The sequence below is a fragment of the Ceratotherium simum genome, chromosome 20, assembly GCF_057802395.1.
Source record: "Ceratotherium simum simum isolate JZ-2026a chromosome 20, ASM5780239v1, whole genome shotgun sequence".
NCBI classification, from domain to species: domain Eukaryota; kingdom Metazoa; phylum Chordata; class Mammalia; order Perissodactyla; family Rhinocerotidae; genus Ceratotherium; species Ceratotherium simum.
Genome location: NC_141919.1, coordinates 41,052,625 through 41,184,883, shown reverse-complemented (window position 1 = coordinate 41,184,883; position 132,259 = coordinate 41,052,625). Strand labels below are relative to the sequence as shown.

Genomic DNA, 132,259 nt, shown 5'->3' with positions numbered 1-132,259 from the left:
GCAAAAGAGACAATGAAAGCTCAGAAGTGCCAAGGAACTTGAATAGCAGGGAGCAGCAAATGTTTGCTTTTTTTTTTTTTTTAATCTACAAGTCAACATTGTCAAAAGCTTGAGTCGTGTTGACTTCATATGAGAAAGAAAAGGAAAAAGAGACAAAGAAGAGGAGAGAGGGGTGTGATAATTTAAAGGTCAATTCTAAAGTGTATTCTACTGTAATTTACTTCAGTTGCTTCTAGAACAATGCATGTGGTTTTTCACAGTTCTTTCCTCAAGGATCCCAAACTGTTCATATAGAATTATACACTGATGGGCCGGCCCCGTGGCTTAGCGGTTAAGTGCGTGCGCTCCGCTACTGGCAGCCCGGGTTCGGATCCCGGGCGCGCACCGATGCACCGCTTCTCCGGCCATGCTGAGGCTGCGTCCCACATACAGCAACTAGAAGGATGTGCAGCTATGACATGCAACTATCTACTGGGGCTTTGGGGAAAAAAGAAAAAAGGAGGAGGATTGGCAATATATGTTATCTCAGAGCTGGTCTTCCTCAGCAAAAAGAGGAGGATTGGCATGGATATTAGCTCAGGGCTGATCTTCCTCACACACACACACACAAAAAGAATTATACATTGATGATGTGCAGCAGATGGTAGCACTTTTCATGGGTCAGCAATATAGAACAAGATTTTTGGGAAAAAATAAAGCATATATAGGGCATGAAATCTTTATTTAAAAATACTGCAGAAGTAAAATCAATATTAAATCGGGGGTTAAGCCTTCTAAGTCTCAAATACCTTGATGATAGGAAGGCAGACTTTTAACCACAAGTACATTGTTCACTCTGAAGCAAAGTGATAACTGATATGTTTTAAAATGCCAAATTTGAGCCTTACAAAAGGGGAGCTGTAATGGATGGAAATCATTTGGATTTTTACTTTTAGATTGTTCCTTTATCAGATTTTTTTAATGATCAATTCACAGATGTTAGCCAAGAGAAGGACATTTACGCACAGACACAATGCGTTTAGATTACTGATTAATAGCACTAAATGACTTCCTGCGTTGTCCTTGGCTCCATTATTTCTGCGTCAACAGAGTACCTCAGAGTCTCTTGGTATTATCAAGTCTTCACCATTTCTAAACATTTAACTACTTTACTTGGATATTTATAATCAGATTAAAAGCATGAACAATGTCGGTAGTTTGAGTACTTGAACTGCACAGGAAAATGCAGACCCACTCGTTTTTGAGAGGGACAGTGCTTGCCCTGAAACTTCCAACAGGCCTGTGAAACTTCCATCTGGGTGAAGGAGCAGAGGCCAGTCTAGCACTTAGTTTCTTTTTAGATCTTCATTCCTTCATTTAGATCTTCATTCTTTAGCCATGCAGATGAATAATAACTGCTTGAATGGGGATAAAAAGCATTCCGTTGCATCTTTGCATATAATGAAAAGTCCCCTGTCTTTGGCTCTTTGATTTCCTGCATGAAGCCCACATGGATTTTACTACATTAAGAAAGAGCACTAGAAAAAACAGAAGGGCATATTTGCTTAAATTGCTCTTTGTATCAAAAGAAACACCCCAGTGGGGTTACCACTGAGTCAGGCCACACTCTGCTTTTCACCAAGGCTGAATCAAGGGCAGATGAATTCCAAAGGCAAGGTGGGTTTAGATTCTTTGAGCACTGTTATTTTAATCAAGTTTTGCCTTCTTGGCAAAACTGTCTCTGAGTCCTTCTACTTGATTAGCAACTGAAAGATACATAAGAAAGGGATTAGAAATACTGAAGAGTGCTCAACTATTAGGAAATGACCCTCAGATTTAATTTCCAAAGAATAACACTGCTCTGTATGGGAGGAAATATGGTCTAGAAGCATGGTCTAGAAGTGTGGTCTAGAAGCATCGTCTATAAGCATGGTCTAGAAGCATAGTCTCTGACTCTAGACTATTTGGTGTGGAATCTTGTCGCATTCTGTGCTTCAGTTTCCTCATCTGTAAAACGAGGAGGACGGTACTGGGTGGCTGTGAGTGTCAACACTTGTAAGGCACTAGGACTGTAGTCAGTACTATGTGTATTAATGATGATGATGATGTACTAGGTACTGCATTAGGTGCTGAGAATACAGAGATTGATAAAATACTGTGTCTCTGCCTCTGGGGAGCTTAGAGTCTTTCAGTGGGAGGCAGATAAATAAAAAGAACCAAATATTACAGGTGTAGTAGGGAAGTTCTATAGAGTTCTGGGAGAGGGGTACAAGGGACAATATGGTGAGTATGGCCTGGGTAGTGGGGAGAGATGCTTTGAGGAAAGGCTCTTGAGCTGAATCATGAAATATGACTTACGTGTTTGCAGGTAAGAAAAAGGGGCAAGAAGGGGCTTGTGAACATGTGACTGAAGGCCCGGAGTCAGAACAGTATGGTACATTCACAGAGCTGCCAATCTCAGACTGTGATCAGAGCACAGAGTGTGTGTGTCCTGGGGGCAGAGTGAGAGGTGAAGCCCTACAGGGGGACGGATGTCCGAGTCCAGCATTGCAAAGAGGGGCCCGTGGGCTGAATTTTGAAATTAGATGTGTTTTGTTCGGCTCATTCAGTATTTTTAAAAAATAATCTTATTTTAAAATTTTGGATTTTTTACATGGAAAAATCTGGATTACCAAGCTTTCTAGAAAGTTTAGAAGGTCTGGCAGTACTGTTCTAGTACCAGCACAGCACCGATGGATGACATGTGCACTGCCCAGACCTCTGATCTGGGTTGGTCCCAGACCTCTCCCCCTCCGGTTCAGTCATGAACCTCACCTCCAACCTGTCAGCATTTACAACTCTGATCTTTGTATAACACTGTAAGGAGTTCTGATTTTATTCTATGGGGCATGCAGATCATTGAAGTGTTTTAAGCAGGAAATTCTACTGTGATCTAAAATGCATTTTTGTGTGGAAAATGGATTGAAAGACAAGATGCTGAATTGTTTTCAGCTTTCAACAAAAGTTTTACCCTAAGAAGTGACTGGACACACACCAGGGCAATTGAATACCATTGGCTTTTGCTATAAGATTTGATTAGAAAATAAAATCCATTCTTTGAAAATGGTGACCTTTAATCTTGTTCTGGAGGAGCCATCAATCTTCCAGTCACCTCTGTGTTATTTTTATTTTTAAAGGTATGCAAAAAGTCTAAGATTTTAAGAGGAGAACTTAATCTAGTTTGGTAGCTCCTTTATGCATCAATAGATGGTCCCCTTACGATTCGTAATGAAATAAAATCAGATCTTAACACACCTGGAAAGGGCTAAGGGGAGTGCATACATTTCAACAGGGGAGGAGGGTGGTACAAAACAGTAACAGTTACTGATTGGCAGCAAACTATTTCTGGCGCAGTGCGTTTGCCATTTAAAACCTGCTCTTACTGGTAGAGACATCTCTGCATCTTCAGATAATCCATGACTTCTTGGGGAAAAGGCATATGACTCAAATTGCATGGTAGATAGAACTAAGCCTACGGCTTTCCTGGCTTGTGGTTCAGGCCTCAGGGAGGTTAGCAGAGGCAAGGCAGAAGCTGCTGTGCTGGGATCCGAGTGCAGAGTGATGGAAAGGTTCCTGAAGCATCTCATACCCACTTCCCTTTGGTCCAGGGAGTGGGGGCGGGGAAGCTAATCATGAGAGGGGTGAACTAATCCTGTACTCATGCTCTGGCTTTCTGTAAAAGGACCAGCTGGCTTGTACCAGGGGAGCTGTGCCAGCAGGCAGTAGGCTGAAGACCCAGGCAAGAGCTGATGTTACAGCCTTGAGTTTGAAGGCAATCTGGAGGCAGAATTCCTTGTTCCTCAGGGGACCTCAGTTTTTTATCTTAAGACCTTCAACTGATTGGATGAGTCCCTTCCACACTATGGAGGGTAATCTGCTTTTCCAGTCTACTCATTTGAATGTTAATCACATGTAAAAAATAGTTTCACCTGACCAAAGGGAAGTGGATGTGAGATGCTTCATGAACGTTTCCATCACTCTGCTCTCTAATGCAAGCACAGCTGCTTCTGCCCTGCCTCTGCTAACCTCCCTGGGGCCTGAACCACAACATTTAGACTGATGTTTGACCGAACAACTGGGCTCCATAGCCTAGCCAAGTTGATACATGAAACTCACCATGGCACAGGCTGGTCCGGGTATCATAGGCTGGAGAGAGGAAGGAGACTCTGCTCCTGAGCTATGCCCATCTCTGAGAAACCAAGTTTCAACTTCTGAGTTACGTCTGATATTCATTGAACAAATGTAAAGAACCTGCTATGTGTAAAGTTCTTGCCAATTCTGCTCTCCTTTTAGGGTGTCTATTGCTATTGTCACTACTTGCAGGAAGGGAAACTTGAATGAATACGACACAGATTTTGGCCTCCAAGGAACTTATAGTCTTGTGGAGGAAATCAACCTGCAAACGAATACCTGTCATTCAGAGCAGAGTGACACCAGGGTGTACCTGAGGTGCAGGGTGGGGAGTTCATGGCCCAGAAGAAACAGCAAGGAATTCTGTTTTGTGGGTTCAAACAACCAGTCTTTGGAAAGAAGGAAATTAGAGGATATTTTTTTCCTCAAAATTTTTTGTGAGAATGCTCTAGAAATAATTCCTGGAAAAGACATGCTAATAGAATCTTACAGCTGGATGGGACCAACTAGAGGTCAATATATTCTAACCTTCCACTTGACATAGAAATTAAATCCTAAGCAAAACTCCCATCGCTTTAAAGAAGTAAATTCCCATTTCAATGCCAGGCAGCAGACACTTGCATTCATTTCTCTTCATGATCACTTTAGGAAAACCAAACACACTGACTGAAAAAAATGCACTTTAAGCTATTAAAGTTGACGTCTGTGAAATCCTTCCTAAACACTTGTTCAAATTAAGTGTTAAAAATTTTACACTGAATCATACTTTACTTACAAAAAATCCTTCACCTCAATGAATCTTTCTTTATCCCCTTTCTAAGTAGATTCACTTTCTTAAAAATAAATTTAAAACACTATGGTTTCTTTTAAGGGAAGTCTCAACCAGTATCAAATAAAATGTCATGAATATTATATATAAATTTTCTCCCTCAACATAGCAATGCCTCTTTAAATGTATTAAATTTATTATATTATAAATTATATATATAAATTTTTCCCCCTAGCATGGCATTAAATATAGTTAATGTAATTTAGTGTTTTGTATGTTGTAGAATAAAAAATCCCATGAGGAGAATCTTAAAATGTTTTACAAGTATGCCCTGGAGTAGATTTTAATCATTGTCCTTTTCTTCATCTGGCCACTAAGAGAAAGCAAGACTGTGCGTTGACATGACTTTATGCAGAGTTGAGAAGTGTTAGCAAAGTTTGGCCCTGACTGGCTGCTGACATCATCCTGTCCCAGAAGCCACATAGTCCAACTGCTGGTCGTCATGGGGAAGGCATTCTGGAGCCTCCCCTCTGCGTGGCTTTGTTTGGTAGTCAGTAATGCCAGAAGGATAAATTCCTGACTTCCTCCTACCCACGAAACACCTTGCTGAACATCCTGTACACTCTCCAGGTCACCCAGATGAGAATCTAAGGGAAAAATCAGCCAAGTCCAAACAGTTCTCCGCGGACTCCCAGAGAAGAAAAGCAATTTCAAACCCAAAGTAGTTCAATGGAGAGTGTTTTCACTGAAAATTAATCACTGTTGATTTGTTGTGTCCTTCTTCTGTCTCAGGTCTCTTTCATTTCCATTATTGCCGAAGACTTGTAGGAAAAGATCCTGAAATGTTTAAACCTTAATATACTAAAAATAAAAACACAATAATGATTCTTAGGAATGAGCTAGAGAAGAGGACTAGTTTGGAGTGATGGATCAGTACTCCAGGTCCGTCAAAAATGTCACCACATCTGGTGGTCTCACGCTATGCAAGAGAAATCAGTGGATTTTTCCTTTAAAGGGAATCTAAACTGCGTATGTGTGCTGGATGACACTCAGATTTACCTTTGTTGTTGAGTGAAAGCAAAAAAGAAAATGCTGGCATCTGGCAAAAACTCAAGGTAGAACTTCCTGCAGGCTTTTGTTTAGGAAAGGGAAAAAAAATACCCAATTGTTGTAACACATTTTTTTTTTTTTTTTTTTTTTGCTGAGGAAGATTCGCCCTGAGCTAACATCTGTGTGCAATCTTTCTCTATTTTGTGAAATCATTGTCCTTTCCTCATCTGGCCACTAAGAGAAAGCAAGACTGAGCATTGAAATGACTTATGCAGAGTTGAGAGGCGTTAACAAAGTTTGGCCCTGACTCGCTGCTGACATCATCTGTCCCAGAAGCCACATTGTCCAACTGCTGTAGTCTCCACCACAGCATGGCTGACGAGTGGTGTATATTCATACCCAGGAACCGAACCTGGGCTGTGAAACGGAGCACACCAGACTTAACCACTAGGGAACCCGGTCAGCCCCCTGTAACACATTTTTTTCTAGTTTGTGCCTCCGCAACTATCCACACAGGAAACATGATTTTCTATGATTTAATTGTAGTTCTTTCTCCAGCGTGGGAGCATGCACCTGGGTAGAGTGCAGTGTTCACCAGGTTAATGAGAACACACGAACATAATCTTCATCCCAGCGTGCATGATAGAGCTGATTCTTCCAGAGAGCCAGCTCTATTAACTCTCCCTGAATCGGGTTACGGTGGAGACTGGTGCATCAGGAATGATAGTAGAAATGGGGTGCTAGTCCTTGTTTTCCCAGCTTCTTGTACATAAATAATTCTTACAGTTAGAGAAACCCCCATGGAAGTAGGCTAGAGATCTATTTTCACACCTTTAGCGTTCTCTGAGTGCAAAAGTTTTCAGAAAAGTCCTTTGCTAATCATTTAAGCAATGTCTCAACCACAGGACAGAACAGCTTGGAAAAGAAGAATTGATAGTTCTGTCATCATGAGGCCAGATTGCCAGGGGTTGAATTCTGACTGTGCATATTCTGACTGTAGCTGAGTGACCTTGAAAAAAGTTATTAAACCTCTTTGGGCTTCAATTTCCTCATCTATAACATGGAGATATTAATAGTACCTAATTAACTGGGTTGTTTGAGGATTATGTCAGAGAAAATATATAAAGCACTTAGAACAGTGCTTGGCATTAGTAAGTGTTTAGCAAATATTAGCCACTATTTTGTGTGTGTGTGTGTGTGTGTGTGTGTGTGTGTGTGAGATGAAGATTAGCCCTGAGCTAACATCCATTGCCAATCCTCTTTATACGGGACATCACTCCAGCATGGCTTGACAAGCATACATCTGCGCCTGGGATCTGAACCTGGGAACCCTGGGCCACCAAAGCAGAGTGTGCGAACTTAACCCCTACACCACTGGGCCGGCTCTGCCACTATTTTTATTAATTTTGAAACAATTATATTAAAAAATTTTAGTGCCTCTTAATCTTAGTCCAAATTCCACATACTTTTATTGGGTGTAATCTCAGTGCACATATAACTTTAAACTTACGTATTTTTTCATTATCTGCATAAATATTTTTCATGTGGCTGCATAGATTTCCTAAGTATTATTTTTAATAGCTCCAGGAAGTTGATGTACTGTCATGTACTCCAGCAGTCCAAGAATGCCACATGACACATCACCATCCCTTTGTTGTAATTTGTACAGATTGTTCCTATTATGATTTTACAATTATAAATAAAACCACAATGAACGTCTTGGAACATTTTGTATTCACTCTATTGATATTTTTACTGAGGAAGCAGCGTTATTAAACATAAAGTTATGAACTTTAAGATAGTGACATTTCAGCATAACTTTCCAAAATAGTTACCATAAGTTACAACAACACAAGTATTGTGTGAATCTTTTGCTCCATATCCTTACTAGCATGTGGATTATTACTAACCCAGTTTGGCTCATTTGATAAGTATAAACTAATATTTTGATTGTTTGTTATTTTATGTTTATTTTCTTTACAATTTATATCTTTTTTTTGTGTGAAGTCATTGTTCAGATCCTTTGACCCCTTAACTATTGGGGTTATATTTCTTATACACTTGAATACGGATACTAACTCTTTTCCATATTTGATGAAAATATTTTCCCTCTCAAATGTTGTTTTGTGATTTACATATTTGTGATTTTACACATTTTTGTATATTTGAATATTTTCCTTTGAATCTTTTTATTGCATCTGGGTTGCATCCAGATTGGATTATCTTGTTCTGTTTTTTTTTTTTTCTCATAAATAAATTCTCAACTTTGGAGTTTATCTTGATACATAGCATAAGAAAAATTAAAAAAATATATATTCTAGCAAATCACCATATTAGATTAAACACCTGGTATTTGGTGTTTTGAGATACAGTATTATAACTAAGGGAGAAATACAACAGGATTTTACAAGAGGCTGAGAGCAGACGACAGATTCTTTGAGTAGAGAGTCTCTTTGCTTTTGCTTTGTGTTAGAATGCCCCCATTCCAAACAACAAACTCCAAAGAAAGCAAAAAACCTGTGCCCCAAATAGAGCACAAAGTTTAGAACTAAAGCCAGTGCTGCGGTCTCATTGTCTCCTTGGGTTAGCTGATCTAATTTATCCTTTCTTTTCATGAAATTAATCTTAAACATACACCTTGTTCACACTTTAGAATCAAAGGATGCTTAATGCACTTAGTGCAAGCTACAAATATTGATTTCTTAATGTAATGCTTAAACACGTATATTATGGCACCAATTCCTGGCAGAAACTATTATAATTTAATTCTTTTAATAAGCCAAAAATAAAAGTGCTGTTTGCGGTTAGAAATGTAAGTGTACTTAGTGATAGGTCCAGCCTGGTAAGGTTGCAGTCCAGACTTGCTAACAAAATACCACGCCTCACTTGGTCACTTCACTCTAGACATGACAAACCTTGTCTTTGGCTTTTAAATATTTCGTTGCAGTACATCAAACATTTATTAAGCACCTCCTGTATACCAGGCACTCTGCTAGGTGCCGGGGGTCAAAAGATAAACAAGAAAAAGATTCTGTTGGGGGCATTTAAAACCTATTATAGACAGGCACATAAATAGATAATTGCAATATAATTCATTCAGTCTTGAGATTCAGACCATTTAACTGCTTGTGTCAAAGATTTGCAGGGGGCCCATAGTTCACTCCTTGTAGGACTTTTCTCCTACTCTCTTTCATATTGTCCCTGGTCCAACTTAAAAGGGCTTCAGAGACTTGCAGGCTCCCCTCCCACTACCTCACCCACCCATTTCCTCCACCTGCTTCATCATCACATCCTACCTAAGCAGTCTGTCCCAAGAAGGAAGCTACGCTTAGAACTAACTTGTCACTTTTCCCTAATCATCACATCTCACACTCTCACTGGCCTTCATCACCACAGTCCAAGCCTCTCAGATCAACACAGGGACTCTCATCCGTACATTTCTGTATATCTCTTTGTCTGACCTATTCTCCCATTCCTTCCCAAAATGCAGTCCGTTCCCATGTGGCTTTTGGAACTCAGAGCTTGAAGAGGAAAATCTCTTTTACCTTCAATCTCTTCTCTGAATTCTCTTCTCAAACTATTCTCTGAATATCTTCACCTTCTTGCTCTAAGACCTGGTTCTCTCCCTGCATCCCGCTTACCTGCAGCCCTTTCAAATGCTGGCTGTTTTTGCTTCCACAGCCCGCATTTCCAGGTCCTGGAGGTGGGAGTAGAAAAATAGGTATGCTCCTTGCTTCTCATCATTGCTTCTCTTTCAGAAACCCCAGTTCCCTTGGGGTTACATTAGACGGCTTTCATTTCCTATCCACCCAGTCATTCTGCTTCATGCGTGGAAGATTTTAGCAACCGGCTCGCTGCGTTTCCCTCCACCACTACTCTTGACATCATTTTTGGTGACTTCAACATCTATATAGATCATTGGTCCCCAAATTTGGCTGCACATTTGAATCCCCTGGGGTCGTTTTTAAAGATTACCTGTGCTCAGGCCCTCCCCAAGCCCCAGAGATACTGATTTAATTACTCAAGCTAGGATTCAGGCATTAGGTACTTTTAAAAAAAAACTCCCAGGTTGATCTGAACGTGCAGGCAGGATTCAGAACCACTTACTTAAGAGATCAATTCTAGTTCCTTGACCTCCTCCCTCCAACATCTCTTCCTCCTCTCTGCCTCTGCCTGCCATGTTCACCCACTCCCACAGTCATAGCCTAGGTCTTGTTATTATCAGTAACCTCCAAAATCTTGTTTTCCATCATCCCACGGCATCCACAGCATCTCTTCCTGCCTCCTCATTCAAGAGCAACACCATTCCAATAATTCGTGGATCCATCCCCTGACTTTTTCTCTGTCCAATTCTCTTCTCTTGTCTTAACTTCTTTCCTCACCCAGCTTAGATTCCATAGACTGTCACCAGAACTCCCTGGCGTACACTCTCAACTCTTTTGTCCTTCTCAGTCTCCATTGTACTTCCCTGGCAAAACCAGAACCCTGGTTGTATTCAGCTCTGCCTCCTCCACCTCTGCATTCCAGCAGCCACATGGGACGGGAGAAAAACACATTTGTTTTCCATGTATGGCCACAAATCTCCAGTGGGTTCTCAGCACTGTAGGATAATTCCACTAGAATTCTCTGCTCAGGTTCCTGTCTGCTTTTTCAGAAAACTGTTTTATATGTTCTCCCTGTACAAACCTCCAACACTCCCTCCCAGGTTTCACTCTCAGCTGACAACCTTGCTTTTTAAAAATTGACTAAGAAAATAGAAGCGAGCAGAAGAGAACAGCTTCTTTTTCCCTTTACCAAATATCCTGGCCTCCTCGCTCTGTACCCTCATGCTGTTTTCCCTTCAGTCACAAAGGATGAGAAGCTCCTGCTTTTCCTAAGGACAACCCCTCCACTCTGGGCCCCACTCCCTGCACATCAGCTTTTCCGTCTTACTTCCTCATTCTCATCAGCATGCAAATGGACCTCTCGTGTCAATAAAGCAGAAATGAACCTTTCCTAGACTCCTATCACACTCTCACTCTGGCTGCATTTCTGGGCTGCTCCTTATAGCTAGACTTACTGAGAGTTTTCTGTACTCACTATCACTTCATTTGTGATTTTGTCCTCACTACTCCCCTGAAATTGCTGTCAAAGTCACCAGCAATCTCATATCACTAAGAACAGTCGTAAATTTTCAATCTTCATTTTATGCAACCTCCCAGCAGATTTGGCACAATCATCATCCGCTTGGAAGTGGATTCCATTCTTCTCGGCCCTCCTGCATACCACACTCTCCTGGGCGTCCTTTCATCTCACAGCGGTTGCTTCCTGGTTTCCTCCGCACCCTCCTCCTCCCCTCCAGAGCTCCCAATGGTGGAGAGCTCCAGCTTGAAGCTCCCGGTCCTGCCCTCCTCACTGGCTGTACTCACGCCCTACGAGATCTCATCCAGGCACATGGCTTTAATTAGCATCTTCATGCTGATGATAATCCCTCTCCATCCTCTCCCCTAAGCTCCAGCTTTGAATATCTAAGTACCTACTGGATACTTCCACTTGTGTGTCTAAAAAGCATAACATGTTAAAACCAAAATTATTTATTTTTCCTTCTCAAATCTGCTCTTTGCACAGATTCTCTTGTTTAGTATATGGCATCACCTTTGTCTGAGTTGCACAGTCAAATATCCAGGCGTCACTCTTTATTCTCTCAAACTTTACTTCTCTTCCATCAACAAGTCTTGTCAGCTGTAGCTTCAAAACATACCTGAATCTGGGCCGGCCCTGTGGCTTAGCGGTTAAGTGTGCACGCTCTGCTGCTGGCGGCCACGGGTTCGGATCCCGGGCGCGCACCGACGCACCGCTTCTCTGGCCATGCTGAGGCCGCGTCCCACATACAGCAACTAGAAGGATGTGCAGCTATGACATACAACTCTCTACTGGGGCTTTGGGGGGAAAAATAAATAAATAAAATTATAAAAAAAAAAAAGCCCATTGTTTAAAAAGAAAAAAAAACCCTGAATCTGACAATTCCCACCACATCCACCTCTATCATTTTGGTCCAAGTTATTATTATATCTGGCTGTGGCATTAAATTCCTATGTAAACTTGTCTTCCTATTTTTGTTCCTGCATTCCTCCAATTAGTTCTCCACACAACAGCAGATTATGTTTTCAAAATATAAATTTGTTCATTAAACCTGCTTAAAACCCTCGCATGGCTTGCTATTACACTTTGAACAAGGAAACTCCTTACCAAGGCTTACAAGGCTCTCTGTCATCTGGCTCCTGAATCTCCTTCCTGGCCTCAGCTTTACTGGCTGCCCCATGCTCAGTCTGCTTAAGTCAAGCTGGGTGGTTTTGCTTCCTGGAACGCACCAAGCTTGTTCTCTCTTTCAGGTCTTTGTACTTTTTGTTCATTCTGTTGAGAATGCTGCTCTCCTAGATCTTCACATGGCTCATTCCCTTATTTCATAGAATGAAAAGAAATACCCAGACTCTCTATCTAAAATGAAGCCAAGGTGGCCCAGTCATATTCTATTCCCTTACTTTTCTTTACTTCCTCCATGTTACTCATCACTACCTGAACTGAACTCAAATATTTTTCTTACTTTTTTATTATTTGTTTCTGTTGCTCGAATGTAAACATCCTGAGAGTAGAACTTTTATGTCTTATTTATAGAGGCACCTCCAATGCTTAAAAATAGCCTAGGATCTAGCAGATTCTCAATAAATGTTTGTTCAGTGAATGAATGAAAGGTGCAAATTATCACTAAAACTGACTTAAGTATTCATGCAAAGAGGCTACCTTACTGATATTACTTTATTACTTATTAAAAACCAACATATAGTCATATGTTGGTTCATGCATTCATGTACCACCTGAAGCCGTCTTGTCTGCCCTGGAATACCATTGCAGTTACCACACTTTGATTAGCACTATTCTTAGCCCTGTGAACACATGACCGCCGCTGACCCTGACTGGTTCAGCCAGGGGTGGGTACCTGGACAAAGAACCACCCGTCTATTGTTTGTTTACTGACCAAACAGTGGGCCTGGTTTGAAAATCTGGCCAAAAGGGGCATTACCACTTAGTTAGCTTGAAGCCTGTTTCTGGGTAGGATGGAGTAGCTGGCAGAAGGCCATCATTATCATCTTGTTGATAATATTAGAAAATGTAAAACACCTTGAATGTGCAACATTAGAGGATTGGGTAAAAACATAGTATAGAATGTTATGCAGTCATTAAAATGATGCAAATAAAGACTTTTGAAAGATGTGCTTACTATATAATGTGTATTGTCAAGTGAAAGAAGCAGAGAGCAAAAGTTGTTGATGCAGTATGACTCCAATTTTGTTAATTCTCTCTTTCTCTATATATATTTTTACAAGAAAAAAAAAAAAAGAAATATACCAAAAATTTATTAGGGCTTCTTTTTTCCTGGATGGTGCCATTGAGGATTGTAGGAATATTCCCATTATAAGTGATTTTATTTTTTCCTTATACTTTTATGAATTTTTTCAAATTAAATTGATTTAATTAGAATAAAAAGCTATATTACTTATAAACCTTCCACAAAAATAACGCCATAAGATTTTATGCATGTTTAAAAATTATATTTGTACTTTTGCATTATTTGCGCATTACATTAAAACTATATACATAAAATATATATAGTTATATATTGCATATATATTTCCATCAAGTAAAGGATTAGAATATATTGTATATGTTATGTTTGCACACACACACACGTGTGTGCACACACATGCACACACACATAACTTCATCATTTAGTGAATTACTTGGCAGCCCTTGAACTACTACTTCATTTTAAATTCTTTTTTTTTTTTAATTTTATTTATTTATTTCCCCCAAAGCCCCAGTAGATAGTTGTATGTCATAGCTGCACATCCTTCTAGTTGCTGTATGTGGGACGCGGCCTCAGCATGGCTGGAGAAGTGGTGCGTCGGTGCGTGCCCGGGATCCGAACCCTGGCCTCCAGCATCGGAGCGTGCGCACTTAACCGCTAAGCCACGGGGCCGGCACTGTTTTAAATTCTGAGTTGCAGGGGCTGGCCTGGTGGCGCAAGCGGTTAAGTGCGCGTGCTCCACTGTGGTGGCCTGGGGTTTGCTGGCCCGGATCCCGGGCACGCACCAACGCACCGCTTGGAAAGCCATGCTGTGGCGGCGTCCCATATAAAGTGGCGGAAGATAGGCACAGATGTTAGCCCAGGGCCAGTCTTCCTCAGCAAAAAAAGAGGAGGATTGGCAGATGTTAGCACAGGGCTGATCTTCCTCACACAAAGAATAAAATAAAATAAAAAATTCTGAGTTATGATTTTATGATAATCCCTTTAAATGACTGCCAAACATTTGCTTTTTGTTCCAAAGAAAGTACAATCGAGATAAATAAGTCTAAGTCATTTTATGAGAATTTCATAATTATATATCATTTTATGAGAATTTAAAAGTTAAAGTCCAATTGTTTAAAGATCAAACTGTGGAACTGTGAGAGCTTCATTTTAACATTATTATTCAATTTATAAATTCAAATGTATCCCTGGTTAGATTATAATGACCTCCTCTTTAACCCCTAAACGCTGCACGCATACAAAGTATAAAATTCAGCTCTTTCACAGTAAGTCTCTAAGAGTGGTTTGTTATAATTCAAGTATTAAGGCCTAGGACTGACAATTATTTGAAATAACAGCTTAAAGATTATATAGAAGAGAGTAATAAAAAAGCATTGTGAGTTGAAAAAATTAATGGGCTTAGTTTGTATTTAATTAGGAAGTCCTTCATGCTGTTTAAAATTCAGGTTTAGTTATTAATTCTTTTATTTATTTGACAAATATTTACAGAGCATCCGTTGTGCCAAGTGCTGAGAATTCAGTGGTGGAAAAGAGGGATGAACCCCACCTTCTCGAAATAGACTGCGTGTTAGTCTATTAATTGCACAATTTATCAGTAGGTTATAATTATGATACATATTCGGAAGCTGAGGTGGGGTCAAACATTAAGTTTGAGGTAGAGTATGGGATCTCAAGAGATCCTCTCTTTATTTTAAAGGAATGTTTAAAGCTTCTAAACCCTATTGACCTGAATTGCTCTGGCAGAGAATGGAATCTGTTTTTCTTTGCAGCCTAGTTGAAAACTGATCGTATAATTAGACACCAACGTGCTTGAAATTCCATACTTATTCCTCCAGGACATCCCACAGGAACGAGAGCAAAGCCAGGGACTTGCCAACCTGTCAGAAGGGTCTCCAGATGGAGTGCTTCTGATACCCTCAATGTCATGGCCCCAAATTATTATTTGACTACTGACAAATGGTCAAAGTGGGCAAATGATCAGACGTCCACTGATCATTCTGAACCGACAAACGATTTCTGTGGGAGATGCTGGATGAAGGAGCAGAGATAAAGGGAGAGACTAAGAAGAAATTACAAGAAAATCACTTCCCATTTTTGGACCCCTACTATGTGCCAGAAATATTCCATGTGTTACATCTAATTCTTGTGAGAACTCTGCAGCACAGACACCATCATAATGTAAGATGAGGAAACTGAGGCCAAGAAACACATAAGGAGCCACTCAAGGTTACTTAGCAAATACGCAGTAGATCTGTGATTAAAATTCAGGTTTTTCAAACTCCAGAGCTAGCCCTATTTTTAAATACTTCAGTGCTCCACGGGCTAGAAATGGGAGAGTAACTGTAAAAGAAGGTGTGAGTGAATTATAATTATGGTAAAATGGAAGAATTAAGGATGCTAGCAAATAAACCCAGCTCATATTATCTGAATGTATAACTGCCTAATTTGATTTATTGCTGGGACTCATAGCTATTCTAACTGCAGTTTGCTTTTTTATTTTTAAAATACCCTCCTCTACTCCGCTCCTGCCAGGAATTGGTTCACCGGGAAGCTCAACACGTCCTATGGATATTGGCCATTGTGGTAGATTGGATTTTGGTTTCAATTCTTCCTTCTCCAATGAAAGATTCATGTCATCTCCTCCCTGGCCTTGCTCTCATATGAGTAAAGTGTGTTTTTCCTACTCTTTGACTCTGGACTTGGACATGTAGCTTGCTTTGGTAATGGGAGGTTGGTGACACAAGTAGAGACGAGAAACGTGCTTGAATGGTTCTGCTTGCCCTCTTGTGCTCCGTGCTCCACCATAAGAAGAACATGCCCGGGATAGCTGTTTCCCGTCAGCCTAGCCCCAGAACAAAGACACTGGGAACAGACTTGAACTGAACCCAGGAGCCAAGGCCAGCCAACCCACAGCCTGAAAGAGAGCTAGATTAGCCAAACCATGTCACGTACAGATCCACAAGTGTAAGAATAAATGCTTATTGCTGTAAGCTGCTGAGTTTGAGGGATCATTTGTTATGCAGAAATATCGTGCCTCCAGCTGACTAATACAGCCATGGTGTGCACATAACATTACTGCAGATGCATAAGAAGAAAAATAGTCTTCCTGATCTTTATTCTTTCTGAGTCAACCAAGACAGAAAGTCAGAAATGAAGGGCCACCACTAAGGGATGTGAATACGGCCCGAGCAGATGTGAGAGAGAACTGTTCCTGGGTATTTATTTGCATGACCAGGGCAGAGCTTGAGGGTGAGAGTGGAGGAGAGCCCTGCCAGTGTGAAAGGTCTTCCCCAGCCAGACTCCTAAGCTGAGCCCTCGGAGACAACCAAATGCTGCCTGCCAGGAGCTGGAAATAGGACGAGGAACAGGGGGTCAAGGCATTGTTGTCCTGGCTCTCTGCTCTGCAGCCTTACAAGTGAAATTAGTAAACGGCTAAACAGTTTTTATGGTACTAGCAGACTTCATAATAGTAACCACATTTCATTTCCCTAGAGAATGGTATTTCAAGCCAAATGGGGTTTAGGCCTCATTAGATATGTTGTTGTATAGTTTGCTCATGAAGTAAGCTATAGATTAAAGTCACTGGCGTAAAGTACTAAAAATGAAGATGCTTGAGGCAATTTTAGTCTTGGCATAGATCATTGCCTGGTGAAGGATTTACCACAGAAATATACTATTCAGAGTTATGCAGGTGAGGATTTACTGTAATATTTAATAAGAGCACGTATGAGGCTTATCATGAAACATACTCATGTGATGTGTCTGACACCCTTAAGGAATCTGGCAGGAACACGAAAGCTCTGGTACGTGTTGCCAAAGACATGAATATGAAGTGGTTTACTTCAAGAGAGACAACTATTTGATTTATGCAGTAAACAACAGAAAATAGCACTGTAGCTCAGTTAGAAACACCCATATGCTTAAATTAAACACCCAGTTTTAAGCCATTTTGTGATAGATTTAAACCATGTCGGACGGATTTCTTTGCTTGGCTAACTCCCTTTTATTGACTTTTTTAGTTCTTAGACTTCTCACGTGGAATATTGTACTCAACCTGGGAGGATGCTTTTGCCACTTGTTATGTGAAATATTCATCCTATGATTGTGAGATGAAGATTTTTCAGAAAAATTCCATTATTACATGCAGGCAAATTTTCTAGATTTTAAAGCCTATGCTGTATGACTATGAGTGTAGTCAACCTGGGCTTCACATCCATTTTGGGGGAGGGGTGGCAGAAATAATAATGTGATTAAAGAAAACAAGTACAAACTTCACCTTATTGTCTTCTTCATAGTCCAAACTATGAGACTGTCTTATAACACAGTATTTCTGTATTGAGGTAATTAACTCCCCTTAGCTGGGACTCAAAATTTCTTAGCTGGGAATCTAAAATTCAGGGTAATAATAGTACTTCCCTGGATTAGTTTCCTATTGCTGCTGTAACAAATTGTCACAAACTTAGTGGCTTGAAAGAACACATTTATCTTTCAGTTTTCCAGGTCAAAAGTCTGTTGTGGGTCTCATTGGACTAAAATCAAGATGTTTACAGGGCTCCATTCCTTCTGGAGACTGTAGGAGAGAATCTGTTTCTTGCCTTTTCCAGCCTCTAGAGGCTGCCACACTCTTTGGCTTGTGGCCTCCTTCCGTCTTCAAAGCCAGCAAGAGCCAGTTGAGTCTTTCTCACATTGCGTCACTCTGTCACTGACTCTTCTGCCTCGCTTTTCCACATTTAAGAACTTTTGTGATTACTTTGGGCCCACTCACACATCCAGGATAATCTATTTTAAAGTCGGCTGATTAGCAACTTTAATTTCATCTGCTACCTTACTTCTCCTTTGCATTGTAACGTAACACATTCATAGGTTTGGGGGATTAGGATGTGGACATCTTTTGGAGACCATTATTCTGCCTACCACACTCCTCTTGTATGGTTGTTGTGAGGATTAAATGAGACAATATGTAAATCTGGCCCATACCAAATACTCGATAAATGCTGCTTAATATTATTATCGTTACTTTGTGAAGGCGAGGTTTTGGTTGTGTTACCACAGACTGAATGCTCACCAATCGCAAATAATACCACTCTTCATATTCAGGTAAATATTCATGGGGATTGGGTTTTGAAAACTCCAAAGTCTTAAGCAGGCTCTGTTGCTAGGCATTCGGGATCTCAATATCTGCTTGGCGCATAAAGATGGAATCAGATAATTGGGAAATACCGTGATTCCCAGAACATGACTTTCATTGATAGGATGGTCATCATAAATATGCATAACAATTCATTTTTCAACGCGTATAGGGACCAAAATGTAAACTGGTACTCAATCTAGGTTGGTGTTTGATAGCTATGGGAGACAAAGTAATTTTTCAAATCATTTCTTGGCTCCAAGTGGTCTACTTGGTGTGGATCAGGGCCCCTGCCAGTGGATAAAGAGGATAGGGTCCACTCATATTGAAAGGCATCTTGAGAACTGGACTCCAGCCATGGACAGCCTCAGGCCTAACTGTACAAATGGAATATACAATAGGAAACTGAAGTACAAGCTCAGTATTGAACCACAGAGCAAACAAGCCAGTTGCTGAGCAAAGAAAGCAGCCTGGTGGGATCATCTTGGTACAAAGACTATTCTGTTTAGGGACACAAGACTAATTCTAGATTGAATCAGTAGATGAGTCTGAAGCTGCAAATACTTAACTCCTCTGGCCAGGTTTGGTCCAGGTTGTGAGTAGGGTTTTACTTGTTGATTTCAGCCCATAGCTGACCAAACCTGGGAATGATGGTGAGTGACATGTCACTAGATTCATATCATAGTTTAACATCAGTCATTAATTTAGCAAATAGTTATTGAACTTTGTGTACATATGTATGTGTGTGTTGAGGGGTCTGAGGACAAAGCAGTGCAAAGAGTACAGGTTTTATTTACAGACAAAATTGTATTTAAATTCTCCTTCTAAAAGTTACAAGGTTTATGACCTGGAGCAAGTTACAAACCTCTGTGAGCCTTCGGTTCTTCATCTGTAAAATTATGCACAAGTTTGTGTGAATTAAATGACATAGCATGGTAAAGCACCCAGGATGGCCTAGCACATGGTAGAAACTCAATTAATGACAAATGTATACCAATTTGACAACTGAGGAAAAAGTTTTTTTTTTTCTTTCCCACCTACTCTAACCAGGAACCAAGACCTTCGTCCTCACGGAGAGGAGAGCTGTCTTTGTAGAACTGTACACAGACGCTGTGAAATGATCCTCCAACTTCCACGGTTACCCGTGCCTCTCTCTAAAGCCAACTCAAAATGTAACATTTGTATTCATTCTGTTCAGAATTCACTGAACTTCCTGGATCTTTGGATTATAGTTTTTCATCAAATGTGGAAATTTTTTTAGCTCATATGTCCATATAGATTTACAGATATACACATTTTTTTAACCCCTTGTTTTTCTTCTCTGCTGGAATCCTGATTACACACGTTACACTGCTTGATACTGACCTATAGATCACCGAAACTCTGTTCATTTTTTTCAGCCTATTTTCTCCCTCCTTTCTTAAGTTTCAATGATTTTTATTAAGCAATCTTCACACTGATTGATTCTTTTTTTCTGTGGTATGCAATCTACCGATAATCCCATCCAGTGAATTTTTGAGCTCAGATATTAAATTTTAAGTTTTAGGATTTCCACTGGTGTTTTTGTTCTTTTCAGTTTACGAATTTCTCCTGGAATTGCTCCTCTCTTCATTTATTGAAACCACATTCGAAATATTTATTATGATTATTTTAAGGTTTTTTTTTAATGGATCAGCCTTGTGAGTCTATTTCCAGTAATAGATTTTTCTCTTGACTTTGGGACATATTTACCTGTTTCCTTACATTACTAGTAATTTTTAATGGGATGTGGGACATCTTAGATAACACATTGTAGAAACCCTGAATTATGCTACGTTCCTTTAAAGCATGAACTGGAAATCTTTTTCTGTCAAGCGTCAGATAGGAAGTGGTTAGGCTTTGTGGGCCACCTATGATTTTTGTTTCTTCTGCTTCCTCTCCTCCACTTCCTCCTTTTTCTTTTTCTTCTTCGTCCTCTTCCTCTTGCTCTGCTGTTTTTGCTTCTTCTTCTTCTTTAACTAAGAAGGTAAAAACCATGCTTATCTTGAGGGTCATACAAAAAACAGGCCATGGGCTGTAGCTTGCTAACTCTCACGCTAAATAGAGTCAAGTTTTGTGCTAGCAGACAGTTTAATAATAGGCAGATCGTTTTGAACTTATGGGGTTTTTGCTACATCAGGACTGTTTTAATTTTGTCCTCCATTCAAGAGAAAATCCCTCGGTCCCGGAAAGCAGTCTTTACTTCCAATGTGCGGCCTTTCTGGAATTTCAATGGAAAACACAAAATGTTTACCAACCCCCTCTAATTTGCTTGGACACGGACTCTAAACTGCTTCTCTGCAGCCAGTAGCAGCTGAAATATCTGGTGAGTCCTTCCAGCCTTTCAGTGTTTCAGTTTCCCTCTGGCTTCCTTGGAGTCTTTTCCCCACACACATGCAGCTGAGGAGACAGCCAAGGATTTGAGGGTATATTTCAATGCAACATTTGAGGCCTCATTTTCTATAACTTCATCTTTTCTGGGAGGGAAATTCTTTCTTTCTTTCTTTCTTTTTGTGAGAAGATCAGCCCTGTGCTAACATCTGCCAATCCTCCTCTTTTTTTGCTGAGGAAGACTGGCCCTGGGCTAACATTCGTGCCCATCTCCCTCTACTTTACATGGGACGCTGCCACAGCATGGCTTGCCAAGCAGTGCATTGGTGCATGCCTGGGATCCGAACCGGTAAACCCCGGGCTGCCACAGAAAAACACGAGCACTTAACCCCTTGCACCACTGGGCCCGCTCCAGGAAATTCTTTTTTTTTTTTCTTGAAGAAAAGCATGAAGAATTCTTTATTTCAGAGGTAATTGATTTTAGCATATTTTCTTTTTTTTCTTTTTTTTATTGTGAAATGTTTGCTGTACATTATTGTTTATCAGTCACCATATAAGTGCATTCCTCCACCCCTTGTGCCCACCCCCGACCCCCTCTAGCCCCTGGTAACCACCAAACAGTTCTATCTGTCCGTGTGTTGGTTTATCTTCCACATATGAGTGAAATCATGCACTGTTTGTCTTTCTCTTTCTGGCTTATTTCACTTAACATAATACCCTGGGAGGAAAATTCTTAATTTGACTCCTCAGACCAATAAAACTGCATATTTTTTGGAGCTCTATATTCCAAACACCACAGAAACCAGAGTGGGCCTCAGGGGCAAAACTATAAACCCAGTGTGATTCCCTAATTCCAAGGATTAAACCACCTCTAATTTCTGCCTGCTTTTGGTCACTCTCCAGTGCCTTTAATTTGTGCAGAGTTTATAATTGCTTTCTGAGGAAGTGTTAGTCTGATGGAGGGTGTTCTGTCATTATTAGGCTCAAAGTGTCTGAGATCATAACATTTGAAATTCCATCAAAACTTTTCAAAGAAGGAATAAAAGCTTCATACTGAGAGAAGCACTGGAAAGGTGATAAAGGAGTTGAGACAGAGTGTGACCTGGTCTGATCTATGTTTTAGGCAGATCCCTCTAGTGGAATTGTGGATGATGAATTTGAGAGAAAAGTAAGAACTCAATGCAAGGAATCCAGTTAGGAGAATATTGTAATAATGCAGGTGAGAGAATCAAGGGTTAAAAGTGGTTTTAGAGAAGGAAAGATGGATTTGAGCAATATTTAGCAAATATAATTGGCTGAAATCAGAGATTGAGTAGATATCAGGGGTGAGGTCTAGCATGCTTCCCAGATTTTTATTTTAGTGCCTAGTAGCAAGAACAAACTGTCACTGAGATAGGGAATAAAGGATAAATCAGACTTAGGGGCAGAGGAAGCGAGGGGTTTGTTATTTTTGCCACAGCACATATCAGAGTAGGCTTCTAAACCCTTTACTCATTGTAGGTTTGTTATGGATATTTTTTAGGGAAAAAGAAAAAAGTAACCTAGAAATCTCAGTATTTCAAAATGATATATTGATTACTAGGACTTCAAATTCATTATGTTCCTCTCTAGTAATGTGAGCTTTCTAAAATATATTCCCAGCATATTGACACTGAGCAGGACAGAACTCTAACATTTATATTTAGTATTTTTATTTCCTTCAATCTTCTATAGCATTCCTTATACCTTTAATAGGAACTGTTGGTATGTGGCTGTTTTCCAGTATCTTTTACTCATCAATAATTTTTATAGATATAGAATATGTAACATATATTTTTAAAAGAACCACATATAAATATTGAAAATTCCCCATGCCATGAATAGATTAATATTCTGTACTCTTCTACTAAATCCTTTAAAATGGAATCTAATTATGGGAATCCCTTAAGATTTTGTTTGTTTCAATTGTTTCTATGTAAAGAAATATGTTAATTCTTTATATCTTTTAGCAGATACATCATGACATATAGAAAATATATTTTATTGCATGTCATTCAAACTACTTTGCATCAAAATTTTTCCAGCCTGTACTTTCTTGAATTATGCTAAGAAGATCAATATTTACACACTGATATTTTATAGTAGTAAAAGTGTGAGCATTGGATTTCTTCCTATGTAGGGGTGGCTAACTGAAGTCTGAATGAGGATGGTTGTTTCACAGATAGTACTGTGGATTTAACTTAGAGTTAGAGATGACTTGAAAAATTAAATTAGCACTGAATGACTGGGAGATACTAATAGAACCATTGAACGAGAAAGACTCTGAATCATTTAAACTATTTTTTAGTTTTTGATGAAGACAGACCTCTATGCTTCAGTTCCTAGAATCACATTTTTGAGCTCAGTAACAGCCTCACTTTCAAGGTATCATCTTGATTCTTCCTTATCATTTTCCATCTTCCTTTTTACTTCCCCCTCACCCTTCCCTTCCAATCAATCTATGTGACTTCCTAAAAATCGCCTGACTCCATTCATTTCTCTCTATTCCCTCTGCTGCTATCCTAGTCCAAGTCACCATTACCTTTCACAGCCTCTTCACTGGTCTCCTACGTCCTAACTTGTCCCTAATCTGTTGGCCACATTGCTGCCAGTGACGTTTTTTCTAAAATAAGAATCCTTTCAGTGGCTTCCTGTATTCCTTAGGAAAAAAAACAATTCCTTCACATGGCTTGCAATTTTCTCCTCAATCTCACCCTTGGGTTTCAGCTTCGTATCGTACCACTCCACCCTTTCCCTTTGAATTCCGGCCATTCTGAATTTTTATCAGTCTTTTCACTGAACTTTCATTTGCACAAACAAATGAACGGTTTGGCCAATGTTTCCAACATCCTTTTACTTTTGTTCCTTCTTTTCCTTACTAACTCCAACTCACCCACCTTTCAGCTATCTTTTTAGACAGAACTTCTTCCAGAAAGTCTTTTCTTGACTTTTCCTTGACACTATAGTACCCTGAATTTTCTCTGGCATAACACACATCAAACTTTGTCATAACTTCTTGTTTAGTTAGCTGCCTTGATTCTATACTGCAAGCTCCATAGGAACTAACATGGTATCTTACTGGTTCTAGTTGCCTGGTATTTAGTAGAGTCTCAATAAATATTTATACAAAAAATTGTCTGTTCTAAAACCTCTTGAAGAAAAAGACAAACTATTTACTATTCCTAGATTTAAAGACTTAAAGTCAGGATTTCGATCCTTAAGTTTAAGTTGAATCCCATTTGTAACCATTTCAGACTCTTCTTTTTTTTTTTTCAAATATATATATATTTTTTGAGTAAGTGTTGCTTTCATGTGCTTTATTATTTATTTATTTTTTTTGTGAGAAAGATTAGCCCTGAGCTAACATCCGATACCAATCCTCCTCTTTTTTGCTGAGGAAGACTGGCCCTGGGCTAACATGCGTGCCCATCTTCCTTCCGCCACAGCATGGCTTAACAAGCGGTGCCTCGGTGCGCGCCCGGGATCCGAACTGGCAAACCCCTGGCCGCCGCAGCAGAGCGCGTGCACTTAACCACTTGGGCCACCGAGTCGGCCCCCAGACTCTTCTGAATTCCTCTGACTTTAGTGGAGAAAGAGAAGCTTTCTGACACCCCACCATCAGTATCTGTTTTCATTATATCTAAAGGGGCTTAGAAATTGGGGGAAATTTGCTGAGTGAGTTGGAGTACGTAGACTATTTTCCTCATTGCACAGTTAATCAATATCTTTCAAAATGTCCGTTGAGGACTATGAGCTGGTTAAAAAGCCAAGTCGTGGTAGACTAGTCTGAGATATGTATCAAGAGTGTGTCTTACAATGTTGTATGTCAATTATATTCAACAAGGCTGAGGAAAAATATAATATAAGCTTTATAATAGGTCTTGATAATCTGATTGTATAAGTCCTCCAGTTTTGTTTTCAACACTTTCTTGGATAATTTTGGCCTTTTGCATTTCCATATGCATTTTAGAATCACTTGTCAGTTTCCATCATTAAAAAAAAAAAAAACCTGCTTGGACTTTGACTGGGATAGCATCGAATCTGCAGATCAATTTAGGAGAGTAAACATCTTTACCATTTCTCTCAATAATGTTTTGTAATGATCAGTGTAAAGGTCTTACATATCTTAGTTTCCTTTTTATTTGAAATTTTACTGAAAAGAAAGAATGCAAGTTGAATTTATTGGTTCATAGTGCAAAACCATGGGGCACCTTACGTCTTCTAACTCAAGCCCCTCAATTACAGGTGAGAAAACTTGGCCCCAGATTGATTAGGCATGCTGTTAGCCAAGTGTGGAACACCAGACTTTTGATTCTTAACTTGATGCTGTTACTACAGTACTGTGCCACTTCTCTTAAACACTTTGGGCACAGGCCTGGTGGCCTAGTGGTTACATTTGGCATGCTCTGCTTCCGTGGCCTGGGTTCTTGGGTTTGGTTCCTGGGCGCGGACCTACACCACTCGTCAGTGGCCGTGCTGTAGCAGCGATCCACCTACAAAATAGAGGAAGACTGACAACAGATGTTAGCTCAGGGCGAATCTTCCTCAGGAAAAACAAAACAAAACACGTAGAATTTAGCATAGTATATACTTTCAACTCTTCTATACCTGATTTAGATTTAGTAATCTAACAAAACTAAAGCTCTAATAGGAGCTATATTATAAAGAAAAATCCTGTTTCTAATATTCATATTTTCTTCTTTTAAATGGTCTAAATCAGGGTTCTTTTTAAAATGGGTTTCATAAAATTCATAAATCCCATTAAGTTGTATGCAAAGTTTTACATAGGGACACATGGAGAGATCCCATTTTAATGACCTCAAAGGATCATGACCCTTCCCCTAACAAACCATAAAGATTATGAAGACTAGGTTATTTTATTTTTTTAAGAGAGAAAATAAAACTCACCTTAATCTAAAAGTCTCGTGTGGTATTTCCTTCCTTTTTTTAGTTTGAATCATGTTAAGTGTACATGATGAACTTGCTATGTGAGGTAAGAAAGAATAAACAATTATTGAATTCAGATTTTCATGTTTGATTTACTTTAAATAGGCCATTCTTATTAAGTATAAGTTGCTCTTATTATCTCTGTATTGGTTTTATTACTCTGAATGATCTAGCTGTGCTCTCAGCTAATTTGTAACAGATGCTTCAGTTTTAGGGATCACTTCCTAGATTAGATGTTTTCAAATCATACACTTCAAAACACACCTCTAGTCTCAAGTTATATGTTTCTAAATTGTTTAAACTTCTCAATTTCCAGTGCCGCATCCTAGCCCAGCCTCAACTGTCTTCTGTAATTTTTTGCTTTCTTCCTTGGTTTTTCTGCCTTTTGGACTCAGATTTGTTCTTTATAGGAGAACAAATCTACTAAACAATCTACTAAAATTCAGAGTCCAGAGCATCTTCTACTTCCTGTACCATTTTGCTACAACATGTCCTGTACCCATTTGTCACATCACTCCTTGGTCAGGAACCTGCATTGACTCTTCTGCCCCCACATCAGTCTTCAGCTCTGCTGAACCCTCAAAGGTTCTGTAACTTGGTGCATGTCAGAGACACACGGATCCTGATGAACCTCAGAACGAGTTCTTCCAGTAGTATTATCTGTTAATACTTTGCTCCTTCCCTCTCTGGTATCTTTGCTCAGTTTTTTTAGCTTTGATAACACTCTTGATTACTTTGGTGTGTTCTAGTTTTTTCTATAAACAGCAAATCATACCAGATTTGTAGTATAACATCTACTCTACTCAGCTATAATGTTTACATGTAAGGTCGGGGCAGGAACAGGAGCGATGGAAGGATTCAGGAAAAACCGTACTTAGATTTTAACCTGTCTTTAAAAATTTAATGAGGGTTGATTGTTTCATTTAAATTATGCCACCATAAACATGAAGATATATTTCAAATTTCAAGTACTCTGTAATCTGATGGTAATCTTTTTAACATTTCTTGACTGTAGGAAATTCATATCATGCACACCTTCAAAGAGAACTTCTATGGGGACATCCTTAATGTGGCCATCATTGGCTGCCTCAGACCAGAAGAGAATTTTAACTCTTTAGGTAAGTTCTTATTTAGATCTTAAATATTACGTCAGGTACTTCTACTGCTTCTACTAGTAATGACCGTGGCAGGAAAGATACTATTTGAGCATTTAATATGTGCCAGGTACTGTTTTAAGTGCCTTAAGTGAATTAACTCATTTCATCCCCACAACAACCATATGAGGAATTATTTTGTCCATTTCACGGATGAGGAAGTTGGCACAGAGAGGTGAAGTAATTTACCCAGGGTCACACAATAAGTGGTGGAGCCTAGATTCAAACCCAGCAGGCTGGCTGCCTCTCTCCAACAGTATGAAGTTAATTACATGTTTATTTCCTTTTCACATTTTAAGGAACAAGTAAGAATTAAACCTGTGATGAATAATGGATGCTTTGCAATGCTTGAAGTGTAAGAAACAGTAATCAGAACATTTGAAACGAATGGTATCAAGTATCTTAGTGTATGTGATAGTTTTAATTCTATTGTAGAGTTTCTTTTATAAATGTAAATACTGAAGAGAATTGGTAGTGAATATTTGTTTCTTCCACTTGTTATTTGCAATGCATCTTTTTGCTAATGCCTTTCTCTAAGAAATTTCGAGAAGGTTAAGGCCGTCTTCTGTGTACCACTGACTTTTACTTGAGTCTGGAAGAAGGGATCGAATAAACATTTATTGGGCATCTCTCTTGTGCTAGAGACGCCACCAGCCCCAGAGTTTGCAGGAGGCCGTGTACAGGAGCAGTGGAAAGTCCAGCCGTAGTTTCTGATCATCTTCTCCTGGTGTGTTTTCTCTGCAGAGTCACTTATTTACTTCAGCAATTCAAGGTGATATTGAGGAAGCTAAGAAACAACTAGATTTACCAGCACACTTGAAATTCAAAGAAGACAATTTCTTCCAGGTTCCTAAAAGCAAAATAATGAATGGCCACTGATGAAAAATCATCTTATTTATTCTTTCCCTATTTTCTGGTCTTTACTCATAACCGTGCAGTCTCATCTTGGTTATATTTTAAAAATCAAACATTTTCCTAGAGCTATGAATTAGTTTAAACAGTACAGTGTAGTTACTATATTACGCTTCAACTCTTCAGTTAAACCCATCATGCCACAGTACTAAAAAGATTCACTTTAAAAATCAGGATTCTTTTTTGTGTAATATATTGATTAAAATGTACCACTAGGAAGGTCTTCAGTGACTTATAATGGAAATGAAATGTATATAAGTATGGGTAAAAAGAGAAGTCACTACTTAGAGATGAGAACGATAATTTTCATGGTAAAATACTAGCATGTCTCTGCTTGTATAGTGTGTGCTGCTCAACAGAGAAGGCTTATAAATGTAAATGGATTAAACAGAGGTTCGATAGTTTATCGTAAACCTAAAGGGGGAAATTCCAGACTTTGTATTTTTATATTTTGTGCATTAGTATGTTATTACAGACATGAGGACTTGTGAAATTTCATTTTAATTAGCCATTTCCTTGATGGGGTCAAATCATTGAACTGTGTTCCGTTTTTGTTCCAGCTGCCTCAGTTCAAATTGGTGGAAACTCCCTCTTCCTATCATTCTTTTGTTTATCTTTTAAAGCAATAACATGAGTGGTTTTGGAATCTCTAGGTCTCATTTTTGTGTTGTGTAACACTTCTCTCCTCTATTTAAGAATAGATTTTCTTCAATATTTTTCTTTACTTTGATTCTTTTTTCCTTTAAATAACTGTCAGCGTCAGGTTTTTTTTTTCCATTTAGAATATCTTACAACTGTACACTTACAAAAGATTGTATCTATATCAACCATTTCATCCTTTCACTATATAAACAGTGATTAGGTGCATATCTGTATTGCATTTCAGAAAAACTTCATCTTTAGGTTTACTCAAAGTTTAAATGAACACAAAGCAGTTCATTCATATATAATAGTTTCTTAAAGAACACACAATACTTGTTTTCCCCCTAGGGAAACTATTTAAGAGCCAATTAAATTATGAAATAGAAAGTTATTTATTTTTAATGTAATCGTAAGTTCCTGAGGAAATGTAAACTGTTGTAGTTGTGTGCACACAATGTAATTTAATGCTACAGAGAGCTTGTAGCTTGGGGAAAGGCATAAATAATAAAGTCTTAGTTAAGTAATCTTCATACTATGCATTTTTTCCTCCCACTAACTTCTAGGAAGTCATTTTTGGCCACTTGACACTTTTGTTTACATTGGCAGAAAGTTGAAATCTTTGGATATTTAGGAAGTTAAGATTGCAGATGGTTTGGGCCCCCTGAGACAGTGCATTGCGTTACTGTTTACTTTAGCACCAGATTTGGTGGGAGGATGGGGGCAGAAATATATGGAAGGTAATTTTAAAGATAACTCATTATAAATCATTGTTCCCTAATCTGCATAAATGAATTAGAGAACTGATTTTAACAAAAATATTTATAAACTATTTAGAAAAACATGTAAATCTCATCTTGGAGAGGGCGAAGCATGGATAAATTCAGTTGGATTGTGTTTTACTTTCTGGTATTTTACTTTTGGTATTAATTTATGGCAAACAATGTAGTATGAGTCTTTTTCAATTCTTCTTTATAAAGATACTTAGAAAATGTAATTTAGTGTTAGAAATCCTATACTCGAAAGAAGCATCAATTATCAGTGACTTTACGAAGCAAAGTTAAAAACAAACATGGAAAGTGTAGAAACAGATTTGTGCTTGTTTGAATAGCTTGCTGCTAATTATGTCCTCATTAAGGGTGTGAAAGTTCTGTGACAGTGCTACCTTATATTTTGTTAAACAGCCATCGCTTTTGAAAATTGTATAGTATACAGTTTAAGAGTTAGTTAATAGAGTCTACTTTTTTTAAAGTTTTATATTAAGTACTTATGTTTTATAAGAAATTGCAGAACCAGCCCTGATGGCCTAGTGGTTAAAGTTCGGTGCTCTCACCCCTTTGGCGGCCAGGGTTTGCTTCCCGGTCGCAGAACCGCACCACCCATCTGTCAGTTGCCATGCTGTGGCGGCGGCTCACACAGAAGAACCAGAATGACTTACAACTAGCATATACCACTATGTACTGGGGCTTTGGGGAGCAAAAAAATAAAAATAAAAATAGAGGAAGATTGGCAACAGATGTTAGCTCAGGGTGAATCTTTCCCTGCAAAAATAAAATAAAAAAGAAATTGCAGTAGTACCATTTTTGATCAGTCTGACTATTTTCAGGCCTTGAAATCAATCTTGACTAAGTGATCTTTTCTCTTTCCCTTGGTCAGCCTGAATATTTTGCCCTATCTGAGTCTCTAATTTGTTGGCTGATGGCTCCTTTTCAGTGTGTTAGAAGCTTGAATAGTAGGTCACAGGTGGCAGCTATAGGGAGAACCTGGCATGTGGTGGTAGTTCTATAGCCAAAGGCCTTGCCTTTAAGAGCACGTGGTTTTTATGTCTGCAGCATAGTGACAGGCTTATTTGGACAGCATTCACAGCGGGTGAGTACTCTCAAAAGTCCAGTCTGAGTTCCCTTCCATGACTCCTGCTCCAAACAGGGCTCTGTAACCCTCGTGACTTGTGCCACCATCCCCACAGCAGTAACCTGGAACTCTTGCCTGTCTTGGCTGCATGCAGGAATTCCAGTGCTCTCAACTATGGAGGCCTAAAAGCTTGCAGTCAGAGCTGGCAGGTAACACGGTCTGATCAGGGAGATGAGGGAGATGGAAGCAGAAGTCCACTTGGGATTTATGAGAACAGTTTTGCTTTCCTGGTGGAAGTGTTAGCCTTTTCCTGTTCCCCTCTTACCTAGAAAATGGATGTGAGGATGCTAGAGGAGAACCAATCTGACCTTCAGAGACTGAACTAGGAAATAAATCCACTCTGTAAAAAGAGATGCCATTGTAAGCAAGCGTTAGCAGAAACAAATTATAGAATAAGCTCTATAAAGATGACAGATACAGGGACCAGCACGGTGGTGCAAGCGGTTAAGGGTGCATAGTCCACTGTGGCGGCCTGGGTTTGGATCCTGGGTGTGCACCGACGCACTGCTTGTCAAGTCATGCTGTGGCGGCGTCCCATATAAAGTGGAGGAAGATGGGCATGGATGTTAGCCCAAGGCCAGTCTTCCTCAGCAAAAAGAGAAGGTTTGGCAGATGTTAGCTCAGGGCCCATCTTCCTCACACAAAAAAAAAAAAAAGATGACAGATACAGAAATTTTTAGGTACAGAATTTGAAATGACTGTTTAATATGTGTAAAGAAATAAAAGTGTCAAAATGGTAAAATAACAAGGTTCTATGAAAATTGGGCAGGTTTAAGAATTGTCAAAATAGAATTTATAATGATGAAAAATAATTAAAACTAAAAACTTAATAGATGGGTTAAGTACAGATCAGAAACAGAATTGGTGAACTGTGAGGTGTGACAAAGGCTATGACTGTGCTGTCATGTGTCTATCTGTTCCAGATTCACCTTCCATACTCCTTGTGACGTGGCTGTGACTCAACATTTCTTTGACAGTTGGCTTCCTTTGGGTCAGGTCCTATATGGAATTTGAACCCCAGCTTGTGTCCCAGGCAGCTCAGTTAGTCCTTGGAGCTCCTCTGTGCTTATTTCCCCTGTTCCTAAGTGTGTATTTAGAGTAGACATACTTGACAACTGGTGGAATCCCCACTTTGGTTCCCTGACCATAACAAGGGCCAAGCAGAAGCCAGAATAGTAAACCAAATCAATGCTCTACTCCTTGGGAAATTGCAGAGAGCCATCGTCAAAAATCCTGAAGGATTCAGGGTAAAGGCTCCTATCATATCTGTTCAGACTAGACAGAAATTTACATACAGAGAATGACTATATTATCTAATAAACTAATCAAGTGATGATCAGCTCAGCTGCAGCTATTGTCCAGGATATATCATATGTCTCAACAGATTTCCTTTTTTTTTTTTTTTTTTGTGAGGAAGACCAGCCCTGAGCTAACATCTGAGGCCAATCCTCCTCTTTTTTGGTGAGGAAGACTGGACCTGGGCTAACATCTGTGCCCTTCTTCCTCTACTTTATACAGGATGCCGCCAGAGCATGGCTTAACAAGCGGTGCCTCGGTGCTCGCCCAGGATCCAAACTGGCGAACCTCCGGCCGAGGCAGCGGAGCACGCGCACTTAACCGCTTGCGCCACCAGGCCAGACCCTCAACAGCTTTCCAAGGATTTGTGTAAAGAACACATTGATCACAACACCATGGAGAAAAATCAGAACTTCAAAAATACAAAAATATCACAATGGGAAGCTAGGCTGGAATGAAAGGTAAAACACATAACATGCAAAAATTTATGGGATGCAGCTACTAGTTTCCTCAAAAGAGTTATAGCTTTATTTTTTATAATTTTATTTATTTATTTTTCCTCTCAAAGCCCCAGTAGATAGTTGTATGTCATAGCTGCACATCCTTCTAGTTGCTGTACGTGGGACATGACCTCAGCATGGCTGGAGAAGTGGTTTGTCGGCGCACGCCAGGGATCCGAACCGGGGCCGCCAGCAGTGGAATGCGTGCACTTAACCGCTAAGCCACGGGGCCGGCCCCAGAGTTATAGCTTTAAATGCATATATTAGAAAAAGAAAGATCAGTAATCTAAGCTTTGATCTCAAGCTAGAAAAATAATAGCAAAAGAAACCAGACAAAAAAGAGCACATCCTGTATGATTCAATATAAATTTTAAGAACAGGCAAAACTATAGCAAAAAAGGTCTGAGTGGTTCTTGAGGATGGAATGACTTGGGAGGATCGGGAGGCCATTGGGTGCTTCCTTCTTACTGGCCTGTTTCTAGAGCTGGATGATGGTTGCATAGTGTGCTCGCTTTGTGAAAAGTCATCAAACTTTATACTTACTTGTGCATAGACAAATCAGACAAATAATATTCCGTATAGCTCAGCTGAGAATATTATTTACATGGTCATAAGAATTATAGCAGTGAATTTTTATAAAACAAAATATATTTGGGGAAAGATGAGGAGGTGGAAAGTGCGCAGGGGCAGCGATAGAAAGGAAGAGTTTAAAAAAGAAATGCTCATCTTCCATTAGTGGGAGATGAGTAGGTAGATGCCCAACCTGAAAACATAAGAAGCAGCAGTGTGAGCATCTCTCTTAGAGACAGGGAGATCAATATTCAGTCGCTGGAAGGGTTGAATTTGCTGCTTTCTAAGAAGTGGGAAAGGGGGTGTGATGGGAACAAACAAATTAGTATTTCTTTTTCTTACTATGTCTTGCTGGATAGTTTGATTCCTTAAACTATGTGGAGATATATCTTCATGAAAATAAAAATCAGCCCTTAAAAAGTTAATTATGTGTTTAGAGGGTATTCAAAAAGTTGGGAAACCTAGAATAAATTTATTTTTAAAACAGCGTATTATATTTTCAAATTACATGTTCAGTATGTTTTTGTTCAATTTCCAAACACCTTTTCAGGTAAAGTACCTCTAAACTTAATGAGTCCAACTAGTAATCTGAAAAAAAAAAAAAATACACACGTTATAAAGCAGTGCTGTCCTATACAGCTTTCTGCTCTAATGATAACGTCCCATTTCTTTGCTCTCCAATAATTACTTTAGATAGCCACATGGGCCTAGTGACTACTGTATTAGATAATTCAACTATAGAGGATCTAAAAAGCCTGAAAACACAGGGGAAATGGTATATTTACTGTACCTTTTTCAGATTAATAATTGGACCCATTGCTTTAATTTTGAGGTACTTTATCTGAAAATGCATGGGGCATATATGTTGAAAATAAAACTAACATACTGTTTAAGTTGATTTTTTCCCAACTTTTTGGATATATATGATGCTCTTTCCCTCTACTTAGTTTGTTATTCTTTTAATAATTGCTCATTGATTTTCAGCCATTATTTCCCACATAAGCATTTAAGTCTAAAAATCTCTGTCTGCCTACTACAGATTGACCTGCTGGCGTGTGGACTCAGCCACTTGTAAAGGGAGTGAGCTGCCCAGCATTTGCACCTCGGCATGGCTTTCCTGATCACGTTCCTATACAGTCACCCTCCCTTAAAGGTCTCAACGGATTGCATTATTCAGTTAGGTTGAAAGGCGTTTAACAGGAGGGAGATGGATGTATTCGAGTGGCACTCATGAATATATGAGTTCACATACAACCCCACAATAGTCTCTTCATAGCAACCTCCCACAGACTCCAGTGTCTTGTATTTTTATAATCGCCTTAGTTCTTTGACCTAGAGTGAACGCTTCTAGAGGCATTGGACTGTGTTTTAATTCCCCCAGCACCTATGTGTAGAAAGTGGTCTGTATACTATTGTACATTAATTAGAAATAAGTGTATCTTTGATATTGGGGCCTTAATACAGCAACAGAATTAGACAAAGCTTTACTGGGAACCCTGCTTGTGGGACAAATAATTATTAAACCTGGCTCTGCCTCCCTCAGCTCCGTTTTACTCTCCAGGGCTAGATCTATGCTGTAGATGGAATCTCTAGGGCTGAAGTTTGTAATCTATTGAGGCCTAGTAAAAGTCATTACAATGGATATTAAATTATCTCTTGTATTTTTCTTATAGAAAATTCGTGACTTCTAGAATTTTTTGTTATTTCTAACATGAAATAATGAACTAATACTTTAAAAAATACAATAAAAATTAATTACGAGAAAATAGTCACACACTTGGATGTCTTGGCAAAGTCAAAACACTATAAAAGCTTCCAAACACTCTCAATTTCAGTAACAGGCAGTCGCAGACCACACTTTGGGTGGCTCTGTTCTAGGGGCCTTAGGTTTTCCCTTTTAGCTAAAGCAGGGTTGAAAAATCATTTTGTAAAGGGCCAGATGGTAAATTCTTCAGGTTTTGCCAAGTGAAAAAGCAACCATAGACAATATATAAAGCAATGGGCGTGGCTGTGTGTCAAACTTTTATTTACTGAGGCAACAGGAAGGATTTGGCTCATAGGCCCATAGTTTGCCAACTTCTGAGGTAGAGGAATTTTTTTCAACCTTTATTAGGACACAGTGAGATAGTAACCTTCTTTTTCCCAATTACTATGCAGGTTTTGTGTAATTTATGTGCACATTTAATTTTGGAGTACAGGTGTTAAAATTGAGGGAGGATAGATGTTAAAGTGGTATTGACATCTTCATATCCAGAGTGTCCAGGTGAATTTAAAATGTTTACTGTTCTAGTTGGAGGTGTAGATGAGCACAAGATGCCAATGCTGGAAGGGAATTGAATGTTTGTGTCCTCCCCAAATTCACATGTTGAAGTCCTGACCCCTGATGTGACGGTATTAGGAGGTGGGGCCTTTGGGAGGTGATTAGGTCATGAGGGTAGGGCCCCATGAATGGGATTAGTGCCCTTATGCAGGACTCCAGGAGCTCTCTTGCTGTCTTTTCACCATGTGAGGATACAATGAGAAGTTGGCAGTCTACGACCCAGAACAGGGCTCTCACCGGAATTCAACCATGCTGGCACCCTGATCTTGGACTTCCAGCCTCTAGAACTATGAGAAATAAATTTCTGTCATCTAAAAGTCTCCCAGTCTCTGGTATCCTGTTATAGTAGCCTGAACAGACTAAGACAGGAACGCTGATGTGAAACTTTAAATAGATGACCTCTTCCTTCCCTCCCCTCCTCTGTTCTCTTTTCTCTCTCTAATGGAAACAGGTGTGAGCAATTGATTTGGGAGTGAACAAAAAAATTATCTAGAAAATATTGATAATTTTTCTCTTTCAGCTAGATTATAGATGTCAAATTCCCTGCCTCCAGGATATTAGTCTTAACAGAGTTTCTTAAGATCAATGCTCTAAACCAGTTCCAGTTCCCTGGATTACCCGGACAGTGGGGAGAGCAGAGCTGCTGAAGAGTGTGTGGGAAAGGGGTGGCGCCAGTCCCTGCACAGTGAGGAGTCTTGAGTGCTCACCATTGCTGTCTATAGTGGAGCCTCAGCTTAGGGAGGGGTTAGGTTGTAAAGTCAGCAAGCACGGCCAAAAGGCAGTTATAGAAGTCAAAACTATCCACGAAAATTTAACTTATCTTAAAATTGCTAAAGCCTGGATCTTTTCAAGCTCAAACGTTAAGATTTAATTCTTTTGTGTCTGTTTGTATTTTGGCCAAGGCCTCCTTACTCTGGGGCAGTAGAGGTCTTGGTGGAGCTTGACTAGGCGAGGATAACTGAGCAAATAAAAGAATCTTACTTTTTTCTCTCATGCTCTTGTCCAATGGGCCCCTCTAGTTGAATTCTCTTCAGTTAAATGCAAGGATTATGCAACTGCACTAGATTATCGTTTGTATTTCCCACGGCAGACCTAAGCCTCATACATTACCACTTCAGTTAGGAATCTAACTGATTGTGAGTAACAGAAATGAATTCTGACTGATTTAAGCAAGAAAGGAATTTATTGGGAGAGTGATAGGTAGCTCAGAGAATGGATGGGAAAGCTGGAAACTGGGTGAGAAAAGGCAACCTCTAAACTAGGGTCAGAACCAGAACTCAAATCACATCACAGCCAGTTCATCGAAGACAGTGCCACGGCTGCTGAGCCAGGATGCCACAGCTTCCCACCAGACGCCACCAGAACCGTGTGCTCCGTACAACTGGTTGGCCCTATTGCCCCAGAAACTGATCTTTATATGGTTAGCATCTGATTAGCTGAGCTTCAGTCATGTGCCCGTGGGTTAGCTGCAGGGCGGACTGGGAAATGGAGTACCTGGCTATTTCAGCTTCTACAGAGAGACACACTTCCCCACCAAGGCTCATGCAGTGGGACATAAATTCCCTCAACATAAGGGGCGGAGGAGGGGGGAGAATACTAGGCAGTAAAAAAAAAGGACGGATATCCTTTAAAGGACAAATATTATTTAACTCTGAAGGAAATGATGATCTGAGTACATGCTATCCATCCAGTCCTTCGGCCATTCCAAAAGCATTCCTTATGTATTAAGTTAGAATGTTCCAGAGATCCTGACAAATCCTTTTATTTTCTTTTATCTAAAGAAGAAAAAAAAGGTAATTCATAGTGTTTCCCTTTTTATCCTGATTTGCAGGAAGCTCAGGGCTAATGTTCAATCACAGTAGCTATGATCACCTAGAACCCTGATACTCAAAATGTTTTCCAGAGAGCCTGAGGGCCTCATGGACATGCCCACGTGATGGGCAAGCCAGGGGGTCTCTGCTCCTTCCCGCCCTGCTGACTTGAAGGCAGGAATCCTAACTGTTTATATCTGTGGCTTCCACCGAACACCAATTTCATTAAAGGCCCCCATTGCTAAGAAATGCTCACACTTCCGCTTGGGTTGATGAGCCCACTTGCCGCCTCCTGCCTCAAGGTCCACATTCTCTATTTCCATGTCAACAACTTGGCTTGTGCACATAACAGACAGTACCACCAGCACTTTTCTGGAAGCAGGTGGATATAAATCCTAGAGGAGTCACTCCCTCGGGGGCATTGAGAGGATTCCCTGGGGTGGGTTCTGCTGGGATCCATGTAACAAATACCTGCTTCTGGCTGAATCACTCAAAGCAGGTCCAGGTTCATCCCAGGGCCCTTCAGGCCTCTCTGAGTCTTCACGATATTTTCTATAGCAGCCCAGTGAGTTGTTTGGCTTACAGATTTGCTGGTATTTCAAAATTATAAAAGCCTCCCCATTCAATACAGTATTTCTGTCAAATGATGTTTTTTGTTTTATTTTCAAATCTATCTGCTGAACTCAACAAAAGCTAACACTAATATTCTGAGATTTCCATCACATGTCAAAACCAGGATTTTCCCCTGGCCCTTCATCTGACCAGTGAGACCTGTTCTCTAGTGTGTTCTATAGATTTGGTTTGAGTATTTTCTTGAAGTTTCAGAGGATGGAAGGAAGCATTACCTTGGATTCTTTTCTCTTTTTGGAAGTTTATTTTCTTCATTTCTTTTTACACAGTCTTGCAAAGGGATGGATAACATGAAATAACTATTACTGCAACAGCTTAACTACATTGAAGATATCATGTTTGTAGGAACACAGTTTTAAAAGTGAAAACAGATAACTAGGTACACATTGAACATTCAAAGCAGAGTCAGGTCCTCATGTTTCACTGTAGAGATTCGAGGCGTGAGTGATTACATCCTCTCCATTTCATCTACTGACCAGTGGTAAAGTTCAGTGGTTGTAGCAACAGGAGCTTCAATGTGCTTCTACTGACATCACTTCACTGTTCCTCACAACAAGTCTGGAGACATCTAGCTAGATGTTATCATTACCACACTTCAGAGGAAGAAACTGAAGTCAAAGATAAACTCAGACCAACTGAAACTGTGGAGATAGGAAATTTCAGAGCTGAGCGTGGAACCCAGGTCTTCAACCTATTTCAGGAGGGAAACAATCTTAGTAGACTCAGGTGTAGCTGCCTGGCCCTGGAGGAGTTGTGTACACGGGACCCTGGGAGCTATGGATGGTGGAGTGGTGGGCGAGGACAATCCCCAGGCCCACCAGCTAGCAGCTTTTGCAGGACAGGGGAGCTCACCCTTTGCTTGGCTCTTGCCTCTACTGCTAGAGTGTTTCAAGCACAAGGATAGAGTTTGTAAAGCCACGATCAAACTTTTAGTTGAGGCAGCAAAAAGGCAGAAAGTTCTCAAACACATAAGCCTTAATCAGATTGACACATCGTGGGCAGGAACAAGGTCTCTGAGTCTGGAGGAATAGAGATGTGCCAAGGATCCAGGTCACAGATGGACCAGGATGGTCAACTAATGTCAGGAGAGTCCCTGGCAGGCTGGGCTGCCTGTCATTATTCCCCTGATCTCCATCTTTTGTTCCTGTAGAGTTCCATCCTACATGGACTCTCTACAGCAAGTTCACATTCGCCAGTAATCCCCAAACTCTGTTTCTTCCAGACTCTAAGCCCTTGCTCATTCTCTTCCCATTCCTTCCACTTATCCGTAGCCCATCCATCTAAAAAATGATGTGAATATGGAACTGTTCTTTTCTTCATACTTTTGGAAGAGCATGCCAAGGGTAAATCTTTGTAATAGATGATGTTAAATCCCCCATATTCCAATACTAGGTCCTAAAAAATCCAGGTCATGCTAAGAGGAAGTGAAATCTGTTTTTCCCATCACCCTCCTCCTACATATAGAGGAGTGGAGTTGAAGAGGAGAGGAGGGAGAATTCCTTCAGAGATAAATATCAGTAAGCTCTGCCTGTATCCTCTTCAAATGTATCAATCAGAGAACTTGTGTCGCTTAGGTTGGGAGGTGGACATAAGAATTGTGTGAGAAAGTGTACCTAAGTTGGCCTTAGACAACAGAGCAGAGAGGGAGAGAAGGAGGCACTTGCACTCTCAATGGAGGGGGAGAGCGAAGAGAGCAAAGGTGCATGCTTCCCATGGCCCAGATATGTAGAAATTACTGGAGCCATGCCCTAAAGAGACTCCACCCAAGATGACAGCCTGGAGTGGTGAGGTGATTCAGAAGAGGGGCAAAGGAATATTCCCATAAGCCCAGAGTGTGAAGAGCCTAAAGGGGGCTTTGAGCGCACCACAGACTTTGCAATTGAATTGCCCCAAAAGGGAAAATTCAGAGAGAATCTACTTTAAGCACGCAAGCTTAGGGTCATCCAGGTAGGGCTGAGTTTTTTCCCTTAACCCGGGGTTTTTCAAGCTATGTGCTGTGAAATCAAGTTAGTGGATTGTGATTGGCTTCAAATAATAATAATAAATTAAAATATGATGGAAAATATCATGTAATTTAGATAAGTATTTTTTCCTAAAACTTTTGCTTCGGGTTTATCAATAGGTTCTTGGTGTAAATTTTATTTTTTTATTGTGGATCACAGTCCAAAAATGTTTGAAAGTCCCTGTTTTAATTTGCTCTGCTCCTGCCTGGTTGGTTCTGGAGGCTGCTGCAATCTGGGAGATTAGGAACAAGGCCTCTGGAGCCAGTTTTTATGCAAACTGGGGCCAGTTATCTTACCTCTCTGTGGCTTAGTGTCTTCTCTGTAGAACACAGATAACAATGGTGCCTACCTCATAGAGTTGTTATGACAGTTAAAAGGGTTAAACAAGTTGATTACTGAGAAGTGCTTCCAATAGTACCTGAAGAACAGCATGTACTTGATAAACGCTAATGCTAATAGTTGTTGTAATGGGGGTTATTTCTTCCCCTGGCCAAAGATAACAGTGTAACTTTAAGGACACAGCAAATTCTTCCTTAGATTATACACAGAGAGTCCAGTTTTGTTCAGCTGGAGACAATGATTTCTGTGAGCAAACAGGCACTCCACAAATATTTATGGAGCAGCTATCGTTGTGTTAACCCTCCTAGCTCTGTGCTAGGGCTACAAACTGGAATAAGATAATGTCCGTGACTTTGAGGAGCACACAGTCCCCCAGAGAAATTCCAATTTATTTGACTTCATCTCCATCACCCCCATGTGGTGCCTGGTATATTTTAGGTCTCCAGGAAATATGGGTTGAACGCATTTCTATGGAAAGAATTATAAACTCTCTTTGCCTCACCCAGATGGAGTAAATAAGGGAGCATCGTGTCCCCTCACTTCTTCCAGGACCTTCAAGCTGTGCAGGAAAGAACAGCAGCACAGGAGACTTTTCTGCAAATGCCAAAGGTCTCTGAAAGTCTACATTCGAGGAAAGATGAATTTGCTCTTGTACACATCCCCTGGTGTCTATTTCATAGTGTTTACTGAAAAAAGTTTTCGGGAAAGGAATGAGAAAAGAAACAGATGGTGCCAAATGACAGAGAAGAACTTTACAGATTTCTTCTCTCTTTGCTGCTTAGAGAAGCTGAGAAACCAGCAGGAACAAAGAGCAGGGGGTGTGGTGCAGCTTCCTGAATCATTCATGTGGTCTCCTCCCTCCGTTCCAGCATTCCCAGTCCTTCAGCTACATAAACAGAGCTCTGGTGTCATGACCCTAGGAAGGTCAGGCTGGGGGAATGTGGCCTCACCCCCACCCCCTTATCCTTCAAAGCTTGGCAGAGACTTCCAAATAGGTTACACATGAAATTAACAAACTGACAGAGTGGTTTGTTTTTTGCTTTTGTTTTTAGCCCAGAGGAAGCAGAAACCAAGGGAAAAAAAAAAAAAGACTGATTTGGGACAATGTAAAGCCTTCCCCACCTATTGTCTGGGAAGGAGTGTTGAGCTGCACATAGGTGAGGCCCAGTGGTGGAATGTGTGCCTGTGTCTTTTCTAAAAGGACCAAGAACTACCTTTAAAAATGGCAAAAGTAAAAGCTTACACTTCAATTGTCGTACCCTGTGCAATACACAAGGCGTGAAGCTGGGTACCTGAGGGTTACTGTAAATATTCAACAAGAACATGATTACCCTGCAACCTTGTTCCTGACACAGACACAGATGAAAAGAAGTTAATCTTGTTTATTTTCTGTTTTCTTGTTTAACCTGAGAGGTGACTCAAGGGTCACAAGGATTTATGAGCTTGTTTTGCCTGAAGAAAAAGAATGCCTTCAAGGAAGTTACCATCACCAGATAACCAGCCCCAGCTGCATCTGATGGCCAGAAGTCTGATTGCCAAAGGGCTTATCTGGAGTGAAAGAAACACGGATATCCCCTTTGTTTCTCTGAAACTCCTCCTCCCAAGCCCCTTAGCTCTATAAAACCTCCAGCTTTCTTCTTTTGTTAAGGCAGATTTGAGAGAACCTATCCTCCTGCCTTCTCATTTTGGCCACTTTGAATAAACCTTTCTCTACCTCCAAGCACCAGTGTCTCAGTGATTGGCTTACTGTGCATCGGGCACACGAATTTGAGATTAAGAGGTTTGGTATCAGGCACAGCCACATATATTATCTCAAATGACTTGGCCACTGTCACAGAGAGCTAAGATGGAAATGAAGATATCCTGGACTTGAAGACTAGTTCTCTTTCAATTAAGCTTTTTATTCTGAAAAGAAATTCTTCCTCTTCCATATCAAGCCATCTTCCTCAGTGCGTTATACCTCATCCCTTACATCTATGTGTTTTATAGATTTTAAGGGGCTCTCCATCCCTTCTCCCCAAAGCTACCGCCTTTGGTATGTACCTTCTTTGACCCACTTCGGGGTGGACGTAGAGCAGTAGCTGATGCATTTTGCAAGCCCCACATTACTCTGAATATACTGAAGTCATGGTCAGCTTCATGGGCATGCCAGCTGGGCAGTCACATAGGGCCTGATGCTTAGAAAGGCCCCATGCTTAGTTTCAAAGCTGCTGCCACCATCTTCAAATTCTTAATAATTTTTACACTGGGCCCCATGAGTTATGTAGCTGCCTCTGATTGACCCAATTCATTTTCTGAGAAACCCCCCCTTGGCCTGAGAATATTATTTGATTTCTCTCAGTTTCCACAGTATAGTGGTTGCCTGCCTAGGATGGACAATGGGTGAACAGGGAAATCATAACATTGGAGTAGCACCTTACAGCTTACAACAGACTTTCACATCCATTATCTTCTTTAATCCTCATAAGCAAATGTCAGGAGGCAAGCCTACTTAAGGCCATCAGAAATCCATGTACAGGGGACAAAATTGATTCGATAGGCAGACAGCAAACAGCACTTTAAAAGTGAAAATCAAGAGAAAACCAAGACGGAGAAATTATCCAGATGTTATACAGCTGTGACCTAAAGGAAATTACAAAGGCAATAAAGGATTCAGCATGGGGTTTGTCCAAAGGGTCATGGGGAGTAAAAATTCCAATCCCAGGCCAAGAGAAAGAGAGAGAGAGAGAGAGAGAGAGAGAGAGGGAGATTTTTCTTGGAGCATCCGGGAGCATCAGTCACAAAGATCCTTCGTGATCCTTCACAGCCCAAGGATTTATATCACAAAGTCCAGCTGAAAACTCCTTTTTCAAAGATTTTATCTTTACCCAGTTACTTCTTGATTAGCAATTTGATTTGGTTTCTGTGTCCCTTTGTTCCAGGAACAGATCAATACTGAAAGACTCTCAAGTCACCTTTATAAGCTTGCCAGTCTGAGACCTGGAATCTGGGACCCAGACCAAATACAACCTTTCAACAATCCTACAGTCCCCAGACTGTAGGTTTTCACTTGCCTCCACCTAGCTGTCTGATTTTCTGATCTCCCGCCTCTGCTGGCCCTGTTTGCACAGCTCTAGCTCCAATCTGCTGTGTGAAGTCCAGGCCACTGCTGCTTACTGCCTGGGCTTGGCTGGCTGGATTCGAGTGCAAGAGCACAATGAGCTGCAATCTTGTCCTCAACTCACAACCATTTGGGAGCTGAAGGAGGCAGAGGGGGATGCCTTCATGAGTTTTCACCTCCACAGTTCAGACAGGCCCGTTTTCCTGACTCTCAGGAAAATTTGAAAGTTCTCAGGGCACTTTCAAATCCTCTATCCTAAGGGTTTTTCTGCATGGATTCAAAGTAAAAGTGACCTAGAGAAAGACTGAATTGCTGCCCTCCTTCCTTCTCCAATATTCTCAGCACACTCCACAAGATTACCTGTGGCTTCGTGGTCAAACTCCAACATTTGAGTTTTTCAAGACTTGGGAAGAAAGGAGTTTGTTGCAGAGCATGGATTCTCTTGGACAATCAGGTATATATAGGATTCTATTAAGAAACTGTTCTACTGAGATGGAACTATGGTTGCTTTTTAGAGGGTGAAAATCTGTGGGGAGATAAACAGATTTCATTAGGGGTCAGGCACTTATCCAGTGTATTGAATTTATGGCCCTTTAACCAAAACTTCTATCACTTCAACAAAGAATGAATTTTATTTTCTCCTGATTTTGGAATAAATCACTGTTTGGGTTTCTGAAAGAACAATCTGTTTCTCTATCTGCTGAGAAATCAAGTAAGAAAATCCAGTTAATGATCTAGTTCCTTAAAACCACTCCTTCGAGGGCATTTGCTTGGCTGAGAAGAAGGCCTTGTTAACAAGTGCTGCGTGGGTGTATCTTTCCTTCCAGATTAAGTGCATAGAGCAAGTGAAGTCTGCTTTTCTCTCCCTCATGTAATCTTACTTCACAAGTCCTTTCAAAATAGTAGGTTCATGGGAGAGAGACTGTTAATGAGTTTTCACTGCTACTAAAATGATATGGGAGTGATGTACACCAGGCCCCTTGCATATGTAATCTCATTCTCTTCTCACAGCAACCTTGGGAGGTTTGGAGTTCAGGTTTCCCATACATAGCAGAGAACCAGAGAAGTTCAGTAACTTGCCCAAGATTCCACACAAGAAAGGGTCAGAACTAGAATTCCATCCCAGGAATGATATTTCTCTTATGCCCAACTCATGACATTTCTGTTATGCCAAACCATCTTTACACAATTCAATACAGGAGTGGTGACTCTAATCAAGGCATCTTCCACTAATATTTTTAAAAAGAAGAGCTTCATACCTTGGGATCGTCTATGAATGGATGGAATGAGATGTAATTATTGAAACTGAAGTGACAGCACAGTTCTCAAGCTGGCACTGAGCCAATGTCTTTTGACATCTGTGGAACTTTCCCATTTCTTAGTCTCATTGGTGTCTTGAGAAGCAAGAGCATAAGAAGGGGAAATGATGTAGATAGAGAAGGTCGAGTCCACCAAAGACACTGTCTGCTTGCTATGCGTGCCTTGCCTCTATTAACTCCCAGGGGCCCAGGTTGGCCAGAGGACTAATGTCTTTTATCATATTTAGTTAAAATTGACCTGTGATTTCAAGTTCACAGGAAAAGTGCTTGTCATTTTACAGACCATAGAAAGACCACTCTTACTGGGCCCTGCAGATCCTTCTGTTCTCCTAAACACTTCTCTCAACTTTTCTCCCCCAAAAAGTATATAGATGTATTGATTTGCTCTTTCTAACAGTTTCTGTATTCCAACAGTTTTATTGTTTTTTTCCCCCCTGATTTATTGCACTGCTTGCTTTCTCCCTCATTTTGTGGTTATTAGTACACATATCTGGTTTTCCTCCTCAATATTAAGCTCTTTGAGGGCAGATAATGATGTTTATCTTTGCTTTCTACAGTTTAGCTTCATGAGTCACATAGGTTTTTAATTTCAGAAATATGCTTGAGGGGTCGGCCGGGTGGCGTAGTGGTTAAGATCGTGCGCTCCGCTTTGGCCGCCCCAGGTTGGTAGGTTCGGAGCCCGGTCTAGGACCAACGAACCGTTTGTCAAGCCATGCTGTGGTGGCGTCCCATATAAAGCAGAGGAAGGTGGGCACAGATGTTAGCCCAGAGCCAATCCTCCTCAGCGAAAAGAGGAGGATTGGCAAGAGAGTTTAGCTCGGGGCTAATCTTCCTCAAAAAAAAAAAAAACAAAGACACTTGAAATGGCAGCATACATAAACTTTTTTTTTTTTAATTTTTTGTTTATTGCAGTAACATTGGTTTATAACATTGTAAAAATTTCAGGTGTACATCGTTATACTTCTATTTCTGCATAGATTACATCATGTTCACCACCCAAATACTAATTACAACCCATCACCACACACATGTACCAAATTATCCCTTTCACCCTCCTCCCTCCCCGCTTCCCCTCTGGTAAGCACCAATCCAATCTCTGTCTCTATGTATTTGTTTATTGTTGTTATTATCTACTACTTAATGAAGGAAGTCATATGGTATTTGACCTTTTCCCTCTGACTTATTTCACTTTGCATAATACCCTCAATGTCCATCCATGTTGTCACAAATGGCTGGATTTCATCATTTCTTATGGCTGAGTAGTATTCCATTGTGTATATATACCACATCTTCTTTATCCATTCGTCCCTCAATGGGCACTTAGGTTGCTTCCAAGTCTTGGCTATTGTGAATAACGCTGCAATGAACACAGGGGTGCATGTATCTTTACGCATTGGTGTTTTCAAGTTCTTTGGATAAATACCCAACAGTGGAATAGCTGGATCATATGGTAGTTCTATCCTTGATGTTTTGAGGAATCTCCATACTGTCTTCCATAGTGGCTGCACCAGTTTTCACTCCCACCAGCAGTGTATGGGAGTTCCCCTCTCTCCACATCCTCTCCAACACATGTTGTTTCCTGTCTTGTTAATTATAGCCATCCTGACAGGCGTAAGGTGACATCTCATTGTAGTTTTGATTTGCATTTCCCTGATAGTTAGTGATTTTGAACATCTTTTCATGTGTCTGTTGGCCATCTGTATATCTTCTTTGGAAAAATGTCTGTTCAGGTCTTTTGCCCATTTTTTAATTGGGTTGGTAGTTTTTTTGTTGTTGAGATGCATGAGTTCTTTATATATTTTGGAGATTAAGCCCTTATCAGATGTATGGTTTGCAAATATCTTCTCCCAATTGTTAGGTTGTCTTTTCGTTTTGTGTTTGATGTAGTCCCATTTGTTTATTTTTTCTATTGTTTCTCTTGCCTCGTCAGACGTGGTGCTTGAAAATATGTTGCTAAGACCGATGTCAAAGAGCGTACTGCCTATGTTTTCTTCTAGAAGTTTCATAGTTTCAGGTCTTACATTCAAGTCTATATATTATATCTTGCTTATTATTAGACATAACTATTATAGCATATTTTGTGTAGTCGTCATAAACTTAAAATGTTGCAAAGGAGTTTTAATTATAAACAAAAATGAGCTTTTTTTGGTGAACACTTTGTTTCTATTTATAAAATTGCCTAGCAAGGAATTGGTGATTTCAAATAGAACACACATTGAAAAGACTTGACACATTTTGCTAACTTGACTTTCTTTTTTTTTTTTTTTAAAGATTTTATTTATTTATTTTTCCCCCCAAAGCCCCAGCAGATAGTTGTATGTCATAGCTGCACAACCTTCTAGTTGCTGTATGTGGGACGCGGCCTCAGCATGGCCGGAGAAGCGGTGCGTCGGTGCGCGCCTGGGATCCGAACCCGGGCCGCCAGCAGCGGAGCGCGCGCACTTAACCGCTAAGCCACGGGGCCGGCCCGCTAACTTGACTTTCAAAAAAGTTTTATTGGCTATGATAGGCAGAATCCTAAAATAGCCTCTCCAGATTTCCCACTCTAATCCCCAGGACTGTGCATATGATGAGATATCATGCCTGTGTTTATGTCACATTATGGCCAAAGGGAGATTCTCCACGTGGGCCTAATATAATCACATGAGCCTTTTAAAAGCAAAGAGTTTTCTCCAGCTGGTAGCAAGAGGAAAAGTCAGAAAGATTCAGAGCATGAGAAGGATTCAAGGCATGGATGTTGGCTTTGAAGGCTGGTGGTGAGGGGGTGCTATATCCGCAAGACCAGAGAACAGCCTCTAGGAGCCAAGAGCGACCCCTGGCTGACAGCCAGAAAAGAAAGTGGGGACCTCAATCCTAGAGCCACAAGAAACTGAATTCTGCTAGCAACATGAATAACTTAGAAAACAATTCTTTTCCAGAGCCTCCAGGTAAGAGCTAGCCTGGCTGACACCTTGATTTTGGCCATGTGAGATCTTAAGCAAAGAACCTAGTCAAGCCCACCTGGACTTCTGACCTATAAAACTGGAAGAAGGCCAGCCCCAGTGGACTAGTGGTTAAGTTTGGCATACTCCGCTTGGGCAGCCTGGGTTCAGTTCCTGGTTTCGGACTTACATCACTCGTCTATCACTGGCTATGCTGTGGCAGTGGCTCGCATACAAAAAGAAGATGATTGTCAACAGATGTTAGCTCAGGGTGAATCTTCCTCAGCAAAATAAAAATATAAATAAATAAATAAAATTGTGAGAAAATAAATGAATGTCATTTTAAGCTGCTAAATTTGTGGTAGTGTGTTATGCAGTACAGAAAATGAATACATTGGCGTATTCTCTACAGATAATACATGAAATTGTCACTATCACTACAGGTAGCAGTAAATAGAACACGAGAATTATGTGCTATAATTAAAACAGTCTTCACTAAGACAGTATTATTGATTCAATCTGTTTTTCTCTGATTGCTGGTGGAAATGAGAAAAAAAAAATTTGTTGCCTTCTGATAGCATTGGAGTAGAGGAACTAATGAAAAAAAAAAAAAGGAAATTCTGGATAAGAGATTTGATATTGAGAGAAAGAAAACAATCACAGAGGAAAAGATTCTACCTAAAAACAAATGGAATGTTGAAGCTGGCTTTTCCCAGCTTATGAAAGTCAATTGTTAATTTTTCAGGAATCTTGTGAGTCAGTTGTTAGACACAGTTATTATTAAAAATTAAAGGGCCAGGCCTGGTGGCCTAGTGGTTAAGTTTGGTGTGTTTCGCTTCAGTGGCTCGGGTTCAGTTCCCAGGTGCAGAACTACACCACTTGTCAACCATGCTGCGGTGGCAACCCACATACAGAAAATAGAGGAAGATTGGCCACAGATGTTAGCTCAGGGCAAATCTTACTCAGCAAATAAATAAATAAATAAAGTTATAAAACTTCCAATTAAAGAAGTTATATTAAAAACATAGGTAACAAATACCCAAAACTCATCACTTCCCAACTATTTTACATTTTACTATTAGCTATGCACTTCAGGTTATTTACATCCAATGCATCTGTATGGTAGAAATACTATATAATGGTTCGCTTCTTTACATTTCTTCCCAACTCCACGTTAAGTGACATCACTTTTGAAGCTTGAAATTGCCCATGATGGGAGTATTCACACCATGGAAACTGGCAAATGCCTTTTCCGAGCCAATGAGATACCACGAAAGTTTTTCTGAGACTTGCATCAGAGGTAGGGCCTTTTTCCTATTGGATGTGGGCACAGCACAATGCGAATGCTGGAGCATCACCAGCACCCCGTGTGAGGGGAGACCTCCGATGAGGATGGAGCCAACACAGCAAAAGACAGAGGCGAGAGAGATAAACCAGAACCTGATGCCATGGTGTGAGCCCCATTTCCAGCAGTACCTGATCCCACCCCTAGCCCTAGACTTTCCAATTAAGTGAGCCAATAAATTCCTTTTGTAGTTAAGCCAGTTTGGGTTGACTTTTCTATCATTTATAATGAAAAGCAGCCTAAAGGATACAGCAGAATTTGTATCAGGTCCAGAATCACACTCCTAGCCACCAAAGAGGCTTCACAGATAACACTCATTTAATCAGAGGAATGACAATCCTCCTGACCTCAAATTTGTTCTGCTCTTGTATTAGTTATACTTCTCTGTTTTATAAACACATATCTGTTTCATTTAACAGTTTAATAAGCCTTATATCATTTCCTTTGCAGGCTGGGATCAGTTCTCATCAAAGAATACTTTTGTTAGAGCGAGAGGCATTCTTATCTGGTTATCTAACAGCTACCCTGCCCTACTCTCCTCTTCTTTGATAATGGAAAACTTTTATTCTGGGTGGCAAAGCCCCAGAAGATGAGTCGTTATTGTTCTAAACCCGTCACGGTAATCTCATTACCCTTTACCAGATATTTGTTTTCAATCCTTCTTTACAGCTAGGGGTGCCCATGGAACCTAGTTCTGGCTTCTACTCTGGCTTCTACTCTTAGTTCTGGCTTCTACACATATGCAATAATTTCCATTCCTGTAATCACTCAACAAATATTTGCCTTCATATCATGTAGTGTGTTGGTCACCAAGGCCACAGAAGTGAACAAAACAAACTTCATCCCTCTTATCTTTCTTCACCAATGTGAAATTAATAAAGGACACCTCAACTAAATTGGACCAGGAAGGCCTGTAGGGGGAGCTCTCACACCGTATTGGACATCATCAATTTCCCCAAACCGGGAGAGACATAATGCTTGCATCTCCAACAGAGAGGTGTATTCTACTTTACTACCCAGGAGGAAGGGCGATTTCTCTTCCCACAGAGCAACAGCCCAGCAAATGAGAGGCCTCTACACTTTGGACTCCCAGTTTCCTCCAACGTATTTTTTTACTAAGCCCCTCCCAACTCCCCTTTCTCCTCTACAAAAGTAAGCCCATTCCTTTGTTTCTCTGAATTTGCCTGTGGTCCGCCATAGCCTGCATATCCTGAATTGCAATTCTTTTGGTTGTTCCCGAATAAACTCATTTTGAGGGTAAAATAACTGGCTAATTTATTTTTTAAGTTGATACTTTCATGCCTTTTTTGGGGGGGGGCAATGTTTGAGAACATGCAAAGTAGACATAGGTGGCTTTAAAAGTTAAACTGCAAATACATCCTCATTTTTTCTTTTGATCTCATTTATTCATTATCAGATGCTGTTGCTACGGGGTGATCAGTTATATCCAAAGTCTGTGCCAAGCATGCATTGATAGAATTCATACATTTCTTTTTGAAAGACAATCTATTTACAATTCTTACATTTCACTGTGAATGCAGACTACTATTTATTTCAGTTGATGGCATCTAAACTTGGTTCTTCAGCTGGGTAATACACTGAGCAGTTTCTTTTTCCACAAACTCTAAAGTAAACCTCCTTAACTCTGAACAGATCTTGAAAGGTCTATTCCAATGTCAAATGTATGTATTAAGCATCTAAAGTCTTTTTTTTTTTTTTAAAGATTTTATTTATTTTATTTTTTCCCCCCAAAGCCCCAGTAGATAGTTGTATGTCATAGCTGCACATCCTTCTAGTTGCTGTATGTGGGACTCAGCCTCAGGATGGACGGAGAAGTGGTGCCTCTATGCGCACCCGGGATCCGAACCCGGGCCACCAGCATTGCAGTGCGCGCACTTAACCACCAAGCCACAGGGCCGGCCCCTAAGCATCTAAAGTCTTTATCTTCAGTTTTTCTAAATAGCAGTCTTTTATCCTCATTTGATGCCACTTCCGAATCCATATTTGGAAATTCTTAATTCTTGAGATTTTTTTTCTTCTATATGGTAGAATCTCTCATGAATACTTTTTAACGGGTTGACTTATAGTTATATATAGTCAATGTTCATCATTGACCCTCAACACTATGCCACTAGGCAAGATTATGCACCTGAACTGCAGGATCCCATAGGTGCTTCATTGGCATCACCTGGTGATTCATTGCGATGGCAAATTCCATACAGCTAAAACTAATCCCAGAATGAAGTCCAGTGATTACTGATGGAGACTAGGCTCATTCTTTGGTTAGAAGTAGAGTGGTAGGGCAGAAAGAATATTGGTATAGAGAGTCCTGGATTCAAATCCCTGTTGGACCACTCCCAAACACTGACTGACAGCACTTTGCCTCCATTTCTTCATTTGTAAAGACGGATCATATTACCTACTCTATAGCATTTGTGTTGTATGGACTAAATGAGATCATATGAGAAAGTACCTCACACTGTGCCTGGCACATAGAAGGCATCAAATATGGTGGTTGTGTTGTTATTATTTTTTTCTCCCCAACTAGATGGCAAGTTCCTTAAGTCCCAAGACCTGATTGGTCCCACTCGTTGTTGTTTCCCCAGAATCTAGCACAGTGCCTGGCACGTGGCAAATTCTTAATACATACTTGGTAAATTAATGTGATTACTATTGCTATCATAAAAGTCAGGTCAACAACTTAGTAACTCCAGTGACTTCCTCAAGGAATACCTCCAACATCCTCTTTTCTTTTTCAAATCAATTCCAAGCACAAATCCTTTTCCTGTGAAACAACCCAGTATATGCTCTAATTTGCAGTTATCTCATACTTCTCATACATAACTGACCCCACGTCTCCTCCCCCTTCCCACCGTTTACATGTTCCCTTTAAAATGAGGATTTTTCATTTTAATTGCCTAATGAAGACAATCAAAGCACTATTGCTCAAGGAACTCATATGTATATGCTCTATCTCCATCCATCATCTGTGTATCAATTATCTATCTATCTGTCTATCTGTCTATCTATCTATTGTCTGCCTATCTATCTATCTACCTATCTATCTATCAATCATCTATCCACCTCCCTCCCTCCCTACCTCTCTGATTAGTCTGCTCAGATTGCTATAAAAAATATCATATAAACTGGGGGGCTTAAACAGCAGACATTTATTTCTCACGGTTCCAGAGGCTGGGAAGTTCAAGATCGAGGCAGGTTCAGCTCCTGGTGAGAGCCCTTTTTCTGGCTTGCACAAGGCCACCTTCTTGCTGTGTCCTCACATGGGGAGAGAGAAAGCTCTGGTGTCTCTTCCTCGTCTTTTTACAGCACTAATCCCATCATGGCAGCTCCACCTCATGACCTCTTCTAAACCTGATGACCTCCCAAAGGCCCCACCTCCAAATACCAGCACATTGGGGGTTAGGGCTTCAACATACGAATTTGAGGGGGACACAAAAATTTAGTCCATAGCACACACTCTGTCTATCTATCATCTGTATGTCTATCTATCTATCTATGCTTATGTATAGAACAATAAGAACATGGCTTGTATGTCATCTCTCTACATTATTTTATTTTATCTTTCCAAAACTCTTACAGGGTAAACAGGCCTTAGATTGAGCACTGAGTTCACTGAGACACTTGAAGGTTGAGTCAACTGTTTGTGATCACACCACCAATAAATGGTGGTGCAGGGAATTCAACTCACATCTTCTCTGTCCTCTCCTCCCGCCCTCTCACTTGTTGACTCTATTCCAGCCACAAGAGTTCACTGACTGCTCCCTGAGGACACCAGGCATCCTTCCTCTGGGCCTTTGCAGTGATTATTCCCATGATCTGGAATACTTTTCCCTCAGATGTCTGACTCAATTGCCTCCCTCTAGACTGTTCAAGTCCCACCTTCCCAGTGAGCCTTGTCCTGTCCACTGCTTAACTTGAAAGCCCTGCCTCTCTCTGCCCACAATCTCCATCCTCCATCTGCTGCTTTATTCTCCGTAGCATTTGTTATTGGCTGACCTACCAAATCATGTACATAAGCTTGTTGTTTCTTTTCTCCCCTCCAACTAGAATGTAGACTCCACAGAGTCAGGAATGTTGCCTTTATGAAGTCTAGTGGAGACCCAGAAGAACTCTAGTGTCAGTCAGAAATGGGTGCAATTGTAATTCGTGTGATTTGATATTTTAGTGGTTTAGATTAGAGCCAGGCTGGTTACCATAGAGGATCTTTTCTGATATTTTTAAGCAGCATCATAAATTCTAAGTCAACTTAAATTTTCAATAGTTACAGAGCAGGCATGAGCTCTTTCTTCCTTTGTTCCTCCAGATGCAAGAACCTGGATGCCAAATCCGTCCTCTCTGGATGAAGTGGGAATGTGTGAGGATGACCAGTCTAAGTCTAAATTAAATAAAAAGATACATGAAAAAGATTTAAAAATTTTTAAAAACTAAAATCATCAAGTGTGGTTTCCCATCTCACATCAGGGACTCTCTAGCCTCCAGAGAGGTCAGGGTGGTGGGAGAGGAGAGAGCAGCATAGAGGGAAGAGGCAAGGTGAGTCCCCCCTTCTCTCCCGTCTCTGGACCTTCTTCCTCCTGGAGTGTCGCCTCTCACACTCAACACCCAGATGTCAGGGGTCAGCACGTGCCGTCATCGAGTGTGGCTGCTTCCACGTCCCAGGTACTGGGACACAGGACATTTGCATAGCTAAGTCTGGCTCAACACGTCACCACTCACATATGTCAGTTCTTCCTCCAAGGCTGAGTCAAAGAGTAAAGACACGAGCAGAGGCAGGTTAATAAGAGCAAGGTTTTATATATAAATATAAATATACACATAATCTGGGAAAGATAAGGGCGCATTGAGCAAATGGGTAGGGGGAGAGGTAGCCCCTACAAACAGCAGTGGGCATCCTGCCAGTTCCCAGCCTAGAGAAAACTGGCCCAGAGCTTGGGTCAGGGTGGGGTCAGGGGTTTTGACTGGGAGTAGAGGTTTCTGTCTATAAACATTTGGTGCTGTCCCCCATCACCCCACCTGCGCCATGCCCAGGGGGGCTGTGGGTATTCTATATGGATGGGGGACCATAAGTGCATCCAGTCACAGAGGGAATGGTGGTGTCCCCCGTCACCCAACCTGTGCTTTGCCCAGGGGGGCTGCATGTGTTCTGTATGGACAGGGGACAATAAGTGCACCCAGTCACAGCAGGAATGGTGGTGTCCCCCATCACCCCACCTGCGCTCTGGGTAGCTGGGCTCTAGTGCTCTGATGGCAGGTGGTGACACAGGGCCCTCCCATCACAGGTGAGACGTTGTTCCCTCCAACTGCACCACCTGTGGGTTCGCTGCGTGGGCCCCGGCTGTCCTGATGGAAAGCGGGAATACCAGGTTCTCCAATCATAGGAATAGTGTTGTCCCCTCCTGTGTCTGGACAGGTGGGCCCCAGGTTCTTGGATTTAAGAAGTTGACAGTGGTGTTAGATGCAGAAGCTGGCAATGTCAAGCCCGCAAAACCTGATGGCCGTATCCTACCTCTGGGCGGCTGGGCTGCACGAGAGGTGAGACCCACGGCTTGTGCTGGGGCTACCAGCTTTCCCGCGAGGAAAGAGTTGTTAAGCTGCTGCCCATCATGGGCCCCAAATGTGGGCTGAGAAGTGATTCCTGGGTCAGAGAGAAGGTTGGAAATTGCAGTCTGTCTGCTGACTGACTGTGCAGATAAACTGTTGGAGACACGGGCCGAGGCAGTGCTGCCACTGGGTGGTGTATTCTCAGAACCCGAAAGCATCGTGTAAGATGGGAAGTGGGCCTCAGCAGAGACAGGGGAAGGAGGGGGGTCTGGAAGATGACAGCCTGGGAAGGAGGCATGGTATCCATAGCTTCAGTGTCAAGGGCAGGCTTGAGGTTTGCAGAGCCTGTGGGAGACCTGAAAATGACAGCCTGGGAAGGGGGAGTCGTGTCCATGTCAATGGCGCCAGGATCTAAAGTAGCCTGGGAGGTCAGACCTGCAGATACCGTGGCTGTGACGGTGGAGCGGACTGCCACAGAAGGGGTGGGCTGGCCAGGAAGACAGGAGTGTTGGTGGAAGAGACTGGAAGAGGGGTGGGTAAGAGGAAAGGAGGGGAAGAAGGTACACATGTGGGTGTCAGGGATTCTTTCTAGCAGGAGGGTGGCTGGAAGGAGAAGGTTGAGGTGCTAGGAGGTATGTGGAGGCCAGAAATAGGAAACGCCATAAGGATGACTGAGTGAAGAGGGCGTCCGTTATCATTAAACGGAACTCCCACAAAGGGACTGGATCTAAAAGGAGGAAGAGAACCAGCAGGAACAGCAGGAGGAGGAGAGTTCCGGGCAGTGTGTCTTCTTCCCTGATCAATAGTTGGGGTCGAGGAAGGTGGAGCGACAGACAGGATCGGAGTTCTGGCTGATAGGTCAGCCATGCTGGCGAGAGGAGCAGGGACCCGCACAGCGCGAGTGCCCAGGGGCAGGGGGTCTGCCGACTTTGAGGCAGAAGGGGCGGGCTGAGGGGCACTGCAGTCGGCTACAACCCCCGTTTGGTCCTCCAAGCTCTTGTTCTGCTGATACTCAGTGTTCCTCTCTGAGGTGCCTGGGTTTTTGGCAACAGCTGTGCAAGGAAGCTTAGGAGGTGTGGGCACTCCCCTCGGCCCCACAGCAGCGGCAGTGGCAGCGGTAGTGGCGGCAGCAGTGGCAGTGGCAGCGGCAGCACAAGCCGCATGGCGATTTACGGTTTGCAGGGCCTCTTGCTGGGAGAGACTGGTGGAGGGGAGCTCCTGGATGGGATGTCTGAAGGCTTCTCGCCCTGCACACCCCCTTCCTGGACATCACTGAGCCCGGGGAGCTCACAGCCTTGACTCCTGGCTCAGGTGACGCAGGCAGGCCAGTACATTTGCGCCTTAGAGGAGGGATCCTAACACCTCTGGAGGGTCCCACCATCATAGATTTCTGTGAGGACAGCACAAGCTTCTTCAGAGGGTCCCTCCAACTCACCATGGGGAGGATCCCCAGGGAGTAGCATGTGGCCTGCAGAATCAGATACCGCCTCTTGGGTGCCATGCAAAAGCCAGCTTGTATAGGCTCCCCGGTGGAACAGACTGCGAGCAAGGTGGAGGGCAGACCCCGGAGCAGCGGGGTGGGCCCAGCCAGGGGGGGCAGCATCGTGGGCAGGGGAAACCAGCGGGCGAGGGCCAGGTGGGGAGAGGGACGAAATTTTGAAAGGAAATTTCCCATTTAGAGCTTGTGGTTTGCAAATGATCCCCTGAATGCAGCCTGATACCGGTGAGCGTCTCTGCAGCGTCAGACTCCTCTCCAGGTCAAGCCCCCAGTGCCCTGTTCAGCCTGGCGCTTGTGAGGTCCCCTTGGGACACATCACAGATGAGGGGTGCCAGGGGCACACCCCACCCAGCGCCTGAGGAGATGGAGCCAAAGAGCAAAGGGCAAGGACCCAATGGCCGCCCAGTGGGACTTTCTAGTGCCTGGGACTTGCCGCTATGAGTGCAGGTGTTTGGCACAGATGGGCCACCACGCGGGGACAGTTCAGGATGGGGAGGCCCCATCATCAGAGCTCACCATGCCTGGGTGCCGGCCCTGCAGGCCCCTCCGCGCCTGGGTGTGTGTCGCCAGTCCTTTCCCCCCAGGTCCTGAGGTCAGAGCCTGCTCAAAGCTCTGGGTGGCTCCTGCCACCCAGATCCTGCCAGCCTGTGGCCCGCCTTCCCCAGGGATCCCCCAGCTTCTCTGGAGCCAGGGCACCTTTTCCAGGGCCACCCCGGGGTGCCAGCGTCACCAGCTAGGTGGAGGTATCTGAGGAGGGGAAGTTTCTGAGGAGCCTGACTTCACTGGATGCTGCATCCCAGGACATCCCTTCCCGGCAGGCAGGTTATTTCTTCACTTCTTTTTAGAAATTGGTAAAACAGGGCCAGCCCCGTGGCTTAGCGGTTAAGTGCGTGCGCTCCACTGCTGGCGGCCCGGGTTCGGATCCCGGGCGCTCACTGACACACCGCTTGTCTGGCCATGCTGAGGCCACGTCCCACATACAGCAACTAGAAGGATGTGCAACCATGACATACAACTATCTACTGGGGCTTTGGGGGAAACAAAAAAAGGAGGAGGATTGGCAATAGATGTTAGCTCAGAGTTGGTCTTCCTCAGCAAAAAGAGGAGGATTAGCATGGATGTTAGCTCAGGGCTGATCTTCCTCACTAAATAAATAAATAAATAAATAAATAAATAAATAAATAAATTGGTAAAACAACATTTAAACCTTAGACCAGCCCAGATTTTCCCTTTGGTCTAGTTTGAAGGATCCAGAATGTCATATCGTTGGAATCATACAGTATGTAGCCTTTTCAGATTGGCTTCTTTTACTTGGTAATATGCATTTAAGTTTCCTCTATGTCTTTTCATGGCTCCATAGCTCATATCTCTTTAGCGCTGAATAGTACATCCATTGTATGGATGTACTGATGAACTTTTGAGACTGGGAATACTCAAAACCATTATCGTTAATCCACCTGGGATATCTCAAACCCAATTAAAGAATTTATAGTTTTTCAAACTGTGCTTACAACATCACTAATAATTTCTCCAATCCCCACAAAAATCTTAAAAAGCTGGTGTTGTCGTATTTTGATTGAGGTTAAGAGACATTAACTTAATAATGGCTACCTGGTCTTGAGTAGAAACCAAGGACCCCTCTTCCCCACTAGCCCATTGCACTGCAATAGGGGGTTGGGACTAGGGTTTTCATGTTTAGCAAATTAAAATACAGTATTTTATCTGGCAATCCTAGTTGGAATAAAGGTCCGACACATCTAATAATGGTGGTATTAGAGATACCTTCAATTTTTCAAAAAACCTACTAGAAAGTCAATATTTACCACAATATGGCCAACAACTATGCAAACTTTCCACCACTCTCCTACCCCACCCCAAATTCAATGTATTCTCTATTTATTTTATTCTGATTAGAAGTTTTGAGCAGCAACTATATGTACCTCTGGAATGAAAAAAAGAGAACTCAAATTAATGATTACTTAAATGCAATTTGTTTGGAAGGCTAATTCTTTCAAAGATGAGGGTTGATAGCGGATGGGCAAAGAGTGGGAACCACTGTGTGCTAGAGTTTGCAAGGACTGCCTGGAAGTGGTGGGGAGGGGCTAAGGGTGGGGGGGCATCAGATGGGGCTCTAAGATCCCTCCTCTGCTGGGATCTGAGCAGCTCTGCCCTGATCAGTTTACATAATAAGATTCAGCCTAAGATTGCATGTGAAGAAAATGGCCTACTGCAAAAATACCATCTGAAACCATTGTCCTAAATTAGGAATGTGCCGTCCAATACAGCAGCCGTGTGGCTATTGAGCACTTGAAATGTGGCTGGTCCAACTTGAGTTGTGCTGTAAACATAAAATAAACATCGGATTTCAAAGACTTAGTACAAAAAAAAAAATCACAATAATTTTTATATTGACTACATGTTCAAATAATATTTTGGATATGCTAGTTAAATAAATATGTTATTAAAATTATTTTGACCTGTTTACTGTTATTTTTTTAATGTGACTAATAAAAAATTTAAAATTATATGTATGGCTTGCATTATATTTCTCCCGGATGGTGCTGATACACCATGCTGTGAGACACATAAATTCTAGGACTGGTATGAATAGTACATGACCACTCGCAGGTTAGTTCAGATTGTCCACTAGTCTAAGCACTTTCTAGCTCAGAGGAATTTCATGTTTATGTTACTTAGAGTCACTCTAAAACCCTAAATAATTGTTATTGGGCACTCTCTCCAAGTTTTTTTTTTTTCCAGTATATATTTTTTGCCTCAGTATTAAGACATTTCTTTGGTTATGGTTGCAACCAGCCGAGGAAAGGCGGGGCCGTGACACTGGCCCCGGTTTTGGGAAAAACGCACAGATCGCGGCCCAGAGCAGGAAGAGGCGGCTCCCGCTGAGCATCGAGACCAGCGCCGCCCGCCCGGCGGGTCCTGGGCTCTGCCCAGCAGCCCCGCGATCAGCCCGGGGCCCCGCAGTGCCTCTGAGCCAGCAGCAGCTTCCGCTCTTCTAGTTTTATTTTTGTCCTATAGCTTTTTCTGCTCCTCTGCTTGTAGCTTCTCGAGCTTTTTCTGATTCCGACGGAATTCACGGTCCTTCCGTTTCTGCTCCCTCTTGCGGAGCTTCTCTCTTTTTCTTTCTCTCTCCAGTTCTAGCCCCTTCTGTTTCCTTTCCTCAGCTCTCTGCCTCTTTCTCTCGGCGCTTGGGTTCTTCTCTTTGCTGCCGTTTCTTCACTGAGGGATCACTCAGGTGTGTGGTCGAGTCGAAAGGAACCATGGCCTTGCCGTCCTCTCCTCTGTACCTGAACTTCGACACTCAAGGCACTCACGGCTTGGATGAAGCCCACATATCCGCGGTTCTGGACATATACCCTTAGGTACAAGTGTCCCCCAAACTGAAGGTGTGGAAGCTCTGGCTCCTCATCTCCTCCCAGTAGGGGTCCAGCATGCGGATGTCCACATTCTGTATCTGCCTAAACTTCTCGAACACCTTGACCAAACCTCCTTGCTGGGCTTCTCCGAGCCCGACTCCTTCAGGACGATCCATTTGCAGGGCATCCCCTGCAGGTGAATCATGGCCGAACATCTCTCTAGACAGCGTTTTCTTCATATCCTTCCCCTGCGTAAGAAGGAGTCCCAGGCGTGGCGGGTGGGGAAATCGATTTTCCAGTGGGCAGCGCGCAACCTAAGGATGTCAGAGAAGTCGCTGAGCTGGATGGTCTTGCAGTGGAGACAGGTCAGGAAAGACTTGACCAGGCTCTTGTTCTCCACGTCGCCCTCCAAGGGGATGAAGTCCGTGGTGCTCTTGGAAATCCAGAAGGTGGAGAACTGGTGATCGCGCACTGTGCCCTTCAGCCTTTCCATCACCCCCCAGTTGGAGATGGACTTCCCGGCTGCTTCAGCTGCGGGAGGGCTGGGCTGATGGTCATCTTCGCCATGGGCTTGAGGTAGACGCCCTACAGAAGGCAGAGCTCACCACCTCAGATGTGTGGTGGACTGTGGTAGCTGCTACCACAGTCAGGGCATTGGGCCAGCGCCAGGCTCTGCCTGTGTCCCAGGTCCCCGCCACTCTGGCTGAGCTCGCTGCTACCCCCTGACGACCTGGCAGCCTTGGCCAACCCACTCGGCATCACCGGTCAGCCGGAGGCACCTCTGAAGCAACACGCACCGCTGCCACCTGCCCCTGTGATGGTGTTAATGCTGCAGATACAAAGGCGAGTAAGACATCAATTTATCCCTTTGAGGACCTCGGTCTAGAGAGAGACAAAGAAATCCTCTGGGCTGCAGGGACCTTGAATGTCTTGTTCACAGTGCCTCATTGTCTGGGCCATACCACTGGATAAATATGAATAAATAAATAGATGAATGAATGCAGAGTACTAGGGAACACACAATGGAAGGGTGAGGGAAGGCTGTCTAGAGGAAATGCTGACTCTGATGGATCAGAAAGAGATAGCCAGGCAAAGAAGGCTGGTGACAGTATTCTGCAAGGAGAAAAAGAGCGGGGTTGGCTCAGGTTTATAGTAACTAATTATGCCTAGTTTAGAGGCCAGTGGAGGAGGTGATGAGAGATAAGGATGAATATAAAGAGAGTCCCATGATGAAGAACCTCATATGTAAAGCGACTAAGTTAAGATTCTATCCTAAAATCAATGGAGAGTCATTTTTAAGCAGAGAAGCATCATTATGATATTTGTGACACAGAAAGATCAATCTGAGGGCATAATAGAAGATTGGTTATAGAGTGGCTACTACTGGAGGCAAGAAGGCCAATTAGAGAATTGGTGAATAATTCAGGCAAGGGAAGATAAGAATCTGAACTAAAGCAGTGACACTAGAACGCAAAGAGAAGGGAGATGGAATTAGGAGATATCTAAGGGGCAGATTTGACAGGACTTGAGGACAAATTGACTGTGGAGATTGAGAGAGGAGGAGCAGAGGGTAATTGCCGGGTTACTGTCTCAAGCCACTGGGTAGGCGGTAGAGTCACTCAGCAAGATAGAGAGCGTAGGAAAAAGTGGTCTAGGGATGGAGTGAGGTGGACTGGAGAATAATGCACTTACGTTTCAAGTCTGAAGTGTCCGCTGGGCATCCAATTAGAGGTATTAGCAGGCAATTGGATGTACAGAACTAGAGAGCAGGAAAACCATTTGGGAAAGAAGTAGATTTGGGGGCATCAAGGCATAGGTGATAACGGAAGCCACCTTCAATCTGGAGATGGCTATATTCGTATGTACTTGGAGAGCACTTGGGAAGAAGTTATTTTAAAATATCATTAAGATAGTGCTCAGAAAGGTCAGCTTAATGGCTAGAGAGCAAGGGTGGTTGGTGATCTTCTCCCAGGGTGGAGAAGGAGCTGATTTCGCATCTTGTCATCCCCACTCCCTGACCGTAGTTGACTACAATAGCGGTAGTCAACCTACTGCTCCAAGAGGAATCCTTTCGGAGGGGAAAGGAAGCAAGATTAGAAGCAGGCTCTAACAGCCTGGCCTTTGCTTGTTTCATCCAAAAGTCTTAAGGACTAAAAAATAAACCAAAAGAAGAAAAAAAGAAAAAACCCCACTCTAAAATACACCCCTCCCCCCAGGTGTTTGGATTAGCGGAATGCAGCTCAGCAATAATTCAGGGCATGACGCTCTTCTAAGAATCTGATTATCCATTAGTAACACATATACCTTAAAAAATCACATGTAAGTTCAAGTTCTGACATAACCCCTTCACTCCAAACATACTGAAATGGTAGGATAAATATAAACGGAGAGAACAACAACAGCAAAAAAGAGATAGGTAGGCTCAAAAATTAGATGAAATCTGTTTGGACCAGAAAGGGAATAGAAATGTAAAACAGCAGATTCACGCTACCCACCTGCTTTGCTCTGGGCCTAGGTGTAGGCAATGGTGGCTGTGAGTTCACTTTTCTACATAACAGGGACTAAATGTGTTTCATATGAGACCTGAGCCAAAATCCAGGTTTAGAGTTTAAAACAGGAGTGAGAGTGGGACTCTCTGCCATCACTGACATCACCACCGGAACTTGAACTCCCCTGAGCTGTGGTTTGGATTGCTGATGGGATCTGCATTGTCATCAATAACACCTCCAGGAACACTGGAACACAAAGTTTCCCATTAAAAATGTGCTTAAGACCCAAATTCCAAAGTGTATGGATCAAATGAATGCTAAGAAAGAGGACAAACACAATCAAGAATTAGAACATGAATGTACTTCGGATAATATTAATTTTATAGAAAAGTTTATAAACTTTAAACTTTTTTAAACTTTTGAACTTTTAAACTGACAGTTTTTAAAATCAGCATGATTATGATGCTCAAAAAATAAGTAAAGCCATAATACCCATCAAAAATAATAAATTGTGAAACACAAACAGGAAGGTATGAAACAAAAATAGAAGGATACGAAAAAGAAACAGAAATCTTAAAAATGTCATTTAAATAAAAGAACTAAAATAATAGGCTCAACTTTAAACAAAACACAGTGAGAGAACAAATTAGGGAAATGGAATAGAGTACTGAAGAACTAACCTACTATAAACCGTAGACAGCCAAAGAGATAAAAACATAAAAGAGCAGGCAGGAGACATAGAGATCAAGATCATAGATTAAGAAACTCTGAATTACATTTATTTTATTTTTATTTTTTATTTTTTTATTTTTTTGGTGAGGAAGATCAGCCCTGAGCTAACATCTGCCAATCCTCCTCTTTTTGCTGAGGAAGACTGGCCGTGGGCTAACATCCATGCCCATCTTCCTCCACTTTATATGGGACGCCACCACAGCATTGCTTGACAAGCGGTGCGTCGGTGCACGCCCAGGATCCGAACTGGCGAACCCCGGGCCGCCGCAGCAGAGCACGTACACTTAACTGCTTGCACCACCGGGCCGGCCCCTATTTTATTTTTTTAAATGCTTTTTTTGTGTGTGTGTGTGAGGAAGATCAGCCCTGAGCTAACATCCATGCTAATCCTCTTCTTTTTGCTGAGGAAGACCAGCTCTGAGCTAACATCTATTGCCAATTCTCCCTTTTTTTTCCCTCAAAGCCCCAGTAGATAGTTGTATGTCATAGTTGCACATCCTTCTAGTTGCTGTATGTGGGACGTGGCCTCAGCATGGCCGGAGAAGCGGTGCCTCCGTACGCGCCCAGGATCCGAACCCGGGCCACCAGTATCGGAGTGCGCGCTCTTAACCACTAAGCCACGGGGCCTGCCCTGAATTACATTTAATAAGGAATTCCAGCAAGGAGATTGGAGGGAAGGATGGAGAAGCAACATTTGAAGATCTAATAGCCAAAATTTTTCCAATTTGCAAAAAGCTATTAGAATTTCTTTGTTTTCTATTCATTCATTCAGGAAACACTTAATGAGCACTTACTGTGTTACACTCCAGACTAGGAGCAGGGGGTATAACAACAATGTGGTACCATCCTTGCCCTGAGGGTCTCACAGTTAGTAGGAGAGATGGACATGTTCAATTAAAACGTAGTGTAAAAAGAGCTATGATAAAACTGTGTATTACAGAATCAAGAAGGAAGAACATTTCTGAGAGGACTAAGAAAAGCTTCATAGAGGAGATGACATTCAAGCTGGGTCTTTAAGTAGAGAGTTCTCTAGAGCATTATTCTGCAGGAAGAGGAAAGGCATGGACAAAAGTCATGGAGGCATGAAAGAGCATGACATTTGTGGCTGCTGACGGGTTCTAGGTGGTTCTAGGTTCTAGAGTACATGAAGTGAGAGTTGAAACATAAGCTAAAAGACTGACTAGGGAAAGGATTTAATCACCTTTTAAAAATGGAAAACATTTATTGAAAGTTTATTGAAGGACAATAAGTAAATATATACCATGGAGAGATATACCATGTTCATAAACATGATGACTCAGGATCATAAAGATGGGTTTTTGCCCCAAAATAAATTCAATGCAATCAATATCCAAAGGTTTTTTTTTTTTAATGAAATGTGACTGATTATAAAATTTATATAGAAGAAGGGCTAGGAATAGCCAAGATCATTTTGAAAAAGATAACAGAAATGTACCCTACCAGTTATCAATATTAATCTAATAAGTTTTAACAATTAAAACATTGTAGGAGGTATTTCTTTCTTAAATGTTGAGAAGGAGTCACTGTGATCACCTTTCTATGGCAAAGAATGGAGGAAAATGAGCAGGTTTAATTTTAGAAAGCCCATTCTGGCATTATTGGACAGGATGACCTGGGTTGGGGGGGGTGGCAAGACCAGAGTTGGGGTGACATGCTGGCTACTTCAAAAAGTCTTCTAAGACATGCTGAGAGTGGCAAATGAGGACGGTGAGGATGGAGGAAGAGACCTGAGGAGAGAAATGTTCAGGAGAGAGAATCAACAGACTTGGAGTTTACTTTTGTTAGAGGTAAGTGGGTTGGGCAGGAGGAAAGGGGAAGAGAAGAGTTGAGGCTAACTTCAAGGTATGAAACCTGGGCAACTGATTCGACGGTGGTCCGTGAACAGAAAGAATGACTATAAGAGGAAACTCAGATTGTGTTGACTCTGGGGTTTGTTGGTTTTAAGGATCTCTGGACAGATAAGCAGGTAAAGGGAAAATGAGAATGGAGCTTGGGAGAGTCTGAGGCAGACGTCTTAAGTAGTTGTTGAAGTAATGAAAATAAATTTGGCTAGACAGATTCCAGATTCAACAGGTGGAGAAGGAAGACAGAGTAGGGGGAAAACACTTTCTGGAGAACATGATGCTGTACGTGGGCCGTGAAGGGTGGGAGGATCTGAAGAGGCAGCCGTGTGTGCAGGAGCAGCCAGGTTAGAGGGCAGATGCAGAAGCTGAGAGAGAACAGAGGGTGCTGGGGAGGACTGGCTATGAGGTTGGCAAGCGAGACGCACCTCCAAAGGTGGTGAAGAGGAGAGAGGGGCTAGGCAGGAAGGAAACATTTCATGTTTCCATTCACACATGCAGAATGATAGACGCACCCTCGCCTTTGCACTGATCGCACGTCGGATGGCATCTCTCACAGGTCTTGTGCTTTCCTCTGTGTGGTAATGCTCTGGGCAGGGGCGATGACCCTCTCCCTCAGAGTGGAGCAGGAAGAAAAATGGACCCCAAGACAGACAGCCCGTGGGCTGCGGGCCGCAGCAGGCCTTGCAGCTCTTGGTGCACTTCTCACGCCATCAGGTGGAGTTTTCTGCATAATGTCTGAAACCAAGGGGTAGCAAAGACTGAAGGCTAAGCTTTGCCCTTGAGTGTGGTGGAAAAACATAGTCAGACAGGGTTCATTTACAAGCCAGGTGACTTTAGACTCCTTACTCGTTAACTTTACTCATTAGATTCATTACTAATTATGCTAAAAATTCTAAGGATTGTAAGTTTCTTATTTGTAAATTGGGCATTACAATCCCTCCCCTGCTATTCCTGAGGATTAAGTTAGACAACACACAGGAAAGAATCCAGTACTCACCTCACATAGTAGCACCGCAATAATGGTTCACTACCTCTCCCTTCTGTCTCCTCATGTGCTTCTCCCCTTTCACACGAGCTTTAAGTCGTGTGGAATGGGATCGGGGAATAGAAGACATTTTAAATGTACCTCTGATTGGTTTTTCTAATTTCTCAATTTAAAAAGCATCTCGAAATAGGAGGTGACATGAGTGATGATGACAGTTATATAATAATAGATGTAGCCTCTTTTGAAAAGGTTTTTGGAAGCTAAATATAACAATAATCACCATATTCTCCTATACATCTGATGGTCCACTAGGGACTTCATAAACATTATTTCACCTTATTGAACCTAAAAATGAGACAGTAGAGCATGGCAGTTAGGAGCTTGCCCTCTGGAACAAGCTTGCATGAGGTCACAGCCCAGCCATACCACTGATGAGCTGTGTGACCTTGGGCAAGTCACACAACTTCTCTGTGTCTCAGGTCTGTAATATGGGCTAATGTTAGTAGCTAAAATTAAACAAGTTATTACTGAGAAAGCTGTTAGAACAGTGCCTGGCACATTATAAATAATGTATGTTAGTGATAATTATGAATTGTATGATTAATCCTCATAACAAACCTTATGATTTAGATATTATTATCACTATTCTAGAATGTAAAAACTGAGGCTTAGAGAATTTAGACAACTTGCTTGAGGTCAAACAGCTAGTGAAGTGGGACATTGTGATTTGAAATTCTCTCTTAAATACCACTATAACAAAGCAGTGCATTATTTGAAGGTAAGAAAAAATAGCCAGGTAAGATAGAGAAGAGAAAAGGAATCATTGTCAAAGATGAACTTCTAGAGGTCATCCAACCCATCTCGGCATCTCTGGACATTGCACACTGAAGCTATCCTAGAACCCAGTCTCACCCTTGGTTTCTCTGGTGCAAAACTATTGGCCCCAGTAGGCTTTTTTTAAGGTTTATTTCAGTTCCACTAACTTGTTGAAAACTGAAACCAGGGCTGGTTAATGCTGAGCCTGCCTCCACCCAGCCACCTGTCAGTTATCTGAGTGAGGACACTTGTCCCTCAGTGGCCCAGCTTTTGGCAAATCAAGGCTTGTCTCACCTTGTGCAGTCAGGTGAGGAACAATGATGTTCTGAGTCAGTCGGGAAGACTCTGAGGTATCTGAGAGACAGGGTGATGAAAGAACAAAAGAAAGCATCAACATAAACTGGATGGTTGATAAAGATCATGTAAGACTCAAAAGAGAAAGCAACAGGGAATTCCACAGAGGGAATACGCAGGACTGAAGTCAGAAGATCTGATTTTTAGTCTTGGCTCCTCCATGTATTAGTAGCCACAAATGGTAGCTTTGGGCAAGTCACTTACCCTCTCTGAGCCTCAGTTTCCTCATCTGTAAAATGGAGAGAATAATATCAATCTCATAGGATTGTTGCAGAATCAAATCATAATGTAAAGATACATTATGAGTGGAAATACTTTGTAAACTCTAAAGCAGCATAAATGTTCTTTACTAATGTTGTTATTATAGATTGTTTTAAGACAAAAAGCATCAATGGGAACTCTGGGGAAGAAAGCTTATCAATACTGAATGGGTTTTAAAAATTATCAAAGAGTAATGTCAAAAGAAACAACGGAGAGTTTAGTGGATCAGATTAAAAGAAGAGAAGAGTCCAATGCCACTGCTTCCTTTGACGACTCTTTGGCGTGACATGACTTATGAAATCTCTTGAGCCTTATAGCCTTGAAGGGGATCTCGTGCATAAGTGCAAACAGTAACTGGGGCCGTAAAGAGCCTGCTCTGAGATTAAACACCAAAATAATTACGTGCATTGGGACAGGGTGCAGAGAATTAAATACCTGCCTTTCCAAGGCAAAGAGATTTAATTATATGAAGTTTACGCAATGCATGTGGAACACTGGTTTTACAGAAGGAACTATTTCAGCTAAATATCTCCACATATACCTCATTTATACCCCATTTATTCCATTAAAGAGATTTATGGCAATCTGTCCCTCTCTCCCAATGGTAACTTCACACACCATGGAACAGTTGTCATCTTAATTCCATGGTCTGCCATTTTTTAGATCACAGGATTATACTTTTTTGTGTGTGCATAGAAGTATTTAATGACTTGATTTGAAGAAGATGGAGATTCTTTATATGGGATCCAGATCTTTCAGGCACTTATTGGAATGAAGATGAAGGACCAAGCTAAGTAGCCTCATCCCCTCTCTTGTCTGGCAGGACCCTTTCTTCGTTGACCTGTATGGCTGGTGTTTTTTGAGGGCTGCTAATGTAAGTGGCACTGTGCTGAGAGTTGTAGCTCACACACACCCTACCCCCGCCGAGTTGTGACAATCAAAATTATCTCCAGACACTTTATAAGGGAAAATGGTTTCTCCATGCCTGGCATATACATAACAGGTACTCAATGGCTGCTTAGAATTAGTTGAATGCAGAAGAATGTCTCTCATCCAAAAGACTGCCCTGGACTATCTCTCTGATAGCCAGTCACATCCTACCTCCTCTACCCTATCTTTCAAGGCCCTGTGCAAATGCCGCTTCCTCCATGAAGACTTCCTTGATTGCCCCCACTCCTAGCTGTATACACTCTCCCACTCAATGCTGACACCCATTAGTTTGTGTTCCTCTTTAACACTTGTCATTTGGTGTCCTAAGTGTTTATACATATGTTATCTCCAAAGTACCAAGGTAGCTTTGGAAGAACTTTAGAACCACATTCTCTGCCCACTGTTTTCTCCATGAAAATTATATTCTGTGGTATGTACATTTGTCATTTTCTAAAGCATATATAAAGTAGGAAAGAAACACAATTTTTATTTATTTATTTATTTTTTGCAATATACAACTTAAGTAAAATTTTCTTTTAAAATGTATTAACAACAACATAATATTTACCGTGCACTTAAGGTCCAGGGCCTGTCCAAAAAAACTTTACATACATTAACTCATTTTATCCTTACAACAACCCTATGAAGTAGAAACTTTTATAAACCCCATTTTACAGATGAGGCACAGAGAGGTTAACTCCCCCACTGGTCACACAGCTAGGAAGTGGGCAGAGTTCAGATTTAAACCAGGCAGTTAGTCTCCAGTCTGCATGCTCCTAACTGCTGTAACCTATACTGGGGCCAAGTAGCTTCAAGCCCTGCACCCCATCCCCTCACAGCAAGACTGCAGCGCCCGAATTCTTCCTGTATAGAATTCTGCAGCAGCGGGCCACTAGGCTGAAGTCTCCGAGGTCCTTGGGTACACATTTACTGTGTTGCCAAGGGGTAAGCCCCGTGCTGTGCACGAACCAGTCTCTCCAATTTTGTTAAATGCAGAGATAGTGCAATGCTGGGAAGTTCTCCCTGACGTCTAACCTCTGGCTGTTTCCACAGTCAACAGAGGACAGGACTTCAGCGCGGAGCCGAGCCGCGGCTCCCGAGACCGGCGGCCACCAGGTGTCGCCGCGGCATCCCCCTAGAGGGAGGGCAGAGCGGCCGCTGATCGCGAGCAGCAAGTGGACGCTCAGGCGCCACTCCGCATCCCCGGGCTCGGTTCAGGCCGCGCAGGGGGCCCCGCGGCCGGGGAGGGACGCCCCGCTCTACGGCCGCCGGGGCCTGAGCGCCGGGACCACGGCGGCCTGCACGCCCGGACACGCCGTGAGTATCCGTGCGCGGCAGCCGCGCAGGCGCGCGCCGGGGATGCTCCGGCGGGGACTCGGGATGCGCTCTGCTCTGCGGCGGGACCTGCCGCCCGGTGCGCTGCTCCTGCGGGGCGGGCTCCCGGTGTCGGCGCGAGGCCATACCGTCCCCTTTCTCTGTGTCTCCCGGTAACGTTTGCGCTGGCTTCTGCCTTCTGGTGAAAAGAGCGAGATTGTAGCCCGCAGTGCATCTGCGCGAGGCACATGGGCAAAGGCAGGGAAGGTGGACGGAGGTCAGTCCTGAGGATTAGTGGATGTCTCCAAGCTGGTTACTTCTCTTTGAGAAAACTTAAATTTAAGTAATAATATAAACTAGGCACTATAATATACATATACATGTAATTTCATTTAATATTATCATGCTATATAAACATATAAATATTAAAATAGTATATACCAATATAATAGTATATTATATAAATATAAATATTGGAGCGATGTTTTCAAGCATGGGCTTTTATGAACGAGATGCTTTCTTCGCGTGAAGTGAAATGTCAGGGCTGTGGAGTACAGTAACTAGAGCGGCATGGCTTTTGGAAAATGATGGAGCATGGGTTCCAAATTCTGGCTCCTTGACTCAGCTGAGCTGTGTGACCTCAGAGGATGCCTGCAACCTCTCTGAGGTGTGGCTTCCTTTTCTGTAAGGAGGAGATAAAGGGTAACACCCGTTTTGCAGAGCTGGTGTGAGGATTAAATTGGATTAACATATAAAGTCTTCAGTACTTAAAGTTAATTCCACTTTCTTCCCTTGGGGAGGCAAAGAAATATCTGACCCATTTACTCCAGTGCCCAAAACAATGGCTGTGGGGTTGAGGAAGATTACACGGGAGGACAGCGGTGTCATTTAATCTGGGTCTTGAAGATGGCAAGGGAGCAGTGAAGGGCATTCCAGGAGAGAAGGGCCTGGGCAAAGGCGGGGAAGGCAGATGGAGATCAGTTCAGAGTGGCTGGTACCCTGGATGTGCTGTGGGTGATGGAGCAGGCAGGTGAAATTCAACCAAATTGTGTTCGGATCCCCAGAATTTGGACTTTAGGCTTAAACTTGTGTTTGAAGAAACTTTGGGACTTGTTGCCAGCACTCGAAGTTGGAACCTAGGAATTGGATTTCCCGGCTTCTCTGGAAAAACAGGCAGATATGGCCATGCTGGTCCCACACCCCCCGCTGCAGAATGGAGACATCTAGAACTCTGCTCCTTCTATGCTGCTCCCTCCTGGAGCTGCCCCGGCTTGCACTGCGACCCCTACCTGTGTGGGCACCGTGGGTTGTTAGCAGTTTTTAATTAGGAGAGTGACAAAATTCTTTTGGATGGTACCGAGTAGTTGTTAAGGGCTGTTGACATAGAAGCACACCCACCTGGGCTGGCACCCAGGAAGTGGGCACAGGGCACACACTGGGATTAGGGGTCACTGGGAGGTTGCTAGGGGGTTAGCAACCTAGGTCACCAGTTGGGCTTCTTTTTGCACAGTAAATTAATCACCTTCATTTAACCTGTCTATTCCACAGCTCCCTTGCACATCTCTGGTACTTGTGGAGTTGAGTGGATAACAATGGTGACGGGGACCACCATGCTGTCTAATTTTTTAGGGCCTTAACTGTCCTCAGGTTGATCCCTAAGGTCCCTTATACTCCACAATTCATCAGGACCTGAGTTCATCTGGGGGGCCCCTTCCCCATCCTTATTTCTCTGCCTCCTACTTCTGCGTCTCCAGCAGCTGTCCCACAGAAATAGAATGGGAGCCACCTATGTAACTGAAAATTTTCTAGAAGCTACATTGGAAAAGTAAAAAGCAACAGGTGAAATTAATTTCAACAATACATTTATGTAACTTAGTATATCCAAAATATTATTTCAACATGTAATCAATCCTGAAAAATCATTCATGAGCTGTTTTACATTCTTTTTCGTACTCCTTCTTCTAAATCCAGTATCTATTTCCCTCTTCCAGGACGTGTCAATTCGGATGTTAAATTGAATTTATTGTGGAAATACTTGATCTATATTTAGATTTTATAAAATTCAGAATTGAAAAAGTAAATCCACACAATCAGGTTGTTCCAAACATATTTAAAATTCTCTAATAACTTTATTGAGTATCATTTTTAAATTAAAATTAAGTTGAAAATCCAGTTCCTCCGTCACACCAGCCGCATTTCAAGGGCTCAGTGGCCACATGTGGCTGGTGGCGATTGTATGCACAGCCCTGGAGTAGAGCATATGTAGCTTCTGATGGTTGGTTCTCAGCTCTCGCTGCTCATCAGAACCCAGAATCCACAGAAATGCCTGTAAAAGTGCAGCTCCTCGGCCCTCCACCTCCCGCCTTACTCACTCAGAGGCTCCCAAAGGACTCTGGTTCCATCAGGCAGCCTCTGACCCCCTGAGAGCATGACAGTGGCTGGGTCTCTAACCTTCCCTTTTAATGCTGGAGGTGGCTCCAAGGAAGAGAGAACTCAATGTCACCGCCTCTGAAATAACTTCAGGAGCTCCTGCTGTAGCCGCTTCTGCAGGCCTTAGACATCCACTCATTTTCCCAGAGGGACAAGATTGTCACCTATGACCCCATGACCTTTTGGCCCTAGGCCTAGCAAGCAGGTTATGCTCTAATTCACTTTATTGTCTTCCACAGACAATATACATGAGTTTATACACACAAAAGCATATATAAAATATCTGTGTTGTTTAAAGATTAATAAAAATTGAATATTGCTTGTTCCTTGGAAGGCCCTGGTACTCTCCTGTTACAGCCCAGTCCTCCCCGAGAGGAGCCTGCTGTCCTGAAGTCTGTCAGCCATCCCTTGCTTTTCTTAGAGCTTTACCTCCTGTATATGTCTCCCTGAACCAGGGACTGTTTATATAGAGAACGTTTGCCGTGTTGATTCTGCTGTGATTTGTCCTGTGTTCAGTCTTGTTTTTGAGACTCGTGGACACTGGTGCACACAGTTGTCATTTACTTGTTTTCTCTGCTGGATAGCATCTCGCTGGGTGGGTAGATCACACTTTATCCAGTCTCCTGGTGACATCCGGTTGATTCCAGAGTGCTGCTATTTGATGGTGCTGCTGTGGGCGGTCCTGTGTGTGGACAGAAGGTCCTTTTGGGTGAATTCCTCAGAATGGCACTGCTGGGCGAGGGGCCAGCAAATATTTAACTCCTTTGATGCCGAGCGTGGTTCTAACAATTCCTCCTCCCCAGCCACGGATGAGAACTGATTGACCCTTCAAGCGTCGTGGTTTGACAGGGCCCAGGGTGACGAGGGGACCTTGTGGGGTGAAGGCTGGCCTTCCTGCTAGCCATCCAGGCCAGGCCTCGCTAGGGTGGTCCTTCATTGGGTCACGTGGTTCCAGGGCCTGAGTTGGGGACCGCAGGGCTAGTATTTCTTCACATGCCTCCTATTAGCCAGCCCCAGGATTGACTGAACCCTGGAGACTCAAGCGAGGCACACCTACCACGGATGGAGAGTCCGAGGGCTCCAGCGACCGGGAAGCAGGCAGGTGGCTGCTGGGTGGCTTCAGGGGGAGCACTCACAATACAGCCCTCACCACCGTGAATTCCATCTGCCTCCCTCGAGCAGAGTGAAGAAGCTTCTCCCATGGGCAGATGCTAAATGTTGCCTCTGACCTCCTGCCTCTCCACACTTTTGTTGACATGCTTCAAAAGCGAAATTTACTGAACACCGTCAGGCCCCCGTGTTTGGGGTATTCAGGTCCTCTTGTTTAATCCTCATACGCAGTCTGCAGCGCGGGTACCATCATCCCTGCCTTCAGAGGAGGAAACGGGGGCTCCGGAAGGTTAAGCAGTTACCCAGGGAATGTTAGATCATGGAGAGGAAGTAAGAGACAAGGCCAGGAGCATTTGGCACCAGTTCCTTTATGATTAAAAGCAGCTGAGTAAAGACTTCTGGCCGTGAATGAGAAACCTGCATTAGACCAAACCTCCCACCAAGAACAACCATCAAAGGTATAAAATTAAAAAACAGAAATGAAACAGAAAAACAGCTGGGTGAAGGTATCAGAGAGCCTCAGACAGCTAGGATTTGAGGGGCTGGGATCCTGGAGAGAAGGCAAATTCCCTGAGGTGAGCCACACATTCTCAAACACTTCCCTCCGTGGCTGGAACCCTGTGTATGTTTCTCTCCTTTGTCGCCTGTATGTTGAGTGCAGACAGCTCGGGTTCAAGTCCCAGCTCCACCACTTTGTGTATCTGTGTGACTTTGGGCAAGTTACCCTCCTGTGCCTCAGTTTCCTCATCTGTAAAATACAAATACAGTTGATCCTCGTTATTTGTGGAACCTGTACTTGTGAATTTACCTCCTCACTAAAATTTATTTGTATCCCCAAATCAATAGTCAGGGCCCCTCACCGTCCCCACGTTGTTCTCTTGATGTGAGTGATGGGCTGGAGGGGGGCGGTCGTATGGCAAATCTCTATGTCTTGCATTAGTTGTCTGGCAGCCACTGGTGTCTTACTTCAGGCCTCTTAGAAACTCTCAGGTTATGGAGTTGCCTGGTGTGTATCTTGTAATCTACAGCTCTCTCCTCCCAGGGGCATAAAAACTCATACAAAGATGTTTATTATAGCAATATTTTTATTGTTATAATTCACATACCGTAAAATCCACCATTTAAAAACATACCATTCAGTGGTTTTTAGTATATTCACAAGATTGTGCAACTTTCACCACTTATTCCAGAACATTTTCATCACTCCAAGAAGAAACCCCATGCCAGTTAACAATCACTCCCCATTTCTCCCTTCCCCCAAACCCTGGTAACCACTAATCTACTTTCTGTCTCTATGGATTTATAGCAATTTTTAAAAATTGAAAGATAGTATAAATACAGGAATGTCTCCAAGTCATAAATATACAGCTTGTTAAATTTTCAAAGCTGAAGTACCATGTAATTCAAGAAATAGAATGTAACCAGCCCCTGAAAGCTGGCCTCCTGCTCACGTCTGGTTATTAACCCTTCGCTGCCCCGAGTAACTGCCATTCTGATTTCCAATAGCATGGGTTAGTTTTGCCGTTTTTTTTACTTTGTATAAACTGTATCATTAAATATAAATATGTTTGTATGTGGTTTCTCTCAATCACCATTATGTTTGTGAGATTCGTCCTTATGTTTATAGGCAGTTCTATTTTGCTATATAGTTTTCCACTGTATGAATATACCACAATGTATTTCTCTATTGTAATACCTGTGGGTACTTGGGCAGTTTCCAGTTTAGGTCTATAGGGTATTTCTTCTATGAACTTTCTAGTATGGTGCACGTCTTCTGGTGAACCTGGGCATGCATCTCTGTTGAGTACATACCCAGAGTGGAATTGATGGCATATGAATGTTTTCAACTGTAGTAGCTACCGCTCAACAGTTTTCCAAAGTGGTTGTCTCGTTTACTGGCCCATCAGCAGCATCTGAAAGCTCTGGTTGCTTCTCTTCTGGCAAACTCTTGATATCATCTGTCTCTTTCATTTTAACCATTCTGGTGGTATCTCATTGTGATTTTTTAATTTGTATTTTCCTGAAGATTAAGAAAGTTGTGTACCTTTTCATATGTTCATTGGCCATTTGGATATCTTTTTCTTACTGATTTGTAGGAGTTCTTTACGTATTCTGGAAATTAGTCCTTTTTCGGATGTATGTGGTGCAAATATTTTCTCCCACTTTGCAGTTTGCCCAACACAGATTTTAATAACAAAAGCAATGGAAACAACCTCAGTGTCCAGCTGGAGGAGACAGTTGAATAAATAACATAAAATAAAATACTATGAAAATTCATGTGTGCTAATACAGAACAATTTCCAAGACATATTAAATGAAAACTGTAAGGTGCTTCATTTGTGTATTAAAAAAATATATAAAATTCTGGAATGATATAGAAGAGACTGTCCATTGTAGTTGACTCTGGGGATGGAGGCTGCCTGTTTGGAAAGAAAGGCTTACTTCTCTGTAAACCCTTTCATGCTGTTTAAATTTTTACTCTGTACATGTTAACTATTTTCCATCATTTTTTAAAATTTAAATAAGAAATAAATGTGTCGATTTGATGTTAATAAAATGGAGTGGTTTGGTAATGGTATGTGTTGGTTGTTTTGTGTTTCCCCTGCAGCTCTCTAGATGAGACCACCTATGAAAACTGGTGGAGGAGACACTGGACTCCTTAGCATAGTTTTTTGAAGACCTTGCAGAAAAACCTTACACATTTGAAGACAATGATGTCTCCTTGGGGGTACTTCTTCACTTGTTTTCATTTTTCTGTTTCCTCCCTAAGGATTTTAGCTCACTAAAATAAAGAATTCCCCTCCCTAGTGTTAGTCATCCAGCAGCACGCGGCTATGTGGGACAGAAAGACTAGGGTTGGAGTTCCAGCCCTGCTCCACCAGGCTCGTGACCTTGGGCAAGTCACTCAGCCTCTTTGAGCCTCATTTTTGCTTAAAAATACAGACTCTCAAGCTTCACTCAATACCCGTGATGGTAAATCAGGGAGGGACCCAGGCATGCGTTTGTCCAACAGGACACCTCTCATCGCGCAGGCCTGGGGACGCTAACGTAGACCGCTGGTTCCTAAGCAGGGTGAGATATCGCCCAGGAGGTGTTCAGACCCCACAGACATGGCCCCACTCATGGGAGATTCCGATGCAGGAGGTCAGGGTGCGTTCCCAGGAAGCGTATTTTTGAAAAGCTCACCTGGGATTCTAATGTGCACCCTAGGCCCTACCCCTAGAGATTTTGATTTAATTGTTCTGGGGTGTGGCCCAGGCAGGGCACTGGGGTTTTTAAAGTTTTTACAATCACTCCCCAGGTGATTCTAATATGCAGCTGGAGTGACAACCTCTGGACGGGATGAAACTTGAGCCCTAGATCCTGGAAGCCAAGGGAGTGCTGGTCTTTGTCGATTGGCCACCAGGTGGCAGACGTGAGCAAGTGTCCATTTTTCCATTTAGAATTATGTATTACCTAGGTCTTTGGGAGCAGCTCCTTTTGGCCAGTGGGAGAAAATCCCCCACAGAGGTTAATCTTCTCGACAGCAATTAATTAATACCAGGAAATTTCATGAAATGTGCATTTTGGATTAAATCATGGCATTATTGAGGACAACCAGCTCTCAGGCTACAGTGATAGAAATGGTGTTGGATATTGCTGTAGGCGAGCTAGATGGAGAAGGGACTCCACCAGATGGAGCAGGGGCAAAGTCTTGGAGCAGGTGTCAATCCCAGTTGTGAGAACAGTGAGGGACTTGGCGGTAAAAACAGATGCAACGGGGCAAGAAAGAGTTAAATGCCTTCCCGGTGGATTCAGCGATTGCTGTCAGCAGCAGAAAATGCGGCAGTGTCCCATCAGTGGGATGATTAGAGCTGAGGAAGTTCTAGGTCTCCTCTCCCCCAGCCTCCCTACCAGTGGTTGTAACTACTGTAGGGAAACCATGTCTCAAGCTAAGCTCTGCCACACATGCAAACATTTATTACCGTGCCACGAAAACAGTCCCACCACTCGTTCTTATAGGATTAGTGAAGACCCAGCTTGACTTAAGTACTTTGCATGAATGTTTCATTAGAAGCAAATGTACCAGTATTCTGGCAGCTGGATTCCGTCTACTTGTTGAATCGGGCAACAAAAGCTTCTATTCGGTGGTGGGTCACGGACCTTACCCACATCCGACCCCTAGAGTGTCTCTCTGAAGAGTGTTCATCTGCTGGGCTTTCCAGACTCTGTGATCCCTTCCCACAAGGGAAGAGGCACCTGTGTTTTTCTAGCCAATCCATACACCTTGAGTATCATCAGGGAAAAATTATGTCTAACAAATCATTTACTAATTGGGAAATTCTCTAGTGTAGAAGTAGAAACTAAAGGCATACAGTAGCTGCCTCTGTAGTTTGGACTTCTGATTAAGTACTTTGAAATGCTAACTATCTACCCCGAGGTATGAATTCCTGATTAGAATCCTTCACGTGCTAACTTATATATTTCACATATAAGATAAATCAATTGGAAGCACATTATAGACAATAGAACACCTGTAACACTATTACTTGAGCTTTGTTAGAGTGTAATCAATCTTTTCCTGTCCTCAGAGTCCAGTTGGAAGTTACCTCCTCTGTGAAGCCCTCCTAGATACTACAGGCAGATACCACCCTTCCTTCCTTGCCCAGCACTCTGAGGATTACTCTAGAGCACTGATCACCCTGTGTTGTAACTGTCTATTTACACATCACTCCCATGGCTAGACTGAGCTCCTTGGCAGGTGGGACACTGTCCACTTTTGGTATCTCAGTGCCTGGAACATTGCCAAGTACATAGTAGGGACTTAATAAATGTTGATTCACTACATAAATGAAATAGGGCCCACATACTTCTCCAAAACACACTTTCATTGATGCGACTCAGCATCGCAGATGTTCACCAACTCGCTACTGGCCAAGTAGATAAATGAAAGCAGTAAGCCAGATACACCTAAGAATGAGCTTGTTCTGTTTTCTCCCTGTGGGGTGGGAGATGTGAGCAGCCTCTTGGCTCTTGTGTCGTCCTGTCAAGTGGTGTGGGTAATGTTGGATGTCAGTCTCTAGGTCCAGGCCTCACCCTTTACTGGCACTTGCCATTAGAGGGGACTGCCCACTAGAGCAGAAAGCACCTCCTGTCACTAGGCAACCAAGGAGTCTGCTGAACTTCACCCAGCAAAATCTGACCTGAGACTGTGAGAAGCAGCATGCTATTTGAAGAGTTACCTCCTTTTTTTCCAAGTGGAGCCCTGGCCTCTTAGACTTTTATTTATTTATTTATTATTTATTTATTTGGCTGAGGAAGATTAGCCCTGAGCTAACATCTGTGCCAGTCCTCCTCTACTTTATATGTGGGTCGCCACCACAGTGTGGCTGACGAGTGGTGTAGGTCCACGCCCTGAATCCAAACCCGTGACCCTGGGCCGCCAAAGGGAAAGGCACTGAACTTAACCACTAGGCAACAGGCTTGGCCCCATAGACATTTTAATGAGAATTTGCTTGATGCCCTCTTCTTTATTCACTAAGTTGTCAGCATATCACTGCCATAGAGCAGAGATTTCCTAAGCTTTTTTGGGTCAGGACCCCCTAGAAAAATCTGACTGCTCTAGACCCTCTCCCGAGAAAAACTTCCCCACACAGCCATGAGTACAGTTTCAGCTGCAGGGTGGAGGCTGTTTGCAGACCCGTGAGGACGGCCTCTAGGTCCCAGCTGACGGACACTTGCTCAGAGGCAGCATTTCATTAGATATGGAGACAAAGGATGTGGCTTAAGCGTCCTGCATTTGTATTTTCTTTCCAAGAGTCCTTAAGTGAATTATCTAACTTCTGTGAGCAGCAGGGTCTTCAGCTGTGAAGTGGGTGACATTCCTCTACTTCTCTGGGTTTATATTAAGATAAAGTTTTTTTTAAAAAGTGCTTCACATTTATTATTCTTATTCCTTAATGGGAAGTCAGTGTCTATTTTTGGAGTGTGGGAAGCCACATATACGTGAAATCCCGGACTCCCCATGCCCTCCCGTATGTGTCTATTTCTACAAATGAGCTGGTGACAACAGAAATCTCTCTTCCTGCTTCCACGTGTGCAGGGCTGATATTGGCTGGCGGGAATAGCAGGGTCTGTTCTGATTGGTTAGTGCCCGTGTTTCAGCAGCTGCTGAATATTTTGACTCTCTCTTTCCCCGCTTCGCCTGCTCTCTCCTGCACTTGAGTCTGCCCACACTCCTAGAATAGCGTGTCCCTTAAGGAACAATACTGATGAACCAAAAGCCCTCTTCACCTGGCCCACCTGCATTAGGAGCGCCTGGCGAGCCGGGAAGGCAGCTAGGTTCCTTTCTCCTCTTGCCACTTTGCTTTGGAAACAGCTTCCAGCTCCCTGGGAAAAAAATCTCATTACGCACCATGAACAGGAGGGGGCGTGGTTGAGCACTGAGACCTCCTGCCTGGCGTAACCTGGCCCTTAACTTTGGCACCTGTTATCACAGTGCCTGGTCATCATCCGCTCCGTTCATTCATCCACAAATGTATTTTTGTATCCATCCAGTATTTTGCACAAAGAATGGATGTGCTAGACACTGAAGATGCTAGTGTGAGAAGACGAATCAGCCCTTAAGGTGCTTAAAGTAGTGGAGGGAAGGGGCTGGGGACCAGCACGCAAGCCGGCAGCTCCGACGCGGTGAGGAAGGCACAGAGAGGCTGTGGGGACACGCACAGACCGTGGTCCCAGCCGAGGGGCATCGGGGTAACCTTCCCAGAGGCACCTCAGCCGGGACCTGGAGTGGAAGGAGCTGCTGGTCTTGTGCGGGGAGGGAGGGGTGGACTGCGGGGAAGGTGCCAGGTGGAGGAAACAGCTTGAGACCTGCGCATCTAGGCTTCTCATGGTTGTTTTATTAATACTGTCTTTGTGAACCAGTGGCCTGTTCCCTGAAGTCAGTCAGAAGATGTTTTGGGTTGGAAAGAGTTGATTTTGGTTTTCAGCAATTGTATCTGTCGTCCCCTGATTTAGTGTCCTGTTCTAAAGTGTGATGGTGATCAGGGGCCCATGCGGAACCCGTTAGCGCCCGTCAGCCTCTCCATCCTTACACTGAAGGAGACAGGACGGATGTTGTCCTGAGGAAACAGGCACCATTGATGAGACTTAGAACCCGCATCTCCAGAGCCCGCCGCCTGTCCTTCCCGCTGCCTCATGCACCTCCCCAGTGTAGGTGCAACACGCAATGGGGTGGGTAAGGGCACAAATAGGTCAAATCAGAAACAATTACGTCTTGATTCTCTGAGCCTGATATCTCATGGAAAAATAAGCCATAAAGTATGTACGGGGGATGGGGTGGGGGAGGAAGGAATGGGGAGTGACTGCTAATGAGTGTGGGGTTTCTTTTTGGGGTGATGAAAATTGTCTGGAACTAGATAGTGACGATGTTTGCACCCTTTATGAAAACACTTTCTGAAATACTAAAAACTGCTGAATTGTACAGTTTTAAGACATTTTTAAATAAATGAAAGGTAGTCCTACCTAAATAGAAAAGGTGAGTTTCAGGAAATTTTTTTTTAAAAAACAAACTTATGTGCACTGTGATCCTAGCCCCTTTAACAAATGCATTTAAAAACTGGCAGCCAATACCTGAGAGTGAACAGCTGGTCTCACTGGTTAATGGGGTTGAGAGAGTGCTTCGTGTTACGGAAAGAGTAGCGTCTTTTGGACCCAAACAGACTTGGATTTCAGATCAGCTCTGCCAATTACTCAGTATTCTTTATTACTCTGCCCCTGTTTTTCTCATCTGTAAAAGTGGGATAATGATTCCCATCTCTGATGGTTATGATCATAGTGGAAACAATTTTACACAAGTGCCAAACACAGCCCCTGGCACAGAGTAGGCACTGAATAATAATAGTTAATATTTTAATTGATGTTTTCATTTTATTTATACTATCTGTATTCTCAATGTCTCTATAATTTCTCTTCATTTCTTTTTTGATCAAAACAAAGTCATTAAAAAAATAACCCAATAGTATCCTCCCCACACCACGCCTATTGATTATATTATTATTATTATTATAAAGCTTTCTGCCACATTAGCTCTTTGTGTTTGTGAACCAAACACAAAGTGTTCTAAGAACCATTCAGGGCCTTTTGATTGGCCAGGGGCTCTAGAAGGCACAGGGAAAGGCTGCCTATATCTCTGTGGGTTATGCACAGGATGGGGAACAGCAAGAGGCCCCCCTGTTCACCAGCTCCAATAGAGGGAACTGAGCTGTGTGGCTGTTTCTTTCATATCCTGCGCATTCTAAAGAGACCTCAGGCCTTGAGAGAAAAGAGTGTTTTCAAATTTAAATGAGCAGTTACTGGGCAAAGATGGACCAACTAGTGTTCTGAAGAATTCAAGGCTCGTGTAGAGGAAAATAAAGCTGGAGAGGAGCATCTGAGATCCTTGTGGGATACGTGGGAAGGGTCTGGAAATAAGAACCCTCATCTGGAGTGTCTGCCTCCTACCACAGAGCTGAGGCTATTACTTTTCTAAGAGAAGCAAAGCAGTTGGTTTATTACTTCCTTCTTTGTTGCCTTTTTCCTTTTTTCAGTATTGACCTCGTCCTGTCCCATGTTTGGGCTGACGTGGTACTTACTCCAGTAGAGTTGGTGTCTGCCTTGTTTCATGTCCTCTGGGATGTTCTGGCTGGTAGTTGAGTGAACTAAGGCAGCAATTAGGCTGTGGATCTTCCCATTTGCCAGCTGTAATACAGACGGGCCACTCAACACTCCAGCTTCTGTTTCCTCACCTCGAGAGGGAATAATGGTAATTCTCGCCTTGCCGACCTCATAGGAAATGAGGGAAAGCACTATGAGATAAAAGTATTATTGTGATTAATCATAGTCTGATTCTGAGAGCAGTGTTCTTTCTGCGTGATCTCCTAATTCTAAACACTGAATTAAAGACGTTTCTTTATGGTATATATTGTGTACTTGTGTAAATGGAAAGTGTTGAGATATAACAAGATATGAAGCAATTATGACAAAGTGATAACTTTGCCTTGTTTTATTTTCCTCGTGCTTTTTTCCACCTGATCCACTAAAGTGGTGTTTTAACGATTAAACTGGGTGGTGCTCTAGGAACCTATGTGATCAACAAGCAGACCCCAAACAAGCAGATCTGGTTATCTTCACCAACCAGGTCTGTTCAGAAGTCAAAATCTCTCATTGTTAAGCTGGTTTGAAACATGACATCGTGGACCATTTAAGAAGTGTCACCCTCATGTGTTAGTATCTACGTAAGTGAAGTTTTCCTGATGTTTTACAGTGTGTCTCATTCTCAGTAGGAAAGTTTACTCTGGTTATATAACTTCTATCCAGTGATAATTTGGCTGCTATCCGCAGATATTGGGATGTTAACAAGACCTGCCGCAAAAGGGTTTATAACTTTTTGGAACTCAGCCTAAACAGTTTTTCTCTAATAAATCATTGCCCTGCCTTTAAAAAAGCCACTTTTGATATTGCTGCATCTGAACAAGTTACACTTTGTCTTCAAAGCAAGTTAAAGTGTGACCTCTAGTTTGAGCATCTCAGCTGAGGGTTAGCTGAATTTCATTTGCAGAATTGGGCTTGTGCTCTGTAGAGGTGGGAGAGGAGAGCACCTCCTCCTGCCTTTTCCACTGATGTGCTTTCCGTCTAGTGGAATAAGATGGTGTTGGAGACCATCTGCACTGCATCTCCAGGCTTGAGAACATGCTGGGAGAGAGGGTCCCTCATCTGTCTGGCTGTTGTTGAAGTGGTTGTAAGAAAGTAAAAGAGAGATGCCCACAAAAAGCTCTCAGAACAACCTTCCCAGGTCACTCGTTAGTGCTTCCAGAGAGGACATACTGACTGTGACTTGGGAAAAGCACAAATATAACCAGCGTGGAATTCTTTGAAAGCCCAATGTTTCTTACATTAAAAAAATAATCATTATAACCCTTCCCCTGCCCCAATGTTGACATCATTTTTAGGCAGATAATATTATACTGTTCAACGTGTTGTGATGTAAAATTATTTGTTCAAAATAAATAAAGCATTATGCCTCCTTCACCCCTATCTCATCTAGGAAGTATACTATAATTCAAGAAAAACAACTCCAGGAATCCCTGTCATTTCTAGCAAGGCCCTCATTCACAGACTGTACTGTATTGCTTTTTAGACCCAGTTAGTTTACTTGAAGTTGGGGGGTTTTACCCTGTGTGGGCCAATTAGCCTATTCTTTTTGGCCTCAAACAGTCATCCTAATACTAACCATAGCCGGGCATGAGGACTGTACATTCTTATCCTTTATCTCCAGAGGGACCAGTACAAGAAAATGGGTGGATAAGTTCAAATCCAGCCATCGGATTTGGGGATCAGTAGCTTTGTAAATACTGGGCAGAACACCAGAACCAACTCTGATGGCTCCACTAAAAGAATTCTTTGTTGTGTCTGGAGACTGAAAAAGTCCATATCGTATTTGGACACACCTACCAGCAATATGATCCACCCCCAGGTAGGTTTAGAAGCACATACTTCTGGATAATAATAAATTCCTGGAGATTCCAAGTTGTACTTCTTTTTTTAAATTCATGTTGGGAACCTGGAAAGAAAATCTGCCGAGCAGCCATTTACTGTCATGGGTACTACGTTCCTCAAAAAAAAATTCATTTTCCACTCAATTTTTCACATTGGTACAAAATAATCTTTCATGGGGCTACATTTCTGATATTTTAGATTTTTTTAATTGACAACTTTTCAGGTCCGGTGGAAACAGTGGCCTTTCCTGGTCACTTTGCCCATCCCAAGGAGGTTGTAGGATAGAATTAAAGAGAACTCTGGGTGGATAGGTGGATTTCAGTGCCTGTGCTCAGAGCCCTTGGGGCTGTGTGGAGGGGCTTGGAAGTTTCTCAGGCTCTGCCTGGCATCCCGGCAGCAAATCGGAGTACAAAGGAAACTTCTCTGGATTTGGTCCAGATTATTAGGCCTTTATGTGTTTGGCTATTTGTGTGTATTAAACAAAGGCCCCACTCATTTTGGTTTGTCCCTTTTATCTCCATTATTGGGAAAGTGTTCAAACCTCAGCATTTAGTTGATAATACAGAAATCCTTGATGTTTTGATAGCCCCAAAAAATGCTTTTCTTCTGAGCTTTCCTCCTCCCTGGCAAACTCCTCCCAGTCTTGGACTTTGGAAAAGCTCTCCCTGAGTGCCCAGATAGACTCAGGTGGCCCTTCTGATGGGCTCCCAGGTTACTCTGCTCCTACCTCCATCAGGGCACCCTCCTGTACCGTCACTATCTGCTGTCATGTCCGCTCCCCTCCACGAGGCCAAGAGGAGGTGGAATTAGTGAGCACAAGCTGTGTACATCTGGAATAACAGACGTGGCAAAACCCACTACACCTGGGCCTGCACAAATACAGCATTCCCAAGGTGAAGTGCATATACTACTGCTCTTCACTGGATGACCTTGAGGGGGATGAACTACCCCAGCAAATTCAATTTCATGGATTTAAAATTGAATTAAGGAAAATATTTTTAAAAATAATAGTATAGGTGGCTGCCAAGAGCCAAGGAGAGGAGGGAATGGGGAGTGACTGCTTAGTGGGTACAGAGTTTCCTCTTGGGATGATGAAAATATTTTGGAACTAGATATAGATAGTGGCTGCATGATGTGAATGTACTAAAATGGTAAATAATAATAATAATGATAGAGGTAAGGCATAAATCATGTCTGTGGCACATGAATGGCCATAATTTAATAAACACTGCTCTGACATAGCAGGTATCATGTGTGAATTAGGAAGAGCAAAAGATCAGGATGTGATACATGGTGACTCATCAGTAGGGTTCAGATGTTTTCAGGTCTTGAGAATCATTCTGTGAATTGTTCAGAGGATAAATTGTGTAATTATTCTTGAATAGAAAGACCCTAAGAGAGGAAGCCAAATACATGCCCCGTTAAGTATTAGTTTCTAGGGCTTCACTCCAGTCCATTTCTTGGTGGCAGCATTGGTGGAATCAGTGATTCTTATAAAGGACTGTCCCTGTGGACTGTATTTGTTTTGTGTCCCAGTGGACCCAGGCATTACGACTGGACTGGGAAAAGCTGGGTGTACTCCCACGACGGTGTGTCCCTCCACGAGCTCCTGGCCATGGAGCTGACTAAGGCCTTAAAGACCAAACTGGACTTACCTTCCCTGGCCTATTCCGGAACAGGCACTTGATGCCCAGCCCAATTCTGAAGACATCAAAAGCTACAAAGCCAAGACTCCTGCTTTGTTCTACAGCCGAGTGTTTAGTGTTTTCCATTCCTGCTTTTGAGGACAGTGCACTGTGTGTGCCAGCTCTGTGAAAAGAATGCATCACCTCCCACCCTACCCCCGAGTCTGGATTTTTAATTTCTATTGAGTTTTTTTGGATTCATTGTCTGATTTCATCCCTCACATGATATCCCTTATCTTTTATAATGTCTATATACCCATGCCTTTATAAATAACCTTATAATAAAGAAAAATAATAAGCAGGAAAAATTCTAGGAAGGGAAATGAATTGGCTTCACTATTTTCTTTGAAGGACTTACTGCAAAAACTACATGAAGAACAGATGGCCGACCGCACCATTCTGTCTCAAAATGAGCCTCAGTACAGGGTAGCCTCTAAATGTTCCCACGCCTCTTGAAAATGTAAACACTTCTTTTTTTTTTTTTTTTTTTTGTGAGGAAGATCAGCCCTGAGTTAACATCCATGCTAATCCTCCTCTTTTTGCTGAGGAAGACCGGCTCTGAGCTAACATCTATTGCCAATCCTCCTCCTTTTTTTGTTTTTTCCCCCAAAGCCCCAGTAGATAGTTGTATGTCATAGTTGCACATCCCTCTAGTTGCTGTATGTGGGACGCAGCCTCAGCATGGCCAGAGAAGCAGTGCATCGGTGCGTGCCCGGGATCCGAACCCGGGCCTCCAGTAGCGGAGCGCGTGCACTTACCTGCTAAGCCACGGGGCCGGCCCTGTAAACACTTCTAAGTCTTTTAGTACTGAAGTGTGGGTGGCCACCTGGGAATTCTCAAACCGAAGACTCTGTATTTTGTGTCTGCAGGGTGTGGCCTGTGCAGGGTGACTGGGGGAAATGATGCTGTTTCTTCCTTATAGGCATATATATGTACACACACATTTACACGTATGTGTGTGTGTGTGTATATATGTATTAATTTAAGGGTCAGTATAGAATAGGCTGCTGCAACACAAGTTTGAGAATACCAAAAATCTCACAAAGACAGGAGGAGGGAAAAGCCGTCTCCATAAGCTAGTGGACGTAGTATAAACAAGTATTGGAGCTAAAGAGGTGCTTTCTACATTGTGAAGGGCCACATGAATGAAAGAGATGTTTATGTTGATGACTAGAACCCTAGTCCTACACGTGGCTCAGCCCCAAAATGTCTATCTCTGTGCAAGTTTGCCAAACTCCCCCGACTTCTGTTTTCCCATGTGTTATGAGAGGGTTGACTGGATGGAATGTCTTTGAGTCCCAATTCAGTCATTTGCTGGTCCTGTCAGGTAACTTAACAGGCTAGCTTTAATTCCCTCTAGTAGATGAGGGATGCCAATGAGCAACTTTTTTAAGCTATAGAGTAAATATATGGTTATTGGTATTGCTCTACTTTAATTTCAGTTGACTTCATGTTCAAATAATCACCATCCTTTATTGTGCCCTTACTGCGCTAAGCCTGTTCTATAGATTGAATGTTATGTTATTCAGTTACTTATGTTCCCTCCAAATTCCTATGTTGAATGCTAACCCCCAAAGTCATGGTATTAGGGGGTGGTGCCTTTGGGAGGTGATTAGGTCATGAGAGCAGAGCCCTCATGAATGGGATTAGTGCCCTTACAGAAGAGGCCCAGAGAGCTCTCTTGCCCTTTCCACCAGGTGAGGACATGGAGGAAACTGCTGTCTGGGAACCAGGAAGCAGCCTTTACTAGACATAGAATCTGGGGGCCTTGGTCTTGGACTTCCCAGCTTCCAGAACTGTGAGAAATTTCTGTTGTTTATAAGCCACCCAGTCTATGGTATTCTGTTACAGCAGCCCAAGGAACCAAGACCGCCTGCTACACGTATGACCTCATTCTCATCTTTACTGACCCGCATTTTACACATGAAGAAACCAGGCTCAGGCACATTGAAACTCATCCAAAGTTATGCTCCTGTTTGGTTACTTTCTTACTAAAGAAAGATTTATTAGTGACAAGTCTATGCAAATGTCTAGCAAAAGCTTTTGCAGAGGGAGAACCAAAACCACATTCCATAGGAAAAAAAATTCTTAACAATAGGACAGTATAAACAAATGCCAAATGGGTATTTAAAATATTTCCTTTCTTCAGAAATAAAATTATTTTTCAGTCTGGTGGAAATTTTTAAGTGTGATAGGTCAGTACCAGTGAGAAAATAGATAAAATCATGTGTGTGTGTGTGTGTGTGTGTGTGTGTGTGTGTGTATCTCTTGCTTCTAATGAATGTTTCATTGTACCTCACTTACTTGGAACTCGTGAAATGGTGCATTCACCTATCTGGGACACAACAGAAAACTTAAGAGGTATTTAATCAGGCTGCAGGAACATGGAAATGGAAGTTAGGGAATCTGTGCTCTTAATGCTTTCCTTGTGGGCCAGCCTGTCAGGCCTATTTACCTTTACTTTACATACAGTTCTAACTGGTTTAATTATTGAGTGTCTAAGGCCCTAGGCTATTCCCATTTAAGGCAGCAAAAGGACTTCAAGCACAAGAACGACAGCCGCGATCTGATAAGCAGACTGGAAAATCTCCCCAAGGCGGCACCAGCGGCCCTCCGCACCTCAGACCCTGGGAGCATCATCACGTTTACGGTATCACCCATGTGAAGGATGCATTTTCAGAAAAACGTCGTAAACATTCAGTATAACATGTTAAAAGAGACAAGAAAATGTGTTCTACAATTTTAGCAAGCTTTCTATTATGTTTAGCTTCCTGAGTGGATAGACCCTCAGCTGCCAGAAAATAAAACTACCCAGAATGACTTATTTGCCCCTCTCTGAAGATATAGAGAAGCACTGCGGTGTGTAAAAGACAATCTGAGTTTTTCAATCAGAATTTTAAAAATTTAATACAAACTCTGCCCTTACTTGCTTGTTGACACTAACCTCAGTTTTCTTATCTGTAAAATGGAGGTATCAAATCTATGGTGCCTGGGTCCACATGCAAAGCACTCAATGCATGATAAATATTGTTATCAGGTGTGCAGTATAATTTCATATTCAAATTTGGGGTTTCCCCGAAAGTATTATTTATGACATCCTCTACTCGACCTCAAACTTAGTCAAAATGCTCATTTTGGTTACCTTGATGATGGATTCTGAGTCCCTAGAAAATTTTTCTTTCTCCCAAAATGCTTATGTTTTTACTCTCCATCTTCTGCATAACTTCTAAACATAATTTGGCCAACTTTAGTTTGATAGCTCGTATTAAATAATAGGTTTACAATGTATTTCTCAGTCTATACTTGCCCCCAAATTCTACTAAACCCCACTGCCACGTCTGAAGAAGACCTGTGTTCACAAATGTGAAGTTTGTGTGGATGGGCCATGCAAGGTTGCCAAGGAAAGCTGGTTTCACACCTCCAAGTTACACGCTAAGGTTAATTTTAGGTACTGTCTGGTTGAAATCTTGGCATGAATTTATCTTTTGCAAATGAAAACAGCTACATACCAGAAAGGGGAAGGAGGGGAACAAGTATGAAATTTCATATAAATTTACCATGCTATTCAAAACTAGCGCTTCATGACTTGTCTTTCTGGGTATAGCTACTGTTAGGGTAAGCAATGCCTTCAAATCCTTGGTTTACCGAATTAGCCATGACATCCTAAGGATCCCAATTAACAGTGCCTTTGGAATAGAAAAAGCTGAACTCACTTACATCCTGATATCTGCTACAGATACGGAGCCTGCACTCACACGGTCCATCTTCTTTGGATGTATTAGTTAAGATATAGAATGTTTCAACTCTCAACCAACTGGGTATAGAGGGACGTACATCAACATGATAAAGGTCATATATGACAAGCCCATAGCTAGTATCATTCTCAACAGTGAAATGCTGAGAGCTTTTCCTCTAAGATCAGGAACAAGACAAGGATGCCCACTCTCGCCACTCTTATTCAACATAGTATTAGAATTCCTAGTTAGAGCAATCAGGCAAGAAAAAGAAATAAACGGCATCCAAATCAGAAAGGAAGAAGTAAAATTGTCTCTATTTGCAAATAACATGGTGTTATATATAAAAAACCCTAAAGACTCCACCAAAAAACCATTAGAACTAATAAACGATTTCAAAGGAGTTGCAGGATACAAAATCAATATACAAAAATCAGTTGAGTCTCTATATGCCAGCAGTGAACTATCAGAATGCCAAATTGAGAAAACAACCCCATCAAGCCAGCCTTAATGGTCTAGTGGTTAAAGTTCGGTGCTCTCACTGCTTCAGTGGCCTGGGTTCGTTTCCTGGTTGCAGAACTACATCACCCATGTGTCAGTTGCCATGATGTGGTGGCGGCTCGCATAGAAGAACTAGACGGACTTACAACTAGAATATACAGTCATGGACTGGGGCTTTGGGGAGGAAAAAAAAGAGGAAGATTGGCAACAGATGTTAGCTCAGGGTAAATCCTTCCCTGCAGAAAAAAAAAAAGAAAAGAAAACAATCTCATTTATAATAGCATCAAAAAGAATAAAATACTTAGGAATAAATTTAACCAAGGAGGTAAAAGATTTTACACTATAAGACATTACTATAAGAAAAAAACTATAAGACATTGATGAAAGAAATTGAAGGTACAAATACAGTAGTCACCCCTTATCCATGGCGGATACGTTCCAAGATGTCTGGACGTCTGAAACTGCAGATAGTACTGAAGCCTATATACACTATAGTTTTTTCTAGGCACATACCTATGATAAAGTTTAATATATAAATTAGGCACAGTAAGAGATTAACAACAATAACTAATAATAAAATAGCACAATTATAACAATATAGTGTAATAAAATTTACTGTAGATCTTAGCAACCTCAGCATATAACTTTTTTTCTTTCCTTAAGTCAAGATCTTTCACTTTTTTACTTAAAGGAAGCATTTTTTGGCTTCTCTTTGGCATATCTGAATTGTCAGCCTCACTACTCTTGTGCTTTGAGACCGTCATTAAGAAAAATAAAGGTTACTTGAACACAAACACTGTGATACCGTGACAGCCGATCTGATAACCAAGATGGCTACTGAGTGACCTATGGGTGGGTAGGGTATACAGTGTGGATCCGCTGGACAAAGCGATGATTCGTGCCCCAAGCAATATGTAGCAAGACAACAAAAGATTTCATCATACTACTCAGAATAGTATGGCAATTTAAAACTTATGAATTGTTTGTTCCTGGAATTTTCCATTTAATGTTTTCAGACTGCAGTTGACTACAGGTAACTGAAACCGTGGAAAGTGAAACTGTGGATGAGGGAGGACTACCGTAAATAGAAAGCTACTCTGTGTTCATGGATTGGAAGAATTAATATTGTTAACATGTTCTTACTACCCAAAGTGATCTACAGATTCAATGCAATCTCTATCAAAATTCCAATAGCCTTTTTCACAAAAGTAGAACAAACCATCCTAAAATTTGTATGGAACTACCAAAGACCTCAAATAGCCAGAGCCATCTTGACAAAGGAGACAAAGCTGGAGGCGTCACACATCCTGGTTTCAAACTTTACCACAAAGCTATACTTATCAAAACAGTATAGTATAGTAAGTAAAATAAACCAGACGGGGAAAGACAAATACTTCAGGGAAGCATTTATATGTGAAATCTAAAAACAAATAAATACGTAATTAAGGTTTTTTTTTTTTTTTAAGTCGAACTTTGAGAAACAGTAGAAAAGTGGCTGCCAGGGGCTGGAGACGGAGAGGTATAGGAGACAGAGAGAGTTTGGTAAAATGGTACAAACTTTCAGTGATAAAAAAGAAATAGAATGTTTCTATTCTTATAGAGACAATAAACCAGAACCAGAGAGTTTAAGCCAATAAATCAGAACAGATTTATTGAGCTGTTTACTGAAGATTTATTTAAACCGTTGAGGAAAACACCTGTACCCAGCAGCAAAATTGGCTCCCAAAGACTTTCTTCTACTCAAGAGAAAAGTCTGGCCCCTTGAGGCCCCATCCAGATATAAATACTAGTGTAAGATGGGAATCTACTGTCCACTTGTGTTTCTGTGATCTGTGGGAGCACTGGTAACGCCACAGCTTGACCTCAAAATTTTTAGCTCCCATTTCTGCCATCTCAAGTGGAAAAGGTGGCTAAATTATATAGAAAAATAAGACAGTGTCATTCCCCAATTACATTCATTTCCTACTCTCCACCCCCATGCCAAATGAGGTTTTCCAAAAGAAAGCATCTCAAATAAAATTATAAGAGAAAGAAAAATTTAAAATCTCCAAGGTTCGAAAGTAATAGAAGCAGATGAATTTGGAGTTAGGCTTGCTGTGTAAGGCTGCCCAGGTGGTGCACTGCACAACTTGAGGCATCATTATTCACAGAGATTACGGTAACTACAATGTGATGTGAATGGTGTTACCTAGAGCAGTGCAAACTGTTCAGAGCATATCCACCTGATCCTGCTGGAGTTCATCTTGCTAGTCCATCGGCAAGTCTCCTCAAATGTTTCAGTGAACATTCCTTAAATCTGCCCCCTCCTACCTACCCCAATTCAGGTCCTCATCATTTTTACCTGTATTATCGCAGAAGCTTTCTTGCTCCCGCCTCCCTCTTTCTCTCAGCCCATCATCCATGCTGCCTCCAGAGTGAGGTTTCAAAAGTGCAAACATGATCCCTTACCTCTGTAACACTTTAGCAGACCAAATTCAAGTCTCGTAGCATGAAGAGTGAGCTTCTCTGACCTAACTCTGCACTGACACTGCAGTGTACTTACACTTTTCGCCCCCCTCACACTTCCAAACCCACAGCTCCCTAAATGTGATGTGCCATTTCACGTGGCTCTGAGATTTGGCCAGCATTGAACCCATTTCTGTCCTTATTCCCCACTTTTCTGCCTGGGGCGTTCATTTTACTCAAAAAATGTTCTTGGCGCAGCCTTGCCAACCCCTCCTCCACTCGGCATCTTGACCGGGACACCCTTGAGGGTTCCATGACATCACAGCACCCCGTGTTTCTCCTTCCCAGCACTGATGGCTATGAGAATGAACTAGTCTACTGGTTGTCATCTCTGGGGACTACACGCTCCATGAGGACAGAACTGGGTCTCCCCCATTTACTGCTGTAGCCCCAGCATCTAGCACAGTTCCTTGCACACAATAAGAGCGCCATAAATATCAAATGAATGTGTCATAATTATATGTCTACCAGTCTAGCCCAAATAAATTCCAAATAAACCCAGCTCCAAAACTGTTAATAAGAAATATAAATTTTGTAGAAAGATGGTTGTTGGTGGTGATAGGGGGCTATCAATGAAGGGTATACAGGAGGGAAAAAAATTATTTTTCCTCTATCCATCCTAGATTGGCCAGTTGGAGGCCTATAGACTGGCAAAAAATAGATTAGCAAGAGAAGAACAAACAGGACTTTATTAACATGTGCATCATGCATAGACACGTGGGAGCATCCAGTGATGAGTGACCCAAAGGGATGGTTGAACTTGGGCTTATTAGCATCTTAGGTAAAACAGAGGAAAAGGGGTTTTGTGCTTCTGGGTGGGGAGGCAAGTTATGGGAAGGTGACCAGGAGAAGTGTGGTAAACAAGGGTCGTTTAGTAAAGTCTGTTATGCACATTTAAGTTGCTGCCCTCTCCATTAAGAGTTGTTAAGAGTCCTCCTCTTCCCAGTAAGAGGGAGGGAGACATCTCTACAACTGGAAATTTCCTTTATAAATGTAAATTTCCTTTATAAATGGAAAACTTGCACCATGTTTTTAGAGTTTTTCCTGAGTCTGCTGGTTCTCAATGGACTTTAGCTCAAAATAACCCATATGCCAAAGAGGCATATTTTGGAATGGCATATTCTGGTACCCTTCACTATTAAGCCAAACATTACAGATTTATAAAACTATAAAATAACACCATTCTTCTCACTGCGTTTTTTTTTTTTTTTGCTTTGGAAATATAGTTATTTATCATAAAACATGTCATTAATATTAACAGGTAATAGGTTTATTATTGTTATTTCTAAATTAATGAACTAATAAATATTTTGAAAATTTCTCAGCTTTAATTTTAAATATGGTAAAAATGGACAAACAAAAGCTCTTTGGAGTCCTCTATAACTTTTTTTTAATAGACTTCATTTTTTAGTGCAGTTTTATGTTCACAGCAAAATTGAGAGGAAGGTACAGAGATTTCCCATATACCCCCTGCCCCCACACATGCACAGCCTCTCCCCTTATAAACATCCCCCACCAGAGTGGCACATTTGTTACAGTTGATGAACCTACATTGACACATCATTATCGTCCAAAGTCCACAGTGTACATTAGAGTTCACTCTCGCTTGTACATCCTACGGTTCTGGACAAATGTGTAATGACATGTATCCATTATTATAGTGAAGGGGTGAGGACAGGACAACTCAAAATATGTCGCTTTGGGGTAATTATTTTGAGCTGAAGCCACTGGAAAAATTGCAAATGCAGGGAGAGGCTTTCTCTGAACTCCCTTATCTGCATCCTTTGGAGGCAAAAGGAACTCACTTGTCATAAATCTCTTCCCTGGGAGTTTCATCGACTAGGGAGGATTGACTTTTATCACGGGAGAAGAGACTAGAAGTCAACACCACACCCAGACAAACTTTGTCACAAACTACAGTGTCTCCCATCTATCCTAAGGATCCATGCATCTTTTCTAAAAATTATTTACTCTCCCTACAACTCCCATCTTCCTAGCCAATAAAGATGTTATATAAACTCTCAAATCTCACTGCTTTTTTGGGTATGTACTTTTTTTTCTGTGATGCCCCCATGCACAGGATATTAAAAATTAATAAATTTGTGTACCTTTTCTCCTGTTAATCTGCTTGTTGTCAGTTTATTTCATAGACCCGATTATCGAACCCAGGGGAGTAGACGGAGAGTCTTTTCTCCCCTACAATTGTATCCTACAGAGGAGTTCCACTGCCCTGAAATCTTCTGTGCTCTGCCTCTATAACTTTTAAGAGTATAAGGGGTCCTGAGATGTTTTTTCTAAGTTTGGGAACCACTGCTCTATCCTATCCTACCAGTGATCCCTCAATCCCACCCTGGTTTTCCGAATTTCTAGAATTGGCATGACACTCTAATTCTAGACCCTCAAGGGTCCCTCATAGCATCCCCTAGCTGTCATTGAGGACCCTCTCCCCATTTGGGCTTCCTATTTTTCCTTCCCCTTTTAAGGGCTCTTTGGTCCTTTTATCTGACAAGAAATTCTCACATATTAAGTATATGGGGTAGCTACTCTGGCTTGAACTAAAAAGCCTCACTTATGGTCTATCAAACATACACTGTACATCTGCTTTAACCATTCAAGTAAAGAATGCATTAGACATCATCTCGAAGTAAAAGAATGTACTTTTTGAAGATAAGGATGCATACTTCCTTTCCTACTGACGCCAGTATTGATACTGCCAGTATCAGTGCTCCTGAAGATAAGTTTCCTTTCCCAGACGTCAGGATCATGTTGACCTGCTAATTTGCAACTGAGTATCTCTTTGAAACTTTGATGAATATGTATCCTGGGCATGTTTGATGTATGTTCTTTGTTCTAAAAAGGTATAAAACTGTATTGAAAACCATGCTTCTCTGGAACACTTTCTTCCTTTATGGAGACTACCTTCCCAGATTATAGTCCTCAGCCTGGCTCCAGTAAAACTTCTCTCTCTTATCTATAGAATGGTTATTGGTTATTTGCATTGACATATCCAACTTTATAAGTCATCTGCAGGGTCCTGCTTCTTCCAGATCTGGTAGCCAGTCCTTTGAAACCAAAAGGTATGGCACAGGGGATGGAGGAGGGAAGAGAGAAGAGCCTTCTCATTCGTCTGTCCTCGGGGTGCACTATCCACAGGGTCAGGGTCCTTTCCAAGGACTTGACCTATGTGTCCACCCCTGGGAGGAGGAAGTAAGAAACAGGAAAATGACCCCTGCCTCCTGCTCGGGGTGGCAGCTTCTGGATGGGTTGGGGGCTCTACCCTGCTTTGTGCCCTGACACTGCTTCCAATGAGGGCTTCCTGCCTCTGTGGGCTCCAGGTCCAAAAAGCAAGATCAGCCCTAGTGAGTGGGGTATTGCTGGAGTTTTAGAAAAGAAGTAACAAGAGGAAAGTTAAAAGATTGCAAGATGCCGTAAAAACATCACAATAAACACCTTTCCAGATATTCACTGGAGGGTAAATGGGGATCAGCTTCCAGCACTTCACGACTGACCCGGTCCTTGAATTTGTGGTTTGCTACCACTACATAACTCAGGATTTTTCACCCATGTTTAAGAGTTTTGCAGGGACCACCCTATGCCCAAGGTAAAAAGCGCAAGCCATGCAAAAAGGTAAAATGATCAGACTCCCAAGGAAAGTTCGCTCACCATGCAAACCCCTGGACAAACTCTAGGGGCAGCACAGAAACCTGCATCTTTGACCAACTCCCCAGGGGAACTCTTAAGTAAACTAAAATCAGAGCACTGCGGCAGGAGGGAATCAAGGGCCTTAGAGGTGCTGAGAGGGGTTATTCGGAAAACCAAAGGAGATAAGGGATTCTGAAAAGGAAGAGAATCCAGGCCTTTCCTTTCTTTCTGCTCAGAGAGGGGGCTGATAAGGGCGATTATTTCCTGGAACCAGTAGCCACCTCTGGTAGAAGGAAGTGGATAGGGCAGGGAGGGGAGGGCAGAAGTTGGAACTAGGTATTATTACTATCCCCTGCCTCACCCCTCATTCCCTTCTTGCTTCCCTGGAGACTGGCACAGGGACCTAGAGAAACTGGAGAGGGGGAAGGCCCAGCAGGTGGACACTTCCATTGCCCAGCTCTAGGGATGTGTCAGTGACAAGGGGATCTGAGAGAAAAGGAATCCCAAGGGCAGCTGGAAAAGCAGGGAGATTCCCTGGGGCTTTGGGAAGGCAAGAGACTCCTAGTAGAAAGGACCCAGGGCTGCGTTTGGCTACACACCTATAAATACATTCTTCTCTAAGATTGGATACAAGGGTTTAGAAGAGGGGCCATTTAAAAAAAAATAGTCTTAATAATATTAATAATTATGAGTGTCAGTAGTGTTGAAATTTTTCTGGAGCCCCTTCCTGAGCTGCCTAATGCCCAGACAAGGAAAATCACTGTGTTAGTAGACATAGATTATAGGATCAGGGCAGTAGCTATCCAGATGATGAGCCAGGGCTTGTAAATTGGTTTTGTTTTGGTCTAATTAGATGTTTGTAGTGTGTGTGTGTGTGTGTGTGTGTGTGTGTTTAATTTCATGACATCTTTTGCCTCTGGCTCTTCCTGATTAAAAAAACCAAAAAACTTAAAAAAGGTAGAAAGCCTTTGATGGATTTGTGTTTACGTTAAAAAATTGGCTTAGGAAATTTAACTGAGACAAGGAACTGTTAAAGGCAGTGTTTTTGCCTTTATTTAATGATTGATTATTCAATCGACTTTTATCGATTGCCTAGTTGATCCAAGCTACGTGCTAGGATACAAAGGTGAACAAAGGCATTGTCTCCCCACAAGGAGTCATGGTGTCGAAGAATTAGAAAAGTAAATGAGTCAAATGCATCGTGAAAAGAGACCACCTTGTATTTATACAGCCTATGTAAGACTGCTTTTTGAATTATAAAAGGTACGCCACCAACTGCTGGGCATCTTGGCTTTGTTGTTTTCTTTTGTCTCTTACTATACTATATACCCTGGAGATGATTATACCCAGCAGTTGTGCATTTAAAATAGATCCTTTGGCCATAGGCAATGGGTGGTGGGAGGAACTGGGACAGTGGAGAGTGAACTGAGGAGCAGAGTCAGGAAGGGAGGAGCTGTTGCTGCATTTTCATGGCTTCGTGCATGGTTGAGAGTAGGAGGCCTTCCGGCTGGTGCTCGATCTCGTGGAGGTTTCACTCACTCTCTTGCATTTCTCTACAGCTTTTCTAGTGGAAGAGAAAAATGGTACTGCTGCTAGGACGAAACCTAAAAGTTATTTTATTTATGCCACGGATACGGCGAGCTAAGTGCTGTGCTACTGTTCAATAATGATTGTGACAAATACCGTTTATTTTAAGGCTTAAAATCTAGGTGTTTAAGTCCATGGGAGGATGTTAAACATCTGTAATTCTGTTATGTAGTTCTTAGAAAAAAATTTTAAGACCTTAAAAATGGTCACGTCTAGCATTTCCCAATTTGTGTTCAACTCTAAGATTCTACAATTCTACATATTCATTGGGGAACAACTTTGATTTTGGTAATGCAATAATTAAATAAATAAAACAAAATTAAATCATTGATTCAGAAGAGAGTACGAAATTTGAGGAGAGAGTGTTACTGGACAAGAGGGCCCAATGTGCATAAAAAGCCAATATATTATGCCACTGGCTTTTGAGAAAAGAAAAGGCTTTATTGCGAGATCAACTAGCAAAGAGACAGGAGACAAGGCTCTCAAATATGTCTCCCCGATCCAGGGTTTGGGGTAAAGTTTAAGGGATTAGGGAGGGCCGGCTGGCATGTGGAAGCGCTGGCAGGATGAGTTTTGATTGGCAGGTCAAAATTTTCTCTTCTGCGCGTGATCAGTTTTTGGCTCACTGCCCCTGAAAAATAGCTTTAACATTCTATTAAGATGGGGTCAGTTATGGGAGGTTACCAGAAAAAGCACAGTAAACAAGGGTAAAGTTGTTATGCAGATTTAAGTCATTGCCTTCTCCATTGGTAAGAGTTTCTTGTGACTTAGAGTCATCCTTCTCTTCCCGGCACAGAGAGGGAGTCACCCTTACAAATGGAGATTTCCCTTACAAATGTGTCTTTTACAAAGGGCAACTTCCACTTGGTTTTCAGAGTTTCTACAATGTCTGCTGTTTCTTAAAAATAACCAACCTAAAATAATCCCGTGCCAAAGAGGCATATGTTGGGGGGGCAAATTCTGTTCCTGGTCCTGTGGTTACAAAGGTGTCTCTTAACCTTAAACTTTAAAGTGCTTTGTCAGTGTGATTCATAATGCTGGGGTTGTTATCATACTATTTATCTAGCAAAGGCTTGCCTTTTCTAATTGAAAGGATAACTTCCCAGGTCCTTATCCCTGCCAGTATCTGCTGTGCAATCCCATAAGTTTGATGATGAGCTGTAGGAATGGCTGTAGGTAACCTAAGCTGGGTTCACTGTGAAAATAAAATGTAGCAGTGCTGGGGAACCAAATCTGGGCAGAGTAATGTGCTGGCAAATGTTTAACAAGCAGGGGGCAATGCCCTGATTTGTAGGATTTGCCGATTTCCGTGGTATAAATACTCCTCCCATGGCTGATAGGGTAACCGGTTTGTTCCAGTTTGCCTGGAACTTTCCCAGTTTTAGTACTGAAAGTCCTGAATTCAAGGACACCCCTCATTTCCCAGGAAACAAGGTGGTTGGTCACCCGAATGGCTGGTTTCAAGCTGCCAACAGGACATCACTGAACATGGAGATGGAAACAGTGTGCACACGGCACAAGCCTGGTGAGGAACAGCCTCCAGCACACCACTGCCTGGGAGTTCTTGGCCCATCAGAGGGGTGCTACCATGGCCAGATTGTTGTTCAGATCATCTCTCACCATCCCTGTATTAGTTTCCTAGAGCTACTATAACAAAGTACTATACACCGGGTAGCTGAAAACACAGAAATGTATTGTCTTACAGTTCTGGAGGCCAGAAATCCAGAATCAAGATGTGGATAAGTCCATGCTCTCCTGACAGCTCAAGGGGAGAATCTGTTCCATGCCTTTCTCTGAGCTTCTGGATCATTCCTTGGCTTGCAGGTGCATAACTCCAATCTCTACCTTCATTGTCACCATGGCATTCTTGCCTCTGTCTCTGTGTCTTCACATGACCATCTTCTTATAAGGACGCCAGTCATAGTGGATTAGATGCCCACCCTACTACTCCAGTATGACCTCATCTTAATTTAACTAATTACATCTGCAATGACCCTATTTCCAAATAAGTTCACATTCTGAGGTACTCAGGGTTAGGACTTCAACATATCTCCCTCCACCAACGTCACAACAACCCTAATGACTAGGCTTTGACTCAATGTTTTAGAAATGTAGGAGTTGTAAACTTACATCTATTTTGAACATTTTGCCACATATATTTTTAATTGAAGCATTAAATGAATGAATGAATAACATATTTGCCAATTGTAGAACCCTCTGACTCAATTAAAAAATGTTTGTTAGAATTGTTTCTGAGTGGTGAGAATTGGGGTAAATTTTCATTTTCTTTACTTGTACTATCCTGTATGTCTTGGTTTTTTTCAAGTAGTCATATCATTTTTGCATTTTGACAACTAACAACAGATCCAGAGATTCAGAGAAATGAAGAGAATCAGATTATTCCATTTGCACTGAGAAGATGATCATGGGAGCCCAGCTGATGGGACATGTGTGAAACAAGGTGGAACACAGCCAGAGAAGTCTCACTGAGGACAGATGTGGGAAGAGGAAAGTAAGCTCTGAAAAGAAATTTAGAGATTGTCCACTTCAGCATCTTCCCAAGAGAGTCCCCTGGATTTTATGGGAATAAAAGAAATCTGTGGCCAAGGAAATCTGGGACACGCAGCCCTCCCTCTCTCCCTCTTGAAAAGTCACAGTGCGCACATCTGGGAAGTCCTGCAGCACAGAAAGCTATCTAGACCAGACGCCTGGATTCAGAACCCTGTTTGGGAACACCTATTACATCTGTTAGAACTGGTGTTTTATGCCGCTCTAGTCCAACTCTCTCATTTTATAGACAAGAACATTGAGGCCCATAGAGGTGAACTGAGGTCAAACTACTAGTCAGAGGCAAAGCTAGGACAAAAATCCAGGCCTCTTGGTCATTGATTTGTCACCATACCCGCTGTTTCCTGCATTTCTTCCTGCTAAGGGTTGGTGTGGTTCTATCGGGAGTGCTGGAGAAGAGAAAAATGAATAGGACATCCGGTAAGTTTTAGGAAAGAAGAAGTTGAGCTGTCATTACAGCAACAGAAGTGTATTTATTTGGGACAGTTGTTGGGTTTTGCTTCATTTTTGCTTTTTTGTTGTTGTTGTTTTTGCTATGATAATTTTCAAGTAATATAAACAAATTTTTAAAAAAATGTATATTCTCTTGGTTGCTCCTTCATAATCCAGAGATCAGCCAAGTTTTGCGCATGAGAAATTGCAGCTTGCACATTGAGTCTTGACTTTATCTCCATCTAATCTTCCCTCTCCTATGAGGGACAGATGTCCATGGTGACATGGACCAGACAATGGGCTTTCCTTCGGGTCAACACTGATTTCTCTCTCTGCACTGACTCAAAAGCCAAACACTCACAAAGCTCTGTCTTCCCTAGTTTCAGGATCCACTTATCAGAAGACCTCTTTTTCCTGTGATGACAGACAATAACATCCACCCTGCCGATTCCCTGCCTGCAGGCCTCAGGGCTCAATCAGGTGAACACAGACAGGGCTGTCCCTTCCTTCTGCCCATGGGCAGCGGCCATGAAGTCACACTTGGCCCTATGGTGTTCTGGCACAGCCACCAGCACCCACACCTAAAGCTGAGAAACAAGAGCCTTGATAGAGGGTCTAGATGTGGAGTGTAATGTCCTGGAGGCACACGTGACAAGAAGTCATTCTGACAAATTTGCTTTGAGCACCTGTTGTGTTCACTGCCACATTCCCCTCAAAGTTTACAGTCTGGTCGGGAGGAGAGGTAGAGGCATACGTGACTTTGATCCAAAACCCAAAATAGCGGTGTAAGAGAGGCTTGAAATACAATACCGTAAGAGCGCAAGGAAATTAGCAATTGCTTTTGATTTAGGGGAAGACTAGAGAAGAAGACCTTGAAGGATGAGTACAATTGTGGCAAGTGGAGAGACGAGGAGGGTAAACGCGCTCCATGAAGGGGGTCAGCTGGAGGGGGAAGGAGGTCATTCTAGATAGGGGAAAGATTTGAGCAGAGGTGAGCAGGGAAGAATGAGGATCCAGATAGTGGGTAGAAAAGCCTGCTGTTGGTGGAGAGTGAGGAGTGCTGGGTGGAGAGGGGCTAAGTTGTAGAGGACATGAATCAGGAGATAAGGAGTTGGATTATCTCCTGTATCCTGTATCCGTGTTCCCTGCAGTGATTTGGGGGAAGGAGGGGACAAGCTTATAGATGACATGGCTTTATTAATTACTGTACTGGAACTGTTACATTCAAAGAAATTAAGATGTCATGCCATCTATTAAATTTGGACCTTCAACCACAGTTGGTAAAAAAATACAGCTAGCTTGGGGAATTTTTTGTTGTTCTTCATGGTGTTGGTTTGCTTATGACCTAATATCTTTATTAAGTCTTGTATGAGACTCTGGCCTGCAGTGAAATTAGGAAGTTATTTCTTACAGTTGATCTATGTAACGTTCTGTGGTTGGCACTTCTTATAACCCAGATAACTCTAGGGGCAGTGTTTCGGATGGATTGGATTAAAGGAGAGAAACTAGAGGTGGGAATACTAGTTTCAGACCCAGCTTTCTTGCTTGTTTTCATTCATTCCTTCAGAAAATCTTTAGGAGTATCGACAATGTGCTAGGCACTGCAAATAGACAAGTGAAGAAAACAGATGAATCACCTGGTCTCCTGGAGCTCCATTTCATCTGGGAAACTATAGACCGTAGACATACGAATCTACAATGCTGGGTGTTGACAAGCGCTAAGAAAAATGAAGCAGATGAGAAGGATGGAGCGTGCTGGGTGGGGCTCTTTTTCTTTCTTTTTTTTATTGTGGTAAAATGTATGTAACATAAAATTTACCACGTTAACCATTTTTAAGTGTACAGTGGCATTAAGTACATTCACGTTCTTCTACAACCATCACCACCATCCATCTCCAGAACTTTCTCGGGTGGAGCTCTTTGTGAAACAGTAGTTGAAGGCTTCTCTAACACAGTAACCTCTGAGCAGAAGCCAGAATGAAGAGTGAGAACAGGCTTTGAGCTCAGGGAAGCATGTTTCAGGCCCTGGAAACAGTAAGACTATCGCAATAGTCCAGGTGAGAGTTGATACAATAAGGTTTGGTGTAACTGAAACCCCACCCCCAAAGCACAAAGGAGAACAGATTTGGGAGTCATTTTTCTCCAAGAAGTAATTCATTTAGTAGAGAGGCCAAGCCAGATCCATAAAGAGACAGACAATCAGTGCTAAGCACAAGATCTTTAATCATGGAGATTTTCATATCTGTCCTGGGATCCTGCATCAAAGAGCACGTGGTGGTGGTGAATGCAAATTTATGAGGCTGTGAAATCTACTGAGTTTCCCTCTTAAGTCATAGGACATTCTTCCAACAGATATGAGCAAGGAGTTACGAGTTTACTTTAAAATGTCCTTTAGCCTGTTGGCACATGTTTTGCCTGTGACAGGAGCAGTTAGTCATAGATTATTGAGTACATTCCATTTTTCTGGGTACAGAGGACAACAGGGAAATGCCTATATCTCCTCTACTTGGTCAACAGAGATACCTTTAGACCTTAATCCACTCATCCAATCTAATAATTTTGTTATCCATGAAAACTTCATGTGTTCTGCATTCTGTACCTGATTCCTGTTCAATGCAAGATCCAAATCATGATTTCTGACTCACCTGGCTATTTGAAAGATGAACTTGCTGTGGTAAGACCATACAGAAGTCACAAAACCAAACCCTACCCCACAGCCATGAAAAGGAAACTAAGGGATACACAAAACAAATTGAACATATTGTTCTCCTTTTAGTTGCTCTTCTAGTTGGCTTTCCTTGGAAACTTGCAGAGAAACTTGAGTAGGTTTGCCCTCAGTAGATGCTTGTTTTCTCACTGCTACAAAAAGTAGCAAGACGAGGGGCCGGCCCTGTGGCATAGTGGTTAAGTTCGCCCACCAGAGGCCCCGGGGTTCACAGGTTCGGATCTTGGGTGCGGACCTACGCACCCCTCATCAATCCATGCTGTGGCAGCCTCCCATACATAAAACAGAGGAAGATGGGCACAGATGTTAGCTCAGGGACAATCTTCCTCAGTGAAAAGAGGAAGATTGGCAACGGATATTAGATCATGGCCCATCTCCCTTACCAAAAAAGAAAAAAAAAAGCAGTAAGAGGAATGGAGTAGTTTTGCCTATAAGGAGAGGGGGCCCTCTTGTAAATATAGGCAGAGCCAGTACAAATTCGTAGGGTAAGAATTTTGGGGTGTGTATAGTGAGTTTGCAAACTTTTTCTACTAGGCTGATACAGGATGCAATAGTTAGGGTTAGATATATTGTATTTTTGGTAAGGGAAAACAGAGACTCTACAGTTCAAAAGGTGCTACAAGTACAATTTGACATGCTAAATAACTCATCAATAACTGCTCATCTCTTTGAGGTTTAATTTTACAGGACCACAATCCTTTATCTGAAACTCTTGGGCTGTATGTTTTGGAATTCAGAGTTCTTCAGAAATATGGTGTATACTGTATAGCGTTATATAATAGTTCCAGCAGAGTCTGGGGTGGCACCCCGGAATTAACCACATGGATATGTCCCCAGTGAAATGTATGATTATTTATACCAAGTAGAATAAATAAAGATCATAAATAGACTTAAAATAGCTATGACATAAAATAGACTTATGTCATCAGTTCAGGCTAGCTTTTGCTGCCAAATTAGTTTAATCACCAAATTTTTGGTTTCACAGACAAAACTCTGAAATTTCAGAATTGCAGCTAAGGGCTTGTGGACCTCTGTAACCCTCCTCTGTGTAATTCCCAAAAGCAAGCAATTACTTGATCCAGCCTCATGAATGGCTACAATGCTGTGAATCAAGAATCTGGATCTGGGCAGGAATGAATTGCTCAACATCACATCCTTCCACACACAGTGGATGTGTCTGCAATAGGAGGTCCTTTGTTGGGGGGTATTTAGTATGTATCAGTGGAACCTGAAAACACACAAGTAAGAACTAATATGCATTTGTGGGATGTTTTTGTCTGGCTCACCAAAAGGCAGAAACCCTATGAATCATTTCCAGCAAGGCAGATGCAGGCCACAGACAATTGATTATCTCCTGAGTAAATTTGAAGGATCTTATTACCCAGGATCCTAAGGGGGTTGTTGTCTTGTTGCTTTGGGAACCATAGGTAAGGATAAATAACTCAGCTTCTCATTTTAGTGACTCTTCAGTTCTTTATACAATTTCTCAAAGACACGGCTGCCTAACAGTTGCCAGACCCGCACTCAGGACGTATTTCTTCTCTTGGAAGGTTAACATGGCACCTGTGGCTGCCCCATTCCTGACAGAGAGTACGGCTCATGCTCTCCTAATAGGACACGTACTGGACTGCCTCTGGTTTCCGTCTCCTGGATTTCAGACTAGCAAGTGTGAGGCAAAGCAACCTGGACTACATGGTGGGGGCTAGGTAAACGACTTCTTGTTTTTTCCTCACTGTGGGTGTTTGCTAGTGAAGGAGCATATAGAACTTTCTTGACAGGAGTGCTTGGTCATATCAAGTCAAGAAATTAATATTTTACTTTTGACTTATTATTCACATAGGAAATCATACCTTGATGAGGAGATAGTTCAATTTTTCAATTCAATACATATTATTGAGCACATATTATGTGTCACTGTGCCAAATGTAAGCTTGATCTGCAGAGTTTAGAGGCTAGAGTGTGTGTGTGGGTATATGTGAGTGTGTAACTAGGAATAGACTTAGGACCCAACTTTGAGTAATGTAACGTAAGCAGAAAAGCTTATAGGAAATCTTATAGGTAGACTCAGCTGGCCTGGGCTTTTGCCTACACTATGCATCAGATGCCTGAAGGTGGAGGAACCATCTTGGACCTATGAGGACCAAAACCACAGGCAAAGATGCCAGAGCAGAAAGATTGGACAAGCCTTGTCCCCTGTTTTAATCTTAGAATTGCTGTACCAAAACTGTACCGTCCGCCTCCCGATATTTTGTGATGTGAAAAAAAATAAAGGCCTATCTTATTTGGCCACTGTCGTTGAGATTCTGTTATCCGTAGCTGGTCATAATCCTGATACAATATCCTTCTAGAGTTTTTTCTCTGCATACATAGATATACAATTTCTAACACTAACAACAATCTATGAGGCAGGTAATATTATCCTAATTTTTAAAAGGGAAAACTAGTTCAAGTAGGTCCAGTGAGCTTACCTCAGTCACACAACTAAACAGTGACCACACTGGGATGTATGCCCACGTCTGTGGGACTCCAACGCCCATGCTTCCTCCTACCACGTGCCTTTCTCTAGAGTTCTTGCTCGGGCAGAGGAAGAGACAGTTCTAAGTCTTTTTTTTAAAGGAAACATTATTACAAGACTTTAAACCAATAGCATTAATATGCATTTGTTAAGAAAAATGAGGGGCCCGCCCGGTGGTGTAGCAGTTAAGCGTGCACGCTCCGCTGCTGGCCTCCCGGGTTCAGATCCCGGGTGCTCGCTGGTTCGGATCCCGGGTGCTTGCTGACGCACCGCTTGGCAGACCATGCTGTGGCGGTGTCCCACATAAAGTGGAGGAAGATGGGCATGGATGTTAGCCCAGGGCCAGTCTTCCTCAGCAAAAAGAGGAGGACTGGCATGGATGTTAGCTCAGGGCCACAAAAAAAAAAAGAAAAAGAAAAATGAGTTAGTTCAGATCCTACTGCTTTCCATAATAGCTTTCCTTTTGCATAACTGTTTTCAATCCCTGTTCATCTGGATGCAGAGCTGCAGCTATTCTATACATACTACTTATTATTCTGCTTTTTCAGCTAATAGCATTTCTTGATGTTTCCATACATCTCACAATATTTTAAATTAAAAAAATACTGAAGACAATCTATAAAATGATGAAAAGGGGGGAAATCATCTGGGCTGTCACTACTCTAAATAAAACAAAAACACAAACAAGATGGTTTACATCTTGGTTTATTTTGTTCCTGTCTTTTTGCCTACGCATTTCATCTTCGAATCATGGTACTCACAGTACGTGAATTTTGTGTTCTGTCATTTACACTGACTATCACATGGTGAGTATTACCCACAAGCTCCATGAGGGCAAAACCTCCATTTTCTGTTCATCATTGTATCACCTGTGCTTAGATGATATAGTAAAGCTGGCTTAATATTTGTCGGCTGAATGAATATTGCTAGATACTCTTCATGGTTAACATATATATGCCCATGTAATGTTTCTTTTAGTGCATATGCCTTAATTTACTTAACTTTTCGCTAAGTATTGGATATTTCTGTTGTTTTCAATATTTTGATCTTATGAATAATGTGTTGATGAAAAGTTTTGTGGATATAGTTTTCTCTGCATTTGTACTATTGTCTTAAGTTAGGGGCGCCAGCCTAAAATTACAGAGTCGAATGATTTGGGCATTTTTTACAAGTTGTGATACGTTTTATGAAATTGTTTTTTGAAACAGGCAAAGCAGTTACAGCACACCCTCGCCTGCCTTGTTTTTTGCTCTGTTTTTAAACTGTTACTATTGATTTAAGTGGAACAATCCCTTAATCAATTAGCATGCTTATACAACCTCAGTTTAGTGTCACAGGCGTACTATGCCAAATAAAGACTCATTAAAATGTGAGCCCCTTATTTCGGTCATGTCCCTAATACCCCCACTATTACCCAATGCGTAATTAGCACAGGTGCAATTCATCTGTATCTCAGCCTCTCCTTTCTATGACTGGCCTATGTAAATACCAGTTGTAATTATTACAGAACTATTGTTTTATTGTTTACAGCTTTTTGAAAATCATAATGAGAAAGAGGATTTTTACACTAGACACTAAAAGTAATCATACCCTGTTTTCTACAGAGGTTGTTCAATGAATTTATCTCTATCCATGTCTCTATCTATTTCCATCTCCATCTTTCTCCCTGGAAATTTATAGGCAATCCCAGCTCCAGGGAAAGTAGGTTTTTCGTGTGTGTTTAAAATTAATATTCACCCGAGGCTTAACTAAAACTACAGTGATCTTTGGACTGCTAACAACTGATCAACACAAAGTATTATTTCTCTATGAGTTGTTTGCCAAAGTCCAAATAACTAACATGGTTGAATGCCATAAAGCAGGCAGTGTGCCACATATGTGAACTGATATATTCTTAGAAAAACTTTCCAAAGCTTTGGCCACTAAAACAATGAATCTAGAGGTAACCCCTGGCTCTAAATAGAGTTATAAATTGAACGATTTAAGGTATCACGCCAAAGTAGAGTGGACTATCAAGTGTGTTAAAGGGATCAGCGTATCTAACCCATTGATTGTTGATCATGGAGAAGGGATTGTCTTTGGCTACTCTTCTTGCCCTTCTTCTCAACACCGTGACTGGTAGCTATACGTGCTCCATTCCTGCCTCTGCTTGGGGAGGAGGTGGGGCTGCTGCCTGCCATGGTCCCATGAAGGAGGGACCTGGGATTTCTCCAGGCCCAGGAGCAGCCCTGCCCTCAGGTCAGACAGGTGTGACTGGGGATAAGGCCAGGGTAAGCAGTGTAGAAAGAGCACTCAGTAGTCATGTGACTCGTGGCCAGCCTGTCTCTGAGAGTTGCAGCTGGCTCCATTCAATCTTCAAGAAGAAAACCAGGGCGCCATGACCATGACCTCTCACGTCAAGTCCCAGCAAGACAGACGTCCTTCATCCCATTAGGATCACTGCACGTGTCAGCCAGAAGATACCTGGCAAAGCTTCTAGTCTACCCCATGCATTTATTTTACTTTTTTTTTTTTTTTTTTTTTTTTGCTGAGGAAGATTAGCCTTGAGCTAAGATCTGTGCCAATCTTCCTCTACTTTATATGTGGGTCGCTGCCACAGCATGTCTGACAAGTGGTGTAGGTCTGTGCTCAGGATCCAAACCCGAGAACCCGGGCCACTGAAGCAGAGCGTGCTGAACTTAACCACTATGCCACGGGGCCAGCCCCTTACTTTTACTTTTAATTAAATTCAAAATAGTACCTAAAAAGTGCAGGTCTGTCTTCACCACCATGTCCCTACCCAGCTAAATCACAGCCTCTCCCACTCACCTTTCCAATTAACCACTCTTGCCGAGATGCTGAGCATTCTTCCAGCCCTTTTTCTATTCATTTGTATATATATGTGAGTGTATTTATTGTGTAAATAGGTTCATACCATACATATTGTTCTGCAACTTGCCTTTTTCCTTAGCAACATGTCTTGGACAACTTTGTGTGTTGGTTCCTATAGACTAGCTTAGTGCTCTTAACTGATAGAGGGCCTTCCTCAGAGTCAGTAGGCAGAAATATCCATCAGACAAATAACATAAGTAACATGTATTAAGCTTGGGAGCATATAATAAAGCGAATACATGAACCCACCACACAATTAATCGATAGAACATTACCAGTGCTTTTGACAATGCCATGTGCTTTGTCAACCAGACGAAGCCAAGCAAAACATCCAGAATTCAATTCAGCTCAATCCCTCCCCTCAAAATTTCAAACCTGCAAAAGAGTGGAAAGACTAGTATAGTGAACACCCATATACTCTCCACTAGATTCAATGATTGGTACCCCCTTCAATGGCTGTCATTTTAATATTTGCTTGAGTTGTGTGGTTCTAAGATGAGAAGTATATGAAAAGACGTAGGATTCATCAAGTCCCAAGGTCTTAAGCATTAGGAAGAAAAGATATTTACAAATCACAAGAGCCAAAGAAATGTAAAATCCAGTCAAGCGATTGACCTGGGTGGAAGGTGCAGATATCTATGAGTAGAAGGAAGAATTAGTAATCTAGGGATGTGGGGTAACAGGCTACCCCTTCTTGAAATTATGGTATGATTGGTGTAAGTATAAATGAGGTTTAGTGCGTTCTTCCTGGATGCATTTTCTGGTAGCTATGCAACTTCAAACATATATGGGCAAAATCCCAAAGACATGGGATGATATATGTACTTCTTTTGTGAGTGAAAAGAAGAATCATCTTATCTACAAATTCTGATCTTGCAATGGCCTGAAATCTTTTCTTCAAAGTTCACTGAGAAACTAATCATCTGCCTAGAGGGTGGGCATCTTTTTATGAAAAGGAAAATTTAGAATCAAACATGGAAATGGAATATTATACAGCAATAAAATTGGATGAAATATAGCTATACTCAACAACCTGAATTAATCTTAGAAATATGATTTGCAGTGAAAAGAGCTGATTGCAGAAGACTACATACAGTGTGATTCTATTTTTATAAAGCTCAAAAACAAGCAAATCCAAACAATATATTGTTTGTACATTTACATGTACATATTTTGGTAAAAAAAAATTTTTAAATGAATGCATAATTTAGGATAGTGATTACCTTGAAATGAATGGAGAAAAGTGGGGGTTAGGATTTGGAAGCCCATGGCATCATCAAAAGCACTGGTAATGTTCTATTGATTGTGTGGTTGGTTCACGTATTCATTTTATTATATGCTCCCAAGCTTATATAGATGTTACTTATATTATTTTGTACGTATCAAATATTACACAATAAAATTTTGTAAGTGAAAAAAAAGCTAGACTTACAAAATAGAATAACAAAATGTGTAGTTAAAGCCTAAAGAAGAACTAGGGTTTGGGATTTATAACTTTAATTAATTGAATATTCATCTTGGAACCAAAGCAAATCTCTGAATAGTCCATACAGAAAACCACCCTGAAAGTCACCAAAATACCACTGTTTATCCATCCATTCTTTTTAATTTGTTGCTCTTCCAGACACACAGAAATAAGCATTCTTGAATATATTTCTTTCAATACTTGCGTGAGTATTGGGGGCAGAAGACAGAGATACCTAGAAATGGAGTCGTCGAGTCAAAGGGTGAGGAGACGGAAGTTGAGTTTCAGAAAAGTTAAACGCAAATCTCACACAGGCAGCAAGTAGCAAAGTCAAGGCAGGAAAAAAGGCAAGGCTCTTTCTGGGGCTCTGTGGTGCACCTATTGCCAATAAAGAAAACACCTGTCTCATCAAGGCAAGTGCCCCACTTTAGACTGTGGTTTGACCCTTTCCCCATCCTGTCTGGCCACTGTGCACATGAAGCACAGTATCAATTTCAGAACCTCAGGACGCAGAACACAAGAGCTCCTGTCAAGAGAGGCAGCAGAATAGGGCTTGGTCTCTGGAGAGGTGGGATGGTTTCCACGAGACTGCCTGTGTGCCAGCAGCAGGGAGGCAACCTCAGTTGAGCTCCAAGTCAGAATCCCGAGTTCTTGTCCCATTTTTCATAGTAGTACCCCTGTGGCCCATGGACGCATCTCTTTTAATTTCTCTGAGCAGATTTTGAAATCTTTAGTCTTCAGAGTGAAAATGTTTATTAGTTACTGAAAATGCTGTTTTGTTGATTACAGGAAAGCACAGACAAAGGAATACATACAGCATGTACCCGAAATGAAAAGAGCAGGTGAGAAAAACAAAGATAATGTCAGTTACCATCTATGCCTGCCAGAGTCTCTTCCCACCTGAACACATTCAAAGAAAATCCAAAATCCAAATCTTGCTTGAAATATTCATTCCATTTCAGATACAGAAAGAAATTACACAGATGTTTTACCACGTGAATGCATACATGTATATATACATAAAATGAATATGTCACCCAAACACATGTAGTAGCATATCAACTCCGTATACATACTAGATTAAATTAGTGGTATGTGATTAAAAAATTTTTAAATTTTTCCTAACTTAGGGAATATCAAATTTCCCCAATTATCTCATAATTTTTTAGTGGGTGGTTGGTTTGAATCAGGACCCAAACAAGAATTACACATTGTATTTCATTGATATGACAAAGGAGTTTCACATATTGAGGTATATGGGGTAATTATTCTGGTTCAAAATTGATTCAGCTTGAACTAAAAAGCCTGACCTATGGCCTATCAAACATACGTAGTACATCTGCTTAACCATTAAAGTAAAGAATGCACTCTCAAGATAAGAATGCATACTTCCCCTCCTATGCCCTATTGGTAACGCCCAGATTGGTCCCTTTCCAGACATCAGGGTCATGTTGATCTACTAATTTGCAACTAAATACCTCTTTGAAACTTTGATGAATATGTATCCTGGGCATGTTTAACGTATATTCTTTGTTCTAGAAAGATATGACTGTGCTGCAAACCATGCTTCTCCGGAATGCTTTCTAAGGCCTTCTCAAGTTATAATTCTCACTCTGGCTCAAGTAAAATTCACCTTATTTCTCTTATCTATAGAACGGTTATTGGTTATTTTGCATGGACAGATACTAGTTGAGTCTTTTCATCTATAGGTTTCTGCCCCCATCGTTTTTAACGCCTTGCTACTTGTTGAGGAAACTGGGTCATTTGTCTTTTCAAGTTTCTCACATTCTGGATTTTGTTGATGGTACCTGGTAGTAGGGTTGTTTAACATATTCCTCTATTCCAGAAGTTCTTATAAACCAGTAGTTGGATCTAGAAGCTGGTTCAGAGTCAGGTTTGCTCTTTGTGTTGTGAATTGGCCACCTCAAAATATGTTTCTTTACCTTGATTATTTTCTGTGAAGGACATTTGACCTTCCCCCAAACTGCCTAAAAGTGATAGACTGGGAGGGTCTTTGCTGAGCCCATTCTTATCAAAGTTCTGTTTAAGGGAAATCTCCATTCATAAAGGTATCTCCCTCTCTGTAGCAGGAAGAAGGTGGGATGACCTTATCTCTAGAAACTCTTATCACTGCAGAAGGCAAGGACTTAAATCTCCATACTCTTGATTACTGTGCTTTCTGGTAATCTTTCATAGCTGACTCCCCCACTCCCAACATCCTCATTTGTCTACCTGAATATGCTATTTAAGGTGAAAAGCTCCACCGTTTGTCGAGAAACTCAGTTTTCCTGGTCTCTCCCATGTATACATGTTATAAAGCTTTGTGATTTTCTCCTGCTATTCGGTCTCATGTCGATTTAATTTGTAGCCCAGCCAGAAATGACCCAGAGTGGGTAGAGGATAGCCTTCCTTCCCTTCAGTGTGGTGTCGTGTATTTCCATCAGATGGCACTTAATGTCTAGTGATCCTTTCTGTGATGTAGTGGCCATTGGTGACCATTGTCTTGATCCATTATTTTATTGGGGTTTTGGAAATTGCTGATATTCAAATTTTGTCATTCCTTATTTATTGGCTAGAGTAATTTCCTTATCAGCTCTTTAGTTATCCTCAGATGCAGTTTGTACATGTCTTAGCCTGGGTTTCTCAAGAAGCAGAGCCTTGAGACACCAGCTTTATGAGGAGCATAGTCCTAGGGAAAGAGGTGAGGGACAGAGAAGGCAGAAAGAGCCAATCAAGGGACCCTCCCCCAAGAGGCTGCTGCTTCAGGCCAAAACCACCATCCATTTCCAGAACTTCTCATCATCCCAAATTGAAACTTTGCACCCATTAAACAATAACTTCCCTCGGCTGGCCCCGAGGCGTAGCAGTTAAGTGCGCGCGCTCTACTGCTGGCGGCCGGCCAGATGCCCCGCTTGTGCCCGCTTGTCAGGCCGTGCTGTGTCAGCGTCCCATATCAAGTGGAGAAGGATGGGCACAGATGTTAGCCCAGGGCCAGTCTTCCTCAGCAAAAAGAGGAGGATTGGCATGGATGTTAGCTCCGCGCTGATCTTCCTCACAAAAACAACAAACAATAACTTCCCATGACCTTCCCAGGAAGGAGTACCTGCTTGCCAGGTGCAGGCTTGGGCCCTGGGAAGATTCTGCCTTCCTGGCTGAGCAGGGATTCCCGTGGTGACTAAGCAGCCTCTCGGGTGAGCGCTCCCGCCCTCACCTATTGTCGCAGCGGGAGGAACAAGTATTTCCGGATTGGGGCCTCAGACCCTGTGATCTCGGCTAAGGGTGAAGGGGAACGGAAGCTGATCATAAGAGCTAACTTTTCACCAAAATCATCAACCTGCTTCTCATTCCCCTCAAACAAAAACAAAGACCTCCAAACACCCACAATGGCCCACAACCATCCGTCCCGTGGTCTTCTGAAGGGTAACAGAGCTGACCCCTTCTCTGCCAACACCCCCAGAAAGGTTCACGAAGCAGACCTTGGCTCGAGTAAAGAGAGCAGCACAGCGAATTCCGCTCGCCCTTGGCGGGAAGAAAGCTCAGCGGCGGTTTTGCAGAGAAGGGAAGAGGCAGGGGAGTGGGCGCGCCACCTCGGTGACAAAGCGGCTCCGCGGCCGCAGCTCCTGCCCCACCGCAGGGTGGCCTGTGTGACGCTCCCCTCCGACCATCCCGACACCCCAAAGTAGCGCTGCGAGAAGCTGCGTCTCCTTCCCCGAGCTCGCACGCCTGGCACCCTCGGGGTCTCCAGGAAGCAGGTGTCAGCCACGGCCCACCCTCGTCCCCTCCAGGCCTCCGCTCTCTGGCTCGCCGCCGCCCAACACCCCCTACTCCGTCCTGGATATTTTCTTTCTTTCTCCCAAACCTCCAAACAGGAAATAGTTTGGGTCACAATAACACAGAGGAGCAGCGGCCGAGGGCACTAGCGCCCGCCCATTCCCGGGTCAGCCCCCTGCACTCCGGCTCCAGCGAGGCGCCGCCGGCGACGCGCGCGGGGAGCGCAGAGGACACCCGCCCAGCAGCCGGCGCCGCGTCGGAGCGCGCCCGAGCGCCGCCCGCACCCTGCGCCCGACTCCGCCGACTGCGGCCGCCGCCCGCCTCCGGGCTGGTACCCTCCTCCCTCTCCCGCCGGCCCCGGAGAGCCGGTGGGGCGTCTGGGCGCTGCCCGCCGCGCGGCCGGAGGACAGCCGCCCGGGCGTCGCCAGGATGCCTTACTTCTGTTCCGACTTTGGTTAGGGAGGAATTTTCGGGGTGTGGCGGGGCGCTTGCGTCCTGGATCGTTCGTGCCGAGAGAGGTGAGGGGCAGCGCAAGTAAACGCGAGTGGATGTCCCCTCCCCTCCCGATCTCTCTGTGGATTCGGGGTGTACTTTATTGGGTATTGATTTTTTCCCTTCCAGGGATGCTTAACTGACTTTTGCTTCCTACCCCCCACCCCCACCCCAGAGGACTACAGCGCATCACAGGGTTTCTCTGGGGAATCGTCTGGAAGTGGGTTTGAGCATGCAACAGGGGCTGCTACAAGTGCCTGGGAGCCACCTTCGTTTTCCTACCTCGCCTGGAGCCTTCTCCCTCAGGGGATGGGAACTGTTGCCCTTTCTGTTGACCTTCTCTTTAACCAGATTAAAAGGGCCTCTGAGTTTCTGTTGGCGCAGCCAGCGTTTGCAGTATCTTTGGAGGCGGTTGCTGGTGCGTCGGGTTTACGCGGGCTGAGGGAGGCGCTGGTTAGTTGAAAGCTGGTGACGGCTGCCTGAGCTGCCAGCTGAGTCTCAGCTGCGGGGCTTGAAAACTCCGCACACTGGAGAGCTGGTGTGCACAGCCCCGGGGGGGCTCGCCTGCCCACACATCCCGCAGAGCGGGGATCTGTGACCCCAGCGCCGCAGAGCTTTGGAGAACCTTATGTGGTTTTTTGTTTTTTTGCACTTTCTGACCGATTCGTAAGGGAGGAGCCAAGCTTATCTGCATGCTGGGCATTGTCAGTTTCAAGGGCTGCATTGCAAGCTGCCTCTTCTCCAGGCAAAATAACCAGTAACCCGTTCTATAGATAAGAGATGATAAATAAATGAAAAGCAATAGGATATACTGGAGTATATGAGGAGACCATTTGGTGTAAAACTAATTCCACCTGACCTTGTTTTTCCAAAAGGGCCTGATGTGGCCTGTTGAGCATGCACTTTACATCTGCTTTAAATATTTACTATGTCCCAAAGACAAGAATGATGCCCTTAAACGTAGGGATGTAAGTTCCCCCATATGGGCATTTCCTTTAGGATAAGTATCCTAAACTAAGGATTGATTACTGACCTGCTGTGCTCACCTTGTAGCCACTGACCTGCTGACCACCCACCTGCTGTGTTCACCCATCTGCTGTGCTAGCAAAGAAATCTTGTGACTATTGTAAAAGGGACATTTCTATCATATGTGATGTGTGCTGTTTGTTCCAAGACCGTATATAACCACTCTGTACACCCCACATCTTTGATGCCCTTCCTTCCTTAGGGAAGGAAGGCCCCAGGCTAGTCCTCAGATCTAGTTCATAATAAACTCACCCCAATTTTGATTTATAGATTGATTATGGATTAAATTTGTGTGGATAGAGAAATAAGGTGAGTTTTACTTGAGCCAGAGTGAGGATTATAACCCAGGAAGGCCTTAAAAAGCATCCAGAGAAGCATGGTTTTCAGTACCGTCTTATATCTTTTTAGAACAAAGAACATACATTGAAAACACCTGGGATACATTTTCAAAGTTTCAAAGAGGTATTTAGTTGCAAATTAGCAGGTCAACATGACCTTGATGTTGGGAAAGGGAGTAATCCGGGTGGGCATTACCAATAGGGTGTAGGAGGGGAAGTATGCATTCTTATTTTAAGAGAAAATGCATTCTTATTTTAAGAGAATGCTTTCTTTACTTTAATGGTTAAAGCAGATGTACAATGTATGTTTGATAGGCCACAAGTCAGGCTTCTTTAGTTCAAGCCAAATAAGTTTTGAACCCGAGTAGTTACCCCATATACCTCAATGTGTGAAAATCTCTTGTTAGTACATTCACAATGTTGTGCAACTATCAGCACTATCTATTTCCGGAACTTTTTCATCATCCCAAACAGAAACTCTGTATGTGTTAAATTATACCCCCATTCCCCCATCCCCTCAGCTTCTGGACACTGTTAATGATATTTTTTGTAGGGTACAGAAAAGGTTGAATAGGAATGTAAAGTAAAAGTAAAATTGTGTTAGCAGAATATGAACAAGTATTTGAAGATTCCTGGGTCACTGGCCTGGTAGACATGGCACTCTAGCTCCAGTTTGTTAGAGGCTACCATAAACCCATGAAGCTTTCCTTTTTGGTTTGGCTGCAAAGAAATCGAGCTACCCAGGGCTCAAACTGCACTATTCACTAAGCGTAGATGTCTGCTAAAATCCATCTCTGTGCTGCTTTTAATTGGCTTTATTTTAGGTGTCTTGTTTATATTGGGTTTAGTTTGTTTTGACACTGACTCAAACACAGTTTCGAAAGTAGTTGGAATAAACTTAAGGAAAAAAGTTGTTGCTTGGTGAATATAGATGGAGGTCACAGCAAGACTTCAGAAAGAAGATTCGAAATAATTTTCCAAAATACCCCAAACTATTTTGTTTCTGCTTTAATGTTAAATGAGTGCCGTGGTCCAATGACATTTTTTCTAGTTGTAAAAATGTTTGTATACTTTAGAAAGCCTTGTAATAATGACAACAATCTGCATCTGCTCAAAATTATCCAGTTTGTGGTTTGAGGACATGCTCTTCAGTGAAAACATAAATGTGAATTGTTGAACTAATAAAAATGGTCTTTTTATGATCTAAGAAAGTCATTGTTATGGATCAAGAATGTGGTTCAGAATACATAAGTGATCAGAGATATTGGGAACATTTAATAAATAGCTGAATAGTAGGAGATCCTTCAAATTCTTCCCAAATTCTTTTTTCTCTAAGACTCTTGACTTTTCTTATATTATGACTTTCATCAGAAGGAGGCTGTCAACTTGTAGGAAGGATTATACAGCTTCCTTTGATTGAAAAGTCTCTTTGAAATGATAAATGAAGATAGTTCAAATGGGCAAGATTGAACAGAAAATGTTCCCTCTTCAGGAGATTCTTATATTCACAGAATTTCCTTTTAATTCTAGTAAGGCAAAAGAAAAGAAGTTTCCCCTCCTCCACTTTGTTCTCTTCTGAAATAGCAATATAGTTCAGTGTCTTATTTGGTGAACAAGTGCTATTTTGTAGTCCACACATGAGAAAAAAATTCCCCAGAAAGGGTCCAATGAATGGTTTTACCAGTGATTCAATGATGCCTGGGGTGTCCTGTGGGGAGTTTAGTAAAAATGGAAACTCTCCAACTACTCCAGACCTACTGCGAGTCTCTGCATTGGAATCTGTAGGTTTCATCACACCTTGGGTGATTCTGATATATAATTAGGTTTGGGAGTCTCTAGAATGAACACACACACATGCAAACTAAGATATTGAAAAATTAATCTGAAAGTACATGAGAACACAATGTTATATTAAACACAATAAAATTTGTAATGAATTCTTAAAACTAGATAGTCATTGTTTCAGATGTGGCAAATCTAATTAACACCTTTTGCTGTTGATCATCCTTCTTGAGATCTAAGGCTTAGAATCCTGAATGTTCAGAAGAACCCACTGGTCTGCATACGAGAGATCAAGGTGTTAGACTGTGTGATTTAGCATCAACGAACATTTGTTGAATGTCTACTGTGAATCACGTATTTTCAGATATATTCTCATTAAATCTTTACAGTGACCTAGAGAGAGAGATTTCTTTTTTTCTCCTTTTACAGGTGAAAAAACTGAAGCCAACTTGGGTCTTTCTACTCTATACCCTGGTACTTTCTGTGGCCCTTCCATGTAGAATAATGAATCCCTGCCTACTAACTCCTTTTCACCTCCAAGAAGCTATGTATTCATTAATTCTTCATTTAAATCCTTTGCAACATCAGTTGCTACATGCGCTAGGTTCTGAGGCAAATAAAAAGATGTGCCAAAACTGAAATACATTCCAAAAGAGCAAAGGCTTCAAGAGTAGAAGGTTTTTTCCATGGTACCACAAGACCTCTGATGACTGATTGATCAGTTAGATTATACTCGCTTGAATGTAGCATTAGTGTAGCTAGTCCGGCTCCCAGAAAAAACAAGTCATGGTCATTCTCCAGACTGAGATGGGTCAGCTGTGCCATCTCTGCGTATTACCCTGACACTATCTATTGAGATGCTACACATGTGGAAGAAAGGGCACAGACTTTAGGAGCAGAAGAACTGACATTTACCTTGACCAGCTGACTGAGCAGGAGTAAATCTCATAGACTCAGAGCCACCACCTCCTGGAATATAAAATTAGGGGAATAATGATCTCCCTCTAAGATTATAGTAAGGACTCAAAAGGACCTTATTTGTAAAAATGCTTGTAAACTATAAAATGATAATAAAAAGCTATCTCTTATCTTCATTTGGGAGAAATTTACAATGCAAAGGAGACAGAAAAAGCCACACATTTGAGGTACCTAACATTTTTTAGTTAACTGAGTCTGTAATTCTCTTCTAGGTTTAGACCATTTAAAAAAAAACAATCTTATTAAGATGTAATTCATGTGCCATGCAATTCACCTATTTAAACTGTACAATTCATTGGTTTTGAGTATATTCATAGAGTTGTGCAACCATCACCACAATCAATTTTAGGAATTTTTATGGCCCTGAAAAGAATACCACCCCTCCACGAACCCCTTCCTCCCGTTAGCTGGCACCTCCCAATCTCCTACCTCCCTCACCCTAAGTAACCCTAATCTACTTTCTGTGATGTGATTTAGCCTCAATAAACATTTGTTGAGTGCCTACTGTGAATCACATATTTTCAGATATATTCTCATTAAATCTTTACAATGACCTGGAGAGAGATATTTCTACTTTTGGTCTATAGGTTTGCCTATTCTGGACATTTCATATAAATGGAATTATACAATATGAGGTCCTGTATGTCTAGCTTCTTTCGCTTAGCATAATGTTTTCAAGGTTTATAGACATTGTAGCATGGATCAGTGCTTTATTCTTTTCATTGCCAAATAATATTCCGTTGTATGTGTATACCACGTTTTGTTTATCCATTCATCTGCTGATGGACATTTGAATTGTTTCTACTTTTTTGCTATTATGAATAATATTGCTATGAACATTCATGTACAAGTTTTTAGTGGACATGTTTTCATTTCTTTTGGATACATGCCTAGAAGTGACTGCATCAGTTTACAAAGTGACTGCATCAGTTTACAATCCCACCAGCAATGTATGAGGGTTCCAATTTCTCCACATCTTCATCAACACTTATTGTGTGTCTTTTTTATTTTAGCCATCCTCGGTGTGAAGTTGTTTTAATTCACACTTCTCTGATGGCTAATGATGTTGATCACCTTTTCATATGCTCATTTATTAGGCCACTCTTTGTTGACTTTTTACCTTGATTCTTTTCTCAAGGAAAAGCTAGAAAAAGAGGAAAATCAGTTTTAAATAGATTCCCTAGTTTCAATGGTTTGGAAGAATACTGAAAATGTAAATTGAGCCCTTTGCTCTTTTGAAATTTATTTTGGTTTTGTCTCATTTTTAAAATTTGCCTTAGGGCTTAGTACATGTGGTATCTGATGTTGCAAAGGATTTGAGTGAAGAATTAATGAATACAGAGCTCCTTCGAGGTGAAAGGGAGTAAGTAGGCAGGGACTTATTCTACAGGCTGATTTAATGCACGCTAAAAAATCACGCACTTCTCAAATGTTAATAACACAAGGAAAAATGCGTTGGTGCCAATGGTGACCATTTTAAATAAATACTTTAACTAAAATATTGTTTGATATTGTGTGGTTAACGTCTGTCCCTTCTACTTATTAAAATATACAATAATATATTTTAAAATCATATTAATAGATTGTTTATATATTTTATTAGAGTCTCCTTTATTTTCATGTACTCTCAAAAGGAAGGTAGACTGATGGACATTTTTGCATGAGTAAGTACATTTTTGTTCTTTCTTTCTGAAGCTGCATGGCACTGTTTTTGCTCTATAGCCATGTGGAGAATTATCTTCATGCTCTATGATCACAAATCAATCATGAATTTTTAAAATACCTGTTGCGTTTTGGATGCCCACTATTTTGAACTTAGGTTGTGCTGTTTCATCTTGTATTACTGGTAAATGTAGGTAGAATTAACTAAGAGAAATAGGGAAATCAGCTGGATTTAGAAAAAAAAATTACTTCTATTTGGGAATTGAGACAGCCATGGACTAAGCAAGTGGGAGTGTGTGGTGCAGTGGTTCTCAAATGTTAGCCTAAGTCTGAATCACCTAGAGGCCTTGTTAAAACACACATGGCTGGCACTACCACCTGAGTTTTTGGAGTTTCTGATTCAGTAGGTTTGGGGTGGGGGCCTGAGAATCTGCATCTCTAACGAGTACCCCGCGAATGCTGATGCAGCTGGCGTGGGGATCACATTTTGAGAATGAGCGGTTTAGAGGCATTTGGAAGTGTAGGACTGGAACAAGAGTGAGGGAAGGGACAAGGCTAGAGTTGGCTCATGCATCTTGTGCATACAGCAGCTTGGTGGAGCCAGGAAAGTGGGCATGAGCGAGAAGGCATAGACAAGTGCTGGGACTTGAAACATAGGGATCTGGTGGGGAGAGGTGGCTGCGAGAAGAGAAGACTCTGAGATGGGGAAGGTGTGGGCAGAGGGTTAAGAGGAGACCAAGGCCAGTGAAAGCCTCACAAACTCCACTAAACAGGGGAGCGAGGACATGTCTGGGGTATTGGTTGCATTGGAGGGACTGGGCTGTCACCCAGATGGTAGATGTTGTGCTTTGCAGGCCTCGTCTTTCCAGCACTTTTAGGAGGGCCAGCATTACTGGGTAGTGGGATGTGCTGTTTGGGGCCACAGGGTCAAGTGTGGACTTTCCTTCATAAGATGAGGGAGCCCCTATAGTCCTTCAGGCCACAGTCCTGGAGTCGTGACTGACTCCTCTCCATCTTCTTGCCTGTGGCTGCTAACTATTATCAACCTAGAACCAAGGCGAGCTTTGTAAGCCAGAAGTGAGAGTCCTTTGTGCAAGTAGTGACCGTCGAGTTTTCCTCTTTTCACACATTTGCCTGCTCAGCTTCATAGCTTTAAGATCCATGCTCCCACGTATCTACTCTCCTTAGCACAACTCAGTACAAGCCGATTCTGAGATTGAGTGCTGACAATCCATGTTATGAAGGTCAGAAGATTTGCTACAGAAGAGAAATCCAAGAAGGGCAGTGACCCACAGCCGTTGGGTCCTCTGAAATTGAGCTGTGTGCCGCCCTTCCTGCTGGTTTCACAAAGTCGAGACAAGTGCCCCCTCATTTTATTTTATATTTTAATTTAAAAGAATCCTCATTGTATCTGAGGAGGTAAAGCCTTTCTCTTGGGTTCTGGAAAAAGGCCAAAGCCTGCTCCAAGGTGTTCTGTGTTATGGTTGGGGGCACCGAGCAGAGCCAGAGGGTGATATCGGTGGTTGTAGACTAACTGCCCAGCTCTGCCTGCGACTGGCCAGGTGGTCAGGAGCTGAGAGGCAGCTGCCTACTTTAGACCCGCCTATTTGTCTCCAGTCCTACTTAGCCTGTTGCACACTTTTACGTTCCTGCCTGACCCTGTGGGCTCTGGGTGTGTGATTAATGGACAGAACCGGACAGGAAGCATTTCACAATCCTGCTTCTGTGGAGAGACAGTGTCTTGGGACCCCTAAGACCACCCCCAGTTTCGACGATTCACCAGGAGGACTCACGGGAGTCAATAAAAATGAGTTATGAGCAAAATCAAATAGAAAAGCAAAGACAGATAAAAGCATTACATTTTTTATTAGATTCAATAGATGAAAATTACTCTGTCAAATTGCTATAAGTGTATCAAAAAATTTACTCTCGATTTCTGAGCATGTCTTGTTGTGGCCCAGTAATGGTCCATGGCTTGGCATCGGTTTGAAGAACACTGGTGTAAAGGACTTGGAAAGCCAGAGATCTGCACACTCCAGCTCTAGAGATTTTAGAGAAGAGGAGAGAGAAGCAGAGTGAGCAGACAGAACACAAGGCTTTTGTGTTCTTCCTCCGCCTCCATGCCCACAACGGCTTTGTAGAATTCTGTCCCACTGGCATCTACTTCCGTCATGGCGAAGGGCTATGGCATATCTCATTTGCAGAAGGTAGCAAGGGAGGCAGATGAGGAACTCAGGGATGCCTGTGGTCCCTTGACAGATGCTGAAGAAAGCTGAATTGTGGGCAGTGCGTCTACTATAGGTCCCTGAGGCAAGGCATCACGTGACGGTGTGATAGAGGCTGTGGGTTGGATAGCCTAGGCCAAGATGCAGATGGAGAACATACTAGACTCTTAGAGGGGCCCGCTGCACCAGTGTGGCCCATGGTAAGGCCAAATCACTCAGGGATAGTAGGATGGGACTAAACTGAGAGAGGGACTACAAGCTAGATCTGCTGTACACTTTACCTGCAGATGCCTACAAGCTCAGGGATGGAACCAGTCACACCTGGTGGTTCCCCAGAAACACCAGACAGCAGCCCAGAGCAGCTACTCTTCAGCAAAGCAAGGAGAGGACAACACAAAATACGAATCCATTCATCCAGGGCCTTCTTGGAAAGGAGCTGGGCAGGGGCAGAACCTGCAGACTGAGCCTTTTACCTGAAAGAGATTAAGCATTTGACCTAATAGACTATTTATTGTATCAAACTAGATTTATGAGGTTGAACTAAAGCCTCCCCTCCCCTAGGTATTAAGGAAAATCCAATAGGTTACAGAGAAAATAAACTGTATTTTCTCTGCACATCTGGGCTGTAATGTTTAAAACTGCCACCACTACTCCCTAGGAATATGCATGGACAGGGGTGACGGGCCCTTGGTTAATTGACCACCCTGTGCCTACTCTCACATCTGTCTTTGAAGAAATGTAGAGACAATAACTTCACTCACAGTTGTATCATTTCTGGGATAGGCATGGCCAGCAGAAAAAGGTCCAATTTCCTAACCTCCCTATGATTCATTTTCTTGAAGAATGTTGAAAATGACCGTAGAAATGCATCATCTGTCTTCCAGTCAAGCCATTTGGCCTTTCCTCATGCCTTTCATCCAGAGCTTCCCCACAAGTGAAAGTATGTTGGCAAAAAGGAGAAAAGGATGATTATAGTTCCTAAGGGTTTTGTAGACTCTTAAAGTGACACAGTTGAAACCTCACCTTGAAATAGATAACAAAAGTATTACTAAAGGGACCAATTTCTAGATTTAGTAAATGCAATTCCTGGTGAATGGCACATCTCCTCCAACCTCCAGGGGAAGAAGGGGGACTCATTTGCTTTCATTTATCGATTATCTCAAGATTATTTTTCTCACATAATCATTTGACAAAATAGTGTGGAAAAGAAAAGATGTGTGAGAGACAGTCTAAAAAAATTATTTGATACCTATAACTTAGAGAATTTATAATCCCTGAATAAATTATTAATGAAAAGATTTACAAACCAAAGGGGAAAGGAGTTTTCTACTGCCCAGACTGACTTAAACATAGTTAAACACTCAAACATCAAGACAGACAATATTTAATAAGACCATCTAACACAGTATGTCTCAAACTTTAATATGTAAAAGAAGCACTTGATTCAGTAGTCCAACCTGAGGCCCAAGGTTCTGCATTTCTATAAGCTCCCAGTTGATGCTAATGCTGTTGGTCCAGGAGCTACTCTTAAAGTAGCAGGATGTAGAGAAGTCTCTGAGCTTTTCATAAGGCAGAGCTCCTTTTCAGGTTTCTGAAATCTAAAATTGACCAGTGGGGTCAAGCGTCCTTGACACACAAAGTTCTTGAATAGAGTAGGGAAGAAACTTCGTTTCCTTATCGGTCAATCTTGGCATCTTGCTTGGAGACCTTCCTGGAGGAGGAAAGGTTAAATTATCACTCTCCACTGTATTTCCTCTTCTCCCGCATTCCCCATTGGCCTAAGATTGACTCTACTGATTTTCTCCACTGGTAGGATTAACTCCCTCTCCCCCTAGGTGATCACAGGAAGGCAGTTAATTCTAACCAACTGCCGCAGACTTTAGAACACTATTTTCTCTGGCTTAGGTGCCCCGAGCTGTGAATTAGCGTATGCTCAGGAGGAAAAAATAGCAGCAAATACAGGATCACTACAATGCATTTTTGTTCTTTCTGCATCTTGTATTCCTGGCTGTTTGGTTGTTCTTTAATATCTTCAAACCCATAATTTGGTTGTGATTGCCAGCTAGTTGTAAACGTGAGTGGATGAGCTATGCGCACTTCATAGGGCTAGAGATGCAGAAAATCTCCTATGTCTGCTGATATAAAAGCCCATTGTGCGCTTCTGAGAGGTTCTGATCAGGAAAATACTTTCTTTACCATTCAACAACATTGTAACATATCTGGAGGTACTTCCCATACAACCAGAAGGAAGTCAATAAGAATTCCTTTCTTTAATTTTTTTCTACCAATTTCATTTAAAAAAAAAAGTAATAAACATTGTGAGATGTTATTTAAAACAAAAATGGGGACAAATAAGCAAAACACAATTATGGTAAATAAAGAAGCAATTCTTCAATTTGGGATCTGCTTTTTCTTTTTAAATGGATTCCTATGGTTTTTAGTGTCCTTCCTTGATTATAAAGAGTTCTTATTGATTTTAAAGCTAGGAATTTACCAGAATTCTTATATGAAAATTCCTGAGACTTTTGCCAATTTAGCACATTAAATTTGTAATTTATTTTCAGAGTATGTTTTGCTGTGAGCTGTTTAAAACTTTTGCACAATTTGGGGGGTCACTTTTCCATGTTAGTGGCACTGCATGTTGATCGCAGGATTGGTACTATAGCTCCAACCAGAGAGGAACACAAATTCAGTGGGGCCTCATTTAAAAGTCAGTGCTTTCTTAAAAGGGTTTTATTGTTTTTATAAGCCATCCTGAAACAGAGATAATAATTATTTGATTCAGCCTTGTCATTTGCTATAAACACCAGCTGCTATAACTGTAGGTATTTCCACATGGGAGGATTTTTACCAACTGTTAGAAAAACATTTTAAAAGGAGCCCAAAGCAATCTAGAAGTATGAAACAAAAGCATATAATGCCTATAAAAAAAACAGAAATTTTAGTCCATCTCTAGCTCACAATTCATATTTGTTTCTGTCTGATAACTTTGGACTTTTCATTTCTCTTTTATTATATCAAAAGTATATTTAAAACCAGGAAACCCAGGATAATACAGTAGTAGTTGAGAATTAGAAATAATCTACAAATTTCCAGGAAAGGAGTAAAGATTATTTTCAAAGTTTACTAATTTATGTCAAAGGAATTCTCTACTATTTTATTCCCTACTGATGTATAACAATCGTATGACAGTAGGACATAGACGTAAATACATTTTTAATATTCATTTTGCATTTGGTTTATATAGAATGCTAACTTAAGAAATATAACAGTCTCCTCTTAACATATCTGTTAACATACTTTTAATTCCCCTCTTTCAAATGTTTTCTTCCCACTGAGATCCTTATTCTGTGAATGGTCCATTGTCTACCCAGCTCATCCTCAACTTGATTTGTCTCACCTCTCCCAACATCTCAGCCACCAAATCCTGTTAGTCCACCTCCTAAACTCTCTCTGCTTCTCCCTGTCCACACTGCTACTCCCTTAGCATCATCATCATTATCTCTTCCTTGGTCTTTGCCTCCTGTCTTGACTCCCTCTTATTAGTTCTCCACTCTGCACCCCAGCCAGCCTTTAAAATGCAAATGCAAAACTCTTCTTAAAACACTTCGGTGGCTCCCAATCCCATCTGTGTAACACCCACAATCCTTAATGTGGCTTATGTGGCCTTTTGTGATCTAGCAGCATTATCGTTCTAGCCTTATTGCTCACCTGTTCTACCTCAGATGCAATCAGTTCCTCAAACATGTCAAGTTCTCTTTAATCTCAGGGCCTTTGAAGATGTTCTTTTCATTTAGAACCCCTTTTGTTGAACCCTTTTCACCTTCACCTAAGTCCTAGTCATCTTTTAGGGGTCATCTTGAACATCACCTCCTCTGTGAAGTCTTTCTCGACCTTCTCACTTTCAAATCTGGGTTAGTTGTCCATCATTTGAGTTTTTGCATCACCCTATACTGACACTACATTGTTGCCTATTCACTAGTTGGTATCCCTCACTAGACAGTAAGTTTCATGATGCCAAAGACTGTGTTTGGTTCGTTCGTGGTTTTAGCCCCAGGGTCAAATACAGTGCCTGGCATCTTATAGGTACTCAATGAAATTTGTTGAATGTCTTTTGTTATTGCTAAATTTCTTGTATCTTACATCTATAGTGACTGGATTTTCCCAAATAAAAATTGAAAAATGTGATCTGAAAGATATGAACATCCTCATAGAGGAAATGGAGTCAACTCTTGGAAACTAGGACTGTCTGAAACACTCTGGGGCATACTGGGAACCTACTTTTATCCCCTATGTGAACAAAATTGTGAGAAGCATAGTGTTGAGTCTCATTTACAAAGTTCTAGTCTACTCTGACTGGTCACTTGTGTTATGGACTGAATGCTGTGTCCCCCCAAAATTCCTGTGTCAGAACCCTACCCACAATGCAATGGTGTATGGCCTTTGGGAGGTAATTAGGATTAGATGAGGTCATGAAGGTGGATGCCTCCTGAATGGGATTAGTGCCCTAATTAGTAAGAGTTAGAGAGAGCTTGCCTCCTGTCTTTCTCTCTCTGCTCTCCACTGTGTGAGGATACAACAAGAAGTCAGTAGTCTACAGCCCGGAAAAGGGCTCTCACCAGAACGCGATCATGCTGACACCATGATCTTGGACTTCCAGCCTCCAGAACTGTGAGAAACTTCTGTTGTTGATAAGCCACTCAGTTTACGATACTTGGTACCAAGAAGCGGGGATGTTGCTGTAACAAATAGCTCAAAACGTGAAAGCAGCTTTGGAACTGGGTAAGTGGGTAGAGGCTAGAACAGTTTTGAGGCTAGAAAAACCTTACCTTGCAGTGAATGGGTCTATAAGGGTGATTCTGGTGAGAGCTCAGAAAGAAAAGAGAGTTATAAGAAAGTTCCAATCTTCTTAGAGAATACCTAAGTAATCATGAACAGAACTTTGGTAGAAATATGTATGGTAAAGGCCTTTCTGATGAAATCTCAGATGGAAATGAGGAACATGTTACTGGAAAATGGAGGAAAGGAGATCCTTGTTCTAAAGTGGCAAGAACTTGGCTGAATTGTGTTTGTGTTCTAGTGTTTTTTGGAAGGTAGAACTTGCAAGTAAAGAAATTGGATATACAGCGGAAGCAATTTCTTAGCAAAGCGTTGAAGGTGCTGTTGGCTCCTCCTGACTGCTTATATTAAAATTCGAGAAGAGAGAAATGACTTGAAGACAGAATTATCATTAAGCAAAAAGGAACTAGAACTTTAAGATTTGGAAAATTCTCAGCCTATCCATATTGCAAAAAATGAGAGAGCATGTACGGAAGGGAACACTAAGCATGTGGCCAACCATCCCTTTCATAAGAGATGGGGGTGTGAACCCTGGACTTAATCAGCCACCCAGTAGGAAAACTGCCAGTTTGAACTGAGATGAAAGAGATGGGAAGGAATGAAGGAAGGATGTCAGACTCTTTAAATTTTACAGGACAGGACCATAGCGCTGTTGGGCTACAAACGTGTACTATACTTTAAAACAAAGGAAGAATGACCCCAAGGTGATTCAGAGACCGTCAGGGTTGCCTCCTTCAAAAAGGGGGGCCATCAACTTGCTTTCAACAGACAAGAAAACCTCTGCCCAAAGTGAAGGCCCCCAGAGCTGTTGGGGCAGTGCAGCCCAAAGCCGTGGGAACTGACCACTTCCCAGCAGAGCTTTGGGGGCAAGTCCACCACCCCAGTGGGTCCAGAAGGTGAGCCTCTTGCCCCAGTGGGTTTGGAAGGTGGGACATCTGCTCCAGTGGTCCTGGACAGTGGAGCATCAAGCCAAAGAGTATTATTCTCCAACCTTAAGACCTCATAAAATTTGCCTGGCTGGGTTTTGAACTTACTTGAGACCCATCACCCCTTCCTTCTTTCCTATTTCTCCTTTTTGGAATGAGAATGTCTATCCTATGCTTGTTCCATTGTTGTATTTTGGAAGCACATAACTTGTCTGGTCTCATGAATTCACAGCTGGAGAGGGATGTTGCCTTGGAACCTTACCTCGAGCCTCATCCACGTACGATTTACTAGCGATATGTGGTCTGTTGATTATTACAAGAACCAAGAAAGGGGTGTGGCTAGATCCACACAAAGATGTTGAAAATTTGAGTGTGAGGAAAAGAACTCAAGAGTCCTAGTCTACCATATACACCTATATATCTTTATTCTACCGTATATGTCTGAGGGATTCTGGGCAAATTACTGCTGTTTGCTAGATCCTGTTTTCCTCTTTTGTAATATCAGGATGGCATTAATTACCAGAGCATATTCCATGGAACACAGATCCCAAAGAGTGTTTTAGGAAAAAGTTTCCATGATCACATACATTTGGAAAATGTTGTGTTCTTTAACCCTCTAAGAAATCACAACTCTATTAGCACATTAAAGATTCTCAGAATTCCTGCAGTAAAGCAATCCTTTTTCTGCTGTATGCCTAATAATAGCTTGTATAACATGCTTTTGAAAACAACAGACCAGGTAATCTCTAAATCAACTTTAATTTCCTATAGATATAAGAATCTGGGTACAGGGCTGTGGGACGTGTTAAGAGAATGTAAACATTTTCTCTCATGTTAATGTAAAAAGTGAAAGTTGGGAGAAATGTTAGGAGAGGCATTGCTGTTCATTTCATAGAAAGATTATGAGTGGTGGAAATGCATGGGAGATCATTAAAACAGGAGAATGTGCAAGTGTTGGTGATAGGTGGGTGGCAAGATGGAGGAAGACGAGTGACAAATTTCCGCAGAGGTAAACTAGTCATCAATAAAGTTGTGAGTTAGAATAATTGTTGTGGGCTCGAGTATTGATGTAACTCCATGAGATACCTGGGTGATGGAGAAAGGAGGAAATGTTTGAGTGGAGGAGATGGTAAGAGATAGAGAGGATGTTGTAAATTCTTTCAGCTAGTGCAAAAAAGGTTTGACGCTATGTACACATGCAGACCTTGACACAATGTTGTCATCATTAAATTTCAATTCCAAAATGGGCTGATAGCTCTCTGTCCAAAGAACAAAGTTAGGGTCGACAGATACTGCTAAAACCAATTTAACATGCCGTCTCTATGAAACAATGTTTTATAAAGAAAAATTTTAGACATAAGCAAAGGAAAGAAAAGAGTATAATAAACTCCTGATGTCCATTATTCTTCTTGAAGATAAAATAAAAGCACGTAATGAAAGTATAATGTGAATCTGGCCAATATCTTCAATGGATCCATCAATCTCTCAGGTTCTCTCCAGATGGAACATTCTAAGTTAGATTTACAAGTTTACTTTTTACTCTATAGGGTTCTCTTGTGGGTCCACAATGTTGTATCCAAAATATGACTTCTTTAAAGAACATATCTTTAAGTGGAAGAGAATATCAGACAGAAAAATTGACATAGTCTCATAAACTCAGGATACAAAAGAAATTTGACTTGACCTGAAAGGGGATTGTATTAGTCAGGGTTCTCTAGAGAAACAGAACCAATAGGAGATGATAGATAGATAGATAGATAGATAGATAGATAGATAGATAGATCGATCCTATATATATGGAGATTTATTATGAGGAATTGGCTCACATGATTATGGAGGTTGAGAAGTTCCACCATCTGCCATCTGCAAGCTGGAGACCCAGGAAAGCCGTTGGCATAATTCAGTCCACATCTGAAAGCCTGAGAACCGGAAGAGCTGATGCTATAAATTCCATTCCAAGAGGATAAAAAGACTGATGTCCCAGCTCAAACAGCAGGCAGGAAGGGGTTAATCCTTCTTTCCTCTGCTTTTTGTTCTATTCAGACTCTCATTGGATTGGATGATGCCAACTCACATTGGGGAGGGCCGGCTACTTTACTGAGTCCACTGATTCAAATGCTAATCTCTTCCAGAAACACCCTCATGGATACACGGGGAAATAATGTTTAACCAGCTATCTGGGCATTTCTTGGCCCAACCATGTTGACACTTAAAGCTAACCATCACAAGGGTATCCTGAGGGAAAAACAGCAAGTCTTATGAGCCTCCGAAATAAATGACTTAAGAACAGCCTACCCTTTTTCAGATTATTGTTGCTCCTCGCCTTTTAAAGAGTGACAAAACAAAATTATTGAGTATTTCCTGGAATATTTCCCGGATAAAATAACTTTTGGGGAAGACTGCACCACTGTGCATATAACTAGTAGGGATGACATTCCCATCTGCCTACATCCTTTCTATCCTTCACCTAACTGCTCGCTCTAGTCCTACAACTAGTTCTGACATGAATGTTGTTTGATATTTTCATTTACGTTAATGAACAAGACGAAAGTGAGCAGTGAAGCCGTGTGTTGGAACCTCACTCGTTTGTCAGTAAATGACGTTGGTGACTTCTTTGCTGAATCAGATGATAGTTTTTAAATACTGAAAGATTATTTCCTTAACTTTTTGTATTTACAATGTAACCACTACAGATCTGATACACTTTTAAGTTTAATCTGCAATTAACATTTTCTCCACTGCATTCTTAAGTCTAGACAGTCTACAAAACAATAAATCAAGCCCTGATGCACTAGCATTTGTCCATTTCCATGGTATAAATACTCTCATCATGGCTGATTTCAAGCTACCAACGTGAAGTCATGGAACAGAGGTGGAAAGAGATGTGCGGCACCACACCACTATATAGTATTTCCACTATACAGATACAACAGATGAAAATAACCTCAAGAGCATAGACGACAAAAATGCCATAAAATATTTAGGAAGTGATTACTTTTGAACACTCGTGTTCATTTTTAATATTATATATTTAATTGTAAGTTTATATAATTCATTTTTTAATAACGGCTCTGTTTATAGTGGAAAAATGGTTGCCAGGGGCTGGAGGCTGGGGAAATATCTCCCTATTTCCAGGTTGGTAATGGGTACAAATTTTCGGCTCTAAGATGATCTGAGGATCTAATGTATAACATGGTGACTATAGCTGATAACACTGCATCGTATAAATGAAATTTCCTAAGAGAGTAGAACTTAAATGCTCTCACCAAAATAAAAAAAGATAAGTAAGTGAGGTGATAGATATCTTAATTAACTTGATGGAGGGAATCCTTTCACAGTGCGTACCTATATCAAATCATGTTGTACATTTTAAATATCTTGCAATCTTATTTGTAAATTATAACTCAATAGAGCTGAAAAAAAAAAATAATGACTCTGTTTAAAAACTGACTCTCAAAATTCCTGGAAATTTAACCTTTGACTCTCACAAGCCAATATGAGCTGGCTCCAACACTCCACTTGGCCCTTCCCTCTCACCAGTTTCCCCAATTCAAGCCTTTTTTTTTTTTTTTGCTTAAGTATCTTTTATTTAACCCAACATTTATAACCAAGCTGTTATAATTTTAACATGTAATCAATATTTTAAAAATTGTTGATACATTTTACGTTCTTTTTTTGGTACTTAGTCTTTGAAATCTGTGTGTATTTGACACTTACATCACATCTCAGTTCCCACCTGCCACATGTCAGGTGCTCCAGAGCCTCACATGCTGCTGGCTGCCGCACTGCACTGCACAGTTCTCGAGGTGGAGAGTCAAGCCTTTTTTTTTTTTTTACAATTGAGGAAATTGAGGATGATATTTTATGTCCTTTCCAAGATACCCTCCCACCCCAATATCATTGTTTCCCACACTTTATTTCCTTTCAAACTAAATCTTCGAGACTTTTTGGTAAAATAATTTTGGGAAATAATGTATTCTCCTTTTGGAAACCATCTTGCATATTAGCATACTAAATGCTCTGAGAAGTCCTGTAGTAAGAAAGCTGTCTAACTTTAAAAGCTGTCAAACCCTTTCAAATTTATGGATTATGGAACTCTTTTTTTGTTTCTTCATGTAATACATGTTAACATCCTATGGAATACAATTTGGAAAATACAGCAGAGGGTAACCAAACATAGATACATGCATAGGGTTTTGAATTATTTCCTCTCTACCATCCAGGGGAAGTTCATTTTCATGATCTCATATCACATTTCTTTCTATACGCCGGTGATTAGTGCTTTATGGCATTAATAATAATAATAATAATAGTAATAGTAATAATAACAATGACATTGTTTAACACTTTAATCTTTACTTTGTGCCAGGTACTGTTGTAAGGGATTTACGTGGATTAACTCATTTAGTATTCACAGAAACTCTTTGAGGTAGGAACTGTGATCATTGCTATATTACATGTGAGAAAATTGAGGCAGAGCTAGATTAAGTAATTTACCCAAGGTCATTAAGCTAGCAAGTGTCAAGAGTTTGGATTCAAACCTTACAAAATGGTTACAGAGTTCGTGTTCTGAGGCATCACCCTATAATGTTCTTCCGAGCAATTCTAGTACAACTTGAATTTTTGTGTGTGTGTGTGAGGAAGATCAGCCCTGAGCTAACATCCATGCTAATCCTCCTTCTTTTCTTTCCCCAAAGCCCCAGTAGATAGTTGTATGTCATAGTTGCACATCCTTCTAGTTGCTGTATGTGGGACGCGGCCTCAGCATGGCCAGAGAAGCGGTGCATCGGTGCGCACCCGGGATCCGAACCTGGGCCGCCAACAGCGGAGCACGTGCACTTAACCGCTAAGCCATGGGGCCGGCCCCACAACTTGAATTTTAAAGTTTGTTTTAAATTCTTCCTTTTGATGGAATTTCAGGCCTGCTTGTCTGTAGCTCAGAGATTTATTCCTTTCACATAGGATCTGAGTTTGCAAGATCTGCACAGGGGTATGGGAGATGTTGACAACAGGCAAAGTACCTATTTATTGCTATACATTTAAAAATTTTAATAGTATTTTGGTTTAATATTTAATTTTGGCTTAAAGTAATATGCATTTAATAATAAAAACAATCATCATCATCAACTGATGAGTAATTACTATGAGAGAGAAGATGTGACAGGCCACTAGAATGTCATCTCAGTGAAGGTAGTGGCTTGTCTGGTTGGTTCTCTGCTAAACATCT

At 42.0% G+C, this 132,259-nt stretch overlaps 1 protein-coding gene and 1 pseudogene across 1 annotated transcript; one reads left to right on the top strand and one right to left on the bottom strand.

Moving 5' to 3' along the window:
* Positions 1-58,366: 58,366 nt before the first annotated feature.
* Positions 58,367-64,592, bottom strand: LOC101388326 (A-kinase anchor protein 17A pseudogene; annotated as a pseudogene).
* A 52-nt stretch (positions 64,593-64,644) lies between these two features.
* Positions 64,645-114,204, top strand: LOC147914430 (uncharacterized). Its single transcript, XM_087444235.1, has 7 exons — positions 64,645-64,764; positions 68,445-68,878; positions 84,300-84,442; positions 86,959-87,098; positions 109,783-109,835; positions 112,594-113,282; positions 113,432-114,204. The coding sequence occupies exons 1-7, from the start codon at positions 64,645-64,647 to the stop codon at positions 113,716-113,718; spliced, it is 1,866 nt and encodes a 621-aa protein (XP_087300361.1). The 3' UTR covers positions 113,719-114,204.
* The last annotated feature ends 18,055 nt before the right edge of the window (positions 114,205-132,259 follow it).

What these genes read in the sequence shown, in the direction of transcription:
- LOC147914430 (XM_087444235.1), top strand. Translation starts at nt 64,645, where the DNA reads ATGACCCTCTCCCTCAGAGTGGAGCAGGAAGAAAAATGGACCCCAAGA. An exon ending in CCCTTTCTCTGTGTCTCCCG is followed by an intron (nt 68,879 to 84,299) that starts GTAACGTTTGCG and finishes TTTGTGTCCCAG; the next exon opens with TGGACCCAGGCATTACGACT. An exon ending in CCTGGCCTATTCCGGAACAG is followed by an intron (nt 84,443 to 86,958) that starts GCACTTGATGCC and finishes CTAAGGCCCTAG; the next exon opens with GCTATTCCCATTTAAGGCAG.